Source organism: Jaculus jaculus, chromosome 1 (assembly GCF_020740685.1).
Source record: "Jaculus jaculus isolate mJacJac1 chromosome 1, mJacJac1.mat.Y.cur, whole genome shotgun sequence".
Classification (NCBI taxonomy): domain Eukaryota; kingdom Metazoa; phylum Chordata; class Mammalia; order Rodentia; family Dipodidae; genus Jaculus; species Jaculus jaculus.
Window position 1 is genome coordinate 143,658,006 of NC_059102.1, and position 137,928 is coordinate 143,795,933.

At 51.5% G+C, this 137,928-nt stretch overlaps 5 protein-coding genes and 1 pseudogene across 10 annotated transcripts; 3 read left to right on the forward strand and 3 right to left on the reverse strand.

Annotated features, from left to right (window-relative positions):
• Positions 1–6,170: 6,170 nt before the first annotated feature.
• Positions 6,171–13,019, reverse strand: C1H9orf50 (chromosome 1 C9orf50 homolog). The gene is made up of 6 exons (XM_045132986.1): positions 12,593–13,019; positions 11,689–11,776; positions 11,475–11,588; positions 8,227–8,387; positions 7,000–7,165; positions 6,171–6,869 (listed from the first exon to the last, which is right to left on the reverse strand). The coding sequence occupies exons 1-6, from the start codon at positions 13,017–13,019 to the stop codon at positions 6,524–6,526; spliced, it is 1,302 nt and encodes a 433-aa protein (XP_044988921.1). The 3' UTR covers positions 6,171–6,523.
• On the forward strand, positions 12,444–28,636 carry Ntmt1 (N-terminal Xaa-Pro-Lys N-methyltransferase 1). 6 transcript variants are annotated; one of them, XM_045136238.1, is made up of 5 exons: positions 17,275–17,366; positions 23,055–23,117; positions 25,966–26,173; positions 26,838–27,090; positions 27,865–28,636. In XM_045136238.1, exons 3-5 carry the CDS (start codon positions 26,012–26,014, stop codon positions 28,119–28,121), a joined length of 672 nt encoding a protein of 223 aa, XP_044992173.1. In that variant the 5' UTR covers positions 17,275–17,366; positions 23,055–23,117; positions 25,966–26,011; the 3' UTR covers positions 28,122–28,636. The 6 variants fall into 6 exon arrangements, with proteins under 6 accessions (XP_044992174.1, XP_044992162.1, XP_044992173.1 ...); XM_045136239.1 differs by lacking the exons at positions 17,275–17,366; positions 23,055–23,117 and adding an exon at positions 12,444–12,482; XM_045136227.1 differs by lacking the exon at positions 23,055–23,117 and having other exon boundaries at positions 17,240–17,366.
• LOC123454238 (protein FAM246C-like) lies at positions 13,041–17,908 on the reverse strand. The gene is made up of 3 exons (XM_045133060.1): positions 17,739–17,908; positions 17,113–17,532; positions 13,041–13,164 (listed from the first exon to the last, which is right to left on the reverse strand). The coding sequence occupies exons 1-3, from the start codon at positions 17,906–17,908 to the stop codon at positions 13,041–13,043; spliced, it is 714 nt and encodes a 237-aa protein (XP_044988995.1).
• A 173-nt stretch (positions 28,637–28,809) lies between the features above and the next one.
• Positions 28,810–33,635, reverse strand: Asb6 (ankyrin repeat and SOCS box containing 6). Its single transcript, XM_004671770.2, has 6 exons — positions 33,399–33,635; positions 32,054–32,229; positions 30,794–30,900; positions 30,587–30,695; positions 30,207–30,293; positions 28,810–30,102 (listed from the first exon to the last, which is right to left on the reverse strand). The coding sequence occupies exons 1-6, from the start codon at positions 33,509–33,511 to the stop codon at positions 29,435–29,437; spliced, it is 1,260 nt and encodes a 419-aa protein (XP_004671827.1). The 5' UTR covers positions 33,512–33,635; the 3' UTR covers positions 28,810–29,434.
• Positions 33,636–60,228: 26,593 nt separating this feature from the next.
• Prrx2 (paired related homeobox 2) lies at positions 60,229–121,309 on the forward strand. The gene is made up of 4 exons (XM_012952010.2): positions 60,229–60,499; positions 118,373–118,560; positions 119,568–119,746; positions 120,866–121,309. The coding sequence occupies exons 1-4, from the start codon at positions 60,253–60,255 to the stop codon at positions 120,999–121,001; spliced, it is 750 nt and encodes a 249-aa protein (XP_012807464.2). The 5' UTR covers positions 60,229–60,252; the 3' UTR covers positions 121,002–121,309.
• Positions 121,310–132,665: 11,356 nt separating this feature from the next.
• LOC123456611 lies at positions 132,666–133,105 on the forward strand (annotated as a pseudogene).
• Positions 133,106–137,928: the final 4,823 nt, after the last annotated feature.

Sequence of the window (137,928 nt, forward strand, 5' to 3'; positions counted from 1 at the left end):
ACTCCAGCGACTTCCAGCCTGGTCCACTCCCATGCCCCTGCCCTGCCTCCCCCTTGCCTTCCCCTGTGCCCTTGCACACACCGGTGTGGTAGGCACCACAGCATTTGGCCATTTATCCCTCTGCCCAGCTCTGACCAAGCCCCACCCTGTCAGTCAGAGGGCCACGCATGAAGGTCTGTCCGTCTATGTTTCCAAGGTGACAGGCTTCCTGTCCCAGCGCTCGTCACTGTGTCCTGTGGGGGTCCGCGTCCTCTGCCGGCATACAAGGCCAGCAAGCCTGGTCCTCGCTGTGAGCTCTGGGGCAGCATTTGTGTGGCGTGTGGTGCACACTAGGTCTCTTCTCTGTTCCTTCCGGATGCTTCCTATGGGTGGGTCACATACCGCGCACGCGTAGCTGCTGGAGGCTGAAGTTCAAGGTCACAGAGCATAGCACTGGGGACGCACCTGCAGGCTTACAGACTACCCCTGTGTGTGCTTAATTGGGAGGGGCACCTCGCGACCTCCTCTGCCTCAAAGGCCCCACTCCCAATGCCAATATATCCAGCTGGCATCACTATTTAAGTTTAGGGGGAAAGATGTTCCAGAAACTTCCAGAAGAATAGAAGCCTATGTCCAGGGAGTTCCACCAAAGGCAGGCATTACTCTGGCACCCCAGTATACCCGTCAGCCCAGGCGGGTCTGGATTCCTCAGGCCTTGCTACTTCCGGTTGGGGTCCAGCCTGGCTTCCGGCTCTCACGGCCTGCCCTCCATACTGCTGCTCAGCCTGCCTGCGGCAACTCCACATCCCTCCTTCCCACAGTCAGGCCTTCCTTCTCCTGGGCCGGCCTGCCTGTCAGGTCCCTGGTGTAGGATCCCTGGAGCCTTCCTCCCACAGCAGGGATGGGCTCCCACAGCACAAAGGGACAGCACTGAGTTTGGGTGCTAAGTCAGTAACTGGGCAACTCTGTGATCTTGAAAATGAGCTGGGGGCTGAGGAGATGGCTCAGTGGGCTTGCTTGCAAAGCCTGCCCAGCCAGGTTTGATTCCCCAGTACCCGTGTAAAGAGATGCACAAAGCGGCACCTATGTCTGGAGTTTCATTGGCAGCAGCAAGAGGCCCGGTGTGCTCCCTCCCTCTCCTCTCTCTCTCTCTCTCTCTCTGCTTACAAAAAATATGTAAATAAATACTAAAAAGAGTTGGATCTCTCTCAGTTTGTTTCCCCCGCCAACAGATCTCCCAAAGGCAGCCGGCTGAGGCAACCGTGTAGTACTGGGTCACACCCCTCAGCTCGGGGGGGGGGGGGGGGGGGGGAGGAGCCACCTCCCAGGGGCGAGGGGCCCCCACCAAGGCAGAGAGCACTCCCAAGAGAGGAGTCAGCCAGTCTCACTCTTGCCTCTCCTTCAGCCAGCCTAACAGGCCCAGCTCCCCGGTCCTGCCTAGCTTGGCACAGGGTCTGCTGTACACAGCAAGAAGGGTGGACAGACCCCCTAGAACTGAGCACCTCGGGGAGAGGGGCAGGTTGAGGGAGTTGGGGTTTTCCATACCGTCCAGCCAGGCTGCTCCTAGGGTCCAGGACAGTGGCCACCTGTCAAGGCTCTGTGAGGACTAGGGAGAGGGTCAGTCACATCCAGGAGAGAAGAAAAGAAACCCAGAACCTGGAGACACCTGGAAGGGATCCAGCTTCTCCCTTGGGCCCGTCACTTCCTCCTCTCCTCAGTCACTCAGGTTGAAGCTTTACAGTGGGGTGTCACAGTGGTGGGTAGACACTACCCCTGGGGACATGAGGGACCCCAGCGGCCTCCAGGTCAGTGGGGAATCCATGAACACAGACCTGAACTGTGAGAGAAGGTGTGGGTGGGGCACAGGTGTGTCTGCAGGGTGTGTATCAGTGTGTGATGTGTGTTCTGAAGTGTAACTCTCTTTAAAAAAACTAAGTTTAGGGCTGGAGAAGATGGCTTAGTGGTTAAGGCATTTGCCTGCAAAGCCAAGGGACCCAGGTTTGATTCCCCAGGATCCACGTAAGCCAGATGCACAAGGAGGCACATGCATCCTGAGTTCATTTGCAGTGGCTGGAGGCTCTGGTGTGCCCATTCTCTCTCTATTTCTCTGTCTCTCAAATAAATAAACTAAAAAAATATTTTTAAAAATAAGTTTAACTTAAAAAAAAAATAGTGCTGAGGCCGGGCGTGGTGGTGCACGCCTTTAATCTCAGCACGTGGGAGGCAGGGGTAGGAAGATCACTGTGCGTTCAAGGACACCCTGAGACTACATAGTGAATTCCACGTCAGCCTGGATTACAGTGAAACCCTGCCTCGAAAAACCAAACAAAAATAAAAATAAAATAAAACAGGGCTGGAGAGATGGCCTAGTGGTTAAGGCACTTGCCCGCAAAACCAAAGGACCCAGGTTCTGTGCTCCAGGACCCACATAAGCCAGATGCACAAAGTGGCACATGTGTCTGGAGTTCATTTGCAGTGGCTAGAGCCCTTGGCATGATCCACCACCTCCTTAAGTAAAAATAAATAAAAATAAAATATTTTTTAAAATACATATTGCTGGGTGTGGTGGTGTACACCTTTAATCCTAGCACTTGGGAGGCAGAGGTAGGATTGCTGGGAGTCTGAAGCCATCCTGAGACTATACAGTGAATGCTAGGTCAGCCTGGGCTAGAAATGAGAGCCTATCTCAAAAAATGAAACCAGGGCTGGAGAGATGGCTTAGCGGTTAAGCGCTTGCCTGTGAAGCCTTAGGACCCCGGTTCGAGGCTCGGTTCCCCAGGTCCCACGTTAGCCAGATGCACAAGGGGGCGCATGTGTCTGGAGTTCGTTTGCAGAGGCTGGAAGCCCTGGCGCACCCATTCTCTCCCTCTTCCTCTGTCTTTCTCTCTGTGTCTGTCGCTCTCAAATAAATTAAAAAAAAAAAAAGAAAAAAAAATGAAACCATTGCTGGAGGGATGGCTTAGCGGTTAAGGCATTTGCCTACAAAGCCAGAGGACCCAGGTTCGACTCCCCAGGCCCCATGTTAGCTAGATGCACAAGGGGAGTTCCTCTGCAGTGTTTGGAGGCCCTAATGCACCCCATTCTCTCTCCCTTTTTCTCTGTCTAATTAATTAATTTAATTTAATATTAAAAAAAACAAAAATTATTTGTAAGGAGAGAATGGGGTACACCAGGGCCTCTTGCTGCTGCCAACGAACTCTAGACGTATGCACCACTTTATGTATCTGTCTTTACACCGGTACTGGGAAATGGGCCCTGGGCTGGCAGGCTTTGAAAGCAAACACCTTTAACCACTGAGCCATCTCCCCAGCCCCTGCAGTGTGTTAGTGCATTATCTCTGTATATGGAACATGTGTGTGTGTGTGTGTGCGCACACCTCTCTGGTATGCACAGAGGGTGCAGTCGGTGTGTTCTCCGTGTGAGTGGGACTGGTCCGTATGTGTGCCTGTGTTCTGTGGGGTGTGTGTGTGAGGGGGTGCTTTTACTGGGGGGGAGGGGTATCTCTGTGGTGTGTTTTGCCATGTCTGTGTATGTGGCTATGGTGTGTTTCCCCATGTCGTGTGTGGCATGTGTGTACCTCCATGTGTCTGTGATGTGTTTTGTGTGTGTGGGTCTCTGCAGTGTGTAACGGTGGGGTTGGGTTAGTCCTCTGTGTGTGTGTGTGTGTGTGTGTGTGTGTGTGTGTGTGTGTGTGTGTCAATGTGTTCTGGGCGGTGTGTTTGAAGCTGTACGCATCCCTCCGCGTGTGGGGGCTTCTGTGTGATGTGTGTAGAGGGGTGTTCTCTCTGTGCCTGCTTCTCCGTGGGCGTGGGTTCTGGGGGTCTCTGCGCGCTTCTCCGTGGGCGTGGGGCCTGGGGGGTCTCTGCGCGCTTCTCCGTGGGCGTGGGGTCTGGGGGTCTCTGCGCGCTTCTCCGTGGGCGTGGGGTCTGGGGGATCTCTGCGCGCTTCTCCGTGGGCGTGGGGTCTGGGGGTCTCTGCGCGCTTCTCCGTGGGCGTGGGGTCTGGGGGTCTTCTGCACGCTTCTCCGTGGGCGTGGGGGTCTCGGCGCGCTTCTCGGTGATCGTGGGGCTTCGGGTGCGCGGGCCGTGCCCCCGTGTCGTGTCCCGCGCTCGGCGTCCCCGGTGGCCAGCGGCAGGACAGGCCCTCCGGGCGGGGCGCCGGGTTCAGCCCCAGCGCGGAGAAAAGTTTGCAGCCCGGCGGCACCGGGAAGTTTCGCGGCGGCGGCGGCAAAGCCAGGCCAACACTGCCCCCTCGTGGGCGCGGCGCGGCGCTGCGGCCGCCGAACCAGCGCCGAGCGGCCACGGGCTGGGGAGGGGGTCCTCGGAGCCGCAACCTGGGAGACCTCGCGGGCACCGAGCTTCAGCCCCGTGCAGGGTGCTCTCCCCAAACCGTGTCTGCGTCTGCCTCCCTTTCCGAAGCAGAACACCTCTGCGAAAGATATGCCTTTATCATCTGCCACCTATCCTGTTCCCAGCGTCCCCTAGCAACCTCTGTCCAGCCCAAGTTCCATTGAAAATATTTTGTACTGATAATTTTCATACATACTTAATAAACTTCGATCATAAGCCTCTCCCGTTACCTTTTCTGTTTTCGAGATAGAGTCTCACTCTAGCCCAGGCTGACCTGGAATTCACTATGTAGCCTCAGGGTGGCCTCGAACTCACAGCGATTCTCCTCTCCTACCTCTGCCTCCCGAGTGCTGGGATTAAAGGCATGAGCATCACCACGCTTGGAAAAATATTGCTTTTGTCTTTTGGAGTTTTGTTGTTGTTGTGTTTGTTTCGGGTTTTCGAGGTAAAATCTCTCTGTAGCCCAGGTTGACCTGGAATTTACTATGTAGTCTCAGGCTTGCCTCAAACTCACAGTGATTCTCCTGCCTCGGCCTCTCAAATGCTACGGTTAAATGTACATCCGGCCTATTACCTTCTTTTAATCTCCCCTCTGCCATCCTCTTTCACTGACCCTTTATTTCCAACTAGTCCTTTTGTTTTTGAGGTAGGGTCTCACTTCAGCCCAGGCTGACTTGGAATTCACTCTGTAGTCCCAGGCTGGTCTCGAATGCACAGTAATTCTCCCACCTCTGCCTCCCAAATGCTGGGATTAGAAGTGTGAGTCACCATGCCGGGCTCATTTTCTTTTTAATATCTTAAAAGAGTGAACATGGGTGTGCCTAACCCTCATGCTGCTGCAGACGGACTCCAGATTCACGCGACACTTCGTACATCGGGCTTTACATGGGTCCTGGGGAAAACATGTCGACCAGCTTTGCAAGCTAGTGCTTTTAACCGCGGAGCCATCTTCCCAGCCCCCCAACTAGACCTTCTTCTATTTTGGTCTTTTTTAAGCCTCTCATATAATACACAGGGCATTTTGATTCCACACCCTTCATTTACACTCTCTTCCTTTCCCTTCCCTTCCTTCCCTTCTTCCCATTAGATCCCCATCATATTCCTAGGTCTTGTTTATTATTTTTGACTCACTGATTAAAAAAGGCTGGGGGGCTGTTCAGATCAAGTCCCATTTTAACAGCCTCTTCCTTTCCTGTTAGCCGCTGCGAGTTCCAGTCTGTTCCCGCACTGGCCAGGAGGTGGCAGTAAAGACCCGATCCTGCGCAGCGGCTGGAGGACGGAGGCCAGGGGCAGCGGCAAAGGAAGAGGAGGAAAGGACTCAGGCTTCCTTCAGAGATCGGGACCCAGGTGTGGCTGGCCCTACATGGCAACTAGGTATATGGAGGCGACTGGGACTGTGAAGCAGTCGGATAAACTCCAGGCCGTGCCTGCCGGCTTACCTTGTGCCTTTTGCCACTTTCAGATGTGGAGGGATGCTGTTCATGTTCCTCTACCTTGAGAGCTGTTTTTCCCGGGCTCTGTGCCCCTTCGCCTCCTCCTGGCACCAAAGACAGGGGCGCTCATTTCTGCACTCCCAGGCTTAGATCACAGCAGGTGCCTCGCTCCAGGCATGGGCTGACCCAGGCCCACAGAGGCTTGGAGGGGATTTGAGGCTGTGCAGTCTCCCACCAATAAAAGGGAGTCCACATGGAACACATCTTGATTCCTGAGCACTCATTATGTCCTCCCACCCCACCCCCACCGGCCTGATCCAAGATGTGGTTTCACCCAAGACTCCCCTGAGATCCTAAATCGGGCCTGCCCAAGGCGCTTTGACTGGGAGACCTAGTGGCTGATCCCAGCCACGTGGGAAGCACATTTATTTGTGGGGTGAAGGAGGGCTCTCCTCATAGCTTGGCCTGGGTACTGGGGCTTGGGTGGCCATTGACCTCTGGGTCTGCAGCAGAGTTGTGGAAGCCGGGGGGGGGGGGGGGGGTTTCAGTAACCCCTAGGGCTGCCTCCTTTCAGGATAGGCTGCAGCAGCACCAAACTGGGCAGAAAGGGACTCCTAGAGTGACAAGGAGGCCCAGCTGGGCACTGCCAGGACTTGAGGCAGAACATGAGTTCCCGGAGTCCAGCATCCCTAGGGAGCAACAGGCAGAGATCCCCCAGCCCCCAATTCTTCAGCCCTGGAAACAGTGCAGCCTACCCCCAGCCTACAGTTTCTTGCTGCTGGGGCTGGTTCCAACAGCCTGCCCTGTGCCTGTTTGGAGAGAGGCCGGGCCATACAGGTCCTGACTGAACGTCCTATAGTGACCGAATAAGCGAGGGAGGGTCTCCCCGGAGTCATGTGGGGGCTGCTTTGGCCACTGCTGGATACTGCTCAACTTCTGACTCCAGGAGGAGGGCCATTTGTCCACCGGCTCCTGCATTGGGTTGCAGGTGTCTAAGAAGGTCTTGAGGCCTCCTTGATGCCTTGGGGTGCTGGCCCGGGGGATGAAGAGCAGGGCGCTCTTCCCGGAGGCACCCTCCGAAAGGCGCATGTTCGGCTCCTGAGCGGACCTGGACGGGGCGGCAAGAGGATCGTGTGGGTTTCGAGGATGCCGAGTCTCGGGCCTCGCGGCGGCCTGCAGAGACTTGAAGACCCGGACTACAGCCCTCCCCTCCCCGCTTCCCTCTCCCACAGCCTCACCGGTAGGGGTAGTCATAGCACGAGGAACTGCCCACAGCTTTCTTGACCTCGGGGTGCAAGGCTCTTGGTAGGCTCTCCAGCCATTTCCCAACGCTCCCCAGCACCCGCTCCGACACCGATCCAGTTGGCAGGGTGGTCTGCTGGGTCTGGAGGCCGTTCTGGCAAACTGGAGGACAGACAGCATGGGTGAGTTCCTGCTCTTTGCCTGGAAGGGGGTGGGGGAGGTACTGGCACCCCCCCACCCTCCCTTTGGCTGCCAAGGCCAAGCAGAGCCTTGTCTCCATGACAACCCCAGGTTGCCCAGTGCCTTGTGGCTCGCCGCCAAAGAAGGCTTGGTGCTTAGAAACTTGGGTTTGTTCACGATTGTTTCTGGTGTTATTGCCCAAGTTATGCCCCCCAGGGCCCCCATTTCTGCTCTAACACCAACAGGTCCCCTTTTCCTGTGGGACCAGCAGGGGTAATGGTGAGAATCTGGAGCGAATGGAGAGAAAGGTGTCTCAGGACTAAGTGTTTTTCCTGCCCCAAGCCATTTGGGCAGCGTGAGACCCCTGCCTTGCCCAAGGGCTGCCTCAGGACAGGAAGGGCTGAGGAGGGGCAGGCTGAGTCCTGTGGACCCTGGTGCCCTGGGCTCCTGCCACAGTGCCTTGTGACAGGAGTCCTTTCTCCTGAGCCTGGCCTGGCCTTGGATCTCGGGGGCACTCTGGCCTCCATGCTGGGCTTCTGGGTCTCCTGCATTTGCTCTGTCTCCCTGTTAACCAGATGACCAGCAGTTGGACCAAAGTCCTAGCTTTGGTCACTTGAGACTCCAGAGAGGCTGGGTCGAGGCTCTTCTGGGTCACAGTGAAGCTTGGGGTAGCTTATCCTGAAGTTGTACATAGTTAGGCAGTCAAGAAATCACTGCACGTGTTACCTCCGGAAGGCCCTGGGGCCAGTGAGTTCTGAGAAGAGGGCAGACTGGGCACATGGAGAAAGGCTTCATGGTAATGGTCCCCACTATGCCGCCCGCCTCCTGCCACTATTACAGCCATCCCCACGGAGCTGAGAGCTGCCCTTGCCCACTGTGCCAGTTACCAGGAGAGAACAGGTTTCCTCTTCTACAGCCACCGCTGCTGGAGCTCAGGACCCCTATTTAGTCCTTCAAGGTCACCTCAATATTCTCTAGACAGGCTAGTCCGGGTACTGCCGCTGCTGGGTCCCATGGGCAGCCCTGCCCTCCGGGGCGCTCACCTGCCCGGCTGCGTTCCCAGTAGCGCAGGGCCGAGTCCTGTAAAGTCTCGTCCGCAAATCGCACCCGGAAAGGGCAATAGCGCCTGCAAGGCCTGGAGCCTTCCCTGGATGGGGTCTGAATTAGCACAGTCTTGACCCTGGGTACCTGCGTGCTGTGGAACCTGCCAAGAGAGGCGGGAGGGCAGCAGGGCCTGAGCCCGAAGCCCGCCACCCTAACATACAGCGCTGGAATGGGCCTCCAGGTAAGATCTGCGACACATGACCAGGCTGCAGGGACACTCCAGCCACAGTGACTGGCCTTCCTGAAGCACCCTCTGCTGGCTCTGGCTCAAGCTCTTTGCCATGTGCCATCCCACCAGGCCCACAACCCCCCCCCCATGGAACATGACTATTATTCCCGTTTTACGGATGGGAACACTGAGGTACCGAGACATTGGCAGCATGTCTAATGTCATCTAGCTGGTTAAGGTCAGAACCAGGACCTGCACTGTGGTCCAGAGCTGGCACTCTGACGTCAGACAAGTGGACAGGGAGGACACCAGTCTGCACTGGTCAGCCAGACAGTCCCGACAACCCTGAGCCTGTTTCCTCATCTGTAAAAGGGTGGTGGGGCACACCTGTAATCCCAGCACTGGGGAGGCTGAGGTAGGAGGATTGGCATGAGTTGAAGGCCAGCCTGGCTACAGAGTAATCCAGAGAGAGAGGGAGAGAGAAAGAGAGAGAGAAGGAGGGGGAGAGGGAACGTCGTGAGCCTCCATGCCCTCCTCCCACGAGGGTCTGTGGAGATGAAATGGGCGGGATCACCCAGCCTGCGGAACATCTCTAGATGTAAACTGTTCTTACAATAACTGTCCATCTCAATGACACCCACCCCAGCCATGTGACCTTGAGCAAACCACCCCTAAGTCTCCACTGTACCACTTTTCTCCTTATAGGTGTGACAGTCCCACCCTCACAAGTTCTGTGAATATCCAATACCTCGTGTGAGGCGCTGTGTACAGGCAGGCCCGGGGCCCTGCTCCCTGAACACCATCTGTTATAAAGCTGTTACATTTATTGCTGCTTAATTTCTGCAAGGAGGATAAGGCTGCAGGAGGGCCTTCATCACTCAGAAGTGCCCCCCAACAGATGTATGTGTCCATATCCCACCTCAGCTTCCTATGGAGCAGAGAGAGCTTCTTTTCAACCCACCAAAGAGCCACATGGGGCTGGAAAGATGGTTCAGCAGTTGAGGTGCTTGTCTGCAAAACCTAAGGACCTGAGTTCCATTCCCCAGCTCCCACATAAAGCCAGATGCACAAAGGGGTGCGTGCATATGGAGTTTGTTTGCAGCATGTCCATTGTCTTTCTTGCTTGCAAATAAATAATTAAAAAAAAAAAAAAAGAGGGCTGGAGAGATGGCTTAGTGGTGAAGGTGCTTGTGTGCGAAGCCTAAGGACCCATGTTCAACTCTCCAGATCCGACATAAACCAGATGCACAAAGGTGAGGCAAGTGCAAGGTCTCACGTGCTCACTAGGTGGCGCAAGCATCCGGAGTTTGACTGCAGTGGCTGAGGCCCTGGAGTACCAATTATCTGTCTCTCTCCCTCTGTCTCTCTCTAATATATATATATATGTATATTTAATTTTTAAAAAAAAAAAGACCCACGCAGCTGGGAAATCAGGCCAGAGCCAGGCCACATCTGTGGCCCAATGAGCCAGCGATTGTCTGCTATGAACATGTGTAAATCTGGGCTGTATGTAGGCATCTCACAGCTCTGCCTACCCATGTGAGATGGTGGCTTCTCTGCCCATGGAACTTGTTCTAATGCACCCCAGTGTCCCCAGCAGGGCCCACCAGAGACTCTCACACACAGGTCAGTATTCAACTCTGCTCCCTACTCTGACCTATCAGTGTTGCCCGCCTGGAGGACTGTGGCAGGCAAGGTTCTGAGGCTCACAGAGAAATGATCTTTGATCCATTAGTACTGTCTGCTGGGGGTACAGGATTAGGAGGAATGGTATGTATGCTGTTTTTCTTGTTCGTTTATTTTTTGTTTCCCCCCTTCCCAGGACAGCAGCACTTCATTTTATTTTCTAAGGTGGGTTTTTGTTTTTGTTTTTAGCAGTTACAGTAAAGCTCTAAGCAGTAAGCAAAAATAAGTAAAACAAATGGAATGTCTCTTGTCAATCAAAGGCAGTTTTCAGCAGTTATTTCAACCCAATTCATAAACAGCGCTCCTGTCGCAGCCTAACAGGATGCCCTTGCCCCTTCCCAAGGTGAGGGGAACTGCCACGTGTTCACGATCACTGGCAGTGTTTGAATATGAAAGTGTGAATGTGTCCTGTGTTTCCTCTCCTCATTTGAAAGGAGTCCATGCTTTGATTTAATTATCTTTTGGGAAGTGGTGCAATACTCATTCGGCCTGTATGGTTTCAAGTTCCTGGGTTGGTAAATGTGTTCCATCAATGGCGTCTGCCTGGAGAACTGTGTGTCAGGAAGCTCTCTGAGGCTCACGGAGAAATGTGCTGTGACCCACTAGTAATGTCGGCCACAGATGCGGACGGAGGAGGAATGGTATGTATGCTATCTATGTACTCATGCTCCCTGGGCAGTGCTCTTCGCTCCGCGCCCTGCACCAGCTTGTTCAATGCGGATGGACTTCCCTGGTTTCTTTCCCCCTTTCCAATGAGCGCTCTGGCATCTGGGACCCAGCAAACCTTAAGGCCCAGAATCGTCTCTCACTTCCATCATTCATTTTATTTCTCCCAGCATTTGAAGTCGTAAAACTTCATAAAAATTGAAAAGAGAAACAGGTGAATGACAGTAAGCCGGGGGTAGGGATACAAGAGCAGGTGGGCACGTCGATGGATGGATGGGCAGACTGAGGAGAAGGCATAAACCTCAGGTGGCTGGGTGCTGATGCAGACGGATGCACGGGGCTGCGAATGGCTTTTTGACTAGGGATGATTAGTGTCCTGGATTTATAAGTGAGTGAAAGGATTCGTAAATAGTTGCTCACTGGATTAATAATGGATAACTATCATCGTGGGGGTCTGAAGAAATGAAGACTGGCTGGCTGGAGTTACAGGTTCATAACCCACACGTGCCTGGGTGGGTGGGTGGGTGGGTGGGTGGATGGATGGATGGATGGATGGACAGGTGGGTGGATGGATGGGTGAGTGAGTGGGTGGATAGGTACATCCAAGGATGCGTGAGGAGGTAGGGGAAGAAAGGAATGCCCTTCCCTCCCGCTTCCATAACTCACTGGCTGGCCGTTTTGACCGGGGTGAATTGTGAGTGCTCACTTCTTGGGGACCACAGTGTAGGCTTCTGGTGGAACAAAGTCTCCTTGCTGTCCGGCAAGTAAGATGCCTGGTCGCTTGAAAACAAATAGGCCACAATTGGTATGAACAGTGTCTCCCCCCCCCCAACACACACACAAGGCAGCCCTGCTCCCACCAAGAGGCCCCTCCACTTACTGCAGGTCTGGGAGGAAAGAGCAGTTGGGGCACTGAGGGTGTTGCCAGTGTTTGGACTTGCTGAAGAGAGGCTGTCGTGCTGGGGGTGCTGGGAGGGAGGAGGAGGGAAGGAAGAGAGGGAAAGAGGTAAAAACGTAGCGGGCGTGATAGCGCTCGCCTTTAATCCCAGCACTCGGGAGGCAGAGTGTAGGAGGATCACTGAGAGTTTGAGGCCATTCCAAGACTACACTGTGAATTCCAGGTCAGCCTGACACCCTACTTCAAAAAAAAAAAAAAAAAAAAAAAAAAAAAAAAAAAAAAAAAGGAGGAGGAGGAAGAGGAGGAGAAGGAAGAGGAGGAGGAGAAGGAGAAGAAGAGAAAGTTAGAGAGAGAGAGAGAGAGAGAAAGAAGAAGGGAGGGAGGGAGGGAGTGGGATGAGTAGGAAGAGGGAAGGAGGAAAAGGAAAATGAGGACAGGGAGGAAGAGGGGTGGAGCGGAGAAGGAAGAAGGAAAGAGGTGGAAGTGTGGGAAGAGGAGGAGGGAAAGGAAGAGGGGGAGGAGGAAGAGGAGGGGAGTGAAGGGAAGAAGAGGAAAGGTAAAAGGAAGAGGAACGGGGAGGAGGGAGGAGAAAGCAGAAGAGGAAGGGGTAGAGAGGAAGGAGAATGGGGAGGGGAAGAGGAGGGGTGGGAGAGGAGGAAGAGGAGGGCAAGGATAAGGGGAAGGGAGGAGGAAAAGGAAGAGGAGGAGGAGGGTGGAAGAAGAGAGGGGACGAGGAAAAGGAAGAGGAGAAGAAAGAGGAGGCGAGGGGAAGTCTGGTGAGCCGGGGCCGGTCCTGATTAGGTGGCCCTTCTTGGGTGGCCCGGGTGACCCTCCTGCAGCCTCCGGGAGGCCCCCCCGCGGACGCCCCTAGGCGGCCCGGGCTCACTGTGCGGCCGGGGCTCGGCTTCGGGCTCGAGCTCGGCGCACTTGGCGCGCAGCTGGCGCAGGAAGTCCCGGAACTTGCAGGGCAGCAGTCCTTCCAGGAGCCCGCCCGCGGCGGCGGCGGGGGCGCGGGGGCGCCGGGCCTCGGGGCTGCGCGGGGCGCCCGCGCCGGCCGACAGCAGCGGCGGCAGCAGCAGCGCCCCCAGCGCGCCCCGGCCCGGCGCCCCCCGCGGGGACCCGAGCAGCAGCCCGGGCAGGCGCGGCGCGGGCCGCGGGGACTCGGGGTCCCGGTCCTGCCACCACTCGGAGCCGCCGCCGCCCGGGGCCGTCCGCCCGGGCAGCCGCGCGCCGCTCCGTCGGGGGTCGCCGGCGCGGGGACAGCGCTTGGGCGCTGCCTCCTGGGCCCCGGGACCCCGGTGCCGCCGCTGCATCGGGCTCAGCTCAGGACATCGTCACGTCCGCGAGCCAGGCGGCGGGGAGGACCTGCGCGTGCCAGTCCCCGAGGCCATGGTGCCCCGCGTGGGGGCCGAGGTGGGCGGCGAGGGGGCTGCGGGCCGGGCGCTCAGGCGCGGGGTCCTCGCCCGAAAGGTGGTGACAAAAGCAGGAGTACCCACCCGCCTTTGGGGGCTTGCTGTGACGTTTACGTGAGCCAGCGCGTGCCAGGCGCACCGCACCAAGCCCAACAAAGACGAGCTGACATGCTTTTCTCCCCTTCTTCTTCTTGTTTTGCTTCGGTTTTTCGAGGTAGGGTCTCCCTGAAGCTCGGGCTGACCTGGAATTCACTATTGGCTTACACTAGTACTGGGGAATTGAACCTGAGCCCTTAGACTGCAGGTGAGTGCCTAAACTGCTAAGCCACCTCTCCAGCCCATGCTTCTCGTTTTAATTAATTTTGAGACAGGGCCTCTAGACATAGACTGAGCTAGAACGCATTATCCTCCTGCCTCAGCCTCCCACATTCTAGGAGTACACACCTGTGCAGCTGCCACCAGCTCACACCTGTCTCTTTGAAAGACGGAGAGGAAAGAGGCTGAGGAGTGTTGAACCACTCATGCGGACACTGGTTGTAGCATTTTATCCCAAAAGTAGAGACAGCCTGGCCCCCACTCAGGGCCCCTGAGGGGAAGCACACAACATAAAATGCACATGACCTCCCATCCAAGATTCTGACACCGTTGGTCTGGGGTGGAGTCAAGAAAAAAAAATTTTCTTTTTGTTATGCTAAAGATAGGACAGAGGGCCAGGCATGGTGGGTGGTTCAGGCCTTTAATCCCAGCACTGGGGAGCCATAGGTAGGAGAATCGCTGTGAGTTCAAGACTAGCCCCAGACTAGAGTGAGTTTCAGGGAAGCCTAGGCAAAACAAAACCCTACTTTGAATCCCCAACCCCCGCCCCCCCAAAAAAAGATAGGACGGAGTGCCTGACAGGGGCCTGGTATAGGGTAGGCAAGCCCTCTACCACCAAGCTACATCCCCAGGCAACCAGACAAAACACACATTTTTAACAAACTCGCCCATTCATAGGGAGGCAGAACCACAGTCCCCCACCCACAGCTCTGACGCTGGGGGTCTCTGGGTTTGTTTTCTACCACTATACCCAACTTTTGATGGTCCTGAGCTCTGAGCTGGTTCCTGGGTGGTGTCACACTCACCATGTGGGGAACTTCTGGGAAAGACACAGAAGGTCCTGTGAGTTTAGAGCCCCCCCACAGCAGGTGGGCTAATCACTGACAGACCCCATCTCTCTGCCTGCTCCCTCTGTCAGCCCCTCGCAACTGCCTTGGACCCTTCCTCAAGATCATTGTGATCCGGCTCCCAGATGGGGGCACTGAGGCCTGGGGTCAAGGGTGGGGCTGTGTACCCTGGCTGCCAGGCTGTAGCCACTGAAGCCTTGGAACTTCTGCTTAGGGCAGCCATGCCTAACCCAGGTGCCCAGCTAACCCAGAGAGGAAGGATCCAGGTTCAGAAGCCCTTCCTGGGGCTGGAGAGATGGCTTAGTGGTTAAGGAGCTTGCATGCAAAGCCAAAGGACCCAGGTTCGGTTCCCCAGTACCCACAAAAGCCAGATGCACAAGGTGGTGCGTGTGTCTGGAGGTCATTTGCAGTGGTTGAAGGCCCTGACGCACCTATTCTCTCTATGTATCTGCCTCTATCTATCATCTATCTATCTCTCAAATAAAGGAACTAAGCAAATAATAATAATAATAAAGAAATCCTTCCAGATGCCATAGCCCAGAATGGCTCATGTTGGGTCAGTGACTCTAAAAGCAGAACTCCCCCCAGCCACAGATGAAGCAGTGAGAACACTGGGCCCCGACACTCCACGAACCAACTCCGTCTCTACTTCTCTTGGCTACAAGATGCTGTACTTTCCATGGGAAAATGGACTGGTCTGCGATCTTGGAGAAGAGGGGGTGTGGGGGTGGGGAATGGCAATACCTGGCATTGTGATGCTCAGAGTGGGTTCAAGGTTATAATACAGACAAGAAACTCACAGCCATAGCATAATTGTATAGTTTTTTTCTCTTTCTTGTAAATGGGCATGCCAGGTCTTCCAGCCACTGTAAACAAACTCCAGACACATGCATCACCTTGTGCATCTAGTCTAGGTGGGTACTGGGGAATCAAACCTTGGTCCTTAGGCTTCACAGGCAAGAGCCTCAACTAAGTCATCTCTCCCACCCAACTGTGTAATTTGAAATTTAAAACAATGACTGTCATGCAGCCACTTGCAGGAGACATCACAAAAGATGGATCATGTGTTCTGTAAAGCTTGTCACTAGCGGTGGAGGGGTATATTTCCTCTGGAAATTAGAATCAGTATCAAGTGAAGAAGGTAGACATTTTTGTATTGATGTAAAGGGCATGAGAATTTTTAAACATCGGTGATGAATACCATATTAACAAGATAGTTTCCTTTTTGAAATTAAATTTTATTTATTCATTTGAGAGAGATAGAGACAGAAAGAGTATAGGTGTGCCAGGGCCTCTTGCTACTGCAAAGCAACTCCAGATGCATGTGACACTTTGTGTGTGTGGCTTTATGTGGGTACTGAGGAATCCAAACTTGGCCGGTAGGCTTTGCAAGCAAGCTCCTAAGTACTTTTAACTGTTGTCGCAGACAGCTTCAGGTTCACTGAGATGAACTTTCAGAGCAGACACAGTTATACAGGAAGGGATATTTATTGAAGCTTACAGATCCAGGGGAAGTTCCATAAATGGCAGAAGAAGCCGGCCTGCCTTCACAGGCCCAAGTAGACAGAGAAACACAAGCCAAAAGGTCAAAAGCCACAGCACACTTCTGGAACTCCAGTTAGGCACACTTTGCATATCTTTAGATTGAAATCTGAAACCCACTACCACACCTAAAGATCCACCCAGTGACACTGCCTCCAGCCAGGTGGCTGCAGAATGCAAACTATAAACAATAAAGAACTGAATATATTGGGAGCCATCTGTTCAAACTACCACAACTGTTGAACCATCTTCCCAACCCAACTTCCTTTTCTCTCCTTCCCTTTCCTTCTCCTCTCCTCTCCTCTCCTCTTCTTCCTTCCTTCCCTCTTCTTCTTCCTCTTTTTATTTTTTTGGTTTCTCAAGGTAGGATTTCACTCTGGTTCAGACTGACCTGGAATTCACTATGAAGTCTCAGGATGGCCTTTAACTCACAGTGATCCTCCTACCTCTGCCTCCCTAGTGCTGAGATTAAAGGCCCAGCCCTCTTTTTTATTTTGATGCACGGTTTCACTCTAGCACAGACTGACCTGGAACTCACTCTATAATCCAGGCTGGCCTCAAATTTACAGCAAACCTCCTACCTCAGTCAGAAACGTAGTGAATTCAAGGCCAATACTCAGCAACATATGCAAATCCTGTCTCAAAAAAAAAAATAAAAAATAAAAAGGGCCATGGAGCTGGCTTAGTGGTTAAGGGCACTTGCTCACAAAGCCTGCCATCCCGGATTTGATTCCCCAGTACCCACATAAAGCCAGATACTCAAAGTGGTGTATGCATCTAGAATTCATTTTCAGTAACAAGAGGCCCTGGCACACCCATTCTCTCTCCCACCCTCTCTGCTTACCAACAAAAATATTAGCGTCAGCCGGGTGTGGTGGTGTAGGCCTTTAATCCCAGCACTCAGGAGGCATAGGTAGGAGGATCACCATGAGTTCAAGGCCACCCTGAGACTTCATAGTGAATTCCAGGTCAGCCTGAGCTAGAGACCCTACCTCCAAAAAAAAAAAAAAAATAGCGTGGCATTAGTGGTGCACACCCACAGTCCCACCACTCAGAGGGTGGCTGTGAGTTCGAGGCCAGCCTGGGACTACAGAGTAAATTCTAGGTCAGTTTAGACTAGAGTGAGACCCTGCATCGAAAAAAAAACAAAAAACAAATAAAACAAAAATAAGAATGCATCCTCAAAGTGACTGGTGCGCATGCTAGGGACGGGGAAGTCACACAGTGTGACTCCAAGTCCGGATGCCCAGGAGGTCTTTTCAAATTCGCTCTGGAGCCCGTCCCCTGACCTGCGCGGGGCGGGGCTGCGAGCGGCCAGGGGGCGGGGCTGCGAGCGGCCAGGGGGCGGGGCTGCGAGCGGCCTGGGGGCGGGGCTGCGAGCGCGTTCCGCCCGGAAGTGACGCGTGAGCACAAAGCCAGCGCGCCGGAGGTGTCCAGTGCAGCCCGTGTGCTGGTGGAGCTGCTGGAGGTGCCGGGGGTCCTCGCCGCCGCCGCCCTCCTCCTCGTCCTCCCCTCCCGGGTCCCCGGAGGCTCGGCGCCTAGGGTGAGTAGCGCGGGCGGGACGCGGGGGCGGCGGCCGCCGGGAGAAGGGAGTCCCCGACCCCCAACTGCCTGCGCGCCCCGAAGCCGGCCTCACGTGACCGGGACGCGTGCGCGCTGGCCAGTCCGCTCCCCCACGTGTCTGTCGCCGGGCTGTCCACAGCTCGGACCTGGACGGGGACCGTGGGATCACATGTTGGGTTGGAGGAAAAGCCACCGCTCAAAGCCTGGGCAGGGCGTCCCCCCACCTCGGCCACCCACTTTCTGGATAGGTTCGCTTCTTTGAGAGAGGGCGACCCGGAAAGCGCTCCGAGGCCGGGTGTGACATCCTTGTGAGCAGCCTGGCACGGTGACGTGCAGGCTCTCTTGCAGTTACCATGTATAACCTTCGGCCGACCCCGGTGCAGCTCGAGACAGCGGCTGCATGCATGAGCCCTTTCCGTCAAGGTCAGCTTGCGTGCAGAGGATGGCTGCCATCTCGCAGAGCCCACACTTGGCTGCCCACCGGCTGTGTGACGTTTTCCTCTCTGGACCTTGGGCTTTCATCGCTCCCTTAGAGAGGTTGCAACAGCTGTTGTGTGACTGGGGAGGGGCAGTGCAGCCAATGGTTATGATGCTTGGAATATCCACCCAGTAAGACAGGATAAGCCCCTGGGAGGGTCCAGGATTTCTAAACGAAGTGTCTGAATTCCCTGTTCAATTCCGGTGGGTTTCCTGGCTGGGATGGTTTTTTTATTTTATTTTATTTATTTTTGTTTTTTTTCAAGGTAGGGTCTCGCTCTACCTCAGGCTGACCTGGAATTCACTCTGTAGTCTCAGGGTGGTCTCGAACTCACAGTGATCCTCCTACCTCTGTCTCCCGAGTGCTGGGATTAAAGGTGTGCGCCACCATGCCCAGCTTCGGGATGGTGTTTTAAGGCCACTTTCCTGTGCTGGTTTTTCTGTGTCTAAACGGGGATTTCTGGGAGGGTGGAAAGTACATGTGGAATGCTCTCTCTGGTGGAGGCCAGAAGATTGGAAGAGGTGTTTGTGTTGGTGAGATTTAAATGACCATTGCACCAGTAATGTCTCTTAAATGTGTCCCACCCCTCCCAGTTTCTGTGGGGTGACATTGCTTTTTTCTCACTTGATTTTTCACCACGAGAATAGTTCTGAGATCTCTATGCCCAAGAGAGTATGGGCCTGGGACACGGTAAAGCCCCACAGACCTCCTATATGCCTGTTTTAATTATCACAGCATTTCTTTCTCCCTCCCTCCCTCTCTCCCTCTTTCTTGCTCTCTTTCTTTTTCTTTCTTTTTTTTTTTTTAAAATATTTTATTTATTTATTTATTTGAGAGAGAGAGGAAGAGGCAGAGAGAAAGACAGAATGGGCACGCCAGGGTCTTCCAAGCCACTGCAAATGAACTCCAGATGCATGTGCCCCCTTGTGCATCTGGCTTATGTGGGTCCTGGAGAATCAAACCAGGGTGGTTTGGCTTCACAGGCAAACGCCTTAACCACTAAGCCATTTCCCCAGCCCCTCTTTCTTTCTTCTTTCTTATGAGAGAGAGAGAGAGAAAGAATTGGCACTCCAGGGCCTCCAGCCACTGCAATCAAACTCCAGACACATGTGCCATTTTGTGCGCATGTGCGACCTTGCGCACTTGCATCACCTTGTGTATCTGGGACCTGGAGAGTCAAGCATGGGTTTTTAGGCTTCACAGGGTAAGCCATCTCTTCAGCCCCTACCACAGCATTTCTGGAAGGTCAATGTCACTGTCTCCATTGTATTAAAAAACCTGAAGAACATTGAAGTTAAGGTGGTGGTTCTTTTTTTTTTTTTTTTTTTTTTTTTTTTGAGGTTTGAGGATTGAATGCATGTGGGCTGGGGAGATGCTGCCTCAGTGGTTAAAGGTACTTGCTTGCCAATCCTGACCGTCTGGGTTCGATTCCTCAGTACTCATGTAAAGCCAGACACATCATAAAGTGATGTATGTGCTTGGAGTTCATTTGCAGTGGCAGGAGGTCCTGGTGTCTCTATACTCGCTCATTCACTCTCACAGATTAAAAAAAATTTTTTTTATACATGCTAGGTAAATGTTGTACCATGAAGCTACATCCCAGTAAAGTAAAGTTGTTAGTCTTCCCCCACCCTGTTTTGTTTATGGACTTATTCTAGCCTAGGCTGACCTGGAACTCACTGTAGCCCCAGGGTGGCCTTGAATTTAAGGGGATCCTCCTACCTCAGCCTCCCAAGTGCTGGGACTAAAGTCTTTTATTTATTTATTTATTTTCTTGAGACACTATGTAATTCAGGCTGGCCTTGGACTCATGATTTTCCTGCCTCAGCCTCCCAAATGCTGGGATTATAGACATCTGCCCATCACACCCAGTACACAGGGTAGACCTGGCTCACCTGACTCTTGTCAGAACCTTTGTCATCTATTTTTATTTATTTATTCTTTTTGGTTTTGGTTTTTCAAGGTAGGGTCTCACTCTAGCCCAAGCTGACCTGGAAGTCACTCTGTAGTCTCAGGGTGACCTCCAACTCACAGAGAGATCCTACTTCTGCCTCCCAAGTGCTGTGATTAAAGGTGTGCACCACCACGCCCAGCTTTTGTTAGTTTTTCAAATACACCTCTGCTTTTTTGGCCCACTTGCTTCCCTCCATCCTCCCCCTTCATCCCTTCTAGCACATTCTGCCATTCTCATGTGGTCGGCTGCTGTCCAGATCAATCCAGGGGAGGACAGCCCACCCAGGGTGGTACTGTTTGTTGGTCAGGGTTTTGCCTTAGCTTGCTTTTAGGCTTTCTAGGAATGTCACATGAGGGTGAGGTGACTGCAAAGGACTGCTGGTGACGGGTCGTACACCCTTCCCTTCTGTGGATCTTAGAAGAGATGTAGCTGGGGCAGCTGACCATGGATTGCCCAAAACCCCATGGGAGGGGAGGTGGCGGCTAAATGACCCCTACATACCAGTGACAGTCTGCCTGTGAGGAGACATTTCGCATGCAATGGGTCTTCTGAAGAGTTAGCCAGCATGAACACGCAGCCACACTGTCCCGCCCTTCTTGTCCGTGGCCATGTAGAGCCGTGGCCTGGGAGGACATCCTGCTGTCCACTCTCAGACAGACGTGAGGGCTGGGTATGGGCAAAGCCCCAGAAAGCACACTTTTTCATGAATCAGCCGTGACAGCAAATGTCAGCGTTCCACTTTGCATTTCCCTGCCTGGATGAGCCTCCCTGGCGGCTTCCTAGAATCTTCACTCAAGTGGAATTCTTGTAAATTAGATTATTCAGGGGACCTTGACATTTAAAGGAATCATGTAGGGCTTTTGGTAAAGCAAAAATTCTGTTGTCGGTAACAGCCTTCCATGTCATTTGTTCTGAGTGGTGTAGGGGTCCTCAAAAGTGGAAAATGACTGCCGCTGCGGGAAGCTGTCCAGTCATTCCACCCTGGTCAGCCAGTGCCCATCTTGACACCCCTCCCCCCTGGCCACCAGCACTGTGCTGATGGTGTGAGATAATGGCATTGTGGGCTAACTTAGAGTGCACCTCATAAGTATTGGGTGCCCAGCTTATCTGTTCATTTGCTCAGCAGTGAATGTTTGTTGAATACTCGTGTTGGTACACGGGGTCCAAGAGAAAACCTGAGATAAATATGAAAGTGTCTCCATTACTTCCAGGGACTTAGATTCAAACATAAAACCAGAAGTTTAGCAAGACTAGTGGATGGGGGCCGTGATGGCTGAGCCTGTCTGAGTACCAGTGTGGTGTGGAAGAAGTTTGAATGCCATCTTTGCTGGTCATTTCGAGGGGGGCTGCAACATTGTTGCTGCGGTTCCTGGAGAGGGGCCAGGTAGCCCAGTTGGCCCAAGTCCTTATCCCATCGCTCCACAGGGCTACATGATGACTTTCAGGCTGTTGACTCCTTTACCTGCAGCATTCAAGGAGCCATGGTACTGTCTCCTTGCCACAGCTAGTAGTATTGGGGACTGGCAGGTCTTCCCATATACCTAGCGCTTGAAGAAATTTATTCTTCCCAGCCGACCAGTGTGTCTTCCCTAGCTTGTAGCTCCCAGTGCTAGGATGCTGGGTGGGGATATTGTGGTAAGCCAGAGCGGGGTGCAGATTTAAACTGAGGTTTCCCAGCCTGTTACCCTCAGGACTTCTTGGGGTACAGTGATGAGCTGTGTGAGTTGATTCAAGAATCTAAAATGTGGGGCTGAGAGATGCTCAGCTGATAAGAGTGCAGGCCTGACTTCAACTCCCTAGCACCCATGCAGAGAGCTGGGCGTGGCCATGCACAGCTGTAACCCCAGTCCTGAGGGGAGCAGAGAGTCAGTCAGTGGGGCTCATGAAGATGGCAGTTCCAGGTTCAGAGGGAGGCTGTGTTGAGGTACCCTATGAGCAATAGAGGAGGGCACCCAGCCTTCTCTGGCCTCTGCATGTGTTCACAGGAGACACATGCATCTGCACACATGTGCCTGCACCCCACACACAATACATACACATTCACACAAAAAGAATCTGAAATGAGAGAGCCTGGCATGGTGGTGCCCACCTTTAATCCCAGCACTCAGGAGGTAGGATCGCTGTGAGTTCGAGGCCATCCTGAGACTACATAGTGAATTCCAGGTCAGCCTGAGCTAGAGCAAGACCCTACCTTGGAAAACAAAAAATAAAATGAAAAGGATCTGAAGTGATGGTAAAACGCTGGTGCTGAAGGTTTCGCACACTGGGTGCAGCACATGGAGAATTCAAGCTGGACCTGAGCTGAGGTTGCTGCTGGCGGACACGGTGTTGGAAGGTGCGGTGCAGGGTGCGGGAGAAGACTTGTCCGTAGTGGTACTCAGCTGCGGATCCTGCGGGCTGTGCTACCCACTGAGCAGGCACCAGACACGGGTGCAATAGTGATGTGGCTGTTAGGGGCTAACCAGCCGCTTCCTGACTGGGTTTGAGGACCCCTTTACAGGAAGGAATTCGTGCCTGGTACTGTAGGCCTGATCAAAAGCCTGTGGGGTGGTCTTGAGCCCCAATGGAAAAGTTACTACAAACGGCCTGCCAAATATTTATATTTATGCCCATGTGTTAGTGTTGCTCCTAGCTTTGGTCAGAGGTGTTTTTCTTCCCAGTGGACAGTAGTACCGTATTGTTTTTGTTTTGGTTTTTCAAGGTAGGGTCTCACTCTAGGCCAGGCTGACCTGGAATTCTCTCTAGTCTTAGGGCAGCCTCAAGCCCATGGCGCTGCTCCTCCCTCCACCTCCAAGTGCTGAATTAAAGGCGCGCGCGCCCTCTGGACAGCAGTGCAGTAGCTCACAACTGGTCACAGGGGTGAGGACAGGCGACTTGTGGACTCAGCACCAAATGAGTCATCTACATATCAACTTCTCCAAGGTTCAGGAAACAGTATAAACCCACGAGCTGGAGGAAGGAGGGGGGCAGTGTGGAATGCTGTCTTCCAGACCTGACATGGCTGTTGTGCTCACGAACTCACGGCATCTGTGATCATGTGCACAAGATTGGGCGTACCAGCCTTCCATCACCCATGAGGAGGGACTTGTAAGGCCCTTCCCTGAGGAGCTATTACCAGCTAATGGTTGAAGGGGGAGGGAAGTGCAACCACTGGCAAGTTGCCCATGTTCGGTAAGTAATACGCCCCCACAGCCATGCTCATGTAAGCCACCCTAAGTAAACTCATTGGATTACAGAACAAGAGAGACATTCAAGAAGTGGGCTGGCTGGGAGAAGGAAGGGGATCAGCATCAGGGAGGGTGAGTGGTGAATATGATCGATTGATCTATCGTCTGTCTGTCTGTCTGAAGCATGGGCTGGAGAGATAACTTAGCAGTTAAGGCGCATGCTTGCGAAGCCTAAGGACCCTAGTTTGATCTCTAGGTCCCACGTTATACACATGCACAAGGGGGCGCATGTATCTAGAGTTTGTTTGCAGTGGCTGGAGGCCCTGGCATGCCCATTCTCACTTTGTCTCTCTCCCCCTAACTCTCTATCTCTAATAAATAAATAAAAATAAAAAGTCTTTTAAAAAAATAAATAAGTGACAGAAGCTGTCGAGAAAAAGCTCTGAAGTGGTTTGGTCCCCAGCACCACAAACACGAACCTCAAGTTTGATTTAAGCAGCTTCCGTCTGGGTCCAGGGAAGGGCTTGGTGGATCACAAGCCTCAGAACTGGTACGTGGACGGGGTTGGCTCTGTTCTGGTCTCTTCATAGGCCATTGTGCGACCTTGTCTGTGAAGTATGCTAGTCTGCCATCAGTCGCAGTGGCTTTGGTGCCCACCGACCAGCAGGGTCACTAAAAATGCAAGGTGTGGTAGTGCCCACCTTTAATCCTAGCACTCAGGAAGCAAAAGGTAGGAGGATTGCCGTGAGTTCAAGGCCACCCTGAAATTACATAGTGAATTCCAGGTCAGCCTGGGCTAGAGAATGAGACCCTACCTCGAACCCCACCCTCCCAAATAAAAAAAGGCTGCCTGGAGTGGAAGCAGAACTCCTTGTGATAGCAACCTCTGCTGTTTGGCCAAGGCAAGCAAGCAGCTTCTGGAGGTTCCTCTCAGGCCACGTTCAGGCACAGCCTGGTGACTTAGGTTTCAGTCCCCTTCCTTCCTTCCTGGTCTCAAAATTGCTTGCCAGAGGTCTCATGCTAGTCCAGCTGCCCTTTCTCCTTTGGTCTCCTCTTGAAGGCCTCCAGGTTTGCCTTCTCATTCTGAGGACACGCCCATGTTCCCATGGTGACTATGTTGTCAGCGATACTGCTTCTTGGAGTGGGGTGCAAGGAGTGTGAAGAGAAGCTGGGGCTCCATGGCCCATCACTTTTCTACAAGATCCCAGTTTCCTTCCCACCCTTCAGGCTCTGTGCTGTGGTGAGGGACTTCTCGTTCTATCATCACCTCATCAGACAACATTGGCACTTCCCCAGGCTCAGTGCTGGGACCTCTCCCTCCCCGTGGTTTGATGCAGGATTCTGCCCCCTGGAGCTGGTGCTCTAGTGGAGGCTGGAAGATGGGACGGAAACGTGATTTCGGGTTTCACTCCACATGCAGACAGGAGACCAGAGATTGGTCCAGGGTGTTGCAAGGCCTTTTAGCTGCCCATGTGGGAAGACCAGTCAAAGTCTGGGGCCAATCAGAGCATGGGCCCTTGGGGCACTTAGCTAGCTGCCTTGTGCTTTGCACCCCCTCTGCACAGCAGTCGTTGGTGCCTGCTGTCAGGGGAAAGCACCCTGCTGCTTGTCCTCCCCTCCCAGCACAGCCACTCTGCTTTGCTGCTCTCAGGTTAGTGTTGGGCCCTCAGGAAGCTTGCAGTCTCCTGTGGCTGATAGGCACCGTCATGTGTCCTCACAGCCACAGGCCAGCTGGCCTGCTCTTCCAGGCTGGTCTCTTGCAATGTCCTCTCCCTGTTTCCCATTTTCTACCTTCTGCTGGTATCCCATCTTCCTGCCCCTGCCCGACTCGGTCTCTGTTCCTGTACAGAGCATCCCTTGCCTCTCAACGCCAAAGCACAGCTTGGTGGTGGAGTGCTTGCCCAGCCCTGCAAGGCCTGAGTTCCATGCCATCCCCAGTACTAAAAAGAAAAGACAAAGAATCCGGGCACGGTGGTGCCTTTAATCCCAGCACTTGGAGCGCAGAGGTAGGAGGATCACGATGAGTTCATGCCCACCTTGAGACTACATAGTGACTTCCAGGTCAGCCTGGGCTACAGTGAGACCCCTGCTTTGAACCCCCCCCCCCCACACACACACACGCGCGACAGAGAGACTCTCCCAGTCTGAGTATGCACCTGATGCCTCCAGGTCCTTGTTTCTACTGCTTGGTTGCTTAGTTTCCCAGTCTCGACTACTGTACCATTCAGTGCCTAGGGTCAGGACTTATCTACCCAAGCTTGGTTAACAGCCAGGACAAAAGAACACCAGCACTCAGGGGGCAGCTGTGGTCCTCTGTCCTCCATCCAAGACATGACATGGTCAGGTTGGTGTAGAGCCTCCAAAGTGACATTCCTTTCCCCTGCCATCTCCACAGCTGCCTGCGGTATTGAGCCCACATCTACTCATAGCACCCCCCATGGAGCCCTGGGCCCCTGAGTCTTGGGTGAAGTCCCACTCCTGGGTAACCATAAGACCTGCAGCCAGGCTGTGCTGTGGCTCATCTCTTCCCTTTTCTCACTCAGCCTTGCCCATCTCAGCATGCACGTGCTTTCCCCAGGAATGCGGCCCCTGGTCCTCAGTGACCTTTAGTTGTGCCCTTTGGGCAGGTGCACTACAGCCCTCCTTCCTGTCTTGTGGGTCACAACTCAGAGCCCGACTCCTCTTGAATGCAGGATGAGGCCTCCCCACATGTTCCTGGCTGGCTCTGGGTCCTCCCCCTTGGGTGTAGATCCCGGTTCTGTGTCTGGGGCTGCAGGTCATCCAGGCAGGAGTCACAGTGACAGGAGGAACCAGATGCCAGGATACAGGGTCTCTTGCTCTAACGTGAAGGTAGTTTTGCTAAGTGGCTGGGCTGCCAGAGACAAGTGGCTTTAGGAGGCTGGAGGTTCTTGAGTGCCAGGCTGGGCTGTGGGAAAGCCCAGGGCTTGACCACTCCTGCTGACTGCACTTCCTTACTTAGGAGAGGCACCCTGCTGTGCTTGAGCAGCGCCCTGGCTGGTGACAGCATGACGAGCGAGGTGATCGAAGATGAGAAACAGTTCTACTCGAAGGCCAAGACGTACTGGCAGAAGATCCCGCCCACGGTGGACGGCATGCTTGGGGGGTATGGCCACATCTCCAACATCGATCTCAACAGCTCCCGGAAGTTCCTGCAGAGGTTTTTGAGGGTAGGCAGGTCTGGTGTCCTCTCCAGGAGAGAGGCCGTGGCTCTGGTGGCACCGGTGGGGCTGCGTGGGGAGCCACTTCCACATGTAACACTGAAGGTTCTCTGGTCATTTGTTGGTGGCCGCCACCGACTGAGGCCTTGAGCTGGGCAGAGTGGTGGCAGGGTGGGCTTTGCCTCAGGGCTGTCAGTGAGGAGCTGGCTGGGCACTTGAAGACCAGAACTGACCGGTTTCTTCCCGACTCTCTAGTTTGACTAGGGGAGGCCCCCCTGCTGGGTCTGAGGGTGCTTGGGCCTGGTGTCTGCTGTCCTGCCACCCCCTTCCTTTGTATGGCTGTGGCCCTGGGGTGAGCTTTGGAGGATGCTCTGGCTCCTCTCCTTTTCTCCTTCCCCTCCCATCTTCCCGGCGTTCAGCGGTGGCCCCTGTTCCTTTGCTTGTTCTCACTAGCACTCCTGCCCTGGGGCTTCCTGGGGTTCTGGAGAGGGAAGACAGATGCAACCCTCTTCCAGGATCACCTGGAAATGGAAGTTGCCTTTTGCCTTAGAAATGTGTGTCCCAGAAAGAGTATGGCCAGCATAGAGTCCTGACCAAGTTAGATTCCCAGGACTCAGGAAGAAGGGCTTTGTGGTGGTGGCCTTGTGAGTCATACACTGTCTCTGCATTTCAGGATGGCCCAAACAAGACAGGGACTTCCTGTGCCCTGGACTGTGGCGCTGGCATTGGACGAATCACCAAGCGGCTGCTCCTACCACTGTTCAGGGTGGTGGACATGGTTGACGTGACGGAGGACTTTCTGGCCAAAGCCAAGACCTACTTGGGGGAGGAGGGCAAGAGGGTGAGGAACTACTTCTGCTGTGGGCTGCAAGACTTCAGCCCAGAGCCCAGCTCCTACGATGTGATCTGGATCCAGTGGGTGATAGGTGAGGGTCCCACTACCCTTCACTCCCTTTCCTGTGTGCTGCCTAGCACTTGGGTGCCCCAGGGGCCTTAGGAACTAGGTCTTGCTTTCTTGCACAGAACTGGCCAGCAGAATCCTGCTTCTCCTCCTCCCAGTATTTGTTCCGGTTGAGTACCTCTTCCACTCAGCCAGGGTGGGTTTTGTTGAAAAACCTTAGGTGGCCACTGACACTGATTTAGATGTGCAAATGAAGTTTTAAAATTTTTACATTTGCCTGGCTGGCTTAGTTTGCAAAGCATTATTTTGGGTGACCTCAAACCCAATTTTGCCCCAGCCTCGTGTTTGTAAGGGGATCACTTTACCCAGTAAGCTGTCTCCAGAGCCCCTAAAGGTGCTTTAAAATCCCATCGAGCATGCTGTGCCTTGGGCTACCAGACCTGATCTGGTGGCAGGCAGACCTCTTTTCCAGAGTTCAGCTGTGCCTCAGAAAGGAGGCAAGGTAGCTGCAGCCTTGGTCCTGAGAAGCGTGTGTAGACCTTTCATGTAGGGAAGTCAGGCTCACATGCTCCAGCCATGCTGGCACTAGGAAGTGGATTACCTGGCGTGTGTAAGGCAGGGCTGGAAGGACATCTAGTCTGCTAAATCCCAGCTGCACACTTAGTGTGTGCTTGCCATCCAAACTGGTCTCTGACAGGTTTAGCATTGCTAGGCATAACCTGCTGGGCACAAGTGAAAGGCTCAGGAAGTGGTGGCTAGGCTCTCATCACCTCTTGTAACCAAGCTTTGGCCCTTCCAGGTCACCTGACTGATCAGCACCTGGCGGAGTTCCTGCGGCGCTGCCAGCGGGGCCTGCGCCCCAATGGCATCATCGTCATCAAAGACAACATGGCTCAGGAGGGCGTGATCCTGGACGATGTTGACAGCAGCGTGTGCCGGGACCTCCAGGTGGTGCGCAGGATCATCCGCAGCGCTGGCCTCAGCCTGCTGGCCGAGGAGCGACAAGAGAACCTGCCCGACGAGATCTACCATGTCTACAGCTTTGCCCTGAGATGAGCCACGCTGGCCAAGAAAGCCAGGGACCAGAGCAGGGCAGGGGCTGACAGGGTCTGCACCCCACCCCAGTGACTCCAGTGTCGAGGCCACTAAATACACCTGTCTGCCGTCTACTATAGACTCTTCCTTAAAAGGCCAAGTGGAGGTCGGTGGGGAAGGGCGTCCTACCCCACTGAGGTGCATTGCTGACTGGGGACCCTCACTCATCAAGGTGAAAGCAGAAGCTCAGGCTGTCACCCCCAATGTACAGTGTGCTCTCTCCAGGGAGTATGAGCCAGGCTGAGTGGCTCGCAGGTGCTGTCTGCACACTACTGCCCAGCCAAGCCCAGCATGGCACCTGTCAGATGCCACCACTTACAGGAATGCTCGTGTTCCAGATCCTCTGCTGATGAGTCTTGAAGGTGGTCCAAAAGCTGGCGGCAGGGGAGATGTCTGTCCCTCAACTATACTTGGGAGCTTCTCCCTGGCAGTCACTTCTGGCTAATAAAAGGGTGAACCCCATTCTTTGAAGGCTCCAGCAGTCTACAGTGGTGCTCTGTGAGGACAGGTGTCAGGAGACAGAAGGTCCCCAATGCTGTGCTTCCTTCCTTTCTCAGAACCCCCCCCCTTCCTGGGTGACTGCTGTGGACCCTTTATTCTGAAATGGGGAGGGAAGGGGTTGTCACACAAGGACCTTCAAAGCCAAGAGGTAGGTTAACTTTATAAACATTTAATTACCTTAGCTCATGCCCACAAAGGCATTTACACAACTCACCAAGACCAAGGTGACTTGAAGCACTGGGTCACTTCCAACCTTGGTGGCTCTTTCCAGGCCCTTGAGATAGGGCTGTCCCGGTTATGCATTCATGACTGCTTCAGAAAGCATGCTCCTGTGGCCGGGCTGGGCATGAGCAGGGCTTCACTGAGCACGGCCCTGGCACCTCAAATGGAGCTGTGGGAGGCTCATCCCCAGAGCAGTGGAAGAAACAAGTGCCAGGTTGCCTTTCAACACAGAAAGGCCAGCCCTGGGTGGCCCACAGCCTTCTCCAGCTCACAAGCACTGAGGGAAACCTGTGTGGCAGCAGAACCTCAGCTGGCCTCCCCGCAGGACAAGATGGAAGGCAGGGTTCTTGGACCCCATATTGCCCAGCCTCAACCAAGGCCCTGGGGCTACCCAAGGCAGAGGGCAATTGTCCCACCTGCACCCTACCCTCCAGTGTGGTTGGAACTTGGGGTGCCACCTGGCAGCCTTGTATCAGTAAGAGGTTTCAGCTCAAAGGACCCTCTGAAGGTTGTCACAGGCACTAGGTTGAACCTTTGTTGGCTTCTAGCTGTCAGCAGCTGTCTTCCTCAGCACCGCTGTGGGCACTGAGCAGGTACCACTTGAGCCTGTCAGGCAGGGGCAGGGCTTTGACCTTTGCGTCCACAGGCCACGGCCGCAAACACAGCCGGATAGACACACGGCACAGGTGCTTAAGGGGAGGCGGGTAGCTCTCCAGCTGTCTCAAGGAGGAGTACAGGGCTTGGATCTTCCCTGCCAGGCTGCCCACCGGGTGAATGTTGAAGTTGTCAGGCAGCTGGAGCCTCTGGGAGCTAGTCACCATGAGGTCCAGGACTGTCTCGGCCTTATGCAGGAGCTCCACGTGGTGCTCGTCCTCGGCGCAGTCCGGGTGGGAACAGAGCCTCTCAAAGATGAGGCTGAAGCCAGACCAGCAGGAGGCACCGTGCAGGGAGCAGTTGTAGGCAGCCCCCGACTCCAGCAGAAAGCGCAGGAGGGGGAAGTGCAGCTTGAAGCTCTTGAGGCAGATGTTGGTGAGTGACTCGTGGGCTGGGCATTCGCTGGGGTCAGCCCCATGGGCCAGCAGCAGCTGTGTGACTTGGAAGCAGAAGCGGTTGATAATTGGGGCCTCATCTATGTCCCCACAAACGGTCTCACTAAGCAGGAAGATGATGCAGGTGAACACAGTGTCCCCATCTTTGGTGGTGGCCTTGACATTTGCCCCTGAAAGAGCCATGAGAACAGAAAATGGGAGGCGACCTTCGCCTCTGCCAACCGATAAGGGGGAGGGCGGCCACAGGCAGTTCCAGGTAGACTGTGTGCCTCACCTCCTTCCAGAAGGAGCCGGATGTTCTCTGTGTTGTGGATCTGCACCCCATCGCTGCTGGCCAGAGCATGCAGCAGAGCAGTCTTCCCTAGGGAGAAGAGAGGGGTGGGATGCCAGTGCCACCAAACATGGGGTGAAAGCCCTCAGGAGGGTTCAGGGATAAGCACCAGCTTTTGCACCCACCATCCCCCAAGCTGGGTGCACTTATCCACCTCTCAAAAGCCTCAGGCAAGTCTATGCCCTCCACCTGTGCACCAGCCATGCTATGATGCCAGCCAGGGCCTCCACCCAGCCACTGACCCATTGTCCTCCAGGGCTGCCCTAGGTTCCCCTTGCCAGGTGCCTGGGGCGCAGGCCTGGCCTGCCTGCTAAGGCACCTACCATGCTTGTCGGCTGCATTGACATCCGCTCCAAGGTCCAGTAAGCGCTGCAGGCAGGGCAGGCGCTCAGGCTCCTCGCTGGCCAGGTCCAAGGGGCTGCTCTCATGGATCTGAGCCAAAGTGGGCACCAGCCAGGTCAGCCTGGACCCAGCGAGACCACTTGGGGACCCTACTACATCCCTGCAAGCAGGCTAGACCTGGCTCTTACCCGGTCCCTCCGGTTAATGTCAGCCCCCTGGCGCACAAGCAGCTCCACCATGTCAGGCTGGTTTCTCAGAACAGCGATGTGCAGAGCTGTGTAGTAGGTGACAGGGTCTGCAGGCACAGGCAGCCACGGTCAGATGTGCTTTTGGTACATCCTCCCAGGTCCAGAACCAGGTCTCACTCAGAACCCCTTCCCTCTACTCCCACCTCTAGCACGCAGAAACCAGGGGTCCCACTTAGCCTGTTTGGCCTCCCTTTCCTCTTCTAGTGGGGTAACTCCTCAGCACTGCTCCTCAGGGACACGCAGAGTGGCAGCTCTGCTCATGGCTAGTATTATAACTGCAGTCTTTTTTTCTTTCCTTTTTAATGCTTATATTTACTTAGAGAGGGAATGGGCACACCAAGGCCTCCAGCCACTGCAAACAAACTCCAGATGCATGCACCACTTTGTGCATCTGACTTTACATGCATACTGGGGAATCGAACCTGGGTCCTTTGGCTTCGTAGGCAAATGCTTTAACAGCTGAGCCACCTCTCCAGCCCTGCAGTCTTGTTTTTAAAGATGGTCTCACTGTGTAACCCAGGCTGGTCTCAACTTGCTTTGTTCCCCAGATTATGAGATCATTCTTAACGTTTTCCCAAGTGTTTCACCATGCCTGGGCACAGCCAGGTTCTTGAGGTCAGGTGACTATGGCTTTGGGACAGGCTTCCCTTCCTGTTCTCCTGGACCCCAATCTCCATGGAGCACAACAGCCTGGGCCTATCTTCCAGTAAGAAGAGAGGCACCCTGGCTATGCCCGGATCAGCATTAAACCTGTTGTTCATAAGCAGCACTGCCTGCCTCCATGGGTGACAGCCACAAACCTACACGGCCCTGCTGTGACTGACGCTGGCACAATGTGGCTGATCTGTTTTCCCCTCTGGCAGGAGCAGAAACACAGACCAGCTCAGAGAAAGTAGTAGAAATTACCACCCCTCAATTCTGGGCACTGTGCCAGCAGCAGCCACATTTTCACTCTAATGGAATTGGGATTAATCTGGGGCGGGGAAAATTTGCTAAGTCAATCACATGGTGGAAGCAACAGCAGCAGCAGCAGCAGCAGCAGCAGCAGCAGCTCACTGTGGGAACAGAGGCACTAAGAGCCATTTGGAAGCTGCCAGGGCTGGGGTGCAATGGAGGAAGTCACTCGAGCAGAGTGGAAGCAGAGGCCTAAGGCCTGGGCCCCTCCCCAAGCACAGCCTGGCCCCTCTTGCCCCTGCACACCTTCAAAGTTGAGGTTGGCCCCACTCTGCAGGAGGACTGCAGCTGCCCGTGTCAGGCCCAGCTCGGCCATCTTCAGCAGGGCGTTGCTCACGCCTTCCTGGTAGAATGGAGAGTGAGCCTTCTGCTCCAGCAGCTCCGTGAGGACCAGGATCCGGCTCTCCTCATTGGCAACATAGCTAGGCAGCAAAAGGCAGGGCAGCTGAGGTGGGCAGGATCCCATGTGCCCTGCTGAAATCACCCATCTAAGCAGCCTGGGCTCAGTGGGCGGGGCAGGAGTCTTTCTTGGGTGAAGGGCTGAAGTGGGCTTGTAGCCACCCCTCAGCTTGCTGTGAAAGGGCTGACTTCAGTACACACGTACGCACTCTCTCTCCCGCCCCCCCCCCCCAGGTCCATGCCACACACCCAGGTGTGGAGATGCAGGATGCCATCCGTCCCTGCCTCTGACCATGTCATTGTCCCCTTCACACCCGGTCGGTCCCCCAGCTCTCACTCCTCAGCCAGCGCTACCTCCCTAGAGCTGTTCTGACCCGGGGCTATCTCCCCTCCTTGTACGTAGCTCTGGAAATGGCCCAAACCCTTTAGAGGCCAAAACCTCCTCCTTCCTCTCCTCTGTGCTCCACCCACACTTGCTGTCCTTCCCAGTCTCACCCACCAGAGCTCTTTCAACCTGCTGGCCTACTAGGATTCCCTCTCCCTCCAACCCTAGCGCTGATAACAAAACGCTTATCTGGGACAGCACACCTGCACGAAGCTGGGCTCACCCAAATTCCGCCCAGCTCTTTTTGCTGCGCTGCCCTCACTCCAGCTTGCCCTTGGAGTTCTGAAAACACCCTGCCCTGCGCTTTCACAGCAAGCCTCGGAGAGATGAGAGCTGACCTTGTGAAAAGAGGGGACGGATACCTCCCAAGCCCCCCTGGCAAGATTGACAATCACGGTGTCTGAAATCCAGCTGACTACTGTACCCGGGCGCCTTTCCTCTCCTCGTGCCTCCAATGCCCCTCACGCACCATCCAGTGATTTCCGGGCGCCAGCCTGTCCCTGCAGCGCCAGCGTCCCAAAGGCGGGAGACCTGGCTTTTGCCCTGCACAGTGCCGGGTGGGCACCCGCCTTCCCGGAGGCTCTCAGGCCTACTGTGCAGAAAACGCATGCAGCCACCGAACGCTCTTTCCGTCCAGCTCCGGGCTCAGAGGCCCTCTTGCCTGCGCCCTGCACCCCTGCGCCGGGCGGACGGTGGGCCCGAGGCCGCTCCTGCCTTTCGCGGCACTGGCCTGCAGCGTCCCCTCCCCGCCCCACCAGGGTCGCGGTGACAGCGACAGCGCGGGGCCCGGCCCGAGGGGCGACTCACTCGTCCAGCGGCTCCTGCCGCTCCAGGTCCTGGATCCCCAGGGCGCCCAGGATGGCATCCACCAGCGGCTGGTACTCGAAGATGATCCTCCGGAAGCCGTGAAGGAACGGCATCGCGGCGGCCGCGCGTCCCGCCGAGGCTCACGGCGGCTTGGGTGCACTCGGGAGGCCGCGGGACTTTCTCCGGTTCTCCCGGTTCAGATCCCCGCGCCCGGACCTACTCCTCCACCCAGGCCGCGGCTCCGCACCGGAAGTGGCTCTGGCACTCGCGCTTCCGGCCCGCGCCGGCTCGGGGCTGCGCTCGTGTGGTCGGTCACAGCGCCCTCTGCCGCTTCGGAGGACCGCAGGAGCCATCCTGGAGTCGCTCGCCGCAGCGGGGTCTCAGCCGGGCGCTCCAGCCTTGCTGCCCGGGTCCCGGCCGCCCTGCAAGCCCGTGTGCGACCGCTGGGCGGCGACCGAGCTCCGCCGCGTCCGCTGCCCTCCCTCCCAGGAGGGGGCTGAGGCCACCTCCATCCCCGCGCTTAAGCCGAGTGGCCTGATGTGGACCACCCTCTCCAAGACCCCACCCACACCACGGGCTTCGAGGACGGTTCCTGATTTCCTGACCCGTGTGCCCTGGACGGACAGGCAGCCTGCTTTTCCCACTTTCTGTCTGATGGACTCAATAAACTTTTATTTGCAGGTCTGTAAAATGGGGGAGGGGGCGGTCATCGTACCCGCTGACGCTCCTAGATCTAGAGCTGGAGGTGGGAGGGAGGAGTGGCAGGAAGGATCTGTGAGGAAGTGGGCAACTTCACCTGGGCCAGCATCTGAACAGCTGCGCCCTGGTGGTTTCAGAAGGCTTACTTTGAAGTGTGTTCGCGTCCTGGCAGCTCCATCGCATCCGTGGTCCTACCCCTGGGATCTGAGGACTTAAGAGTTTTTCAGGCCACGCACCTGCCACATGCCACAGGGCAAGAGGTAAAATCAGCAGGGAGCTGGAGAAATGGCTCAGAGGTTAAGGCATTGGTCTGCAAAGCCTGACAACCCCGGGTTCGATTCCCCAGTACCCACATAAAGCCAGATGCACAAAGTGGTGCATGTATCAGGAATTTCTTTGCAGTGTCTAGAAACGCTGGCGTGCCCATTCTCAGTCTCATTCTCTCTTTCTCTCTGCTTGCAAATAACTAAAATAACTAAAATTTATTTTTAGAAATCAGCAGGCCCATGTGCAACTGCTGGGGTGTGCCTCAGCCTCCCAGACATGACCTTGGGGACTGATAAAGCTACTTTAGCATTCCACACTTTCCCCCTCAATGTGGTGTGTTTCTGAATGGAGCCCCTCACAAGCCACCATGGGTTTCACAGCCCCCCCCTCACTGGATCCAGGATGGCAGGCTCTATACAACAGGTGATGTGGCTAGGGCCTGTCTGGCCTGAGGCCTCACAGCAAAACACTGAAGGCACATGTAGCCAGGGGGTTGGGGCAGAGCTTGGCGGGGCTACCTAGTCACAGCCTCCTCCCACGGATTCCCTAGGGCCACTGCACAGAAGTACTTACTCCTCTGTCTCCATGGGGGCCTGGTTCCAGGATCCCCTCCCCACAGCCTCCAGGACACCAAACCCCACAGCTGCTCTGTTCCCGTATGGCAGAATGGCACAGTATCTGTGTAGAGCCTCCACATCTCCTCCTGACTCACGATAGCCAGCACAGCGTAATGCCGGGTCAGTGATGGTCGTACTGGATGGTTGAGGGAAGAATGGCAAAAATAAAAAGGTGTGGGCCTGGGAAGATGACTCGGCAGTTCAGACTTGCCGTGCCAGCATGAAGACCTGAGAACGCCTGAGTTGCCCTGAGTTCAATTCCCCTGCTCTCATGTAAATACATGGGCATGACCACACATGTCTGCAACCCCAGTCCTGTGCGGAGCAGAGACCAGAGGAAACACACAGATGAGTGACAGAAGGACATCCGATGATTTCCTCTGGCCTCTGCACATGTGTTGATATGCATCTGCACGCACACACCACACCACACCTACTTTACACTCACATACACACGCACAAAGATGTCTGTACTTGTTCCGTGCTGATGCAACGCCCCTCTCTCCAATCTCCTCACCCTGTAATTTATGGAGCCCATGGACATGCCACACGGGATGGCTCCAAACAACAAAAATGCTTTCTCACAATTCTGGGGCCTAGGAAGTTCAGGGCCATGCTACCTTTCAAAAAACCCCAGAGAAGTTCCCATCCCTGCCATTTCCAGCTTCTGGACACTCTTGGCTGGGGACAGCAGTTTCTACCATATCTTCCATCTTCACCTCAGGCTTTTCTCCTCGGATATATGCCTCTGTGTACACTGTTCCTTCCTTCTACTTTTTGTTTGTTTGTTTGGAGGCAGAGTCTTGCTCTCTAGTCCAGGGTGACCTGGAATTCACTATGTAGTTTCAGGGTGGCCTTAAACTCATGGGGATCCACTTACCTCTGCCTCCTAAGTGCAAACGCCTTAACCACTAAGCCATCCCTCCAGCCTCCTTCCTTCCTTTTTTTTTTTTTTTTTGAGGTAGAGTCTCATTCTAGCTCAGGCTGACCTGGAATTCACTGTGTAGTCTCAGGGTGGCCTTGAACTCATGGAGATCCTCCTACCTCTGCCTCCCGAGTGCTGGGGTTAAAGGTGTATGCCATTACGCCTGGCTCTCCTTTCTTTTTAATACAATTTTTTATTTATTTGAGAGAGAGATATGGACAGACAGAGCTAGAAAGAGAAGCAGAAAGGCAAAGAGAGAGAAAATGGGAATATCAGGGTCTTCAGCTGCTGCAAACAAACTCCAGACACATGCACCTTCTTGTGCATTTGTGCAACATTGTGCGCGTGTGTCATTGTGCATCTGGCTAACGTGGGTCCTGGGGAATCGAACCTGGGTTCTTTGGCTTTGCAGGCAAACGCCTTAACCGCTAAGCCATCATCCAGCCCATTGATGCATCTATTATGGAACTCTTTCTATGCACCTGCCCTGTGCTATGTGCTCTACATACTGACCCCTGAAGTCCTAAGTGACCTACGTCATGAACAAGGAAAGAGGCTCAGAGAGGATGTGAGGGGCTTGCCCGATGTCGCACAGTGGAGTAGAAACACCCACCTAGTCTATGGGACCTTTCCATCCACCTGTCCTCCAACAAGTGCCCTCCTGACTCCTCTGGCTGTGGGCCCTGGAGGGTGTGGACTTGCTGGTGGGAGGAGCTGATCTGCCCTCACAGCTCCAGTACCGCACGTGGAGCCCTGCCCCACTGCCTGCCCGGCGCCTAGACTCCGGTCTTTAGAAAGCTCCATGCCCTTTGACCTCCCTCCTTTCAGCAAGGGCAGCCTTATTTCCTCCATCTGAATCCCATTAAGCCTTCGTCACTCAGTGACCCTTCTCTTTTCTTTTCTTTCCTTGCCACTATCCCTTCCTGCCTGGGCAGCCCATCCCCACACCCAACTCTGGAGTTCCTCAGCTGGAGAGTGAGCAAACACCCAGAGCTCAGGCCCTGGTGAGGTCTGCGCCTGCCGTCTGCCTCCCCAGGGAGCTTGAGAGTCATTCTCTCTGGCTATCTAGTTTTTTCCTTTTTCTTTCTTTCTCTCTCTCTCTCTCTCTTTATTTCTATTGACAACTCCCATAATTGTAAATAATATCCCATGGTAATTCCCTCCCTCCCCCCACTTTCCCCTTTGCAACTCCACTCTCCATCATATTCCTTTCCACTCTCAATCAGTCTCTCTTTTATTTTGATGTCATGATCTTTTCCTCCTATTATGATGGTCTCGTGTAGGTAGTGTCAGGCACTGTGAGGTCATGGATATCCTGGATGTTTTATGTCTGGAGGAGCACCTTGTAAGGAGTCCTACCCTTCCTTTGGCTCTTACATTCTTTCCGCCACCTCTTCTGCAATGGACCCTGAGCCTTGGAAGGTGTGATAGAGATATTTCAGTGCCGAGCACTCCTCTGTCACGTCTTCTCAGCACCACGATGCCTTCTGAGTCATCCCAAGGTCACTGCCATCTGAAAAGAGAAGCTTCTCTAACCAAAAGTGAGAGTAGCATTAATATAAGGGTATGAACATTAAGAAAAGTGCTTACTGGGCAGTTTGGTGAGCATAGTGTATACACCCCTAGGGCTCATGACTACCCCTGTTGTAGGTTTTCAGTATCAGGGATGTATTCCTTCCCATGGAGTGGGCCTCCAGTCCAATTAGAGAGTGGTTGGTTTCCCCCATAACAGATGTGCCACTGTTGCACCCATTGGCTCATTTGGCCTGGCTGGCCAAATTTAAGGCTTGCAGTGTCCAGAGTTGAGTATCTTCATTGGTGATTTTTCTCTCTCCCATTGAACTGCATGCAGCATGGCTTTTTCCAGCTTTCTGTCAGCTTGTCTACATGGAGGAGGTTTTCAGCTCTACTCCATAGTTTTTTCCTATTTAATGTTTGTTTATTTATTTTTGAAGGAGAGAGAGAGTAGAGAGAGAATGGTCACACCAGGGCCTTCAGCTTGCTCTGAATGAACTCTAGATGTGTGCCCTCTTGTGCTCATATGCAATATTGTGTGCTTACATCATTGTGTATCTGGCTATGTTGGCTATGTGGATGTGGGAACTGGAGATGATTTGAACATCAGTTCTTAGGCTTTACAGGCAATTGCTTTAACTACTAAGCCATCTCCAGCCCTGGCTATCTAGTTTTTGAAATTTTTGTCTGTCTATTTTTTTGAGGTAGGGTCTCACTCTAGCTCAGGCTGACCTAGAATCCACTGTGTATTCTCAGAGTGCCTCAAACTCATGGTGATCCTCCTACGCCCCCACGCTGGGCTAGTTTTTGAATTTTTATTTACTTGTACACGTGTATACCAGACCTTTGCCACTGCAGTGAATTGCAGACCCATGAGTTTTTGCATCTAGCTTTATGTGGGTACTGGGGAATTGAAACTGCCTGGCTGGCAGGCTTTGCCAGAAAGTGCCTTTTTACCACTGAACCATCTCTCTCTCCCTCTCTCTCTCTCTCTCTCTCTCTCTCTCTCTCTCTTTCTCTCTTTCTCTTTTTCCAGCCACACTCTGACTATCTAATGTACAGAGACAAACAACCTCAACATAAACAGAACTGTTGGGGCTGCAGAACTGGCACAGCGTCTAAAGTGCTTCCCCCACACATGAGAACTTGTTTGGATCTCCAGAACCCCTGTACAACGTCCCATGCTCCCGTAATACCAGCGCTGCCCAGGCAGAGACAGGGAATCCCTCAGGCTCACTGGCAGGCTAGTTCAGAGAATAGGTGATCTCTAGGTTCAGCTGAAGACCCTGTCTCAAAGAACAGGGGAAACGGTGACTCAAAAAGACCCTCAACATTGACTTCTGGCTCCACATGTGTACCCACACAAACATGCACACACACGCGCACTTATACCATACACATGCCAAAAACAAGCCATCACAAAAAAACAGGGCTGGAGAGATGGTTAGCATTTAAGGTGCTTGGCTGCGAAGCCTAAGGACTCATGATTGTGTTTGTTTGTTTGGTTGGTTGTTTTTTTGAGGTAGGGTTTCACTGCAGCTCAGGCTGACCTGGAATTCACTATGTAGTCTCAGGTTGGCCTTGAACTCATGGCACCCTCCTACCTCTGCCTCCCGAGTGCTGAGATTAAAGGTGTGCACCACCACATCCAGCTAAGGACCCATGTTTGACTGTCCAGATCCAACGTTAGCCAGACACACAAAGGTGAGGCAAGTAGAAGGTTGCACATGCCCACTAGATGGCACAAGTGTCTGTCTCTCTAAAAACACATTTTAAATCCAATGAAGGGCTGAGGATATAACTCAGTTATCAGACTGCTTTCCAACATACAAGAAGCCTGGCTTGATTCCCAGCTCCACGTAAAGTGGGTGTAGTGCACACACCTGTAATCCCAGCGCTCGGGGACTTGGTTCAAGATCATCCTTGGCTATATGAGACAGAGGTCAGCACAGAAATCTATGAGTCAGCAGGCATGGTGGCGCATGCCTTTAGTCCCAGCACTTGGGACAGAGGTAAGAGGATTGCCATAGTTCGAGGCCACCTTGAGACTACATATAATTTCCAGGTCAGCTTAGGCTAGAGCAAGATCCTACCTTAGGGGGAAAAAAAAAATTATGAGCTGGGTCTGGTGGTGCACACCTTTAATTCCAGCACTCTGGGGGCTGCGATAGGAGGATGGCTGTGAGTTTGAGGCCACCCTGAGACTACATAGTGAGTTCCAGGTCTGCCTGGGCTAGATCAAGACCCTATCTCAAACCAACCCCCCCCCACACACAAAATCAATACAACAATAAACAGGATGAAATCCCACAGAACATGGGTAAAGGACATGGATAGGCGAGTCACAAAAAAAATGAAAAATTGCGCCGGGCATGGTGGCGCACACCTTTAATTTCAGCACTTGGGAGGCAGAGGTAGGAGGATCACCATGAGTTTGAGGCCACCCTGAGACTACATAGTGAACTCCAGATCAGCCTGGGCTACAGTAGAGCCTACCTTGAAAAACCAAAACAGAAAAAAAAAAAAGATGAAAGATTGTCAAAGAGCACACGGAGAGATGGCCATCTTCTCCAGCTGTCCAAAACAACGACAGCGGCAAAACCAATGTGACTTACTACGCAGAGGACACAAGTGTGCAGCCCTGCGGCAAAGCAAACCAAAGAGGTGCTGGTGCTATGGGATCCCAAGCAGTACTACCCAACGCAGGGGTCATTTCCCATGGTCCCATGCTGAGATGTCAGTGCCTGGCATTTCTGGGTGCTTTCATCTTCTTGGTGCCTCTAGGGATCTTCTGCCTTTTCTTTTTTCAAGGTCGGGTCTCACTCTAGCTCAGGCTGACCTGGAATTCACTATGGAGTCTCAGGGTGGCCTCGAACTCAAGGCGATCCTCCTACCTCTGCCTCCCCAGTGCTGGGACTAAAGGTGTGTGCCACCACGTCCAGCTTTCTTCTGCCTTTTCTACAGTGAGTGTGTCTTACCTGAGACTTGGAAGCAGAAGTTCAGGAACTGCCTGGACTCTCTCCTTTACTTCAGGTCAAAGATGGTGCACAGGGATGTCAGCGAGGCATTTCTCCCTGTCCAGACCCTATCCACTGACACCCTCTGTAGTGGTCTGAATGTAAACTGTCCCCCCAAAGCCTCATGTGTCTTAGATACTTGGTCTCCAGCTGATGGCAATCTGGGAAAGTTACGGAAACTTTGGAAGGAGGAGCCTTGCTAGAGGAGGTATGTCATTGAAGACAGGCCTTGAGGTTGATTAGGCCAGCCCACTGAGTGTTCAGACTACTTCCTCCCTGTGACGAGATGATGCTCAGGTGTCTACCCTGCCCTGATTTCCTCGCCATGACAGCAAGCTAGCCCGTGTGGTGGTGCACCCCTTTAATCCCAGCACCCGGGAGGCAGAGGTAGGTGGATCTCAGTGAACTCAAGGCCGCCCTGAGACTAGAGTGAATTCCAGGTCATCCTAGACTAGAAAGCAAAATCCTACCTCGAAAACCTAAAATAAATAAATATAGACTGTATGCTACATACTTTTGGTTAGTTAGAGAAGCTTCTCTTTTCAGATGGTGATGACCACTGGGATGACTCAAAAGCCACCATACGCTGAGAAGTGACAGAGGAGTGCTCAGCACTGAAACATCTCTATCACATCTTGCAAGGTTCAGGGTCCATTGTGGAAGCGGTGGCGGAAAGAATGTAAGAGCCAAGGGAAGGATAGGGCTCCTTACAACGTGCTCCTCCAGACACAAAATGGCCTGGATATCCATGACCTCACAGTGCCTGACACTACCTACATGAGACCATCATAATAGGAGGAAAAGATCATGACATCAAAATAAAAGAGAGACTGATTGAGAGGGGGAGGGGATATGATGGAGAGTGGAGTTTCAAAGGGGAAAGTGGGAGAGGAGGGAGGGAATTACTATGGGTTATTGTCTATAATTATGGAAGTTGTCAATAAAAAATAAATAATAGGACTGGAGAGATGGCTTAGTGGTTAAGGCATTTGGCTGCAAAGCCAAAGGATCCCGGTTCGATTCTCCAGGACCCACATAAGCCAGATGCACAAGGGGGTGCATGTATCTGGAGTTTGTTTGCAGTAGCTGTAGCAGGAGACCCTGGTGTGCCCATTCTCTCTCTCTCCCTCTTTCTGTCTCTCAAATAAATAAATAAAAGATTTAACAACAACAACAACAATAATAAAGCCTATAAGGCACAATAAACTCTTTCCTCTCAGATGCTGCTTTTGGTCAGCTGTTTTGTTCCAGTACTGAGAAGCGAACTACAGTGTCTCTCACAGATCACCACTGCCTCCAGGTGGTGCCTTGCCCAGGGTCCTCCAGTGGGCTGGTGCACCCCCACATAGCTCTCCAGTGGAAGGATATCCTTGGGGCTTCCATAGCCTCATGGTGGGAGGAAGGCTGTTGACAACCGCAGGGCATCCTGGGTCCCCTGAGCCAGAGTAGCAGCTCAGCTCCCATCCCTCAGTGATTTGTCAGGAGCTACAATGTTCCCGCCTCCTTGGGGAGACCCCGTGTCACAGCCCCAGACGCTGAGGCTCAGAGAGCGGCGCCTTGTTGGATTTTGCAGGTGAAGAAGGGCCCAGCGGGAAGGTAGACCTGGAGCGTGGCTTCAGCTCTCCTCGGAGGCCATCACCCAGCCTGGCCTCCAGCTCTCTGCCTGTCTCTTGCACACGCACACCAGTACCTCTGCTGATGCTCACACACAGACGTGTTCCCCCACCCGGGCTCACATGCACGGTCGTGCTAGGGCGTGGCTATTCCCATTCAGATAGCCCCGTGCTCACACGCTGCCCGTGTCTTTCACAAGCACGCACTCACACACACACACACAGCCATGTAACTTATTCTCCCTCCAGCACACAGCCCTGTGCCCAGGGTAAGCAGCTTCAGGGGCAGCTCATGTCCTGACCCTGTCTCAGTGCCTTCAGGGTTCCTAAACCTCCCCTCCTTAACCCAGGAAAGTGGTCCTCAGCCAGCTGTGTCCCGTAGTAGGCCTTGGAGGGGAGCGGGAAAGGCCTTTCTTTCCCTCCCTCCTTCCCACTCTCCTCCCTTCCTTTTGGATTTGGCAGCCTCTCTATCAGGTGAGATATTTGGGGACCATGGCCACCGCAGGACTGTTTCTTTGTCCAGCTTCAGCGCTGGGGCAGGTCTGGGGGGGCTCGGGTGGAGGGGGAGCAAAGCACAGAGCAGATGGGCTGTGCCTAGTCCTAAAGTGCCGTCATGGGCCACCACCCTCCGTCACTCTCCTGTCTGCACTTCTGCAGCTCCAGCCACATGTCCTTTCTCTTCCTGTTTCCCACACCTCCTGACGCCCCCCTGACCCCTGAGCCTTAGGACAGGAGCCTCACTGACCAGAAGGTCCAGCTCACTTGGCCCCTTTTGGCTGCAGACCTCATGCTGGGGACACAGAGCCCAGTTCATGAGCTCCTTCTGTGGGCTCAAAGAGGAAACTGAGGCACCAGGACCTGGGTGAGAAGGGATTTCTTTTATTTTTTAAAATATATTTTATTTATTCATTTATTTGAGAGAGAAAGAGAGAGGGAGAGAATGGGCGTGCCAGGGCCTCCAGCCACTGCAAACGAACTCCAGATGCATGCGCCCCCTTGTGCATCTGGGTTATGTGGGTCCCGGAGAGTCGAACTGTGATCCTTTGGCTTTGCAGGTAAATGCCTTAACCGCTAAGCCATCTCTCCAGCCCAGGAAGGATTTCTTGTCCCCCAGGATCTCTGTGCTCCTAGGAACCACTCTACTCCCTGGCCAGAGGCCCTCTCCAAGGTTAGCCACCACTCCAGCCCCAGACACTATGCTTGGTCCCTAATGCTGGGTCACGGTGTGGGGCTCTGAAAGCTGCTTCAGTGAGACCCCCACTGGGCAGTCTAGGTCCTGAAAGGATGCCATGGACACTCATTCTCTGCCACCCCCCCTCACCCTAGGCCCTAGGGCATACATCACAGGCTCCACCTGACCTAGGTGACCTGGGTCCTCACCCCCTCCCAGAAGCCAGCGGAGCAAGGGACAAAGGAATGTGGAGCCCTGGAGCATCTAGCCCTGTCCCCAGGAGACCTGTATTCCTAACTGCTGGCCAGCCTGTCTTCACCTCTGTGACCCTAGCCTGGCCCTCTGTGTGCCTTGGTCAGACTGCCAAGGGGGTTGGCACAGGTTGCTCAGAGGGGATCTGGGTTTGCCCTACCACTGGCTGGTGAGTGGGCCCAGAGCCCTGACCCCAGAGGCTCCCCCCATCCCAAAGGTCCACTGGTGTCCACTTTGACCCATGTTCTGGCATGGCAGGCCAACTGGAGGAATAGAACTCATGGCCCTAGGGTACCATGCAGCCACTTAGCTAAGCCCAACCAGACCTCCTAGAGTCAGCAGGAAGACCCGGATCCCTGGGGAGGGGGGAGGAGGGAGCAGAGAAGGGACTGGGGCCCTTTGATCCTGGGCAGCTCCCATGTGCGCACTGTGGCCCCGCTGGCTAAGCTGACTCAGGGCAGGGAGAACCCATGGTCATCTGTCAGGGAGTCAGAGTGGGCCCATGGCTGCCTGCCGGTGGAGCGAGCCGGGAAATGTGACCATTAAGAAACCCTCCTGGCTGTCTGGGAAGCTTACTTAAATCGGTGGAGAGGGCCAGGAGAGGGCCGCATCTGGAACCAATATGTGTTTTCCTTCTCTCCCTCCCATGTCACCCCTGCAGCCGGGAATTCAGCAGAGCCATGGAGAGCTGTTTCCTCAGGGACAGAATTCCTGGTGCACTGGGGAGGGGAGAGACAAGGCAGGCAGGGAGAAAGCCCGAGCCCAGAGTGATCCTGGAGGGTGACAGTGAGAGAAGGAGAGGCCAGAAACCCACGAGGATGACAGAGGAGGGAGGAGACGGACTGTGGGGCACCTTGAGGTTGGATGGTGCTCAAGACATGCACACATCCATTTTACAGGTGTGGAGACTGAGTCACAGAGGGGTCCAGACATCCCCCGGCCCCCACCAATACTCCCCTGTGCAGCCAGCATTTGCAGGACAGGTCTTTGCCCTGCTTGATAGAAGGTTCATGGCTCCTGGCACCTTTAGGTGGGAATTTTGTTGTTCCCTTATTTTATTTATTTATTTATTTAAGAGCAACAGAGAAAGAGGGAGAGAGAGAGAGAGAAGGAGAATGGGTGTGCCAGGGCCTCCAGCCACTGCCAACAAACTCCAGATGCATGCGCCCCCTTGTGCATCTGGCTAACGTGAGTCCTAGGGAATCGAGCCTCGAACCGGGGTCCTTAGGCTTCACAGGCAAGCGCTTAACAAAGAAGCCATCTCTCTAGCCCTGTTGTTCTCTTATTTATAGACAAGAGGGGAAGCAACTTGGCCAGATGACAGAGCCCAGGGTGGCCATATGGGATGTGATCCTGGGCCTGTCTGGACACTGTTTAGCCACGCTGTGTGAACCACCGGGATTGGAATGACTTCATTTGATAGCGATACCACATTGGCTGGGGCCCAGCACTAGGCTAGGCTCTGGGGAGGTGGCAATGTGGCCAGAGGCAGCTAGCTAGCTCCCAGAGGGGCTGGCAGGGGCTGGGACAAATTGGCCCTCATTTGAACAGTCAGCAGATGTTAAAGCGAGCCCTGTGCTTTGGCAGGAGTTAACTGAGAGAGGTGAGCGCTAGCAATGAGGTTTCTCTGCCCTGTGGAGCCAGGAGCCTTCACGAGATACCATTCCTGGAAATGGATGGACAGTTGACCAGCCTTGACTCATTCCCAACCCCACCGAGGGCTCATGACAATGTCCGGGGCTTCTCTTGCAGTCAGTTTCTTACAATGATCCAATAAACAAACCCATGGGCTGACCAGCTCCCAGGTTTCCACCAAGCCAGGCTGTGAGGCAGGGGAAAACGTGCACTTAAGACGAGTCAGGCCATCTCTGGGCTAGTGCTCTTCTTCCTCTCAAGCACGACCCCCAGCTCCAGAAGCCCACCTCCTTCCCATGCTTCAAAGAGGCTTTGACCCATGCAGGAACCTCCTTCCAGAAGGACATCCAGCTCCGACAGCTGTAGCCCTGATTCCCACCTGCCAGGGTGGCTGAAACCCAGCACTGCCCACTCTACCTGGTCCCCAGTGTAGTCCCAACCCAGTCCAGGGTGAGCAGAGGAAGGAGCCCAGCACCATATGGGTGAAGTGGATATCCAGGATCTTGGTGCATGCAGAGGAGCTTAACAAATGTCACTTGAGCTCTGTGGCATGGTGGGGAAAATGAGGCACAGAGAGACAGCAACAACATGAGAGGGGCTTGGAGAGATGGCTTAGTAGTTAAAGTCACCTACTTGCAAAGCCTAATAGCCTGGGTTCAGTTCCCCAGTACCCATGTAAAGCCAGATGCATAAAGCGGTGCATGCATCTGGAGTTCGTTTGCAGTGACAGAAGGCCTCAGCATGCCCATTCTCTCTCTCTCAAATAAATGTGTAAATATTTAAAATAATAAATAAATTAGGGGGCTGGAGAAATGGCTTAGTGGTTAACGTGCTTGTCTGCAAAGACAAAGGAACCAGGTCCAATTCTCCAGGACACACATAAGCCAGATGCACAAGGTGGTACATGAATCCAGAGTTCATTTGCAGCAGCTAAAGGCGCTGGCATGCCCATTCTCCCTTTCTCTCTCTGTCAAATAAAGTTAAATATTAAATAAATTAGGGCTGGAGAGATGTCTCAGCAGTTAAAGTACTTGCCTGCAAAGCATAACGACCCAAGTTCAATTCCCCAGTACCCATGTAAAAAGCCAGATGCACAAGGTGGCCCATGATCTGGAGTTTGCTTGCAGTGGCTATAGGCTCTGGCACACCCATTCTCTCTTTTTTGTCTCTCAAATAAATAAATAATACAAAAATTTTAAACATGAAAATAAACAGAACAAAAAATAGATGTACAGGCACATATGCACATACACACACACAAAGTAAAAAGTACAGACAGCCAGGCGTGGTGGCACACCCATTTAATCTCAGCACTTGGGAGGCAGAGGTAGGAGGATTGCAGTGAGTTCAAGGCCACCCTGAGACTACAGAGTAAATTCTAGGTTAGCCTGGGCTAGAGTGAGACCATAATTTGAAAAGAAAGAAAGAAAAAAAAGAGCCACTTACCAACTATAGCCCCTGGGCAGTACAGCTGGCTTGTGCCCCATGAGTCCCTCGCATGGACTGGGACTGCCATCTGGCTGCCCCTAGAGCCAGCCATTGTAGGCCAGCTGAAGGCTGTGCATCCTTCACAGGTAGCCTTGATAGCTCTATCCCGGGGAAGCCCTCCCTCATACCTCTCTGTGGGCCCAAACCTCCCGATTATTTGGTTCTCCATCATACTCTGTCTGCTTAGTGGAGTCTCTGTAGGTCCGGGCCCCAGGCCCAGCAGCACTGAGAAGGCCTTCAATAAAAAACCTGTTGATGGAGTTACTAAGCCCTGGATTTAGGTTCAGCAGTCTCAGGAGCTGCAGGGGCAGAGAGAGAAGCAGGGATACTCTGCCCTCAAGTTTAACTCCAGGTCCCAGGGAGCAATAACAAGGATGATGGTGGGGAGAATGGCTGATGCAGGAGACAGGTCCCGCGGGCCAGAGACCAGGCAGACCCCACCCCACTCCCCCCACAGGCCCACATAATTCCACTCTCATGCTCTCCTGTTGGCAGAGAAAGCTTTTGAGGCGATCTGGAAGGCTGGCCTGCAACCACCAGGCTAGTCTGAGATTTGAACTCAGATCTGTGTGGGGCAGGGTCATCAGCATAGCCACTGAGCCACACCTCCTCCTGTGTAGAGAGGGGGTTCTCTTGGACTCTACAGAGCCAGGGTTGAGCAGTGGGGGCGGGGGAGATCAGAACTGAGGAATGGGGGTGATCATATGGGGCAGGAATGGTGATGGACAAAGGGTTCTGGGGACAGTAGAAACTGTAGTCAGGGAGAGCCAGCCCAACTACGGGGTGAACACGTGGGCCGTTATCTGAAACAACCGAAGGGGGAGACCCCAGTCCCATTTGGAGGCTCTGACAAGGTGATGATATACAGATTTTTAAATAAATGTATCTCGTTAGGACGCATCGTCTGCTGGGAGAAAAATGAGGGCCTTCCCCACCAGAAAAAAAGAAAGAAAGAAAATCCAGTGCCATCGCTAAAAAGGAAATTGCATTAATACAGATTGTTTTATTTAAAAAAAAAAAAAACCAACCTTGACCTCAACTTCACAAAAAGCCACAGGCATCTCCTTTGCAGAGGCCGCTGGGCCACTGGGGAGGTGGTGCCATTTCTCAATGGCGCACTGTCCCGACCACGGGAGGGAAGGGGGGTACTTTAAGGCCCCCTGCAGAAAGGTGTGTAAATCTTTGTACGTCTGAAGAAACTTTAGCCCACCGCTAAGTCAGAGGAGAGGAAAACCGCAAGGGCCTCCTCACCCCCCGCCTTTTTTCTGTCCACCCCCACCCCAACCCCTTTGGAGCTCTCCTCCCTTTGATCGTAAAATATAGTCATATTTCACCCCCAAAATATCAGCAATCAGTGAAGAAGGAAGTGGGAATCCGCAGGGAGTTTCCCCCACAGATTAGACCCTTGGTTTAATTATTTAGCGCCTGCCTGGACGGGGCAGGCAGGGAACACGCCCTCCCGGCGAGGGTTCACGAGTAAGTTATAAACAAGAGTAACGATCATATCCCCAATTAGCCAGCGAGCTGGGACCCTTCCCTGCAACCTTGGGCCCTGCCTGTTCTCCAGAGGCTTCTGCCCCCCTATCTTGCAGCACCCCTGGTTCATGGAGCAAGGCAGGGCCTGCTCTCTGGCCCTCCTTCCACTCACCATGGAGGAATCACAGCAAGATGTTCCTGGGCCCAGGAATCCCGAAAGCTTCTGGGAAGGTCCTGAGCTGCAGTTAGGGGAGAAGTGCCCCAGGGTTAGGAGAGATTCCTCTTCTGTGCCTAGAGCTTTTCCTCCTGTGAAGAGGAGAGATTTTCTACCAGTAAGTGTCCTCAGAGAGGCAGCCCCATTTGGAAGACAACTTTGCTGGGCTGGAGCTACTGATTCAGTCCATAGTCTTAGGGGAACCCCCAAGTCCGTGGGCACCAATGTCTATGGCCTATGCTCACCCCTGACACCTCACTATGTACTAGGTGCTCAATAAACCACTGTGTCATTCAGGGTTGTTTTAGGTCGGGAAGCCTGCAGTCCTGTAGTTGCCACCCAAGGATCTAGAGCCCAGCGTGGGCACCCAAGGTTGCCCACTGGGAACCCTGCACCAGGCCAGAGACTCAACAGCAGCCAGCTTCATCTTGGTGCCACCCTTGCACCGTCCAGCAGTCCCACTGATTGAGTGGCCAATTGAGCGACAGGAATTCCAATTGCCAACCACTTCCCCAGACATCTGCTCCTGCCTGCATCTCGTAGGGAGCCTCACTGTGGCCAGCGTCTCCCTTTTTTGTCCCCCCCCCCCCCCGTAAGTTTTGGAGACACAATGGAGTAGGGAATCATGTGGCCCAAAGTCACACAGCAAATCCATAGTGGGGGCTAGCGTGTGACTGACTTTCCCACCAGGGACAGATCTTCTCGGAGGCCTTGTCTTTGTCAGAGCTGTCTTCCTCACCCGGGGCCAGGTGTGCTGAGCACCTCTCACCAGTTACTACCTTTAACTAACACAGGAGACGCTCAGAGGTCGGGGTCCCAATCAATGTCGGGAACTGCGTGCAGGGCCGGTGCATACTGAAGACTTAAGACAAAACCAGCAAAGAACCGTGTGGAAGGAGAGCAGGGAAGCTAGCTAGTTCACTGAGTTTCCACCTGAGCAGACAGTGTGACTGCATCATAATACTGACTTTAGGCTTTTGGTAGCCCAGGCAAAAAAATAAAAAAGGAAATGCAATGGTCTTTGTTTTGTTCTTTTTATTCCTTTTTTCCTTTCCTTTTTATTTATTTATGAAAGAATTGGTGCCCCAGGACCTCTAGCCACTGCAATCGAGCACCAGATGCTTGTGCCACCTTGTATGCATGCATCACTTTGTTTGGCTTTACGTGGGTTCTGCAGAGTCGAACCTGGGTCCTTAGGTTTCACAGGCAAGCACCTTTACCACTAAGCAATCTCTCCAATCCCTATTGACTTATGGCTTTTTCTTTTTTTGTTTTGTTTTGTTTTGTTTTTGAAGGTAGGGTCTCACTCTAGCCCAGGCCGATCTGGAATTCACTATGTCGTCTCAGGATGGCCTTGAACTTATGGCAGTCCTCCTACTTCTGCCTCCCGAGTGCTGGGATTAAAGACGTGCGCCACCATGCCCGGCCTTTTACTTATCTTTTTGACATGAGATCTCACTCTAGCCCAGGCTGACCTGGAATTCACTATGTTAGTCCCAGTCTGGCCTTAAACCCACAGTGATCCTGCCTCTGCCTCCCAAATGCTGGCATTAAAGGCATGTGCCACCATACCTGGTGCTCATTTATTTATTTTAACTTTAAAATTTATTTATTTGAGAGATAGTGACAGAGAGAATGGGTATGCCAGGACCTCCAGCTGCTGCAAATGAACTCTCGATGCATGTGCCACCTTGTTCATCTGGCTTATGTGAGTCCTGGGGAATCGAACCTGCATCCTTTGGCTTTGCAGGCAAGTGCCTTAACCACTCAGCCATCCCTCCAGGCCTCATTTATTTTTTTTAAAGGATAACTTTTCAAAAGGAAAATATATCTCCTCATCACCAAATTCTCATGAAGCAACTTTCATGGTGGTTAGAGGCTCAGCAAACCTGCAGGGCTCCAGAGCCTGAGTCTTCTGAGCCTGCTTCCCTCTGTACGGAAGCACTGGGGCTGCTGGCTGGGGCGGCTCACTGCACTGCCTGGCCTGTCACAAAGCTCAGCTCCTGCTGTCAAGAGCACTTCTGCATCTTGGAAGCTGTTCATAAGGGCACGTTGTCTCTCAGTGGCTCCAGGACTGCCCCCCCCCCATGGCAACTCCTCAGGTGCGCAAGTGGAGGATGGCACAGCATTTGCTCACCACCGTGCATGTCCTATGGCTTGCTTTAATCGTCTATGGATAGTGCCTGCCACAATGCGAATGCTCTGTGATTATTGCTTGACTATATTGCTTAGGGAAAAATCTATACATATTTAGTACAGATTTCATGGAGATAGGGTCTTGCTATGTAGACTGGGTTGGCCTCAAAATCATCATCCTCCTGCCTCTGCCTCCAGCGTGCTACATTTATAGATATATGTCACCATACCTGGATAAATACAAATTTATATGTGTGTGTGTATGTGTGTGTATATATATATATATATATATATATACATATACATATATACACACATATATACACACACTTCTCTCTCTCTCTCTCTCTCTGTGTATATCTATATCTATATCTATATCTATATCTATATCTATATCTATATCTATATCTATATCTATATCTATATCTATATCTATATATACACACACACACATATATTTGATCCAGGCATGTTGGTCCATGGCTATAATTCCAGCAACTTGGGAGGCTGAAGTAGAGGGATTGTCATGAGTTTGAAGCCAGCTGGGATACAGAGTGAGTTCCAGATCAGATTAGACTAGGGTGAGATCCTCTCTCAAAAATAAACAAATATTTGGGCGTGGTGGCGCACACCTTTAATCCCAGCATCTGGGAGGCAGAGGTAGGAGGATCACTGTGAGTTCAAGGCCAGCCTGAAACTACAGAGTGAATTCCAGGTCACCCTGGACTAGAGTGAAATCCTACCTTGAAAAACAAAACAAAACAAAAATAAATAACTAAACAAAATAAAATATCCCCCCACACACTCACATATTTTGAGCCCTTGTTGAGTGAACCCTTGTATACAGATCAGAGGCCTTGAATCTAACTAGAAAATTCCAGGCCTGGTCATGAGCCCCCCATTGCAGGATCTATGAGAGATCGTCAGGAAGGAAACTGAGGCTTGGAAAGCTTCAGGCAGCGAGCTGTCCTGCTTGCTTGAGTCTGGTTCCACGTGATACAGGGGGAGCCCTGAGTTTGTGACACCAGGGTTTCCCGCTGTGATTGCAGCCTGACACAATATTTACAGAGCGACCGTGATCTGTCACAGTCACGCCTGGTCACGTCTGAGTCACATTGGTGTTTATGACTCCCCAGAAAAGCAGCAGGGAGCTCTCCTTCCCTGCTCAGTGATCCCCTGCCTGCCTGTCAGAATCCAGGTGTGACTGGGTGGAGGACAGCTGCAGAGCTCCCCTGGCCCTCCCTTGGTTCCCCAGTGAAATGGGTGTGGTCTCCAGTGACTGTCAGGTATTTTAAATCATGAGGCGAATGTCACTCTGGGGCTGGAGAGATGGTTCAGTGGTTAAGTTGCTTGCTTGCAAAGCCTAAGGGCCTGGGTTTAATTCCTCAGCACCCACATAAAGCCTGATGCACAAAGTGGCACATGCATCTGGATCTAGTTTACAGGGGCAAGAGAGCCTGGCACACCCATTCTTTCTCTCTGTCCCTCTGTGCTTGCAAATAAATAAATAAAAATATTTAATAATGAAGTAAATGTCACTCACAGAGGTGCAGAACAGAGCTTCCAGCTCAGTGACCAGAAACAGACATTCCACTAATAACAAATGCATGTGCCAGTGAATTCCAAAGATGGCTACCTTTAGCAGCAATAAAAAATATGTGGATTAGGGCTGGAGGGATGGCTTAGCCATTAAGGCACTTGCCTGTGAAGCCGAAGGACTCAGGTTCAATTCCCCAGGACTCACATAAGCCAGATGCACAAGGTGGCGCATGTGTCTGGAGTCCGTTTGCAGTGACTAGAGGCCCTGGCATGCCCATTCTCTCTCTCTCTCTCTCTCTCTCTCTCTCTCTCTCTTTCTCTCTGTCTTTCCCTCTCTCACTCTCTCAAATAAATAATAAAATAAATAAAATTTTAAAAAAGAAAATATGTGGATTAGAACAAAGCACCTTCTGAAATTTCAAGTAAATTATTAGAGTAGCTCATGCTAGAGAAACTTCCAAGAGCAGGTAAATACGAACTTTCTGGAAACCAGGTGGAAGTACTACCAAAAATGTTGGCCAAGGGGCTGGGGAGATGGCTCAGCAGTTAAAGGCACTTGCTTGCAAAGCTTGCTGGTCTGGGTTGAGCCCAGGTTCAAATTCCCAATAGCACAAAGTGGTGCAAGCACCTGGCATCTGTTAGAAGTAGGCAAGAGGCCCTGGTGTGCCCACTGTCTATCCTTGCAAATTAAGAAAAAAATCACTATAACTCAAAACATATATATACACACACACACACGTGTGTGTGTGTGTGTGTGTTTGCAAAATCTTTGACCCACCTTGAGAATTTTCTAAATGTTCTGTCATTGCTACAACAGCTTACCTCATACTTTTTCTCCTTTCTTTGTGCCATGTTGGGGATGGGCTTTGCACGTCCCGTACAAGAGTTCCACCCCAGTCCCACCTATGTCTTCAAACAACACACTCATAATTGTGTTGCTCTGGTAGTTAGAACTGCCAGGCTTAAATCAAAGTGTCCACAGTGGGTGACAGGGAGCATCTTTCTGGAGAGAGGAGAGTAACATTGTCTTTTCCTTTTCCAGCTTCTGGCCACATCACAGTCTGACACTGACCCTCCCTCCTCGTGTGTGTGTGTGTGTGTGTGTGTGTGTGTGTGTGTGTGTGTGTGTGGTGGGTCGGTCTGTGCATGCCGCAGCACCCGTGTGGAGGTCAAAGGACAAGGTGTCTCTGCTGGTCTTCCGTCTGCATGGAGACAGGTCTCTCTGCAAAGAAACCGAGCCTTGATCTTCGGGTTCTCCTTCCATTGCCAGCTCCCCAGACACTATGCCATTTTGCTTCTGGCTTCATTTGAGTGCTGGGAGTCAAACCTGGGTCATTAGGCTTTCCAAGCAAGCCCCTTTAGTCACTGAGCCGTCTCCTTGGCCTCCATCTCTTCCATTTTTAAGGACTCTTGGGATGTCATTGAGTGCAGACAGAGAATCCAGAACTGTCAAGGTCAGGTGATAGTGGCCCGAGTTCATCACTAACTGAATTCCTCTTTGACACAGTCACAGGTTCAGGATCACAATGCTCACATTTTTGGGAGGTGATTATTTCTCTATTCCCCCGACCGACCCCCCGCCACCGTGCCTAATCTCTAGATATTTATTTATTCTTACGTAGTTACATAGTGATAATAAGTGATGCATTGCTAGACTTTCATGAAAAAGGGGATGGAGGCCAGGAGGGCAATGCACATCCGCAGTCCTGTTACTCAGCAGGCTGAGGCAGGATGATCTAGACTTTGAGGCCAGCCTGGGCTACTTAGTGAGCGCCTGTCTCAAAAAAAAAAAAAAAAAGCTGGGTGTGGTGGCGCACGCCTTTAATCCCAGCACTCGGGAGGCAGAGGTAGGAGGATCGCCATGAGTTTGAAGCCACCCTGAGACTACATAGTGAATTTCATGTCAGCCTGAGCCACAGTGAAACCCTACCTCAACCTCCCCCCCCAAAAAAAGTGGTAGACAAGCCAGGGACAGTGCTTATGACTATAATTCCGGCCCTTGGGAAGTTGAGGTAGAAGTTCTAGGCCAGCTTGGACTACAGAGTGAGTTTTAGGTCAGCCTGGACTAGACACCCTGCCTCTAAAAAAACAAACAAAAAAGTGGTAGACAAGAGTATTTAAAGATATAGAAAGCAGGGGCTAGAGAGATGACTCAGCAGTTAAACATGCTGGGTTGCAAAGCCTGACAGCCTGGGTTTGATTCCTCTGTGCCACGCGAAGCCAGATGCACAAAGTGACACATGCATCTGGAGTTCATTTGCAGTGACAGGAGGCCCTGACTTCCCCAAATATTCTGTCTTTCAAATAAACAACAACAAAACACACACACACACACACACACACACACACACACACACATAAATGTATGTATTAGTTTTTTGAGGTAGGGTTTCACTCTGGTCCAGGCTGACTTAGAATTCACTATGTAGTCTCAGGGTGGCCTCAAACTCATGGCGATCCTCCTACCTCTGCCCCCCAAGTGCTGGGTTAAAGGTGTGCGCCACCACACCTGGCTCAAAGATATAGAGGGCTGGAGAGATGGCTTAGCAGTTAAGATATTTGTCTGCAAAACCAAAGGATCCAGGCTTGACTCTCCAGGACCCATATAAGCCAGATGCACAAGGGGGTACATGCATCTGGAGTTTGTTTCCAGTGGCTGGAGGCCTGGACACCATTCTCTCTTCCTCTCTCTCTCTCTCTCTCTCTCTCTCTTCCCCTCCCTCTTTCTCTCTAAAATAAATAAATAAAAATAAAAATATATTAAAAAGATATAGAGGGCTGGAGAGATGGCTTAGCGGTTAAGCGCTTGCCTGTGAAGCCTAAGGACCCCGGTTTGAGGCTCGGTTCCCCAGGTCCCACGTTAGCCAGATGCACAAGGGGGTGCACGCGTCTGGAGTTCGTTTGCAGAGGCTGGAAGCCCTGGCGCGCCCATTCTCTCTCTCCCTCTATCTGTCTCTCTGTGTCTGTTGCTCTCAAATAAATAATAAAAAAAAAAAATTAAAAAAAAAAGATATAGAAAGCCAGTTATAAAATACTTGGCACAACATAATTCTACTTATATGATATACGTGACTATGTCCCTCAATTTAACTAGATCTATAGATATAAGATAGAAAGAATGTCTTAACATTATTTTTCTTTGCTTGTCTTATTGCTTTTCTAAACCTTCAACCTAATATTGAATAAATAGGATAGCCCTAATCCTTTTAATTAAAGCAACTTTTGTTTTGTTTTTATTTTTGAGGTAGGGCCACTTTATGCATCTGGCTTTATGCAGATGCTAGGGAATTGAACCTGGGTAGACAGGCTTATCAAGCAAGTGTCTTCAATCATTAAACCATCTCTCAATCCCCTAGTTACTTTTTTTCCCTCCTTTGTTTTTCTGAGGTAGAATCTTGCTCTAGCCTAGGCTGATCTGGAATTCACTATGTAGTCTCAAGGCGGCCTAAACTCATGGTGATCCTCCTACCTCTGCCCCCTGAGCACTGGGACTAGAGGCATGTGTCACTACACCTGGCTCTTACATAAATTTTTGGGACTATATCAGATAAATATTTCCATTCAAGGTGAGAGACAGGACCCAGCTTCCAGTGGAGCCACCAGTTGACTGTCAGCTTTTGCAAGGGACTCTCCCTGGGGAGGAGAACCCTCTCACCCTCCTTCCTGTTTCCCCTCCGGCTGCTTTTCAATAACTAACTTCTGATTGAGTTAAGAGGTTCCAACCTGAGACCATGTTTTCTTCTCATCTCTTCCTCTGTGTTAGTCTGTAGGATTTGAACAAATTATTATGGAAATGATGTTTAAACCATTTCTCTGTGGGATCATGATTTCCCGAGTTCTGTCTTCCCCGGGGTTAAAGGCAAGTTTATGGCTATATTTCCAGGCTGAATCCAAGCTGAAATTTGCTCAAGGGGTGAACTTTGTCTATCTCTATCATCCTGGCCCACCCAGCCATTCTCCTGCGGTTGACAAGGGTAGCAAAACATCAAGTCTAGCACCATCCCATCCTTTCTTCACTCTCCATCTTACCAGTGATGGAGCAGACTCAAAAAGATTGAAGGGCCAACTTTATCCGAGGTCACACAGCTGTCAGACAGCAGTGAGCAACTCAAACTCATGTCTCTCCAGCTCCATGACTTCTTGGAGTGGATGTTCAAAAACAACTGGAGGGGACCAGAGAGATGATTCAGTAGTTAAAGGCACTTGCTTGCAAAACCCGACAGCCAGGTATGGATTCTCTAGTACCCAAGTAAAGACAGATTCACAAAGTGGTGCAGGCATCTGGAGTTCATTTGGAGCAGTGACAGGAGGTCCTGGCGCTCACCCTCACTCTCCCCTTGCAAACAAACAAATAAATAATATATATATTTTTAATATTTTATTTTCATTTATTTATTTGAGAGAGGGAAAAAGGCAGAGAGAGAGAGAGAATGGGTGTGCCAGGGCCTCTAGCCACTGCAAATAAACTCCAGATGCATGCACCAACTTGTGCATCTGGCTTACGTGGGTCCTGGGGAATCAAACCGAGGTCCTTTGGCTTGTCAGGCAAGCTCCTTAACGGCTAAGCCATCTCTCCAGCCCCAGTAAATAATATTTAAACATAGTTGGCAACTGGGGAGATGACTCAGCCGTTAAGGAGCTTGCCTGCCAAGCCCAGGAACCTCGGTCCGATTCCTCCAGCACCCACATAAAGCCAGATGCACAAAGTGGCGCATGCATCTTGAGTTCATTTGCAGTGGCTGGAGGCCCTGGCATGGTCATTCATTCTCTCTCTCTTTACAAATAAATAAATAAAAATCTTTAAAAAACAAAACAGGGGCTGGAGAGATGGCATAGTGAAGGTGCTTGCCTGCAAAGCTTAAGGACCCAGGTTTGGTTCCCCAGTAGCCGTGTAAGCCAGCTGCACCAGGTGGTGCACGCATCTGGAGTTCGTCTGCAGTGGCTGGAGGCCCTGGCGTGCCCATATTCTCTCTCTTTCTCTGTGTTTCTCAAATGTGGCACAGTGGCTCAGCCGAGTGCACTTGCTTAACACGTGCAAGGCCCTGGGTTTGTGCCCCAGTGCCACACAGACACAAGCAAACCCTGTAATGTTAAATATCATTAACACCTTTCACTCCCTGGGCACATGTGCCCCACATATATCAGTTTACTCACTCCCCTAAATAGCTTATCTGCAATCAAAGCAACTAAGAGAAAAGAGATTAATGCCCAAGACCATAGGAAGGGGAAATCATAGCGCCTCCATCTTGCAGTCACACAGCTCATCACCTCTCCACATGCTCAGGAAGGTCACAGGAGGCCACTGAGACCACCAGTCCCACCAAGAGAGCTTAACATGGCACATTCCAGTTCTGAATAAGAGTTTGGATTAAAATAGTTCCGTGATATCCAGCACTAGAAGGAGCCCTCACTGCCTCAGTTTCTCCTCTTGTCATGTAAGGGAATGGGACCTAAATGATCTCTCAAGCTCTTTGCAGAGCCACAGGCATCTTCTTTTGGACAGGGACCCAGACTATCTCCTGGGACAGAATCCTCATGGTGTTCCACAGGTATTTCATGAGGTGGGACCTAAGGGGGAAGTGAGGCTCAAAGTAGAATATCTGGGGGTCAACCACCTTCAGTGGGCTGTGCTTCCCCTGCATTGGCTGCCAGGGCCTCCACCCTGTGCTTTGCTGGGCGCTCCAGTCAGAGTGAGGCCATCCAGTCATTGCCCAGAACCCCATCTGGTTCTGTCCCTCAGAAAGCCTCGAAGCCAAGCTAGAGAGATGGCTCAGTGGTTAAGGCGCTTGCTTGCGAAGTGTGAGGACCTGGGTTCGATTCAACAGTAGACACACGAAGCCAGATGCACATGGTGGTGTAGGCATCTGGAGTTTATTTGCAGTTGCTAAAGGCCCTGGTAACCCATTCTCTTTCTCTCTCTCTCTCTCTACCTCTTTATCTCTGTCTCAAAGGAAGGAAGGAGGGAAAAAGAGAGAGGGTTGGAGAAATGGCTCAGCAGTTAAGGCACTTGCCTGTGAAGCCTAAGGACCCATGTTCAACTTCCCAGATCCCACGTAAGCCAGACGCACAAGGTGATGCAAGCTCACAAGGTTGCACATGTGCACAAGGTGGCGCACGCATCTGGAGTTCGACTGCAGTGGCTGGAGGCCCCGGCACGCCAATTCTCTCTCCTTCTCATTAAAAAAAAAAAAAAGGAAAAAAATAAAAAAAAAAAAAAGAAGAAGAAGAAAAAGCAAGCAAGTAGGTAAGCCTTGAAGCCAACTGGGTATGGTAAGTCATGTCATTAGGCTGAGGTAGGAGAACTGTCATGAGTTTGAGGCCAGCCTAGCCTACAATATGAGTTCTGGGTCAGCCTGTGTCCTACCTTGTAAAAACAAAACAAAAGCTGTGTAGCCATACATACTGTGGGCAGTGCTGAGGAGACCTTGTCGGTCTTTATCATTGGGCACTGTTGGTGGCAGATCTCCAAGGAAATCTGGCCCCAGAACCTTCCCTCCCCATGTGGACACTCATTGAGGGACCCTCAGCCTCATTTGAGAAGTGATTCTTTCCCAGGGTAACTCTCAGATAAACAGCTGGTAACTGAAGCCTGGCTCTTTGTTCTCTTTTCGATGGGGGAGGGGTGGCTCTGACTCCTACAGGGAGTTTGTTGTTTTGTTTGGTTTTTGTTTTTTCCAGGTAGGGTCTCACTCTAGCCCAGGCTGACCTGGAATTTACTATGTAGCCTCAGGCTGGCCTGCAGATCACAGTGATCCTCCTACAGCTTGTTTTTTGAGAGCCCAGCCCTTCACTGCTTACAGGCCATGCCCAGCTGTTCATGAGGGTTCTAGATATTCAAACAAACTTGGGCAGATATTTAAAACAATTTATTTATTTTATGATTGAGGGAGAGCACACGCATGCCAGGGCCTCTAGCCACTGCTGTGGACCTCCAGATGTGTGCGCCACCTTGAGCTCATGCATCAGCTTGTGTGTTGTGGGACCTGGAGATTTGAATCTAAGTCCTTAGGCTTTGCAGGCAGGCACCGTAACTGCTAAGCCATCTCTCCAGCCCATCTGAATTGTTGTGCAGGAAGCTCGCTTAACCACTGAGTCATCTCTCCAGCCTCCAAGGGACATTTTGAAGACCTTGTAATTTCTTTTTGTTGTTGTTATTGTTTTTTTTTTCTTTTTGAGGTAGGGTCTCACTCTAGTCCAGGCTGACCTGGAATTCACTATGTAGTCTCAGGGTGGCCTTGAACTCATGGCAATCTTTCTACCTCTGCCTCCTGAGTGCTGGGATTAAAGGTGTGTGCCACCATGGCCAGCTAATTTGGTTATTTTTGATGACATGATTGTATACCTCTCCAGGGACAGCAGGGGACAGAAGGACAGGCCAATAAGCAGTCCTCCTGCTGTAGCACCTGGGACATCTGGACAGCTTAAAGTATTAGCTGCTCTCACCCAGTGCACCCTTTCTGGGTTTTCCTTAAAAAGGGAAACCCTAGTCTACCCCTCTCCCTATCACTCATTTGTCAGTTTGGCTGAGTCTCCCTTGGGCTCACCAAGATTTCTGCAGGAAAATTCACTCTCAGCTTGCTTTTTTTTTTTCTCTCACCCTCACCCCAAGGAAGGGTCTCACTCTAGCCCAGGCTGACCTGGAATTCAGTACTCAGTCTCAAGGTGGCCTCGAAGTCTTGGCAATCCTCCTACCTCTGCCTCCCAAGTGCTGGGATTAAAGGCGTGCGTCACCACGCCCGGCTTCAGCTTGCTTTTCCTTGGGGAGAGTTGGGAGTGGACACCTAAGTGACAGACCAAAGAAATGGCCCTGATACCCATCCGGAAGCTTGCTCCATGTGGAAGGGTTTCTTGAGGCTGGATGGAGCGAGCCGGGTATTCCAAATGGACCCAGGATTGTCTCCATCAGGGTGGGGGTGGGATTGGGGGACAGGAGGGAGGAGCTGGTTTTAAGAGTTGCGCTCCCCCAACCTGCCTAGGCCGATCCCTCCTCCATCACCTCCGGGATCTCTGGTTGGGGGGCGGGATTTAAAGACATCCCCCCCCCAATCCAGGAACCTGGCCATCCCTAAACGGTGCCTGGAAGGGTGGGGACCCCCGGCAGCCCCGCCTCCAGCCGGACGGCGGGGGAGGGGAGGACGGGGGCGAGGTCCGCCTCAAGAAGGGGCGTGTGGCCGGAGCGCGCGCGGCGCCGGCCGGGGAGAGGAGGGAGGAAAGTTAGTTTCCCCGACGGACGTCAGCGGGGAGGAGGAGGAGGAGGAGGAGGAGGAGGCGGCGGCGGGACGGCAGAGGCATGGACAGCGCGGCCGCCGCCGCCGCCTTCGCGCTGGAGAAGCCGGCGCTGGGCCCGGGGCCGCCGCCGCCACCGCCGCCCGCGCCCGGCGACTGCGCCCAGGCGCGCAAGAACTTCTCGGTGAGCCACCTCCTGGACCTGGAGGAGGTGGCGGCGGCCGGGCGCAGGGCGGCGCGCCCCGCGGCCAAGGCCGAGGCTCGCGAGCCGTCCGGGGGCAGCAGCGGCAGCGAGGCGGCTCCGCAGGACGGTGAGTGCGCGCGCGGGCCGTGGGAACGGGGGTCTCCCCGGGGGCAAGGGGCGGCCGGGTGGCGGGTTCCGGGGTCGTTCCCCCCCCCCCCCCGCACATAGGAGGGACCTGTTTGCCCACAGCCACAGCTGGAGGCGCTATCAGCGATGGGGTGGGCTTCGATGGTCTTGAACTCTCCGCCTGGGGAGGCGTTGCGTCTTTGGATCCGAGCCGCTTCAAGTCCTTGGGGTGGTGTGACCACCCGGGCAAAACCGTTCGCGCTTGCGCCAGTCTTCGCCCCTCAAGCCTGAGAAGTGGGTGTCATTGCTCTGTTACTGCTGGGGAAACTGAGGCTGTGGAGGGGCAGCGCCACGGAGTGAAACTCTGCTGATTAACCGCACCCCCCTCCCTCCAGCTGCTAGGAGATCTGCAGAGTTTTTAGGGTGGGCATGCTTGTGCAACACCACCCTGAAGTTTGGGCAGGGGGTCCTCTGAGGTGGACAGCCGGCTCGGTTTCTCTTTCCCTGCGAAGGTTAAAGGTCATCTGGAAGGGACTTTAAAAACAAACAATCCACCCAAGTGGCCTTTTTTTTTACCCCCCAAAAAAATGTCACAGGGGATCACTGAGTCCTCAACTCAGCTCTTCAAAGAAGGGGTGGGGGTGGGAAGAGGCAGAGAAATGAGGGTAAAAAGCCAAGAGTTTCAGTGGGAAGCTGAGGGGAGGGGATGGTTAGAGTGGCCCTGGAGTGGGGGTGGGGTGGTCTGAGGCCATCGCTCCTGTCCCCTGGCTCTGGCGACTAGACTGGCCTGCTGGAGGTTGTGGCCGCCTGACTATTTGAACCCCCAACAGTGTGTGTGTATATGGGGGGGAAAAGATAGAGGAGAGGTTGGCAGCTCCCCACCTTCCCATCCATCCCTGGAGAGACCCGTCCTATACTAGCCTGTTGGTTCCTGGGGTGCTCAGGCAGGCTGGCAGAACTGGAAGACACTGGTGACATCCGGCCGGCTTGAGATCAGGGTTGTGTGTAAGCCTTGGAGACACCCAAGACTCCTGCCTTCCACAGAGCACCTTCTGACAACACCCGCCAACGCCAGCCTGAGTCAGTGGTGGCACCGGCCTCAGTTGAAGGGAGGCAGCTGGCTCCCTTGACCTGAGTCCACCTCCCATCAGCTGCAGGGGCCTGGCCCCCCTCTCTCTCTGCTCAAGTGGCGCATGGAGCGGGGGCCAACTGCCCTGGGAGTCGGGGTGGAAGGAAGGGGTCCAGTTTGGAATGTTCCCCGTGTGCTGTTCTCTGGCTTTGCTCTCACGAGTGCGACTTCAGGCATGGGCAACAGGGAGGGATAAACTGAAGGTAGGGAAAAGATGGACAGGAAAGACAGGCAAAAGTAGGAGAGAACCTGACTCTCTGTAAGTGAAGACAGAATTTAATAGAAAAAGAAATAGACGGCAGGAGAGGAGAAGGTGACAGGAAAGATAAAAAGGGAGGCCTGAGTGCCGGTCCTGGTGGGTGACAGGCAGCACAAGTCCTGCCTTCTCGGAGATGTGACCTGTGAACGCCCAAATGGAGTTTCCTCTTGGGGAGTCCCAGGCTGGCTAATGTCAGCTGGCGTGTGAGACCCAGGCCTCCAGGAGATTGGATGGGTACTGTGTGTCCCCAGACGTCCCTAAGGGCTTGGTCACCCTTCCCGAGTTCCCAGGAGACCTACCAGCCTTTTCCAGTGGAGTGGCTTCCCCTATACCAGTGTGTTTGAGGACAGAGGACTTGCCGGGCGTGGTGTCAAGTAGGGTAGAGGCTGGGCTAGGTTCAAGGATGCCCTCACTCTGCATCCCACCTGCTGTGGAAGCTGAGCCCAGATCTGTCCTGGGGACCACTGAGCTTCTGGGCACCAGGCCAGGCGTCTCTCTGGATGAAGGTCTGCAGGCCGAAAGTGGACAGAGGAGGCCGCAGCAGCTTCCAGCTCATCCCTGTGTTTAGGTACCCCTTAACCGTGGCCATGGATTGGGGGATCACCCCGTGCTGAGGACTCCAGAGGTAGGAATGAAGGGACTGTCTTCCTTTCCCTCATCCTGGTGAATCCAGTAGAAAGTGGCCACAGGGGCTGTGGCTTAGTGGCTGCACAAGGCCCGAGGTTCCATGCCAGCGCAGGAAGGAGGGAGGGAGGGAGGGAGGGAAGAAGAGAGGGAAGGAGGCTGAGCAGCAAAGAATGGAGAAGCCCCTCATGAGAAAAGTACGACTTAGCAGGAAAGTGATGAGTTGAAATATTGATCTTTCTTATCCTGGCAATTAAGCAAATACTAAAAAACCTTTACTTTTCTCAAAGCTCCCAGTAGATCTAGCCAGTGTCTGCCAATGGCTTTCCAAGCTTCCCCTTCCCCCCAACTGGCTACGGAGGCTGTGGCCTCTCTGGTGACTCAGAACAAACCAGGGTCTCGGGTTCCTCCGGACTCAAACGCTGAGGGCTGCGCTGGGCGCTGAGCTATGCCAAGCACGTTAGGAAAATAAACCCTCGTTCTCTCCCTTTGCCATGACTTACAACAAAAGAAACCACATTAATAACTGAGAGTTTCTCTAAAGCATTCCCTCCTGTGGGCAGGGCGGAAACCGGGCCATGGACACACTGTGAAAATAAACACGGTCCCTGGAGCCAGGCAGGGGAGGCCCCCAGCCAGGGCGGGCCCTGCCGCTGCTCTGCCCTGATACCTGTTTCGGAGAAGTTCGGGATGTCTGTGAGGAGGCTGGACCCAGGGAATGCCGAGCAGATCCTTCTTGGGTATTCATGGTGATGGGGTACCTGGAGTCTGAGGTCCTGGATGAGCCAGGCAAACCGAGGCCCTGGTAGGCTGAGTGGCAACTGATTACTGGTATATCTGAGCTTGGGGCTGCCTTTCCCCCTTTCTAAACAGGGCCAGTAGGGCCAAGTAGAGGGCCTGGAGGGCCATCAGAGATGGGCAGACCTGCTTTTGTTGTTGGGTTGGTTGGTTTTACGGGACAGCTGTCTTGTAGCCCAGGCTGCCTTCAGACTCTATGTAGCCAGGGCTGGTCTTGAACTGCTGATCGTCCTGCTTCCACCTCCCAAGTGCTGGGGTGACAGGCATGAGCCACCACACCTGACCTTCAGTGCATTATTCTCAAGATAACATATAGCTAGGGTAGGACTTCAGTATTTTAGCTATTTATAAGTGTTTGGTTCAGTGGCATGAAGCCCACTCACGTTGTATGCTTGGCACCACCACCTGTCTCTAGAACTTTTCCTTTTTCTCATTCTCCTCCCACTAAAGTCCCTGACATCCTCATTCTACTTTCTATTTCTGAATCGGACCATGCAAGGGCCCTGGTAAAAAATGGACTACGAAGCCCGGTGTGGTGGCGCATGTCTTTAATCCCAGCACTTGGGAGGCAGAGGCAGGAGGATCGCCATGAGTTCAAGGCCACCCTGAGACTACATAGGTCAGCCTGGATTAGAGTTAAGATCCTACCTTGGAAAACCAAAAACAAACAAACAAACAAACTACACTGTTTGTCTTTTCATGTCTGACTTATCTCACTTAGCATAATGTCTAAGAGCTTCAGTCATGTCACATGTACCCAAATTTCCTTCCTTTTCAAGGCTGAAGAGTGTTCCTCTGTGTGGATATGCCTTATTTTGTTTGTGTGTTCATTCACCAATGGACACTTGTGGCCTCCAGTTGTGGACAGTGGTGTTGAAGGGAGGGGGGATAAAAATAGCTGCTTGGGTCCCTGCTTTTGTTCTTTGTGGAATTGCTGGGGCATATGGTAATTCCGTGTTTAATTTTTTAATTTTAATTTTAATTAATTTATTTATTTGAGAGAGAGAGAACAAGGCAGAGGAAGAGAGAGATGGAGAGAATGGGCATTCCAGGGTCTCCAGCCACTGCAAACAAACTCCAGATGCGTGCACCACCTTGTGCATCTGGCTTACATGGGTCCTGGGGAATCGAACTGAGATCCTTTGGCTTTGCAGGCAAGTGCCTTAACCACTAAGCAATCTCCCCAGCCCTCTATGTTTAATTTTTGGTTTTGTTTTGTTTTCAAAGTAGTGTCTCACTGTAGCCCATGCTGACTTGGAACTCACTCTGTAGTTCCAGACTGGCCTGGAACTCACAGCAATCCTCCTACCTCTGCCTCCTGAGTGCTGGGATTAAAGGTGTGCACCACCACACCTGGCCTGTGTTTAATTTTGGGGGGAGGCAGGTTTGAGGTAGGGTTTTGCTCTAGTTCAGGCTGACCTGGAACTCATTCTGTAGTCCCAGGCTGGCCTCGAACTCATAACAGTCCTCTTACCTCTGTCTGCTGAGTGCTGAAATTAATGCCATGATCCACCACACCCAGCCTATGTTTAATTATTTTTTATTTCTATTTTTTGGGTTTTTGAGGTAGGGATTCACTGTAGCTCAGGCTGACCTGGAATTCACTATGTAGTCTCAGGGTGGCCTCTAACTCATGGTGATCCTTCTATCTCTGCCTCCTGAGTGCTGGGATTAAAGGCATGTGCCACCATGCCAGGCTGTTTAATTCTTTACTAATGCTGTTTTCCACAGTGGATGTCAGATTCAGATTTTTGTTTTGTTTTGTTTTGGATGTTTTGAGGCAGGATCTCACTGTAGCCCAGACTGACCTGGAACTCTGTAGTCCAGGCTGTCCTCGAACTCGTGACAATCCTCTTCTCTCTGCCTCCCAAGTGCTAGGAGCAAAAGCCTGAGGCACCACACCCATCTTGATGTCAGATTTTAACCAGCCTCATTGGAGTTGATTTTGGAACTGGATATTGGCAAAAGCTGGTCTGTGAGTCAGGAACAGGGCTGAGGGTGATACAGGGGCTCCCCAGAATGGGGCCTTTGGAAGACAAGCTCTTCCTCCTCTGTGTTCTCTGTTCTCTTCCTTCTTTCTTCATTCTTCCATCCTCCTGGTGGGTGAGAACAGTCACGTGCACCTAACCAGTGCTGGGCTGGGTTGACACTCCTGGGTCTAGCCCTTGGCTTTCACTGCCTTTTCCATGAATGACGCCAACTGGGTGAGTCACATCCCTTCTCTGGGTCCCCACTGGGTCCCAGGTGAGGGTACAGAGATATTTGTGGGGTTACTCCCCACTGCGGTCACAATTCCACATGGGCTTGGAAAAGACCTATGATGGTCTCTCCTGGGAATCTGAGCAGAGCACAGTGTGAGCATCTTCAGGCAGGTGAGGAGGTCTCCTGGCTGGTGCCCGGGGAGCAGGGAGAGGGAGGACAAGGTGGGGGGCAGGGCCTGCAGTGAGCCCACCAAGGTGTGTGGGTGGCCGTTGGTCGCCTCTCTGCTTTCTGTCCACAGGGCAGGCACCTGTTGTGTGGCCATCATTTACAGATTCAGGGTACGCCTGCTTCTCCATCCAGGATCTCCTCAGGGTGGAGCTGGCGGCCTGGGCTGGGGACTGACCTCCACCAGGCACCCAACAGGCTGGGGCCGTTCTGGCCGTAAGACTTAAAGTAGCAGTGACAATACCTGGAGACAAAACCTTGACTCCAGAAAGAAACTGAAGCTATATGTTGTCTTCTGTGAGGTGGCAACAAAGGATGTCCCTTATGAGGGCGTGGCAGTCCCTGAGCAGATGTACGGTGCACCATGAAGTGTTTCTAGGCTAGTGCCTTGAGGCTCTCACAGCTACCCTATGCATCGGGCAGGGCTTATGGTGATCATTCACATTATTTGGAGGCCCAGAGAGACACAGCGACCTTTCCAAAGCCACAGAGTTCACATGGGATGTTGGATTTGCTTGGGATCCCGAGTTCAAGCCTCTGTCTCCAGTGTGGGTGAGGAGCTGGGAATAGGAGCCTGGCTTGGCTGCTGGGGAGACCACTCGGGGTTTGTGAACTGCAGGGTTTGAAAGGTGGGGGAGGGACCTTGTGTGTGTGTGTGTGTGTGTGTGTGTGTGTGTGTGTGCACGCCAGTTTCTAAGTGCCCAAGACCGAAAAGTGAGGCTCCTCAGCTGGCTTGTCCTGGGCAGAGTTGTGAGGATGGACAAGGCAAAACTTGGCATGGTTTTATGGTGTCCAGATTCCAAGGAATTGTGCCTTCCCCCGAGTGACTAGGTAGATTTGGGGTGGGGTTAAGGGGCAACACCAGGTTCTCCCTGAATATATCCTAAGAAAGAAATATTGGGGGCTGGGGGCCTCAGTCAGTAGAGAGCTTGCCTAGCATGTACAAAACCTTGGGTTCCATCCCCAGCTCTGCATAAACCAGGCATGAGGTGCACACCTGTAATTCCAGCACTTGGGAGGTGGAGGCAGGAGGCTCAGAAGTTCAAGTTTATTCTCAGTTTCATATCAAGTTCAAGGCCAGCCTAGGATTCGTGAGACTGTCTCAAAAAATGGAAGGGCAGGAAGGAGAGGGTTGGGGAGATGATTCATCAGTTTAAAGGTACTTGCTTGCAAAACCTGGTGTCCCAGGTTTGATTCCCCAGTCCCCATGTAAAGTGGAGATGGACAAAGTGGTGCATATGTCTTGAGTTTGTCTGCAGCTGCAAGAGACCCTGGCTCTCCCATACTCCCTACCACCCCCCAATAAAGAAACATAAAACAAAATTTAAGAAGGAGAAGGTGGTGGGTCGCTGTCATGGTGGGAGGCTGAAGGAATGTGGGAGAATGGCTGGGGACACCTGTAGTCACCTCCGCCAAGTGCACACTGTGTGCTAACGGGGTATTGTGACCCTCACCCCGTTGTCTCCCTCCAGCCCCATGACATGGGTCCTCTGATCATCTCCACTTTATAAGAGGGAAGCCCAGCTACATGCCAAGATTACATCATGCTGTTGGGTTCTAGCTTGGGCACGTCCTGACCCAAAGCTCTTCCTCACTTGCACCATTCCGAGTCACCCCTGGAGCCTGGGGAATGCTGAGGCAGGCTGACCAGGGTTGTCCACCCCAAGCAGGAGTGGGTTACACTCAGGGGTGATCAGGTGGTTAGGGGAGGGTCACAGGGCTGTGTCACGGCTTTGCAGGAGATAGGCTCGTAAGGACGGAGCTGTCCAGCTTTGGGAGGAAAGAGTGAGAGGGGTCCCCTCCCCACACCCTTCACATTCCTATCTCCTACTGCAGACACAGGGCGGCCGTGGAGTGGCCAAGGGTTAAGTGCTCTTGGGAGGTGTTGAGTGGCAGAGAGCCTCTTCAGAGGAAGGTTGGGGGAGCATGTCTAGGTTCTCCTGGGGGGCAGGGTCACTTATCCGCCAGGCAGAGGAGCAGGGGCAATATACGGCATAGTGCTTGTCAGCCTGGGAGGGGCAGAGTCAACCCCACTGATGACGATAAGGCCGCGGCCTCCACCAGCTTAGGAGTTTACCAGGTACAGCAGAGAGAGCCCCCTCAGGCACGATCCAGGAGCCACGGACTCTCCAGCCATCCTGGAAGTCAGAAAGCCCTGATTCCCCCCTTGCTCTGAGCTGTAGTCCCTTCCACATCTGGAAAGCTGTTGGTTCCCCCGCCTGGTTCTAGGGGGCCACGGTGATGACAGGATGCCCTCCACATGGGGCCCTGTATGGGTAATATCTTTTATTATGTCCTTAAAATGAAGTAGGCTCTGGAAGGTATTAATATTGGCCTCTTTGTGATAGATCTGCTTTTCTGTATATGGGCTGGACAGTGGGAGGGTCTAGCAAAGGAGCCATGAATTATACAGAGAAGCCAAGAAGCTGAGGCCCTGGGGCTGAGAGGCAGAGCGCAGTTTAGCCTTCAAACACTGGTGGAAGGTAGTAGAAGAGCAGAAAGCGGGAGATCCAGAGGCTTCCACAGAGGAACACTCCAACCCAGAGCTGAACAACTGTCTCAGCAGCTCAAGATGTGGCAAGTGAGGGGCCTGTCACCTCCTGTGACACCCGGGCCACAGGAAAAATGAGAGGGCTCCCAGACTAGGGGTCAGGAAATCAGGGCTTCCATCTAGCCTAGCCCAGCCCTCCGGCTTTTGATAGGCCCTGTCTGTGGGCCCAGGGTGCACAGTACCCGGGTTGGGCCATCTGTTTCTGGCTGTGTTTGACGAGCTTCTAGGAATTATTATTGGTGTCAGAATCACCTGGGGAGGTGGCTTATTTGGTAAAGTACTTGCCTTGCAAGCATGAGGACCCGAGTTTGATTCCCAGAGTCTGTTTAAAATGCCAGGCATAGTAGTAAACGCTTGTAATTCTGGGGCCAGGAAGGCAGAGACAAGAGGATCCCTGAGGCGCACTGGCCATCCAGCCTAGCCTACGTGGTGAATTCCAGGCCAATGAGAGACTATACACTCTACTTGGAAAAAAAAAAAAAAGTAGCCAGGTGTGGTGGCACATACCTTTAATCTCAGGAGGCAGAGGTAGGAGGATCGCTGTGAGTTTGAAGCCAGCCTTGAGACTACATAGTGAATTCCAGATCAGCCTGGGTCAGAATGAGACCCTACCTTGAAAAAACAAAAGAAAAGAAAAAGTATACAGCACTTGAGGAATGATACCCAAGGTTGCCCTGTGGCCTTCACATGCACAAGAACACATACATGTGCTTCCCTCAACACACACATGCCCAATCACTCGGTTGGTTGAAATGTCTATTCCCAGGCTTTAGGGAATGCCTCCCTGGCCTGGTCATCTGCATTTATCAGTTCCACTCCCAGCAAGTCATACCCCACTGAAAGCTTCTTCAGAGAGCTGATTCTGCCTCTCCTGGGTTTCCCTGGGGTGGGAACAACCCGCTTGGTGGGATGGAGCAGTTGTTCATGGTTCCACACAAAGTAAAAGGCTGGAAGGGTCTGGAAGGGAGGGAGGGACCAGCCCCAGCGTCTCTGGAGGCCTGGCCGTGCAGAAGGCCACACCTGGGGCCTAGGAGGAGAAGCTGTGCTCACCTGGCCACTGCATTCACGGAGCACCCACTGTACGCCCCACCCATTCGGCCCGGGAGGTTAGAATGAAGGGGTGTAATATGGGGCAAGGTCTGGAACCCTCTCCAGCATTCTGACTCCATCTCCCAGTTCCCAGCCACGGTGGCTAGGGTCCAGCCAGGACAGTCAGACAGAAGCATCTGTCCGTCTGGCTCCTGTCCTCCCTCCACTCCTCCTCCCTGTTAACCTCCCTCACCTGGCCCATCACACATCCATTGGCTTCCCTTCAAGGTGGGTGTCCACTGTCCTCAAGGGGACAGCCACCTCTCCCCAGACTTTGTCCTGAGCCCCAGACCCCGCCTCCTTGTCTATCCTCCCACCACTAACCCTCCTCCAGGGCCTCCCTTGCCGGTCAGGCACAGCCCTTCACACGCCAGAGATGGCGTTATTAAAAATGACATTTAACCAGAGCTGGAATTACCACGCGGATGGCTGCAAACCTGGGAATCAAAGCGGAGCCGCCAGGCGGGCGCGCCTGGCAGGGGCCTCGCGGCCTCGCAGCCGCCAGAGCTCTGTGAGGGCCTCCCATATAAAACCCCACTGAACGGAGAGGTCTTGAAAGCCAGCGCACCTCCTTTCATTAGACTAACAAATAACACGTAACAGAAAACATCTGTTAACAGCAGCTCCTAATGCGCTCAAGATGGGCCTTGGATGGCTGGTCCGGCCAGTGGGCAGCCCGTCTACAGGACGCAAGTTTGGGCTGCTCCCAACCCCCCCACCAGGCTGACCAGCAGCCCCTGTTCTCCCAGGCCTCATCCTGGGATGAGGGGACCAGGAACCTCATTCTCTTTCCTTTCTTCCTCAAACTTAATCATTCACCCTGTCTTCTTAATGATGAGGACGCAAGATCTGAGGGTCAGCGTGCAAGGTGGTGCTGTGGTATCCCTGGATGTGGGTGCCTGCACCGCCCTTGAGGGGTGTGGATCGGTTTAAAGCACAAGGAACCCAACACTGGGGTTTTTGTTTTTTCTTTTCTTTTTTTCAAATTTTCATTAACAACTTACATGATTATAAAAAAAAAAACCTCATGGTAATACCCTCCCTCCCCCCTCCCCAGTTTCCCCTTTGAAACTCCATTCTCCATCATATCCCCTCCCCATCTCAATCGGTCTCTCTTTTATTTTGAAGTCATGATCTTTTCGTCCTCTTATGATGGTCTTGCAAACACTGGGATTTTGAGGCCAAGCTCTTTCTGGACCTGATGGTGATGACCGTGTTTGTCACAGGAGGTGGACCTTGCAGGACAGTTTGTGTACAAGGTGGGAGCAGAGGTCTCCGCAGATAGCCAGGCGTGGGAAGGGCTCAGGAAGGACTTCTGCTTGTCACACCACTGTCTTCAGGGCCCCGAGGCACAGAGCTGGGAGGTGGGTGGAGACAGCCCTGTCCTCAGAGGATGTCCATCCACACTGCAGCCTCCGGTGGGCGGCCGAGGGTGAGCTCGGGGGTGAGAGAGTGGCCCTCTCTGCCCTTGTGGAGGCTGCAAAGAACCCGTTCACCATCCCACATCCTCGGAAGCCAGAGAGATGTGTCACTGCATATGTCATTGCTCGTTAGGCCCCACGGGTCAAACCTGAAGAAGGAAGGATTGCATCCCACGCCAGGGGAGGGGGGAAGCCCAGAGAACACCCCTTCACTGACTACAGACCAGCGTCTGGTTCCCCCTTCCCTTGCCATGAAGCCACAGAAGAGAAAGGCGTTGCTTTCCTTGAGAGGCTGATGCTAAGCCCTGCGCTTCCCTTGCCCACCAAGCTCGAGATCAGCTCTGTTCTCTTGGTCCGAGAGAGCTCAGTGGCACTCTTCTTTCATTCCTTCCATGCACAGACAGTGCTGGGCAGAGACATTTCCCTGGCTCCTGAGGGTTTGGGGCCCAGCAGGAAGGCAGCAGGGCTCCCAGCTATCTGCTCCCCCCAAGTGCTCCTTCAAGTTCTGTACCCTGTGTCCTGCTGCTGGCTGAGTTCTCCCAGCAGCCCACGGGCCAGTTGAAGCATCGTCCCCACCTCACAACTGAGGACGAGGAGGCTCAGGTCACCCAGGAAAGGTGCAGTGCTTGCCTGTCTCATACTGCCCCGTGTGTACCAGGGAACGACTGCCCAGTTGCTGTGGCGGAGGGGGCGGGTGTCCTCTTGCTGGAAGCTGCACAGGCAGGGGCAAGTTCAGAGTCCCACATCCCCGTTCCCATCAGGAATCTGTCCTCCGCTTTTCTAGAGACCCATCTAGCCCCCTGGTTCGATGGGTCTGGCAGGGGTGGGGGTTGGGAGCTCGGGCTCCTGCTGCATTGGAAGGCCCTAGGTGGGGGAGGGGCGGGGAGCATTTATTTCCTAGAGACATCCTGTTTTAATTGGAAGGCCAGCCTCTGCCAGAGCCTGCTCCCAGGCTACCTCAACCAAGTGAGGAGAGGATCAGGGCTCCAGGCGGGAAATTGCCGGAGACAAGAAGTAAAGTCAGACTGCTCTGGTTTCAGTGGGAAAGAAAATGAAAAGGCGGACATCTGATACCAGCCCAAAGCAGAATCCGCCCGCATTTAAAGAAAATGTTGCCAGAGCAGCAGATTTGGGTCTGGGGTGCTGCGGGGGGGGGGGGGGGTGCGCGGGTGGTGGGCATGGGACTCAAGGGGGCTGATTTCTTTCTGTATGAAGGCACAGGAAGTGGGGGTGGATCCTAGGCACTCCTCTCTTTTCTCACATGTCTGTTGAGCTTCTAGTCCATACCTGGCCCAGGAAGGTGTATGTGGCGGAGGGGGAGCATGTGGGCCCTGGGAGGAAGGATCTGTTCTGGCAGCCACCAGCGCAGACAATCAAGGAAGGCTTCCTGAAAGAGGCAGAATCTTAGAAGGGCCCCACAAGATGGGTGAGTTGGGATCCTTCTCTCACAGCCCTGTCTGGTCCAGCTCTGGCCCAGATCCTAACTGCCTGAGAAATGAGGCCCTATGCAGAAGCCCTACTGGGGAGAGGGGGCGCGGGGAGGCCTGGCGCCGTTTGCACGAGAGGTGGCCAGGCTTTACTGTTTCCATGCCTGGCATTGCACCAACCTCATCCGCAGGATGCCGCATGGAGGTGGGGGTGGAGTGTGCGAGGCCAGTTTCTGAGCATCCGGGTCAGGGCTGTGTGTCACGGATGCGCCATGATGTAGAGAAACGTCCCAGGCTGACTGGCTGCGAAACTGCATCCTGAGAGGAAGTGGAGGGGTGTTAGGGTGCTTGTGGTGAGGGGGGTCAGTACGGTGGAGCCTAATGATGGGTGAAGGTGGCTGGCACTCATCTTACCATCGTCCTACCAGCACCGTCATCGGCATTACCATCGCCGTCTTCACCATGCTCGCCACAGCCACCATCACCTCACCGTTGTCTTCGTCAACATTACCATCACCACCGTCCTCAGCGTCCCTGAGTTCTGGTAGGCCAGGACCACATGTCTGTCACACAGCCACTGCCCGCTTCACCCTGTACACTGTCATCTCACACAAGCTTTCTAATTCGGGAGGTCGGCAATCTCATGGCCCTGTGGACCAGCCAAGCAAGCTGGGGCCCAGAGAGACAGTTTACTTGAGGTCATGGGGCCACCCTGGGCCTTGGACTTTTATCTGCAGTGTCCTTCTCACCCTTCTGGCTGGAGTCCCAGGGCCTGGATCTCTCTGACCCCCTCCGGCTTCCGCGGGGCTCCTGTAGGATGAGCTGCGCGAGGAGGGTCCCTGTTGGAGCAGCAACTGGCCACATAAGACCCAGGCTGCTTCTAGACTCGGGCTGGAATCCCAGTGCAGGGGCAGCCCCAGAGCCCCCCATCCTCAGGTTGCTCGATGGTGATTCAGGTGTAGAAGAGAGCCAGCCCCGGAGAGTACATGTGGGGCCCTTCTAGTGGGAGGGCCATTGTCCTCTTAGGGCCGGGGCATGCTGGGTGTAGGGTTTCTGGCCTCAGCCTAGACAGCTTCAAGCTTACTTCCTGAGGTTTCAGTATATCAGTTGCACAGGGGGCAGCAGCATCCTCTGGCCAGGGACAAAGGCTAAGCTGGCGGGTGCAGCGCTGTGCCTGCCTGTCCCCAGCTGGTACTTAGAAACCACAGACTCAGGCTGGAGAGATGCCTTAGTGGTTAAGGTGCTTGTCTGCAAAACATAAGGATCCAGGTTCGATTCCCCATGACCCACATAAGTCAGATGCACAAAGTGCTGCATGCATCTGGAGTTTATTTGCAGCGGTTGGAGGCCACGGTGCGCCCATTCGCTCTCCTTCTTTCTCTCTCTCAAATAAATATTTTAAAAAGGCAAAATGGGCTGGAGAGATGGCTTAGCGGTTAAGCACTTGCCTGTGAAGCCCAAGGACCCAAGTTCAAGGCTCAATTCTCCAGGGCCCACGTTAGCCCGATACACAAGGGGGTGCATGTGTCTGGAGTTTGTTTGCAGTGGCTGGAAGCCCTGGCGTGCCCATTCTTTCTCTCTCTGTTTGCCTCTTTCTCTCTGTGTCACTCTCAAATAAATAAATAAAAATGAAAAAAAAAAGTTGTTTTAAAAGGCAAAGAAAAGAAAACACAAACTTGCTTTGTGGTGCCTTGTCTCAGCCACTGGGAAGAACGGGCAGATGCAGTGTGTGTTTGGTGGAAGGTGGGCAGAGGTGGACTGGATGAGGAAGAAGAGGCTCCTGGGGCCTCCCGAGCTGTGCCATGGCTTTGTTGGCACCTACCTGCCCAGCCTGTTATGTCTATCCCTCCACCCCTGTCCAGCCTGCCTGGTGGCCTGAGGCCCCTAGAAGGGACCAGGTTGCTGTTCCCATGCAGGCTGAGACATTGTGATTCATCTTTTCAGGGGCCTCCACATAACTGCGTCTAATTACTTGACAGATGCCGTCGCTGCAACACAACTGTTTTTATAATGTGGCATTTGAGGTTAAAAATTCAATTAGAGATTAATTGCAACTTGTAGAAGATCTGTAGATAAGCCTGCTTTGGGCAGGAAGGCTTGGATTCAGATGTGTGTCCTCTAGGCTGTACACAGCTTCACAGGCACATCTAGAACATGTGTGTACACATGTGCTCACACCACACACACACACACACACACACACACGGCTGGTCTCGGGTTAAGCTGGTGTGGATATTTTTGCACTGATTGAATGATTATCTCTGATCCACTTCCTTCCCTTCCCCAGGACCCCAGAGTTAGAAGTGGGCTGCCACATGACATAGCTATACTGGGGTTTCTTTTTTTTTAAATATTTTATTTTTATTTATTTATGTGAGAGAGAAAGTTGGGGGGAGACAGTGAGACCCTATGTCAAACAAAACAAAACAAAACAAAACAAAAACAAAAAAGAAAAGAAAAGCAATTGTGGGGGCGAGAGGGGAAGGGAGAGAATGGGTGCACCAGGGCCTCCAGCCACTGTAAATGAACTCCAGACACATGTGCCACCTTGTGCATCTGGCTTATGTGGGTCCTGGGAAATCGAACGTGGGTGCTTTGGCTTTGCAGGCAAGCGCCTTAACCACTAAGCATCTCTCCAGTACACACACCCCCCCCCTTGTTTTTAGGTAGGGTCTCGCTGCAGCCCAGGCTGACCTGGAATTTACTATGTAGTCTCAGGAGCCTCTGTCTCCTGAGTGCTGGGATTAAAGGTGTGCGCCACTATGTGGGCCCTCATTTCTTCCTTCCTTTCCTTCTCTCTTTTTATTTATTTATTTGAGAGAGTTGGGGGGAGACAGTGAGACCCTATGTTAAACAAAACAAAACAAAAAAAAAAAAAAAGAAAAGCAATTGTGGGGGCGAGAGAGGAAGGGAGAGAATGGGTGCACCAGGGCCTCCAGCCACTGTAAATGAACTCCAGACACATGTGCCACCTTGTGCATCTGGCTTATGTAGGTCCTGGGGAATTGAACCTGGGTCCTTTGGCTTTGCAAGCAAATGCCTTAACTGCTAAGCCACCTCTCCAGCTCCTGCCCTGGGACTTCTGAGAAGGCAAAGGGAGGGAAATACAAAGCGGGATACCAAGGAAGGAAGTGAGGGATCAGGTGAGCCTTCTCATGGCCACCTCCGGACTTCTCCATCAACTTCCTTTTCTACCACCTTCAAATCAGAAGCAGATGGCTGTCCAAGTGCACAGTGGGTCTCAGGCAGGATGGACAGGAGCTGTGGGAGTCCACCAGGGAGGGAAGTTCGGAAACCAGGTGAGCCCCATTGCTAATAGGTTGGATGTGAGAGGTGTGGCATGCAGGGGCCAGCTGAGACCCTCCCCCCTCAACCCATCCCAACACCTCAAGAGTCTGAAAAGCTCACTAGCAGTTTCTGGGCTGGGTGATTGCCTTGGGTACCTCAAAGTTTATTTTCTCCACTGTCCCATCTCTGAGGATGGATTGTGGCTCTTGGTAGAAAGGGCATGTTGGCCACGGTTTCACCCAGAAAGGTCCACAAACGCGGGGCAAGGAACCCAGTTGATGTCACTTGTGGCAAGAGTCTGGTCTGTGGGATAGAATAGCAGCCACAGAGGGACCAAAGAGATAGGAAGCCTTTGACTCCGGGCTCGCTGCTGCTTCTGCTATCATTACTGCCCTTGCAGTTGGTGGCTCCTGTGTTGGGCCAGAGAGAGAGCACGAGACAGAGAGAGAGCATACAGACACACCCCTGGCAGCTGCTGGTCCCCAGAGATCCTTATCATCCCAGCCTAGGAATGAGGAAGTGTCCCAACCTAAAGTAATTCTCTATTAAAGAAAAAACAAAACAAAACAAAAGAACTATCCCTCCATCCCCAGCCCACCAGGGGGGAGCTGGGAGATCAGGGGCATACTTAGCAGCCCCCCCCCCTTGTGCGTAGGTGGGTTCTGAGCCAAGATGGGGGAGAGAGAGCTGTGTCCCCACCCTGTCAGCAAAGCTTTGCTTGACCCACACTGCCTTTGGCACAGCAGAAGGACAAAGACCTGGGCAGAGAGAACTGGCTCTGACCTCAGGGTGCCCTGGTGTGTGGCACCAAGCTCCTGCAGACCTCAGGCTATTATTGGCTCCACCTCCCTCCTCAACAGCTCTGGTGACAGAATCACTGGGTAAGTGACTTCTCTGGGTGAAGTCACCAAGGGCAGGGAGCCTGTGCTGGGTTCTGCTTACTGGCAGCAATTAATGGTCTCTGCCCTATGGTCGGGCACCACCAGCTAAGAACATGGCACAGGGCTCCCCCCTCTCTGTTTAAAAATTATTTACTTGTCTTTATTCATTTATTTGAGAGTATATGGACACGTCAGGGCCTCTTGCTGCTGCAAATGAACTCCAAATTCATGTGCCTGGCTTAAATTGGGTAAGTGGGGACTCGAACCCAGGCCAGCAGGTTTTGTAAGCAAGAGCCTTTAACCACTGAGCCATCTCCCCAGCCCTCTTGCTCTCCATATGTCCATCCTGCTCTTAGATTTCTCACACAACTCTTGTGTGCAGGCCCTGCGCACCCTCCTGCCAGCCTTAGGAGCTCATGATCAGAGACGGTGAGCAACCACCCCAGTGCTGCCTGGCCCATCAGTCCCTGGCAGAGCACTTAAGCACAGGGTCCGACTCCAGAGCCTGGCATCTTGGCCCTCACATAGCTCAAGGCCGAGGCTAGCAGGAGGCCCCCAAAGGCTGCAAAGATCCACATTCCCTGTGACTGGGAGAGGGAACCAGCCTGGTGGCTATGTGACCAAGGTGGGCCCGGGAGTCCAGGAGAAAGGATTCCTGAAGAGGCTCTGTCCAGCACTGTTCCCTGCAGACTTGAGGTGCCGAAGGGGCTCCCAGGATGGAGGCACACTGCTGGGCTCTTCCGGGGTGAGGACAAGGGCCCAGGTATTGATGGAGCTTAGGCAGCATGGCAGACCTGTCCTGGCTTGCTTAGGCAAGACCACAATACATTGGAGACCAAAACTGAGATGCATGGGGGGCAGGATGGCACTAGGCATAGCTGGATCCAGGCTGTGGCCGGGTTCTCTGTCCCTGAATCCAGAATCTGCCTTTTTCTAGAGAGGAGATAGGAGAGAGAGAAAGAGAGAGAGAGAGAGAGAGAGAGAGAGAGAGAGAGAGAGAGAGAGAGAAAGAAAAGAAGCCAGAAGTCTCAGCAAGTCTCACTGCATGCCAGGTCTGGTGGTACCCACTTCAGCACTCAGGAGGCTGAGGCAAGAGGATCTCCAGTTATATAACATGTAATTTGTTTTTGTTTTTCCAGGTAGAGTCTTGCTGTAGCTCAGGCTGACCTGGATTTCACTCTGTAGTCTCAGGGTGGCCTTGAACTCACAACGATCCACCTACCTCTGCCTCCTGAGTGGTGGGATTAAAGGTGTGTGCCACTATGCCCAGCACATGTAACTTTTTAAAAACTATATTTTTACTTATTTATTTACAAGCAGAGAGATAGAAGACAGACAGAGAGAGAATGGGTACACCAGGGCCTCCAGCTGCTGCAGTGGACCTCCAGATGCATGTGCCACTTTGTACATCTCGCTTTACATGGGTACTAGGGAATCAGACCTGGCTTGTTAGGCTCTGCGGGCAAGCGTCTTAAATGCTGAACCATCTTTCCAGCCAGCATGTAACTTTCTGAGCTTCTCACAGGAAAGGAAAGTGTACCATGAGGTCTGGAATGTTCCACCTCGGCATCCGATAGGCTCGCAGCTTAGGGCTGTTGGCATGTATCATGGAACACGCCTTGTCTTTCCACAGCTCTCCTCTTTCAGGCTTCCCCACCCCCAGCTCTTCCCTGGGTGCCCAGAAAATCTGGGTGTCTTTAGTACCAGGCCTGCTGTTCCCCGGCCATCCTGACCTGCCACTCCCTCTGAGTGGCCTTGGCCTCCTCCTCCGGTAAGGGTATATGTATGTTCAGGGCAGTGCCAGATTTTCGTGAGCTGGTGTGTGCCACCCAGTGCCTGACTACAGGAATTGCTGCACAAGAGCTGGCAGACACTACCCTGCTTACCGTGGGGCACTGCGCGGTTACTCACCATCTGTAGCAGCCCTGAAGGTAGACTCCCATTCTGTATGTGGGAGTCAAGCTTATTTTGGGTAAGTCACTCATAGCCTCACGGCTGGGGACCCACTCACGTTAGGTTGGTCCAATTCCCTGGCAATTGTACTGAGAGGTCTCCAATCCAGGCTGCACTGGGGTAAGACTGCTGATCTCCGCTCACACTTGCTAGGTTCAGTTCTTGGGGGTCAAGAGAGGGAGTGGCACTTCTTGTTTTAAATATCTACCCCAGCCAGGAGTGGAGACTCATGCCTGTCCTCTAAGCCCTGGAGAGGCTGAGGTAGGGGGATCGCTGCCATGAGTTCCAGGCCAACCTGGGCCACAGAGTGAGTTATAGGTCAGTCTGGGCTAGAGTGAGACCCTGCCTCCAAATAATACCCCCTCAAAAAAAATGCTACTCAGGCTGGAGAGATGGCTTAGCAGTTAATGCACTTGCCTGCAAAGCCAAAGGATCCAGGTTCAGTTCCCCAGGACCCGCATAAAGCCAGATGCACAAGGTAGCACATGCATCTGGAGTTTGTTTGCAGAAGCTAGAGGACTTGGCACATCTATTTTCTCTCTCTTTCAAATAAATATATAAAAATTAAAAATAAAATATTTTTAAATAATTTATTTAATTTATTTATTTGAAAGTGACAGAGAGAGAAAGAGGCAGATAGAGAGAAAGAGAGAATGGGCACGCCAGGGCCTCCAGCCACTGCGAACAAACTCCAGACGCGTGCGTCCCCTTGTGCATCTGGCTAACGTGGGACCTGGGGAATCGAGCCTTGAACCGGGGTCCTTAGGCTTCCCAGGCAATAGCTTAACTGCTAAGACATCTCTCCAGCCCTAAAAATAAAATATTTTTAAAGATACTACTCTATAGCCAGATACACAAGGTGGTGCATGTGTCTGGAGTCCATTTGCAGTGACTGGAGACCCTGTTGTGCCCATTCTCTCTCTCTCGGTCTCAAATAAATAAATAAAAATAAATATTAAAAAAAACACTACTCTAGGCTCAGTGACTACAATTTGAGGCTGCAACCTGAGGCCCAGTTCCACTTGCCGCTCCTCTCCTCCCCAGCGCACCGCCCGTCTTCTGTCTGGGGAGTGAGCCACTCGGGCCCCGAGAGCCAGCATGACAGCTGGAGGCCTGGCTTTTCTCCACTGTGACTTTTTCAGTGGTGGAAGGGGCGGGGAGGAAAGTGACTTGCAAGTGACAGCTTGATGCAGACTTGATATCTGATGCTGAGCTGTCAGCACTGACGGCATCATGCTGGGGGGCTCTGGATGGGCCCCACACTTTGCACCCCTCTCATTACATCCTGGGATGCTGCTTTGCTACGGACCAGGGAAGAAGAGGATCAACTCACTTTAGAGAGACGCCCGGGTGCTCTGGACAGGTGGAGTCAAGACTCGCGCATGCTGTGGTGTTGATGAGAAAGATCTGAACCTGGAGCAAGGTTCAGAGGGTCTGGTGGGGCGATGAGACTCCTGGGGGAGCAGATGTGGGGTACACTGTCCTCAGGTGGACTCACCTGTTGCCATGTCTATAATATGACCTCTTCAATCCAACAAGGGCCGTATACCACTCATGATGCCTGCTCCAGCCACAGCTGCCCATGTGTGGGTGATGCTGAGAGCAGATATACAAGGCACCCTCACAGGTGGGCTCTGTGCCTCAGTGTGCCAGTGTTATTAGCACGTGTGGGCTTCAGAGAGCCATTGGCTAAGGTTTCAGGATTCCGGAAGCCAATTGTTTATTTATTGATTTATTTTTATTTTTTGCTTTTTGAGGTAGGGTTTCAGTCTAGCCCAGGCTGACCTGGAATTCACTATGTAGTCTCAGGGTGGCATTGAACTCAAGGGGATCCTCCTACCTCTGCCTCCCAAGTGCTGGGATTAAAGGCGTGCGCCACCACACCCAGCTGGAAGCCAGTTGTTAAACCCAATGCCATTAAGAAACAGATAGAGGGGCTGGAGAGATGGCTTAGTGGTTAAGCGCTTGCCTGTGAAGCCTAAGAACCCCGGTTCGAGGCTCGGTTCCCCAGGACCCACGTTAGCCAGATGCACAAGGGGGCGCACACATCTGGAATTCGTCTGCAGTGGCTGGAAGCCCTGGCGCGCCCGTTCTCAACCTCTCTCTCTCTCTCTCTCTCTCTCTCCTTCTCTCTCTGTCACTCTCAAATAAATAAATAAATAAATAATGAACCAAAAAAAATTTAAAAAAAAAGAAACAGATAGAGGACCTGGGGGGATAGATTAGTGGTTAAAAGCGCTTGCTTGCAAAGCCTGCTGGCCCAGGTTCAATGTCTCAGCCACCCACAAAAAGCTGGGCGGGCATTTGATTGCAGGGGCAAGCGACCCGAGTGAGCACACACATGCATATACATAAATAAGTAAATGAAACAACTTAGAGATGGAGACCAGCCTGTGGGCTACAAAGTAGGTTCCAGGTCAGCCTGGGATAGTGTGAGATGCTGCCTCAGAAAGGGCGGGGGGGGGAATGAAACAAACCACGATGGGGAAATGACTCATTGGTTAAATGCACTTGCTTGCAAAGCCTCTCGACTCAAGTTCAATTCCGCAGTACCCACATAAAGCTTATGCATGAGTCTGATTATTCATTTGCAGTGGCCTTGCCCCTCCCCCCACCAGCTAATAAATACACAAATAAAAAATTTTAAAGAAAGAAGTCAGGGTCGGAGAGGTGGCTTAGCGGTTAAGGCATTTATTTGCCTTTGAAGCCAAAGAACCTAACTAAGTTCAATTCTCCAGGACCCCACATAAGCCAGATGCCCAAGGTGACGCATGAGTCTGGAGTTTGAGTTCGTTTACAGTGGCTGAAGGTTCTGGCACACCCATTCTCTCCCTCTCTCTCTCTCTCTCTCTTTCTCTCTCTCTCTCTCTGCCTCTTCCTCTCTGTCTGTCTGAAATAAATAAATCAAAATATTTAAAATTAAAAAAAAAAAGCAAGAGAGTAAGACTCTACCTTGGAAAACCAAAATAAATAAATAATTTTAAAAAAAAAAAGGAAGAAAGAAAGAAATCAGGGGCTGGGATATGACTGAATGGCAGAGTGCCTGCCTGACATATGCAATTTCAGTCACCGACACTGTAAAGAACAGAAAACTTACCATCACATCACTGAACTTTGTGGCATAGGCGCTCTGTACTAAAGCCCTCCCCCTTCTGACCATCTCACCTTCACTGTCGTTCGTACTGCGGCGTTACCGCACCCGGGCGTCTGGTGGCAGGTGTGTGGCACACGGGAGGGTCCTGCTCGCGTGGACTCTAGTTTGCCCCGATGTCAGCCTGAAGCTTGAGCTCAGCAGGGGCGGAAGGACCAGTGCACAGAAGTGACTCTTAAGTTAGCGCCCCTTCCCCGCAGCTCACAGATTTCTAATTTTCTTACTCTCAACTTTTCTTCTGTGCAGAAGATGGAACCAAAGGCCTCATGCCTTACGTATGCTAGGCGAGCACTGTGCCGTTGAGCACCGAGCCATCCCCCCCCCCCCAAAGCCCTGCTTTTCTCTTTTAAGTGTTTTTTGTTTGGTTGGTTTTGTGAGGTAGGGTGTCACTCTAGCTCAGGCTGACCTGGAATTCACTATGGAGTCTCAAGGTGGCCTTGAACACATGGCGATCATCCTACCTCTGCCTCCTGAGTGGTGGGATTAAAGGCATGCGCTATCATGCCTGGCCTTAAATACGTAAAAACAATAGTTTGTTTATTTATTTATTTGTTTGCAAGCAGAGGGAGAGAGAGAGAGAGAAGGGGAATGGGGTCATCGGGGTCTCCTGCCCTTTAAATGAACTCCCGGGGCATATGACAATGCACCTTGCTTCACGTGGATACTGGGGAATTGAATCTGGGCTGTAACCGGCATTGCAGGCGAGTGCTTTTAAACTGCTGAGCCATCTCTCCAGCCCTATTTTGTTGTTGTTTGTTTTGTTTTTTGAGGTAGGGCTTCTCTCTAGCCCATGCTGACCTGTAATTCACTGCGTAGTCTCAGGGTGGCCTTGAACTCACAGAGATCCTCCTACTTCTGCTACGATTAAACGCCTGGCTCATTATTTGTTTCCAAGAGCCCAGGCTCAAACTCTCTATGCAAGAGAGGAGAACCCTGAACTCTAGATCCTCCACCAGCATCTGCTATGTCTCCTGGCTCATGTCTTCTTGTGGAAACAGCTCCTTTCTTTTCAGTGCTGAGTAATACCCCGCCACTTGAATATGCCACAGGTCACCCAGTTACCTACTGAAGGACTTCTCGGTGGCTCCCAAAGCTTGACAAATTATGAATAAGGCTGCTCTAGGCATCTGTGTACAGGTGTGTGTGTGGAGAGTCTATATCACCCCATTGTTATGGCTGAATCCCATGGTGAGAAATGTCTTGCTTTTTTAAGAAAGTTCTTGCCAGGTGTGGTGGCACACGCCTTTAATCCCAGACCTCAGGAGGCAGAGGTAGGAGGATGGCCGTGAGTTCAAGGCCACCCTGAGACTACATAGTGAATTCCAGGTCAGCCTGGGCCAGAGTGAGACCTTACCTTGAAAAAACAAAAAATAAATAAGAAAGTTCTGCTACTACCCCACCTGCTGTCCATTGAATTGTACTCAGTACATTTTTTGTTTGTTTACTTTTTAAATATTTTTATTTACTTGTGAGCAGAGAGATTATAGGTGTATCAGGGCCTCTTATGGCTGCAAATGAACTCCAGATGCACGCACCACTTTGTGCATCTAGCTTTATGTAAGTACTTAGAATCAAACCTGGGGCCGGCAGACTTTATAAGCAAGCACCTTTAACAACTGAGCCCTCTTCCCAGCTCCGTTTATTTTTTTCAAGGTAGGGTCTCACTCTAGCCCAGGCTGACGTAGAATTCAATATATAGTCCCAGGGTGACTTTGAACTCATGGCGATCCTCCTACCTCTGCCTCCTGAGTGCTGGGATTAAAGGCGTGCGTCACCGTGCCCAGCCAATTTATTTATTTATTAATTTATTTTGTCTGCTCTGTAAAAGGAAAAATTAGTTGTGGTGGTGCACACTTGTGGTCCCAGCACTCAGAAAGTTGAGGCAGAAGGATGGCCATGAGCACCCTTCTTTACATAGTGAGTACAAGGGCTATATAGCAAGACCCTATGTCAGAAAAGCAAAAGAGGGGCTGGAGAGACGGCTTAGCGGTTAAGCACTTGCCTGTGAAGCCTAAGGACTCCGGTTCGAGGCTCGGTTCCCCAGGACCCATGTTAGCCAGATGCACAAGGGGGCGCACGCATCTGGAGTTCGTTTGCAGAGGCTGGAAGCCCTGGCATGCCCATTCTCTCTCTCTCTATCTGCCTCTTTCTCTCTCTGTTGTTCTCAAATTAATAAACAAAAATAAACAAAAAAATTTTTAAAAAAGAAAAGCAAAACAGAAGGGGTGGGGGAGGAGAAGGGAAACAAAGGGAAAGAGGGAGGGAAAGGAAGGTAGGAAAAGGAAAAAAGGAAGGAAGGAAAGAAGAGAGAGAGAGAGGTACTGGATTGTCTTCCAAAGTGGCTGTACCATTTTGTCTTCCCATGAGCAGTGACTGAGCGGCCTTTGCTCTCCTCCTTGCCTGCACTTAGAAGTGACACATCGTAGCTGGTCTGCGAGGCGGCACCTCCTGTTAACATCCCTAATGATGCGTGACACCAGCTTATTTGCAGCTACACTTTTTTTTTTTTTTTTTTTTTTTTTTTTTGAGGTAGAGTCTCATTCTAGCCTAGGCTGACCTGGAATTCACTATGTAGTCTCAGGGTGGCCTTGATCTCACGGTGATCCTCCTATCTCTGCCTCCCGAGTGCTGGGATTAAATGTGTGAGCCCCCACACCCGGTTAGACATCTTTAGTGAGTGACCCTCAGATTCACTCTGTATTCTCAGGCTAGCCTCGGACTCACAGCGATCCTCCTGCCTCTGCCTCCCTAGTGCTGGGATTAAAGGTGCAAGCCACCATGCTTGGCTGGCTTGTTTGTTCTTTACACTCCCTGCTTCTCTGGTCCTGCTCCCGGTCCACTGGGGATGAGTCGGCTTTACCACTCAGTCCCTTCCGTGACTCCCTCTGATTTTCCTCCAGGTCCCATGTCCTAGGGTGGTGGCAGTGGGAGCAGAGGCCCCACAAAATGGTAACCTGTGATGTGGATGTGGCTGGAAAGCAAAATGCCTTTCTGCAGTTACAGTGGATAACAGCCCGCTCCCCGCCGCTCACTGGGCATGCTCCCTGAAGGCCAGAGCTCTGCAAACTGTGAGTTTGTTAAAAACACACACAAAAAACCTTTTAGGACTGCATAGATGGCTCAGTAGTTAAAGGCATTTGCTTTCAAAGCCTGAATACCTGGGTTCGATTCCCCAGTACTTACGTAAAGCCAGATGCAAAAAATGATATATTTGTGTGTGTGTATGTTTTTGAAGGTACAGTCTTGCTGTAGCCTGGAATTCTCTATGTACTCTCAGGGTGGCCTTGAACTCATGGTGTTCCTGCCTTGGAAGAGCTGGGATAAAAGGAGTGCACCACCATGCTCGGCTAATAATTTTTTTTAATTTAAAAAATATTTTCATTATTTGAGAGAGAGAATGAGAATGGGTGTGCACCAGGACCTCTTGCCACTGCAAATGAACTCCAGACACACATGTTCCACTTTACACGTGTGCTGGGGAATTGAACCCTGGTCAGCAGGATTTGCAAGCAAGTGCCTTTTAACTACTGAGCCATCTCCCCAGTCCCCAAGCCCTGGCTTTGTTCTAACATTCAGACTCTCTGTTACCCTGGTTAGCAAGCTCCCTAAGTGACTTAGGAGAGTATTAATGGGACAGTTGTACACAGAGCCTCTGCCCTGGGGTGTAAATACTGGAGAAGAAAGGTGAAAATGGACTGATGTTGGAGCCACATCTATAGAAAGCCCCTCTATGGAGGGGCCGCTCAGGGCGACCCGGAGCCAAGAAATCACTTGCAATTTGCAAACACATGTGGGAAGCTCAGAGGAGCCAAAAGGGGTGGAGAGCCACCTCCCTCCCAAGCACATTTTAGCCCACTGAAATCTGTCCCTGATACTGGGGCTTCCGGGACTGTCCCTAAAGGTCACAGTCCCTAAACAAAACTCCATCTCTTGAAGACCAGAAAGGGATTGACAGGCTAAGGTGCTCTCAAGAATTCGGGTCCCTGGGCTGGGCCTTTGCTGCCTGGACTGGGGACCAAATGAGATTCTTCCTAAATAGCCACCTTTGCGGCTTTGCCCAGAGAAAACGGGTCACCTACCTTCCTGGAGTGTCCCCAAGACGGTTCATGTCACCCAGGTGCTTAAAGGATAGGGGCCCTCGAACGGGGAGGGACAGAGGAGGATCTGCTTTGTCCCAACTTGGGGTGCAGAAGAATGTGTTTGGCACCTGAGGACCGGCTGGGATCCAGGTGGCAGCAGTGTACCTGGGGGCTGGAGTCCCAAAGCTCAGCGGAATGTGCGGGGACCTGGAGCTGAGCGAGCTCCCCAGCCTCAGTTTCCCCACCTGGGCCACGGTGACGGCGGCGGAGGTACCTGCTCGGGCCAGGGTTGCTCCAGGGCCAGGACCCGCTCCGCTCTTGGCCAGGGTGGGCTGGCCCCGGGGAGCGCGGCTGGCCTGCCCTGCCGGCTAGGGGGCTGGCGTCCCGGGATGCGACCCGGGCGGTGAGCCGTAGCCGCCGCCTGGACCTGGCGGGGCGGCGGGCTGTTAACGGCCGGGTGTCTGGGCCGCGGGTCTGCGGCGAGGCCGGCGCCAGGGGCTCGCCTGGAACCAGATGTGCCGCGGCGCCGCTCTGGCCGCCACCGGCTCGCACGCACGGGCTGGCGCGCACATGGCGGGGACCCCGCCCGGGGAGCCCGCGGTCCGGGTCCCCCGGGATGGGAGGGGAGGGGTCGCCCCGAAAGCCCAGCCTCTCCCTCCCACTCTGCTCCCCCACCCACCCCACCCCCGGGGCTGGGGGGATCCTCCCCCGCCCCGCAGCGTTTGTTTTCTTAAGTTTCTGCGTAAAGAGTTTTCAAAGAAGCTGTGAGTCACGTCTTCCCCGAAGACTGGCGTTCTGGCCACACGGTGGAAGGCCAAGGTGGAGGAGGGGAAGAACCGACGTGGAGTCAACGCGAGGCTCGTCACCCACCCCACCAGCACAAGGGCTTCATTGAGGTCTGGCCCAGCTTCCCACCAGATCGCCCCAGGATGCCCCCACCCTGGCTATGGGTCTCCACTGTGACCCTGACCATCCTTCCCCCTCCCCACCCCAGCTCTTTTGGATGAGGATCAAAGCCCTAAAGTCTCTAGGCAGCGCTGCTCCTAAGTGTGACCTGCTGGTCTCCAGGGCTGGCGGAGGAGGTCAGGAAGGTGGGGTGGCAAGGGGCACTTGGGTCTCACCTCCCTAGAGGCCAGGCCCCCTTAGATCCTGGGGTTGAGGAGCTCCTGGGTTTGCAGCCCGTCTCTGCCAGCCTTGCTGTGGGGACCAGGGTGTAAGGTCAAGGATGCTCTGGGAACAAAGGATGGGAAGTGTGCCCAAACTTCAGCTGCTGAACCCAGCTGGCAGCGTCGGCTCTCTGCGTGCACACTTGTGTCTGCACCACGAGGGAGGAGGTGGCCTGGGAGCGGTCTCGGAGATACTGAGAAATGCCATTTAAAGAGTGAGACTTTTGCGTGGCAGGCACATGATCGCTTGCTGGCAGCACTGTAGGTCTCCGTAGGACCGTTAGAAGCAGCTGTTCAGGGCTGGAGAGATGGCTTAGTGGTTAAGGCGCTTGCCTGGGAAGCCCAAGGACCCAGGTTCAATTCTCCAGGTCCTTCGTGAGCCAGATGCACATGGTGGCGCATGAGTCTGGAGTTCGTTTGCAGGCCCTGGCGCGCCCATTCTCCCCCACACACTTTCTCTCCCTCCCTCCCTCTGTCTCTAATAAATAAATAAATAGGGGAAAAGAAAGAAAGAAAAAAAAGCAGCCATTCAGAAAGAGAAGTTAAGTCAGTTGCTGAAAGGGTGGGGCCTGAGTGCATCCCATCTCTCCCAGGTATAAATGGGCACTGTTTCCATTGACTTCTCTCAGTTGCTCCATGCGGGAGCGACTCCTGCTATTCGGATTGATTAGAGGGAAAGACTGAGGCGTAGAGAAGGGTCCCTCTGTCCTGAAGCTGGGATTTGAGCCTGGCAGCCTGACTCCAGCACGCTTCCCAGCTGGCCAGCTGCATGTAGGAAAGTGCTATAGATGAGAATGTTCTTAGAAGGATCTCCATGAACACAGCTCCTCCCTGCCCCAGGCAGGGTCTCCCTGTAGTCCCAGACTGGCCTCAGATTTATGGCAGTACTCCTCCTACCTCAGCCTCCCAAGTGCTAGGATTAAAGGTGTGTGCCACCATTCTCAGCTTTTCTAAAAAAACAAAATAATAATAATAATAATTAACTTTATTTGAGAGCCAGAAAGAAGCAGATAGAGAGAATGGGCATGCCAGGGTCTTCAGCCACTGAAAATGACTTCCAGACACATACACCACCTTGTGCATCTGGTTTATGTGTGTGGGTGCTGGGGAGTGGAACCTGGGTCCTTTGGTTTTGTAGGCAAGCACCTTAACCACTAAGCCATCTCGCCAGCCCCACTCTCAGCTTTTTTTTTTTGTTTGTTTTTTGTCTGTTTCAAGGTAGGCTCTCTATCTTGCCCAGGCTGACCTGGAATTCACTATGTAGTCTTTAGGGTGGCCTCCAACTCACGGCGATCCTCCTGCCTCTGCCTCTCAAGCGCTGGGATCAAAGGCGTGCGCCACCACGCCTGGCTTTTTTTCTTTTTTAAATCCTTGTGTGTGTGTGTGTGTGCACATGCATTCATATATGAAGATCAGAAACCATGTCAGGCATGGTGGTGCACGCCTTTAGTCCCAGCACTTGGGAGGCAGAGGTAGGATGATCGAGGCCACCCTGAGACTACATAGTGAGTTCCAGGTCAGCCTGGACTACAGTGAGACCCTACCTGGAAAAAAAAAAAAAAAAGAAAGAAAGAAAAGAAAAAAGAAAAAGGAAAGAAACCGACCCCAGGTGTTGGTCCTCATCTTCCACCTTGTTTGAGACAGAGTGAGGCTCTTTCCCTTGTTCACCGCTGGATATGCCGGGCTAGCTGGGGGTTGTCCCGCCTCCACCTCCCGTCTCACTTCAGGAGCACTGGGACCACAGATGCCCGAGCTGCTTCATCTGGCTTTGCCTGGGTCCTGGGGACCCCAGCGTAGGCCGCTGTGCTTGCACAGGGAGTGCTCTATCCACCGAGCCAGCACCCCAGCCGCAGGGGGAAGGAGTTTGGAAAGGCAGCTGAAGGACGAGAAACTGGGCACTCTTCAGCGTTGACAGTAAAGAGCAAAGCCCGACGCCCTTAACTGTCCAGTGAGCGGGGCGTGACCAACGCAGCAGGTTTGGCGTTGCCAGTGTTCACACCGAGTGTGATGACGACACCAGAGGACAAGGCAGAGGGTTTAGGGTAGGGACCCGAGTACATGTTAAACACCTGGTGGCCATCCTGGTGCTGTGCCCCGCCCTTCTAGAAACCCCGTTTCTGTCTTAGCCCCCTGAATCAGCTGTGGACGGTGGAGAAATAGCAACCAGACCACCAACACAACAGCCTGCGTTATTCGAGCATATTCTAGGTGTCAGTGGGTCAAGTCCCGTTTCTAGGGGGAACCTCGGGTTCCAGGATGTGAATCCTCTGGCCCACGGAGCTCTGTACACACAGCTGGCATGGGAAGTCAGGGCTCAAATGCGGCCATGTCCCAGGAAGCCACAGCTGCAGGGAAAACCAAGCCCACCACAGTCTGCCGGAGGCAATCCTGGAGTTGTGCGGTGTGCGCAGTCACCCCCTTCTTCTTGGGGTTGTAATCTTTACCTCATCCCAAAAAGAAAATGATGCCCACACCCATGGTAAGAGGCATCGTATGGTGGTAGAGCCTCGTACTCATGGACGCAGGATGGAAAATTTGCAAAGAAGTAAACAGACTTGTAGGTGTGGAAGAGGTGTGGAGAGTTTGCTCCTTCCCAGTGTCCTTCAGCCTCGGCTCTGTTGTCATTGTTCTCCTCCCTAAAAAAAAGTGGGGGCGGCTAGAGAGATGGCTCAGTGGTTAAGGCACTTGTGTACAAAGCCTAATGACTAAGCTGGAGGGATGGCTTAATGGTTAAGGTGCTTGCCTGCAAAGCCAAAGGACCCAAGTTCGATTCCCCAGGACCCATGTAAGTTGCTCTCAAATAAAGCAATAAAAAGAAAATGTTTATTTTATTTTGTTTTTTTCCTTTTTTAATTTTAATTTTTATTTATTTTAATTTTTATTAACATTTTCCATGATTATAAAATAAATCCATGGTAATCCCCTCCCTCCCCACCCCCACACTTTCCCCTTTGAAATTCCATTCTCCATCATATTACCTCCCCATCACAATCATTATACTTACATATATACAATACCAACCTATTAAGTACCCTCCTCCCTTCCTTTCTCTTCCCTTTATATCTCCTTTTAACTTACTGGCCTCTGCTATTAAGTATTTTCCTTCTCACGCAGAAGCCCAATCATCTGTAGCTAGGATCCACATATGAGGGAGAACATGTGGCGCTTGGCTTTCTGGGCCTGGGTTACCTCACTTAGTATAATCCTTTCCAGATCCATCCATTTTTCTGCAAATTTCATAACTTCATTTTTCTTTACTGCTGAGTAGAACTCCATTGTATAAATGTGCCACATCTTCATTATCCACTCATCAGTTGAGGGACATCTAGGCTGGTTCCATTTCCCAGTTATTATAAATTGAGCAGCAATAAACATGGTTGAGCATGTACTTCTAAGGAAATGAGATGAGTCCTTCGGATATATGCCTAGGAGTGCTATAGCTGGGTCATATGGTAGATCAATCTTTAGCTGTTTTAGGGACCTCCACACTGATTTCCACAATGGCTGGACCAGATTGCATTCCCACCAGCAGTGTAGAAGGGTTCCTCTTTTTCCACATCCCCACCAACATTTATGATCATTTGTTTTCATGATGGTGGCCAATCTGACAGGAGTGAGATGGAATCTCAATGCAGTTTTAATCTGCATTTCCCTGATGACTAGTGACGTAGAACATTTTTTAGATGCTTATATGCCATTTGTATTACTTCCTTTGAGAATGCTCTATTTAGCTCCATAGCCCATTTTTTGATTGGCTTGTTTGATTCCTTATTGTTTAACTTTTTGAGTTCTTTGTATATCCTAGATATTAATCCTCTATCAGATATATAGCTGGCAAAGAGTTTTTCCCATTCTGTAGGTTGCCTCATTGCTTTTTTCACTGTGTCCTTTGCAGTGCAAAATCTTTGTAATTTCATGAGGTCCCAGTGATTAATCTGTGGTTTTATTGCCTGAGCAATTGGGGTTGTATTCAGAAAGTCTTTGCCAAGACCAATATGTTGAAGGGTTCCCCCTACTTTTTCCTCTAACACTTTCAGAGTTTCAGGTCTGATGTTAAGGTCTTTAATCCATTTGGACTTAATTCTTGTGCATGGCGAGAGACAAGACTCTATTTTCGTCCTTCTGCAGATATATATTCAGTTTTCCCAACACCATTTGCTGAAGAGGCTGTCTTTTCTCCAATGAGTATTTTTGGCATTTTTATCGAATATCAGGTGGCTATAGCTACTTGGGCTTACATCTGGGTCCTCTGTTCTGTTCCACTGATCTACATGTCTGTTTTTGTGCCAGTACCATGCTGTTTTTGTTACTATGGCTCTGTAGTATAGGTTAAAATCAGGTATGGTGATACCACCAGCCTTATTTTTGTTGCTCAGTATTATTTTAGATATTCGAGGTTTTTTGTGATTCCAAGTGAATTTTTGGGTTGTTTTTTCTATTTCCATGAAGAATGCCTTTGGAATTTTGATAGGGATTGCATTAAATATGTAGATTGCCTTTGGTAAGATTGCCATTTTCACAATATTGATTCTTCCAATCCAGGAACAAGGGATGTTTCTCCACTTTCTAGTGTCTTCTGCAATTTCTCGCTTGAGTGTTTTAAAATTCTTATTGTAGAGATTCTTTACTTCCTTCGTTAGGTTTATTCCAAGGTACTTTATTTTTTATTTTTTTGATGGAGTTGTGAATGGGAGTGATTCTCTGATTTCATCCTCTGTGTGTTTGTTGTTAGCATATATGAAGGCTACTGATTTCTGTGTATTTATTTTGTATCCTGCTACATGGCTGTAGGTTTTGATCAGCTCTAACAGTTTGCTAGTAGAGTCTTTAGGGTCCTTTATGTATAGAATCATGTCATCTGCAAATAATGATAACTTGATCTCTTCCTTTCCAATTTGTATCCCTTTTATGTGTGTCTCTTGCCTTATTGCTATGGCTAAGACTTCCAGTACTATATTAAATAAAAGTGGGGACAATGGACACCCTTGTCTTGTACCTGGTTTTAGTGGAAAAGCTTCCAGTTTTTCCCCATTTAGTAATATGTTGGCTGTAAGCTTGTCATAAATAGCCCTTATTATATTGAGATATGTTCCTTCTATTCCTGGTCTCTGTAGGACTTTTATCATGAAGGGATGTTGGATTTTGTCAAATGCTTTCTCTGCATCTAATGAGATGATCATGTGATTTTTGTCCTTCAACCCATTTATATAATGTATTGCATTTATAGATTTGCGTATATTGAACCATCCCTGCATCTCTGGGATAAAGCCTACTTGGTCAGGGTGAATGATCTTTTTGATATATTCTTGTATTCTGTTTGCCAATATTTTGTTGAGAATTTTTGCATCTATGTTCATGAGGGAGATTGGTCTGTAATTTTCTTTTTTTGTTCTATCTTTGCCTGGTTTTGGTATCAGGGTGATGCTGGCCTCATAGAATGAGTTTGGTAGAATTCCTTCTTTTTCTATTTCCTGGAAAAGCTTAAGAAGCAATGGTGTTAGCTCTTCCTTAAAGGTCTGGCAAAATTCAGCAGTGAATCCATTTGGGCCTGGGTGTTTTTTAGTTGGGAGATTATTGATAACTGTTTGGATCTCCATGTTTGTTATAGGTCTATTTAAGTGATTAATCTAATTTTTATTTAATTTAGGTAGGTCATATAAATCAAGGAAATCATCCATTTCTTTCAGATTTTCATACTTTGTGGAGTATATGCTTTTATAGTATGTCCCTTTGATTTTTTGAATTTCTCTGGAATCTGTTGTGATGTTACCTTTTTCATCTCTGATTTTATTAATTTGTGTCTCTTCTCTCTTTCTTTTGGTCAGATTTGCTAAGGGTTTATCAATCTTGTTTATCCTTTCAAAGAACCAAAAAATAAAAAAAATGCTTGATCCAGGAGACCTGGCACAGGCTTTAAAAAAAAAAAAAAAAGCCTAATGACCTGGGATTCCTCAGTACCCGTATAAAGCCAGATGTACAAAGTGGCATGTATCTGGAGTTCTTTTGCAGCATCAGGAGAATAGCATGCCTATTCTCTCTTTCTCTCTCTCTTATAAATAAGTAAATATATAAATAAAATTTTGAAAAATAGGGCTAGGGAGATGGCTTAGTGGTTAAGGTGGTTGCCAGCAAAGCCAAAGGATCTAGGTTCGATTCCCCAGGACTCACGTAAGCCAGATGTGCAAGGTGTTGCATGTGTCTGGACTCATTTGCAGTGCACATTCTCTCTCTCTTTCTCCTCCCTCTTTCTCTCTGTTTGCAAATAAATAAAAATTTGTAAAAAAAAAAAATACATGGTGGCGCATGCCTTTAATCCTAGCACTCGGGAGGCAGAGGTAGGAGGATTATTGTGAGTTTGAGGCCACCCTGATACTACAGCCTGCGCTAGAGTGAGAACCTACCTTGAAAACCCAAAAATAAACAAACAAATAAAATAGGGCTGGGCAAATGTCTCAGTGGGTAAGAGTGCTTGCCATTCAAGTAGAAGGGCCTGGGAGATCTTGAATTCAATCCCAAGAACCCACATAGAAAGCTGGGCATGGCCACACACACCCTTAAATTCCGTCCTGTGCAGAGCAGAGACAGGAGAATCACTGGGGCTCACTGGCCAGCCAGTCTGAGCACAGGTGGCAGATCCAGGTTCAGTGAGAGACCCATCTCAAAGAAAGTGCTAGGCTGTGGAGATGGCTCAGTGGTAAAAGTTGCTAGCTTGCAAACCCTGCCAACTGGGGTTCTGTCATCAGCATCCACATAAAGCCAGATACAAAGCGGTGCATGCATCTGTGATCCCAACATACCTAAAGCAAAGGAAGGTAGAACCAGGAGAATCCTGAGCTCCAAGGTCAGCTCGTGTGACATTCCTCTGCAGTCTGGCAGTTCATTTGCAGCTGCAAGAGACCCTGTCTCAAAGAAGGTGGAGTACAGACACTTTGAGATTGTCCTGTGACCTTCACAAATACACGGCGTGTGTGCCCAAACACACACACATTCACACACACTCACACACATACACACTCATAAATAAATAACAATTATTAATAAGGGCTGGAGAGATGGCTTAGCAGTTAAAGCATTTGCCTGGGAAGCTTAAGGACCCAGGTTTGATTCTCCATTACCCATATAACCCAGATGCACAAAGTGGCACATGTGTTTGGAGTTCGTTTGCAGTGGCTAGAGGCACTGGCATGCCCATTTTCTTTCTCTCTATCTTCTCTCTCAAATAAATAAATAAAATATATTTTTGATTATTAATTTTAAAAGCCAAGGGCTGGAGAGATGATTTAGCAGTTAAGATGCTTGCCTGAGAAGCCTAAGGACTCATGTTTGAGTCTCCAGATCCCAAATAAGCCAGACTCACAAAAATGAGGCACGCGCAAGGCTGCACATGCCCACTAGGTGGTAGTGCAAGTGTCTGGAGTTCAATCACAGTGGCTGAGGCCCTGGCGCACTAATTTTCAGTCTGTCTCTCTCTCTCTCTTTCTTGCTGTCTCTAAAATATAAAAATTACCAAAAAAGGGTGAAGTGCCAGGTATGATGGCACACGCCTTTAATCCCAGCACTTGGGAGGCAGAGGTAGAAGGATTGCCGTGAGTTTGATGCAACCCTGAAACTACATAATGAATTCCAGGTCAGCCTGAGCTAGAGTGGGATGCCACCTCGGGGGGAAATAAAAAGGATGAAAAGATGGCTCAACAGCTAAGGCACTTGCCTGCAAAGCCTAACAACCCTGGTTTACTTCCCCAGTGCCCACATAAAGCCAGATGCACAAAGTGGCACATGCATCTGGAGTTTGTTTTCAGGGACTGGAGGCCCTAGCACACCTATTCTCTATCTCTCTTTGCTTGTAAATAAATAACTATTAAAAGAAGAAGAAGCCTGGATTAGAGTATGACTCTACCTCAGGGGGGAAAAAAAAAGTAGAAGAAGAAGTTGGGCATGGTGTTGCACACCTTTAGCCCCAGCACTTGGGACACAGAGGTAAGAGGATCCCTGTGAGTTTGAGGCCACCCTGAGACTCCATAGTGAATTCCAGGTCAGCCTGGGCTAGAGCGAGACCCTATCTCGAAATAAAGGAAAAAAGAATTGGGGGCTAGTGAGGTGGCTCAGCAGTTAAGTGTGCTTCTTGTGCAAACATGAGTGCATGAGGGGACTGTATGGCCCAGGTTCAAATCTCCAGACTCTGCTTTAAACAGCTGGGCAAGCCATGTGCACCTATAACACCAGTCCCGAAGGGGGGCCAAGATCTGAGAATCTTCAGAGCCCCTTTAGCTTCAGAATCAGCAAAAGGAGGCTCTGGCTCAGTAAAAGACCAGTGGGTGGAGGGATGGCTTAGCAGTGAAGGCACTTGCCTGCAAAGGCAAAAAACCCAGGTTCAATTCCCCAGTACCCATATAAAGGCATATGCACCAGGTGGCACATGTGTCTGGAGTTTGTTTGCAGTGGCTGGAGGCTCTGGGGCACCCCATTCTCTCTATCTCTCAAATAAATTAATTAAATATAAAAAAAAAAAAAAGACCAAGCAGAAGAGCTATGGAGCAGGACGCTCAGCGTGCCGTCAGCCATGGCAGGCAAGTGACCCCCTTTATGGGCAACTGTGTGGGCCGCCACAAGGGCATATGCATATGCACACATTACACACACCATATTATACACACACCACACATGCACATGCCTACACCACACACACCACATTACACTACACATGCATGTGCATACGCCACCCCCCCACATTACACACATGCACACACCACATTACATATGCATGTGCATACACCACACCTCCCCACATTACACACATGCACATGCATACACCACACACACACACACACACACACACACAAGCAAAAAAAGAGTGAAGATGTTTTTTATTTTTTAAAGAGTGATAAAGACACTTGATGTTCTACTCTGGCTCTGCATACGCACACATCTGCACACACACACCCCAAAGAAGAATTTGAATCTTTAGAGCAGCTCTGTCCATTGCTTTCTGTCCCCTCTGTGCTGTTTGCTGAGGGCTACTGGCCACAGATTATGACAGATGTGGCCTGTGTTGAGATAGGGGATGGGATTTTCATTCTTGCTTCATTTTATTTAATCGTTTATTTCAATTTTTAAAAAAATATTGATTTGCATGTGTTGTGTGTTGTAGTTTCCTTCCCATTGCTGGGACCAAACACCCCACCAAAAGCAGCTGATGGGGAGAAAGTTTTAATTTTGGCTCCATGTTGTCAGGGAAAACCATGGCATGAGCAGAGGCTGAGGCTGGACATCACTTCTGCCACAGCAGATGAAAAACAGCAGCAGGAGAGGAGGCCGGGCAAGGGGGAGCTGCTAGAGCACCCCTAAGCCTGCCCCTAACAGCACACCTCCTCCAGCAAGGCTCTGCCTCCCAAATTGCCACCAGCTGGGAACCAAGCATTCAAAAACATGAGTTTATAAGGGACATCTGATTCTGACCACACTGAGAGAGTGTGTTTATGGGTGTGCCTGGGTCTGTTGCCGATGCAAGAGAATGACTGTCCCACTTTTCATGGGTAGTGGGGAATTCAATGTGGGCCGGCAAGCTTTGCATCCAAGTGCCTTCAACCTCCAAGCCATCTCCCCAACCTCTAGTTCAAGTTTTTGTTTTTTTGTTTTTTGTTTTGTTTTTGTTTTTCTGAGGTAGGATCTCATTCTGGTCCAGGCTGACCTGGAATTCACTATGTAGTCTCAGGGTGGCCTCGAACTCATGGTGAACCTCCTACCTCTGCTTCCCAAGGGCTGGGATTAAAGGTGTGCGCCACCATGCCCAGCTTCCTAGTTCAAGATTTTAAAAATATTTCTTATTTGCAAGCAGAAAGAGAAAAGGGTGGGGGGAAGAATGGTTGTGTCAGAGTTTCTTACCACTGCCAGTGATCTCCACACACATGTGCCAATTCGTGCATCTGGCTTTGCTGTGCATAATGGGGAAACGGAACCCAGGCTTTTAGGCTTTGCAAGCCAGTGTCTTTAACTGCTAAGCTATTTCCCCAGCCTTCCTTTTTTGTTTTTGTTTTTCGAGGTAGGGTCTTGCTTTAGCCCAAGCTGACCTGGAACTCACTCTGTCGTCTCAGGGTGGCCTCAAACTCACAGCGATCCTCCTTCCTCTGCCTCCCAAGTACTTGGGTTAAAGGTGTGCGCCACCACACCAGACTTTCTTCATTTTAAACAGTGGAAGTTCACATTCATAAGGCTGCCATTGGTACTAGGTGCTGTGCTGGGCCTGGCTGAGCTGGTGGGTTGCTCAACACTTTCTATTTTGAACTGGGCCCTTCCCAGAAGCTGCACTGTGGTTCCTGTGCTGTGGGTGAGTGAAAACCTGAGCACCTCTGCAGTCACCCGCAGAGTGGGAAGGAGAATATCAGGGCCCAATGCCTGTGGATGCCCCTTGGAGGGACTTGGGCGCTCTGATACCACTCTTCCCCTGAGTCAGGGCTGGCAGAGCTGTTTCAAGTGAGAAAGGTGGGGCTGGGGATGTGACTTAGTAGCTGAAGGCTTGCCCAGCATGCAGGGAGCTCTCGGTCATTCGCCAGCACTGCATCAACTGAGCATATATCTATATTAAAAGAAGTGCCAGGCGTGGTGGCGTATGCCTTTAGTCCCAGCACTCAGGAAGCAGAGGTAGGAGGATCGCCATGAGTTCGAGGCCACCTTGAGCCTACATAGTGAGTTTCAGGTCAGCTTTGGTTAGAGTAAGACCCTACCTCAAAAAAAAAAAAAAAGAAAGAAAGAAAGAAAGAAAGAAAGAAAGAAAGAAAGAAAGAAAGAAAAATAAAAGAAGTGTGTCTAGCGTGGGGGCTGGAAAGATGGCGCGGTGGTTAAAAGAAAAGCCTGCATGCCCAGGTTCAATTCCCCAGCACCCACATAAAGCAAGATGCAAAGTGGCACATGCGTCTGTGATCCCAAAGCCTACGACGGGAGGTGGAGCCAGGCCACCGACCAGCTAGTCTGACATTCTTGCAGCCTGGCAGTTTGTGGCAGCGAGAGACCCCGTCTCAAAGAAGCTGCAGTACAGATGCCTTGACGTTGTCCTCTGACTGCCACACAAGGCTGCGACCTGTGTGCTTGTATGCGCGCACAAATACATAAACAATTAAAAAACAAAAACAAAACGCTGACTGACAGGTGGGGTTGGCCGTCCTGTGACGATGTGATTGGGAATGTGTTAGAAACATGGCTCAGCGCCAACTCTGTGTACCCACTGGGTAGGAGTTCTGGGCAGACAGCTTCAGCTGGGGGGCAGGTGGACCTGGTGCAGACTGGGATACCCTAATGGCATCGTCCCCATGCTGCCCAGCCTGATGGGTGGGGGTGGGGTGGAGCATGGCCTCTACTCAGAAGATGGTCAGTCCAGTGGCAGAAATCGGACCAGTGTCCAGCCACCAGGTGGTGCCTGTGGGCTCTGGGGGTTGTGGGAGCTCCTCGGTGGGAGAGGAAGCCCCACGCTGGGGTCTTAGTGGCAGTCTCCCCTCCCCCAGGATGGACATGCTGAACTTCTCCAAGGATAGCTTTCCAGCTACCGGTCACTCTGGGGACTGCCAGGCTGACATAATCTGAGCCCTGCCTGGCTGGGTGGCCTGGGTGCTTGTGGTCCTCATTGTGAACAGGGCCTTCCTTCCCCAGTTTGCAAAACAGGGCTTCATAGCCGGGCGTGGTGGCGCACACCTTTAATCCCAGCACTCAGGAGGCAGAAGTAGGAGGATCACTGTGAGATCGAGGCCACCCTGAGACTCCATAGTGAATTCCAGGCCAGCCTGGGCTAGAGCGAGACCCTACCTCGAAAAACCCAAAAAAAAAGAAAAGAAAAGAAAAGAAAGGGCTTCATAAGCAGCGTTAAGCACGTCACAAAAGTTCAGGAAGTGGAAGCCAAAAAGACAGGGTGGGGAAAAGTCCCCTCCCAACCACAGGCCCACGCGGAGGGGAGGCAAGGGCAGAAAGCCCCGCCGGAGACAGCCCTTGGAGGCTTGCCGGGCCTCCAACACACATTTTCCAGCCTGTAGGAGCTTGTAATTGGGTGGTGGAAACCTCTGCTGTTTCAGAGGTCAGACAGCATCATCCATGGTCAGCATTCCCAAAGGTCCCATCAGCCCAAGGTACAGAGCAAGGACGGGTGCTGCGGGTCCAGGGCTGCTGTCTCCAGAGGCAGTGCCATGGCACCCCGACCCAGGCGGGGTCAGGAGGGGGGAACCGGCTTCCTACAGAACTGGCTCGTCCCTGTAGGTCTGGAGGCAGGATTCACTTGGAACACGCTCCTGTGAGGTCTCTGGCACTGGAGTGTTTTGAGGGACGGGTGCACAGGACTGCCTGGAGACCTCCAGGTGTTCAGGGTAGAAATAGAGGATATACTTTGGAAAGGGAGCACCCCCGTTTAGCAAGCTTCTAGAATCCCTGAGTAACTGTTTCACTGCCCAAAAGGGAGTAGGGATGCTGCCTTTGAGGGCTGAGGGAGAACCTGGGACCCTCGGAGGGGACTCTCTCAGCTCAGGACATGTAGTGGATAGTTTTCTCCTTGTCAGGTGCTGTGGGGAGGCAGTATTTTTTGGGGGAGCCTACCAGCTGCATCTGGGCCCCGTCTTGAGGTCTCTTGGGAAGGCCTCATAGGGAGAGGGCATGGAAAGGATAAGAATGTGTGTCCCCAGACATCAGATTATAGTGAACAGAACTTGGGATCCCACTGCCTTGGTGGGAGGCTTCAAGACCAAGGGACTGCACTTGCCATACCTCAGTTTCTCCATCTGCAAATGGGGCACAGATAACCTCTGAGGCCCCTTCAGCCTCTGAGTTATTGAAAGCATAAGAGTAACAGATTGGAGCTGGAGAGGTGGTTCTGTGGTTTAAAGCATTTGCTTGCAAAGCCTGATGGACTGGGTTTGACTCCCCAGTTTGTAAGTAAAGCCAGATACACAAGTGGCACATATGTCTGGAGTTCATTTGCAGTGGCACTAGGCTTTGGTGTGTACATTCTCAATCTCTCTCTCTCTCTCTCTCGCTCGCTCGCTCTTTCTCTCTCTGCTTACAAATAAATAAATGAAATATTTTAGAAAAGAGTGTGGGGCATGGTGGCACACACCTTTAATCCTACTACTTGAGAGGCTGAGGTAGGAGGAGCACTGTGAGTTTGAGGCCAGCCTGAGACTACATAGTGAATTCCAGGTCAGCCTGGGCTAGAGTGAGACGCTACCTCAAAAAAACAATAAAAAAAGGGGGGGCTGGAGAGATGGCTTAGTGGTTAAGCGCTTGCCTGTGAAGCCTAAGGACCCCGGTTCGAGGCTCTATTCTCCAAGACCCACGTTAGTCAGATGCACAAGGGGACGTAATCGTCTGTAGTTCATTTGCAGTGGCCAGAGGCCCTGGTGCGCCCATTCTCTATCTGCCTCTTTCTCTTTCTGTGTCCTTCACTTTAAAATAAATAAATAAAAATAAACAAAAAAATTAAAAATACTGTTTAAAAAAAACTGAAGAGATGGTTTAGCAGTTAAAGCACTTGCTTGCAAAGCCAAAGGACCCAGGTTCAATTCTCTAGTGCCCATGTAAAGTCAGATGCACAAGTGGGCACATGTGTCTGGAGTTCATTTACAGTAGCTAGAGGCTCTAGTATGCCCATTCTTTCTTTCTCTCTCTCTCTCTGCCCCCTCGCTCAAATAAACAAATAATTTTTTTTTTAAAGAATACAAAATTTGGGCTGGAGAGATGGCTTAGCGGTTAAGCGCTTGCCTGTGAAGCCTAAGGACCCCGGTTTGAGGCTCAGTTCCCCAGGTCCCACGTTAGCCAGATGCACAAGGGGGCACACGCGTCTGGAGTTCGTTTGCAGAGGCTGGAAGCCCTGGTGCGCCCATTCTCTCTCTCCCTCTATCTGTCTTTCTCTCTGTGTCTGTCGCTCTCAAATAAATAAATAAAAATTAAAAAAAAAAAAAAAGAATACAAAATTTAGCCAGGCCTGGTGGCTCATGCTTTTAGTCCCAGCACTTGGGAAGTAGAGGTAGGAGGATTGCCATGAATTCAAGGTGACTCTGAGACTCATAATGAATTCCAGGTCAGCCTGGGCTAGAGTGACACCTTACCTCAAAAAAAAAAAATTTTTTTTTCAAAATGACAGATGGCTCAGTGGTTAAAGGCTCTTGCTTGCAAAACCTGATGGCCTGGGTTCAGTTCCCCAGCACCCACATTAAACTAGATGCACAAAGTGGTGCATGCATCTGAAATTCATTTGCGGTGGCAGGAGGCCCTGGCATGCCCATTCTTTCTTTCTCTGAAATGCATATGTTTAAAAAATAAAAAAAGTAACAGATTGGAGCCCCAAAGCTGGCTGGAGTTTACTTAAACTCCATGAAAGAGGCTGAGGCAGGAAGATTGCAATGGGTTCAAGGCCAACCTGGGTACATAGTGAGACTCCACTCAAAAAAAAAAAAAAAAAAAAAAAAGCCAGATGCGGTGGTGCATACCTATAATCCCAGCACTTGGGACGTGAAGGCAGGATTAGGAGTTCAAGTCATCCTGAGCTGCATATCAGGTTTGAGGTCAGCATGAGCTACATGTGGGCCCTGTCTCAAAAATGTATGTGTATGTGTGGGTGTGGGTGTGGGTGTGGGTGTCACATAAACCTGGACAGCCCTCACCCCTACCTTCTGGCTACAGCCTCAAGAGGCCCAGAGAGGGAAAGCCCTGGGTCTCAGCAGCTGCCTTGTCCTGGTCTGGAAATGGTTAAGGGCATAGCACTCCTGCAGATACCAGCCCCTTATTAAAATGTAGGTTTTACAATAAATTGGCATTTGGCCATCAGTCTTAGATTAAAACCAGACGGGAAGACGAGAAACCCCTTCCCAGGCCAAATTTGGAGTTCCGGCTGCTGGTGGGGGGGCACCCCACCCCCCACTCCCTGCTGCCGATCCTGCCGCCCTGCTCTCTGGAGTTTGGGGTTGAGGTCTCAGGAGGGAAGATTGAGTTGCCAACCTGTGACCAGAGGAGCTGCTGGCAGCTGTGCACAGAGCCCTGGAAGCAGAGGACTGGAGGAGATGGGGAATGCTGTTGGGAGTCTCTGAGGCTGTCATCTGTGCGGGACCTTTACTGCCCTGGTCCTTTCTTTGTGCCTAAGATTAGCACGCAGATGTCCTGTGTCTGGGGCCTTGCCTCAGCTTCTCTCAGCCTCACGCTCAAGGCTGGTGGGATTCAGACATCTGGCCTCCCTTGTCCTCACCTCCAGCTTTCTTGAGTGGACCTGCTGCTATGGCTGCTCCACTCGGGACCCTCCTCTGTCTTAGTGAAGGCGCCCAGAGACCTTAGCCAGCGTGCCTGAGCTTTCCCCAGCCATGCGGAGCCCTCTGCACCTCCCCGGCTTCACACCTCTCTCCCCTATCACACCTTCTCACAGAACCTCAAGGTGGAATTCCAATACAGTGCAAGTCACCCACTGAAATCACATGGTTTTGGGGTTTCTAGTAGATTCAGTTGTGCATCTGTCCTCTCAACCAACTTTAAACCCTTTTCACCCCAAGAAAGAAACTTTAATCCCAGCACTCAGGAGGCAGAGGTAGGAGGATCGCTGTGAGTACAAGGCCACCCTGAGACTAGTCAATTCTAGGTCAGACTGGGCTAGAATGAGACCCTAACTTGAAAAACCCAAACCAAAGCTGAGTGTGGTGGCGCATGGCTTTAATCCCAGCACTCGGGAGGCAGAGGTAGGAGGATCACCGTGAGTTCGAGGCCAGCCTGAGACTACGTAGTGAATTCCAGGTCAGCCTGGACCAGAGTGAGACCCTACCTCAAAAAACCAAAAAAAAAAAAAAAAAACAAGAAGAAGAAGAAACTCTGAGGCCTCTAGTCGTGACTCTTCTTCACCCAGCAACCACTACTTCCTGTCTCTTCCCAGCATGTAGCCTCTTGTGACGCCTTCTTTCATCTAATATAGGTTTTGCAAGCTCCGTCCATGTTTGTCCTTTTTTTTTTTTTAAGTGAGAGAGAAAGAGAATTGGTGTGCCAGGGCCTCCAGCCACTGCACTCAAACTCCAGATGCCTATGTCACCTTGTGCGTTGGTTTATGTGGACCTGGAAAGTCGGAAATGGGTCCTTAGTCTTCACAGGCAAGCGCCTTAACCGCTAAACCATCTTTCCAACCCTACCCTTTTGTTAAAAAATATTGTATTTATTCATTATGAGAGAAACAGAAAGAGAGAGAGAATGGGCGTGCCAGGGCCTCCAGCCACTGCAAATGAATTCCAGATGCATGTGTCACCTTGTGCATCTGAGTTACATGGGTCCTGCTGAATTGAATCTGGGTCCTTAGGCTTTGTAGGCAAAAGCTTTAACCGCTAAGCCATCTCTCCAGCTCTGTTTGTCTTTTTTTTTTTATTTTTAACAACCGAATAACATTCTCTTGTATGGACAGACCACATTCTGTTTCCCCATACTCACCCAAGGACGGACCTTTGGTTCTTTCTGCTTCTGAACTGTGTGAACATGCCTATGTAAGTGTTTGCTTGGTTTTGGTTTTTCAAGGTAGAGTCTCACTGCAGCCCAGGCTGACCTGGAATTCACTATGTAGTCTTAGGCTGGCCTCGAACTCACGGTGATCCGCCTACCTCTGCCTCCCGAGTGTGCACCACCACCAGTTTTTGTGTTCATACTGCTTGGAGTGGGATTGCAGGCGTCTGGGGTAGCCCCGTGTGCCATAGCAAGGAGCTGCCGGCCGGCTTTCCAAAGGGGTGTTCCAGACTCACCCTCACGGGCAGTGTGAGAGGCACTGACTGTCCCCTTCCCCGCCAGCACTTGCTATTACCAGCTTGTAATCACAGCCATCCCAGTGGGGCAGGAAGGAGCTCTGAGGACTGTCTCTCTGGCAGCTGGCCGTGCTGACCAGCTGTTCATGGACCTCCTGGTCATTTGCACAGTCTTTTGAACACAGGCCTTTCACACCCTTTGCTTGGCTTAAAATTGGATTATTTGTGTTTTGTTGTTAGGAGTTCTTTATATTTCTTAAATGTTAGTCACCAACACAATCCAATTTTGTGGATTTTTCCCACTCTTTCAATAGTGTATACAAAGTTTTATTTTTTTAATTTTTATTTATTTATTTGACAGCGACAGAGAAAGAGGCAGATAGAAAGAATGGACGTGCCAGGGCTTCCAGCCACTGCAAACGAACTCCAGACGCGTGCACCCCCTTGTGCATCTGGCTAACGTGGGTCCTGGGGAGTCGAGCCTCGAACCGGGGTCCTTAGGCTTCACAGGCAAGCGCTTTACCGCGAAGCCATCTCTCCAGCCCTATACAAAGTATTTTTATTTATTTATTTCTGAGGTGAGGTCTTACTCTAGCCCTGGCTGACTTGGAACCCATTGTGTGGGACAGGCCGGCCTCAAATTCACAGCGACCCACCTACTGCAGCCTCCTGACTGCTGAGGTAAGAGTGTGCGCCACCATACTTGTCCTTGGGTTTTATTTATTTTGAAACAGCCTCCTGTTTCCCAGGCTGGCCTCAGACTCGCTTAGTAGCTGAGTTTGACCTTGAATTTCTGGTTCTCAGGCCATGGCTGGAGGCCAGGGCTGGGCTCACAGGCATGCATCGCACTGAGCTCATGCTCTGCTGGGATCAAACCCAGGGCATCGTGCATGCGAGCTCTCTATCAGCTGAGCTGCATGTCCAGGCCCTGGTGTTTATAAAACATCTTATTTTATTTATTTTTTGGTTTTTTTAAAATTTTTATTTATTTATTTGAGAGTGACAGAGAGAGAAAGAGGCAGAGAGAAACAGAGAGAAAGAATGGGTGCGCCAGGGCTTCCAGCCACTGCAAACGAACTCCAGACACGTGCACTCCCTTGTGCATCTGGCTAATGTGGGTCCTGGAGAATCGAGCCTTGAACCAGGGTCCTTAGGCTTCACAGGCAAGCACTTAACCGCTAAGCCATCTCTCCAGCCCTGGTTTTTGGTTTTTTGAGGTAGGGTCTCACTCTAGTCCAGGCTGACCTGGAATTCACTATGTAGTCTCAGGCTGGCCTCGAACTCAGGGCGATCCTCCTACCTCTGCCTCCCGTGTGCTGGGATTAAAGGACTGCACTACCATGCTCAGCTTTTAAAGCTTTAGGGTTTTTTTTTTCTTCCTTTTTTGAGGCAGGCTATCTCTGTGCAATTCATATCTTTGGGGTATGATAGACAGGGCTAAGGTATAGCTGGCCTGACCTTCCTCATGCCCTGTGTTCATGTGGTTCCATAGCACTCAGCCTGTGAAGGCCCCTAGGGAGTAGCCTAGGCCCCTGGACAGGAAGGCAGGCTCTGAAGTCTGCCCAGGCTCTTCCAGGAGTCCTCATTCATTCGTTCATGCATCACTCAGCGGATCCCCGTGGAGAGCTCCTGTGGTGGGCTCCTCTTAGACAGGAAGCAGTAACTTTCAGCAGCTTTTGGACCAAGGATCCCTCCTCCCCAGAGTACGATGCTAGTACCTACAGTGGGACAGCTCCACTTCGAGGAAAGTACAGGGCTCTGTGGATGCTTCCGCCTGTGGGCTTCCTGGAAGAGGCGGCATCTCACAGTGCAGGAGCACAAAGGAGAGGGTGGGCACGTCTGATGGGAGCCGCCAGTCTCAGCCCGAGACCGTCCGCCCCAGTGGACTGGAGAGCCCACCCTGGGCTCTAAGGAGTGTGACGGAAAGTCGGGCTGCACAAATACCACCAGAGAACAGGATATTGTCTTTCCTGCCTTGTCCCTGGTCTGTCCCAAGCATGCAGTGACCAGCTTGGCCTGAGAGGGGAGCCAGCTCCTGGGCCCTGTTTTGGGACCCTGGCTGGTATGATGCTGGCTCCAGGGGCAAGAAGCCCTCTCACACTGGCACCCTCCTCTGTTGGATTGCATGAGTGCATTTCTTCTTTTCCCTCCTTCCTTCTCTCCTGCCCTCCTCACTACCTTTGAGGCCTTGCAGGGGAGCCCTCACAGGGTCTGGGCTGGCAGCCTGCACATGCCTTCCTCCTTAAACCTGGATTGAGAGTCTGAGAGCAGAAATGCCTGCTTTTTGCCTCCCTCTCCCCGCCCCCCCCCCCCTTTTTTTTTCTTTTTTCAAGGTAGGGTCTCACTCTGGTCCGGGCTGACCTGGAATTAACTATGTAGTCTCAGGGTGGCCTCAAACTCATGGCAATCTTCCTATCTCTGCCTCCCAAGTGCTGGGATTAAAGACATGTGCCACCACGCCCAGCCTTGCTTCCCTCCTTTCCAGTATCTATACACCCTTCTGCTCTAGGGAGATCCTAATCGGCCTGCCACAGGAGGGCCTGGGCACTCTTGTAACACTGCCCCTGCCCAGGTAGGTGAGTGTGGATCGCCAGCGGTGGAGTCAGTTAACACTCAGAACCACACGTTGTTCTCTAAGTTCAAAGCCCTACTTTGAAGGGTTGTGACAAGGTTAAATGACTTAACCTCGGTTTCTCCCACTTTCCAAGTGTCACTCCTCAGGCTGGGGGTGATTAGAGGTCACACTCACATAGCCACTCTGCTGGTCGCTGACCTAAAACCTAGACCCAGATACCCTCTTCCCCCTTAGCCACCCGTGGCACTGCCCCTCTTTCTTATCTGAGGGGTGCATTCTCCTCCTATCTCTATTCGTGGCTCTCCCAGCAAAGGATATAGTTTTCCTTTCCAGTGGGAGCTCTTCTACGGGGGGGCCCCTTCCGAGGAGCCCAGATCTTTCCCAAGGACCCCCTGGAGGCCGCCTCAGCCATTCTTCTTACCCTGTGCCACCCCCACTTCCTGCCTGTGTCTGACCCTGGCCTTGCTAAATATCCCAGCAGCGTGGGACTCCTCCGATGAAGGCCCCGTGTTAATTTGTTAAATCCACATCAAGGTCCTAGGGACCCATTGTTTATTTTTGTGATCGTGTCGGCAGAGATCACGGGGGCGGGGGGTAGGGGGAGGATGCTTCTTTGGTCAGAATAAATGCTAATTAATAAAAATGATTTATTTGGGTTGGAGCTCGCCACAGCCCCGGGGGTCAAGCAGAAACTGACTATTTGAAGCAAAAGCAAACACAGTGTCTCCAGCCCTTGAGAAACGCAGGGCCGGGAAGCTGAGCTTATTTGTCTAGCGAAGAATTTGCAGCTAATTCCCTCCAGACTATTTAGACCCTTAAATTACATGGAATAAGGAAAACCGTGGGTGTGTAGGGGTGGGGGGAGCCAGGGGCACTCAATCATTAGGCCAAGAGCAGAGCTTTTTAAATGTCTTTGGTCTGAAGTCAGCCAAATAAATGGTACGTGTGAAAGAATTCAATGGCAAAAAAAAAAAAAAAAACCAAAAAAACGGTTCGCCAGTCATTTTTTCATTGTGATGTCATTGGGGACGGTGTCATTTTGGCTTTTGAAAAAACAAATGAATTAATGTGTGTGTGTGGTGTGTGTGTGTATGCCAGGGCCTCTCGCTGCTGCAAACGAACCCCAGATGCTTGCTTCACTTTTGCAACCAGCCGACTTGGGTGGCTGGGGAATTGAACCCTGGGCGGGCAAGTTCTTTCAAGCAAGCGTCTTTAACCACTGAGGCAGCTTAAGCATGATGGACTTCATTTGTTTGCTGGTTGATTGGTTGCTTTCCTCGTGGTAGAACCCAGGACCCCATGCGTGCGAGCTCACTCTGCCCCTGAGCTATAGCCCCGACCCTCTTGCTTTTGTTGTTGCTGTTGTTGAGTGAGTATATGTGAATGTGTGTGCATGTGTGTGTGTGTATGTGTGTGAATGTTTGTGCGTATGCATACCCATATTGTGTAGCGCATATGTGTTTATGTGAGTTTTGATGTGTGTGTAGAGGCCAGAGGTCAATATTGGGTGTCTTCCTCCATTGCTCTCCAAGGTAGGGTCTCCCTCTAGCCCAGGCTGACCTGGAATTCACCATGTAGTCTCAGGGTGGCCTCGAACTCACAGCAATCCTCCTGCCTCTGCCTCCCGAGTGTTGGAATTAAAGGCAAGCGCCATGACGTCCAGCTAAATATTTTTTATTTAAATTTTTTGTGTGTGTGTATTTGAGAGACAGAAAGAGAGAAAGAATGGGTGCACTAGGGCTTCTTGACACTGCAATCAAACTCCAGATGCACGCACCACATTATGCATCTGGCTTGCGTGGGCACTGGGGAACTGAACCTGGGCCATCAGGCTTTGTGAGTGCCTTTTATGGCAGAGCCACCTACGTTGTGGGTGTGTGTTGTGTGTGTGTGTGGGTGTGTGTGTGTGACAGAGAGAGAGCATGCCGTGACATACAGGCGGAGGTAAAAGGACCACTCAGGGTTCAGTCCTTGCCTTTCACCTTTGTTTCAAGACAGTCTTTTGTTCGCTGCTACACATGCCCAGTGAGCTGGTCCACAGCTTCAGGGCTCCCCTGGCCCCACCTGCATCTTGCTCCCAAGTCCACAGGGACCACAGGCACATGCCCCATTGTATTAAGTCCTGGGGGTCTAAACTCTGGTCATCAGGCTTGTGTGGCAAGCACTTTTTTAAAAAAATTATTTTTTATAGACAATTTCCATAATTGTTGATGATAACCTGTGATAATTACCCCTTCCCCCACTTTCCCCTTTGAAACTCCATCTCCATCGTATCCCCTCCTCCATCAGTCTGTATTTTGATGCCATGATCTTTTCCTCCTATTATGATGGTCTTGTGTAGGTAGTGTCAGGCACTGTGAGGTCATGGATACCCAGGCCATTTTGCGTCTGGAGGAGCACGTTGTAATGAGTCCTACCCTTCCTTTGGCTCTTACATTCTTTCTGCCACCTCTTCCACAATGGACCCTGAGCCATGGAAGGTGTGATAGAGATATTGCAGTGCTGAACATTCCTCTGACACTTCTTCTCAGCACCATGGTGCCTTCTGAGTCATCCAAAGGTCACTGCCATCTGAAAAGAGAAGGTTCTCTACCAAAAGTGAGAGTAGCATTAACATATGAACACTAAAGAGAAGTGCTTACTACTGGGCAGTTTGGTGAGCATAGTATATATATTTAGCCAGACAGCGGCAGACATTACACCCCTAGGGCTCATGACTACCCCGTTGTAGGTTTTCAATATCAGGCATGTATTCCCTCCCATGGAGTGGGTCCAGTTAGAGAGCAGCTGGTTTCCACCATGACAGACGTACCACCATTGCACCCATTGGCTTCAAATACTTTTAACCACTGAAACATCTCCTCGGCCTCTCCACCTTACTTGTTTGAGGTCGGCTCTCTTGTTGAACCTGGAGCTCCCTGGTTTGGTTAGAACTAGGTAGTCAGCAGGTCAGGGGTCCCTCCTGTCTTCACCTTCCTGACACCAGCATTATAGGCACACTGGCACCATGGTGTGAGCCAGCGGGCCTGTGACAAGCCCCTTGCCCTTTGGGCCGTCTCCCCCGATCTCTTTTTATTTATTTGAGAAAGAAAGACAGATTGAGTACAGGCTAGGCCTCCACCCACTGCAAATGAACTACAGATGCACGTGCCGCTTCATGCATCTGCCTTTATGGGGGTCCTGGGGAATCAAACCCCAGCCTTCAGGCTTTAAAAGCGAGTGCTTTTAACTGCCGAGCCATCTCTCCAGGCCTCTCTTTACTTGTTCTTTATAGACAGAATCTCACTAAGTTGCCCAGGCTAGCCGTGATTTTTGGATCTTTCTTGCCTTAGCCTCCAGAGTAGCTGGGATGACAGTCCTGCCCTACCGGACCCAGCCTCGGCCTTCTGGTTTAGTCTGGGGGAAAGCAGCGGTTGTAGAACGAAGCCGGCCCCACACGAAGCCGCAGAGATGACACTGGCGAAGGGAAGAGGCTCAGAGAGCAGTTGTCTGTTTGCTGATACTTGACATGGAGCTGGAAGCCTTATGGGCTGAACCCACCGGCCACTGTGGTCGCATTCTCAGGAGGGAGCCCAGGGAACCAGTGGCGACAAGCAGAGTGAGACAACCGGCTTGGTTTTGGGTTTTTGTTTTCTTCAAGGTGGCGTCTCTAGGGCTGGAGAGATGGCTTAGCGGTTAAGCGCTTGCCTGTGAAGCCTAAGGAACCCGGTTCAAGGCTCGATTCCCCAGGACCTACGTTAGCCAGATGCACAAGGGGGCGCACGCGTCTGGAGTTCAGTTTGCAGCGGCTGGAGGCCCTGGTGCGCCCATTCTCTCTCTCTATCTGTCTCTTTCTCTCTGTGTGTCTGTTGCTCTCAAATAAATAAACAACAACAAAAAAAAAAAGGTGGCGTCTCTAACCCAGGCTGACCTGGAACTCACTTTGTATGTGGTTCCAGGCTGGCCTCAAACTCACAGCAGTCCTCCTACCTCTGCCTCCTGAGTGCTGAGATCAAAGGCATGAGCCACCATGCCCAGCTACAAGACAACCATTTTGGCTGGGCCAGAGCTGTGGGCTCAAGGTTGGGTGAAGTCTCCCAGAGGTGCTGTCTAAACCCATTCTCCCCTCCCCCCCACCGTCATCAGCCTCAGTCTCCACCAACAACCCCATGGTGGCTGTACCCCAATCCTTCTGCTGTAGACTGTGCTAGAGGGGACCGAAGGACCTATGAGGTGGCTCTTCCGCTGTCACTGAGCAGTGGCTGTGCATTCTTTCCTGGAGAACACTCAGCTCTCCCCAGCAGCTTATGTCCTGGAGCAAGCCACTGTCTCCAGAGCTTCTAGTGTGAGGGGCTTCCTTTAAAAAGGACAAGGTACTGCCTGAGGCCGTGAATGGGGACCCACGCGTTTCTTGGGGACTTGAGTGGGAGGCTGGAGGTCCGGTGCCAGGGTGTCATCGCTGACTGATGGCTCTGAGACTGGAGTGAGGGGTCTGTTAGAGGACACCCCCCGGAGATGCTGCTGGGTCAGCAGCTACGCATTCCGATCCCAGCTGCCCAACTCCAAGGAAGAGGCTCAGAGACTCAGTTTCCCCATGTATGAAGTGGCAGTATCTCAGGGTAGGGGCCAGGGTTCAATGGCCTGGCCCCACTTCTGGTCCAGATCAACTCTGGCTGAGTAGGTCACATCACAGCATCCTTGTTATGATCCCAGGGGTGCTGACTATGGACCCTCCGTGGACACCAGCTGCTTTCAGGGAAGGGGCCTGGGGGAATTATGAGTCTTGGCTCTAAGTCACCACACAGCTTAACTGGCCCTAAGTACGGTTGTTTCTTCCAGTGCCTGCGAGGCTAGGCCAAGGCTACAAAATGGTTTTCATTTAAACACCCTCATTTCCAATTGCTCAGAAACTTCCCCAAAAAACTCTCCTTTTTTGGCTGAAATGCCTCTTGCATTGGGTCTGTGCCCAAGCAGCATTGCCTGAAGGAAGGCGGAAGTCAGCTCTGGGGTGGCGTGTGTTCTAGAAGCTTCCATCTCTGTTTTCGGGCTCTTGATCGTCCCCTGATTTTCAGCAGCCGACCTTAGTTAGTTCTTTTGGTTTAAGGTTTCTTTCCCATCAAGGGGTGGGGGTGGGAGACATTCTCAGGCGCCAGGCAAGTTCATCCATTGGGGGATGAGATGGGTGAGGAATGGCAAGGAAACCAGTCCAGGTAACAAGGCCAGCCCTCAAGGGTCACTCTGCTTTCCCTCCCTGCTGCCCTCCCTGCATTTTTCTGTTGCGTTTGCAAGTATTATCGTGAGTGCAGTGGACGTGCGCTAAACAAGGCTTTCTCTGCCTGCCGTGGTGCGGTTGGCATTTTGTCTGATTTGGGGACTTGTGTGTGTGCGTGCGCATGTGTTCCTATGTGTGTGCGCAGCATGCGTGGAGGTCAGAGGACGACGTCAGGAGTCACAAGTCCTCGCTCCCTCCCCTTGTTTTGAGGCAGGGCGTCTCGTGATTCACAGCTGCAGTCATTACACAGACAGTCTTAGGCCACCACCAGGCAACCGTCCTGCCTCTGTCTCCCTTCTTGTCCAGACACCAGCACTACAGTGTCCCATTTTTCATGCATTCTGGGGATTGGAACTCAGATACTCAGGCTTGAGCAGGCCTGTGCGTAATTTACCCGCTGAGCCACCTGCCCAGCCTGATTTTTTAAAAAACGATTTATTTGAGAGAGAGAGAGAGAATGTGTGTGCTAGGGTCTTTTGTCACTGTACATGCACTCCAGACACATACACTGCTTTGTGCATCTGGCTTTACATGGGTACTGGGGAATTGAACCCAGGTTGGCAGGCTTTGTAAGCAAGTGCCTCTAACCACTGAGCCATTTCCTCAGTCCTGATTTTTTTTTTTTTTTGTTGTTTTTGTTCAAGGTAGGGTCACACTCTAGTCCAAGCTCATCTGGGATTCACTGAGTCATCTCAGGGTGACCTTGAACTCACAGCGATCCTCCTACCTCTGCCTTCTAAGTGCTGGGATTAAAGGTGTGTGCCACCATACCTGGCTGACCTTTTTTTTTTTTTTTAGACAATGACATGTAGCCCAGACTGGCCTTGAACTCACGATAGCTAAATTTGATCTGCCTCTACCTCCCGAGTGCTGTGATTATCAGTACGCATGCCACACCTAGTTTATGCAGTGCTGGGGATCGAACCCAGAGCTTCATGCTTGCTGGGCGACCACTCTACCAACTGAGCCACATGTCCAGTGCTACTGGAGGAGACGATTGCTGGATGTGGAGGCTTGCCCTATGTGTTGGGAGATGTTTGATAGTCTCTTGAGTCGTACCAGTTAATCCCAGTAACACCCTCCTCTGCTACCCTGACAACCAAAAGCGTTTCTAGGGCTGGAGCTGGAGCTCACTGGTGGAGCATCGGCTTAGCATGGGCGAGGCCCTGGGTTCGGACCCCAGCACCACAAAGAAAACGAACACAAAACGGGACAAACATCGTGTGGCGCTGGGCCTGGGCAGAAGCCCAGCACTGAGAGATGGACACAGGATGCTCCTCTTCCTTCCTCTTTGTTCTTTGTTCTTCTGGGGGTGAAACCCAGGGCCTTCCACACCAGCCAGGTGCTGTGCCCATGAGCCACATACCTTGCCAGGCCATTCTTTGATTATCAGAATTGGGAGGATTGCACTGGGGAAATGAAAATATAAGGCACGGGCCTGGGGAGATGACTCAGCAGCTAAAGACACTTGCTTGCAAAGCCTACAGGCCTGGATTCAATTCCCCAGTACCCACATAAAGCCAAATGCAAAACAAACAAAACTGCACGCTACTGGGCATGGTGGCACACACCTTCCCAGCACTCTGGAGGCACAGGTAGGAGGATCACTGAGAGTTTGAGGCCTGCCTGGTACTGCAGAATGAATTTCAGGCCAGCTTGGACTAGAGTGAGACCCTACCTCAAAAAAAAAAAAAAAAAATGGCATATGCATCTGGAGATGGTCTGCAGTGGCAAGAAGCCCTGGTATGCCCATTCCATGCCCCCCCACCACCTTGCAAATAAATAAATAAATAAAAACATTAAAAAGAAAATACAGGCTGGAGATATGGCTTAGCGGTTAAGGCACTTGCCTGTGAGGCCCAAGGACCCCGGTTCAAGGTTCGGTTCCCCATGACCCACATTAGCCAGATGCACAAGGGGGCACACACATCTGGGGTTCATTTGCAGTGGCTGGAGGCCCTGACGTGCCCATTCTCTCTCTCTCTCTTTGTCTGCCTCTTTCTCTCTCTGTCACTCTCAAATAAATAACTAAAAATGAACAAAGAAAATAGAAGGCATGGACTGAAATCTTAAAGATTGCCTAACACCAGGCTCCACTGACTGACCATAGGCCAGCAGGTCCTAGCAGGCACCAGTACCAGGGGTGTGGGATAGGACAGGTCTGCAGGGGGTTGGGCCACATTCAGCATTTATTCATTGGCCCAGAACTCCCACTTCTAGGAATCTGTGCCAAATATGCATTGGCAAAAATAGAAGATCCTGCTTGCCCAAGGATTTTTTGTGTGGCATTTTTTTTTTCTTTGTAAGTTTCAACAGATTGAAAACACCCCAAGCGCCCATCCTTAGGGCCGTGCTTGAATAAACCACAGAACAGCTGCGCTTGGAGCGCTATGCAGCGGTGAAGAGAGCTGAAGGGCTCCAGGCTCGCTCTGAAGGAGCCGCAGGATGGCTGGTTAAGAGGGAGGAAAATTACTAGCACACACTCTGCTTTCTTATGATAGAGGAGGGAGAAAAATATTGCTCGTTCTATTATACTTTCAAGAAGCAGTAGTGGAAGCATGCAACGAAAACTAATTTAAGAGCCTGGAGAGATGACTCAGTGGTTAAAGGCACTTGTGTGCAAAGCCTACCAGCCAAGGTTCAAGTCCCCAGACACCCACATAAAGCCAGGTAGGCTTTATGTGGTAACTGACCCCGGTGCACACACATATGCAAATAGATAAACAAACAACTTTTTTCTTTTTGAGGTAGGGTCTCACTCTGATCCAGGCTGACCTGGAATTCACTATGTAGTCTCAGGGTGGCCTCAAACTCATGGCAATCCTCCTACCTCTGACTCCTGAGTGCTGGGATTAAGGGCGTGCACCACTACCTGCGGCATAAATAAATATATTTTTTAATTAATTTAAGAAATGGTTCCTAAAGCCAGGCGTGGTGCCACACGTCTTTAATCCCAGCACTTAGGAGGCTGAGGTTGGAGGATCAAAGTGAGTTTGAGGCCAGCCTGGGACTACAGAGAAAGTTCAGGACAGCCTGGGCTAGAGTGAGACCCTATCTTGAAACAAACCAAAAAGAAGTGGTTTCTGCAGGTGAGGGGAGGGAAAAGAAGGGGAAATGCATTTTCGGAAGAAATCTTAGTAGAGAGTTAGGTCTGTTGGATTGAGATGGAAAAATAGTACTAAATAATACTAAGCCAGGACTAGAAAGATGGCTTAGCAGTTAAGATCCAGGTCCCAGGTAAGCCAGACACACAGTAACACAAACACGCAATGTCGCACATGCGCACAAGGTGGGGTATATGCGTCTGGAGTTCAGTTGCACTGGCTGGAGACCCTGCTGCACCATTACTCTCTCTCTCATTAAAAAAAAAAAAAAAAAAAAAAAAAGGCCAGGGTCTGGAGAGATGGCTTAGTGGTTAAGGCACTTGTCTGTGAAGCTTAAGGATCCAGATTCGCTTCTCTACGTCCCACGTAAGCCAGATGCACAAGATTGGCTCTGGAGTTTGTTTGCAGTGGCTGGAGGCCCTGGTGTGCCCATTCTCTCTTGCTCTCTCTCTAATAAATAAATAAAAATATATTTTTTTAAAGGGCCAGTCTTTTGGGCTTGCCTCAAAAAAAAAAAAAAATCAAGCTAGTTGAGGCCTCAGAAAGAATGCAAGGCATGACCCTGTGCTTACCAGTTGTTGTTTTTTTTCTGTTTGCTTGTTTTGTTTTTGTTTTTTGTTTTTCTGAGGTAGGGTCTTATGCTATTTTAGGCTGATCTGGAATTCACTATGTAGTTTCAGGGTGGCCTTGAACTCTCAGCGATCCTTCTGCCTCTGCCTCCCAAGTGGTGGGATTAAAGGCATGTGCCACCACGCCTGGCAGTTTTTTAAATTTGTATTTGTAATCTTATAAAATGTGAGGTGTAGGGCTGGAGCAAGGAGAGTCTTTGCTTTACTTTGTATCCTTCTATGTTGGTTGACTGCGTTGCTGTGCCAGCCATGACGTCATTTTGCTATTAAAATATGTACTCCGGGGCCGGAGGGGTGGATTAGTGGTTAAGACGCTTGCATGCAAAGCCAAAGGACCCAGGTCCGATTCCCTAGGACCCACATAAGCCAGATGCACAAGGTGGTGGATGCATCTGGAGTTCATTTGCAATGGCTGGAGGCTCTGGCATGTGTTTTCTCTCTTTCTGTGAAATAAATAAAAATTAAAAATTAAAAAAATATGTACTTTGGGGGCGGGTAAGATGGCTCAGTGGTTAAAGGTGCGTGGTTGAAAAGCCAGTCAGGATTTGACTCCCCTACTACCTACATAAATCCAGACACACAAAGTGACACTTGTCTGGAGTTTGTGCACAGTGTCAAGAGGCCCTGGTGTGCCCATGCTTTCTCTTTCTCTCCCTTCCCCCTCCCTCTCTCTCTCAAATAAATAAATAAAAATAAATAAAATATACTTTAAGAAGGTCATGTTGGGGCTGGAGAGATGGTTTAGCGGTTAAGCGCTTGCCTGTGAAGCCTAAGGACCCCGGTTTGTGGCTCGGTTCCCCAGGTCCCACGTTAGCCAGATGCACAAGGGGGCACACGTGTCTGGAGTTCGTTTGCAGAGGCTGGAAGCCCTGACGCGCCCATTCTCTCTCTCTCCCTCTATCTGTCTTTCTCTCTGTGTCTGTTGCTCTCAAATAAATAAATAAATAATGAACAAAAAAAAATTAAAAAAAAAAAGAAGGTCATGTACATGAGAAAGTTCTCAACTGGGTGGCACTGGTTGGAAGTGCCAGAGGAGTGAGAAGAGGGGACGGTGTCCACAGGAGCTTGGGTGGTCACACAGGGCTCCCCAGAGGAGGGGCAGGGAGCTGGGTCCTGGGGATGACATGCCAGAGTAAATGCGGAAACCAGCCTAATGTGGTGATATGGGGCTGGAATCCCAGCACTTGGGAAGTGGAGGCAGGAGGATTAGGAATTCAAGGCCAGTCTCAGCTGCATAGCCAGTTTGAGTCTAGCCAGGACTACATTGAGAGCAGTTCTCAAACCCCGCCCCCCGCTGGGCGTGGTGGCACACACGCCTTTAATCCCAGCACTCAGAGACAGAAGTAAGAGGATCATTGTGAATCCAAGGCCACCCTGAGACTACACAGTGAATTCCAGGTCAGCCTGGACTAGAGTGAGACCCTACCTCGAAAAACGAAAAACTAAAAAAAAAAAAAAAAAAAAAAAAAGCCTAGAGAGATGATTTAGCAGTTAAGGCACTTGCCTGTGAAGCCTAAGGACTCGGGTTCGATTCTTCAGGTCCCACATAATCCTGATGCACGTGATGGCGCATGTGTCTGGAATTCATTTGCAGTGGTTATGGGCCCTGACATGCCCGTTCTGTCTCTCTCTGTCTCTAATACATAAATAAAAATCTATAAAAAACAAAAACAAGAAATCGTCCCCGGAGGTCCGGGGACATGGTTCAGCAAAGCCTATCAGCCTGAGTTCAATTCCCCAGCTCCCAGCAAGGTCATGTTAAGGTCTACCCTGCATGTTGAAGGTGGCTCTGTGTGCGGGGCCCAGAAGCCTGCTGGCAATCGACTGGCTTGCTATAGAAAGGAGGATGAGGCCCCTGGTACTGGAACCTTCACCATTACCTAAATCACTTTCTCCTCCACCAGTGACTTCACTGGGTCCTTGAACTTGGACCGGGCACTTGTTTCCCTGGCTCTTCCTTCCCCTCCATAAATGAGGCCCACGGCTTCGGTCTGTTGGATCCCCGGGAGCACCCTCTGAGCTGCAGTTGAGGAGTCCACACAGTGGGGATCCTGGCCCTGGCTCCTACCGCTCTTGCTTTGTTTTGTTTTTCGGGGCAGGGTCTCACTGTAGCCCAGGCTGACCTGGGATTCACTATGGAATCTCAGGGTGGCCTCGAACTCACAGAGATCCTCCTACCTCTGCCTCCCCAGTGCTGGGATTAAAGGCGTGTGCCACCATGCCCAACATCCTGCTTTTTTTTGATACATTGTTGATATTATTCAGCAAAAAAAAGCTGTGCTTCTCTGTAATTGCTGCATTTGTGAGGCTAAGGTAGTCGGAATGTGAGATTAAGACCAGCCTGGGCTACAGAAAGAAAATACCTAAAAAGGAAGGCAGGGGGCTGGGCAGATGGCTCAGTTGTTAAAGGTATTTGCTTGTAGAGCCTGCTAGTGTAGGTTCAGTTTCTCAGTACCCACGTAAAGCCAGATGCACAAACTGGCACAGAGTCATAAAAGGTCTCCTGGTATGCTCATTCTCTCTCTCCCCCAAGACCCTCCCCCCATAAATAAAAATACTCAAATAAAAATAAAATGTTGCTGGGGCGTGGTGGCATGTGCCTTTAACCCCAGCACTCGGGAGGCAGAGGGTGGAGGAGCGCTGTGAGTTCAAGGCCAGCCTGAGACTCCTGAGTGAATTCCAGGTCAACCTGGGCTAGAGCAAGACCCTACCTCGGGAAGAAAAATAAAAAGAAAAGGTTGCATGCTTCAGAGCCTAGTCAAAGATCTGTAAACCCTTAATTCAGTCAGTGTTCTCTGATGGAGCCAGGCTCCCCCTGGGGCTCTTGCCATGACCCCCAAATTAGTTTGCTCAGATCCTGAGCTCTCTAAGTCAGGGACTTCACTGGGCTGTTCACCACGAAGTCTGAAAACTCTCCAGGACTGCAGCTGCCGCACAGTGCGTGCCTGCGAATAAGCGTGGAAGGCTGGGGAGAGACGGCTAGGTGAGCGGATGGGTGGATGGACTGACCGCTGGATGGAAAATACAAGCATGAGCCGGGCGTGGTAATCCCAGCCCTCGGGAGGCAGAGGTAGGAGGATCGCCGTGAGTTCGAGGCCACCCTGAGACTATATAGTGAGTTCCAGGTCAGCCTGGGCCAGAGCGAGACCCTGCCTCGAAAGAAAAAAAAAAAAAAAGAAGTGCGAATGAGGGGCGAGTGAGGGGACTTGGTCCAGAACTGCATTCACCGTTCACCGGCAGAGGGAGACACACAGGACTGCTGCTGGTGGTGCTGCGTTCTACACCGCGACAAAAACGCCAGACACAGCCGCCCTGCTGACCCCTGCCTCCCTCTGCCCGCAGGTGAGTGCCCCAGCCCCGGCCGTGGCAGTGCCACCAAGCGGAAGAAGAAGCAACGGCGGAACCGCACCACGTTCAACAGCAGCCAGCTGCAGGCGCTGGAGCGCGTGTTCGAGCGCACGCACTACCCCGACGCCTTCGTGCGCGAGGAGCTGGCCCGGCGGGTCAACCTCAGCGAGGCGCGCGTCCAGGTGAGCCCGAGACCAGTTTCCCCCAGCAGGGCCTCTGGCCGGTGGACATGGGGGGGTCAACACGGGATCATAAGTAGCCATAAGGGAGTCAACGTTCAGCTTTCTCTGTGCGAGATGCATATGTGGGTCTGCTGTGTTGGGCTCTATTGCAATAAAGGGGTTAATTTTTTAGGTTGGAGAGATGGCTCAGTGGTTAAGGCACTTGCCTGCAAAGCCTGAGGACCTGAGGTCCACTCTCCAGTACCCATGTAAAGCCAGGTACACAAAGTGGCGCAAGTGTCTGGAATTCGTTTGCAGCGGCTAGATGCCCAGGCACGCCCATTCTCTCTCTCTCAAATAAATATATGAATTTTTTTTTTTTTCAAGGTAGGGTCTCACTTTAGCTCAGGCTGACCTGGAATTCACTATGTAGTCTCAAGGTGGCCTCGAACTCATGTTGATCCTCCTACCTCTGCTTCCTGAGTGCTGGGATTAAAGGCATGTGCCACCACACCCGGTTTAAATGTGTCTAGCATAATGAATCTTGATAAATTAAGTCATTTTTAAGTTTTCAATTCATGGTCTTGGCCAGCTCTGAGTTGAGCTCCAGCCACACCTGGAACCAAGGGGTCACCTGTTCATTGATACCTTCATGTCTGTGCTGTTATCCAACACATACTTCAGGGCTGGGGAAATGGCTTAGCAGTGAAGGTGTTTGCTTGCGAAGCCTAAGGACCCTGGTTTGATTCGCCAGGACCCACGTAAGCCAGATGTACAAGGGGGCACACATGGATCTGGAGTGCGTTTGCAGTGGCTGGAGGCCCTGGCCTCTTTCTCTCTTCCTCTGTCTCTCTCTCTCTCTTTCAAATAAATAAATAAACAAAATAGTTCAGGCATCGTTTATCATCCCCATGTTGAAGGAGGAAACTGAGAGTCAGAGAGCCAAACCACCCCCAGCTCAGGTTGATGCTGAGCAGGCTCAGGCCCCAGCCCCCAGAGACCGTTACTTGTCACCCCTCCCCCTCCAGGTCTGGTTCCAGAACCGACGGGCCAAGTTCCGCCGGAACGAGCGCGCCATGCTGGCCAACCGCTCCGCCTCTCTGCTCAAGTCCTACAGCCAGGAGGCTGCCATCGAGCAGCCTGTGGCTCCCAGGCCCACCGCCCTGACTTCAGATTATCTGTCCTGGCCAGCTTCACCCCCCTACAGGTAAGGGGGAGCACTCTGGGGTGTGGAGGGGCAGCTGGGGTCCCACGTGTTGTTAAGGCCCAGACGACTCTGGGGAGTTGAGACCTCAGATGGTGGTGTGGGGGAGTTCACGGGGGTGTTGTAAGCGTACCTGGGAGCGTTCACCTGTGTGCAAAGAACTAGTGTGTGCAGAAGATACCCATGTGTGCATAGGAGTGTGTGTATATGTGTGCTCACGTGTGCCAGCCCACAGTGGAAGGGCCGTGAAGTGCCACCCTGAAGGAGCTAACAGATTGGCCCAGGGGCCCCAGCAACCTGTATCCACCCTCCGGTCAAGATGAAGGCCTTGAGGGTTGAGGGAAAGCCTTCCTGTTCCCTGATTCTGGTTGAACCCAGAGTCACCTTCTAGAGCAGTTTTGTTGAAAAAGTCTCCAAGATGACCAGACAGAAAGGAAGTAGGAGGAGAAGCTAGAGAGTTGAGCCACCGTGCCACAATGCCAGGGATGCCATCTGGCTAGCCTTCGTATCAGTGGGCTCTGTGGCAGACATGGATCTACAGGAGGAGGGCCAGGGTGGGTCAGCTCGTGAGACCCCTGGGCTCCCAACTCTCCAAGTTCTCCCCTTGTCTCGTTGTCATGTCGGCAGGAGAACTTCTAAGAAGTCCTTGGGTCCAGGACGGACCTCGGGGAGCAGGTCCCGTGTGTCACTCTCAGGAGGGTCAATATCCAGTGAAGAATGTCAGCAAATAAAAGGGGAGAGTCTGCCGGGAGTGGTGGTGCATGCCTTTAATACCAGCACTCGGAGGAGAATCGTCGTGAGTTCGAGGCCACCCTGAGACTACATAGTGAATTCCAGGTCAGCCTGGGCTAGAGCGAAACCCTACCTTGAAACAAAAAAAAAAAAAAAAAAAAAAAATGGTGGGGGGGCTCTACACACTATAGCTTAGGTTGGCCTTGAACTCATGACTGTTCTCTTGTTTTAGCATCCTGAGTGCTGGATTGCAGGTGTGAGCTACCTGATTGGGTTAGGGGGTTCTCCCTTGACCCAGTGCCACCACTGGGTGCTTCTGGCCCCCTCCCCTAACCCTGTAAACCCTGGCTAGTGGTAGTAATAGGTTCTTGTATCTCGTGTCACTCCCAGCTCTGTGCCACCCTACAGCCCTGGAGGCTCGGGCCCTACGACCCCAGGTGTCAACATGGCCAACAGCATCGCCAGCCTGCGCCTCAAGGCTAAAGAGTTCAGCCTACACCACAGCCAGGTGCCCACAGTGAACTGACGGTCCTCATACCCAATCCTGGCTGCCTCCCAGGTCTGATGACAGCAGCAGATGCAAGTGGCCTTCTCCCGTCCCTGTCTTCAGGACAGCCTGGGTGAGCTCTCTTGGGTCCTCTCTCCACCCCTGGGCTCCAGAGGCCGGTTGGGCCCCGGCAGCCCAACACCTCTCGCGGCGTTGGAGGCTGCGGCCCGAAGCCCCTGGAGCAGCCGGACTGGAAGGCGGAGCAGGAGACCGCTAAGGACTTCACTTACTAGTGTATTAAAACCAAAAAGCTTTTGTCTTTAAAGAATAAAACCATTTTTTCTTAAGCCCCATGAGGATGCTGGAGGGAGGGAAGGAAGCAGATTGGCGTGGCTGCTAAGAGGGAGCCAGAACTTTGCAGGGCAAGATGGCTGTCTGGTATCTTCCTGGCCTGCAACAGTCTCAAGGGTGGCCCTGGGCCTGGGTGGGCTCATACCAGTGGCCTCTAGGAGACCCAGTGCATGCACACCAGCACGGATCTTCTGGTGTGGTCCTCTGACATCCCACAGGGCCCCTGGGTGGGGCAAGGAGCAGGAGACAATTTACCACATGCTTCATCTCTGGTCTTGAGCCCCAGGGGTTTGGGAGGAGCCTTTCTGAGTGACTGGCTAGGGAGGACCTCTTCTACCCTCTAAGGGAGGTGACAGTGACCATGAATGCCTGCAGTGTGCTGGGATTAAACCTTTGTTGTCAGGGCGCACAAGCACTGGACCCTTTGGGTGTTTGGCCACAGAGGGGCTGAGAGAGTCACAGCACAGCAAAGCGGTCCCTGACAACCGAAGTCACCAGAAGGCCTTTCTCCAAGCCCCACACTCCCGTGTCACTCACGGGCACATACAGAATGAGACACGACACAGGCCTCCAGCCAGTGACATCAGTTATGCCGATCTAGATAACCTAAGTCGGCTGAGGCCTCCCTGGTCCCATAAGCCCCTTCCGATGACCCCCTCCTGGGAGGGTACAAACCCCAGTCCAGTTGCTAGGAGGCAGAACAACACTCCTCCACACGGATGACCAGGCCTGGGAGAGGCAGAGTAGGACCCCACCCTTGAGATAGTGGGGTATCCGATCTTGGAGTAAAATCAAGGGGTAGATTCCCCTTATCTACCTTTTCAGCATGCCATCAAAGTGTCCCTGAAGTACCATTTATTAGGTGACCTAAAATAGGGCAAAGCCACCTGAATAGCCTTGTAGGAAGGACATCCATGTGTAGGAAGGTCTCCTGGAGCCTAGGTTGGCCTTGAACTCCCTGTGTAGCTGAGAATGACCTTCAACTCCTGAGCCTCCTGCCCCTACCACCTGAGTGCTGAAATTGTAGCCAGATGCCAACACATCTGGGCTAGGCATGTGTTTATTTTTCTATCTTTATTATTTATCTTGCATGCATCTGTGTAGGTGTGCATGATGTGTGTAGACGCACACGGGGGGTCAGAGGACAACCTAGGGGTATTTTCTCTGTCCTCTACCTTGCTTTGTGCTGTGCGCTTCTGGATCCTCTTGGCTCTGCCTCTCGTTGCCAGACGCACGTTGGGATTACAGATGCATGCACTGCTTCACATCTGGCTTTACACTGGTGCAGAGGAAGCTCAGACTCAGGTTGGGGGCTGGAGAGATGCCACAGTGGTTAAGGGCACTTGCTTGCAAAGCCTGGCAGCCCAGGTTCAATTCCCCAGTACCCATGTAATTCTAGATGCACAAGGTGGTATGTGCCTCTGGAGTTCATTTGCAGTGGCAGGAGGTCCTGGCCTGCCCTTTCTCTCTCTCCTTGCAAATAAATAAATAAATTTTTTTTTTGTTTTGTTTTTTTGAGGTAGGGTCTCACTCTAGCCCAGGCTGACCTGGAATTCACTACGTAGTCTCAGGCTGGCCTCGAACTCACAGCAATCCTCCTACCTCTGCCTCCCGAGTGCTGGGATTAAAGGTGTGCGCCACCATGCCTGGCTATAAATAAAATATTTTTAAGGGCTAGAGAGAGGGTTGAGTGGCAAAAGCTTAACGGCCCAGGTTCAATTTCTCCAGTCCCCACATAAAGCTAGATGCACCAAGCGGTGCACTGAACCTGGGCTCGCTCGATGGTGAGGGTTCAGCCCAAGGCAGGGAAGGCCTGTGGCCTGGATGGGTATGGTACGCTAGGGCTGTGTTCTCTCTCTCTCTCTCCCTTCATTTTTGGGTTTTGTTTTTTCAAGGGAGGTTTGCACTCTAGCCCAGGCTAACCTGGAACTCACTCTGTAGGCCCAGGCTAGCCTCCAGCTCACGGAGATCCCCAACCTCTGCCCCTGGAGTGCTGGAATTTAAGACGCATGCCACCACACCCAGCCCCTTGGCCTCAGTGTTGAGGAAGGACTGTGAGCTGAGAGTGGAGGCCAAGACACCTGTGTAGCGGCCAGGCCAGGTGTCCAGGCAGGAGGCACAGCCCCCTCGACCACAGGGGGACAATGTGGACAGAAGTCATGGAGATCAGAGAGGCAGAAGTTGGTGACTGGGAGGTGGGCTGAGGGACAAAAGGAGTCCTGGGTGCACAGGAGTATCCAAGAGAAAAGACCTGGACACAGCAGCTGCCTGGTAGTCTCTAAAGGGTGGTCTTGCTTGTTACCCAAGAACTGAGGCCATCCTGGGGGGCGATAAACTCTTCCCCCTCACCTAGAGGGTTTGTGCCAGTGACAGTACAGCCCACAAAACCCAGAGCAGTGTCTTCATGGGCAGCCTGAGATGGCACCTCTTTTGGACCCACTAAACTGCAAGTGAGCAGTCAGGAGGCAGAAGTAGGAGGATCACCATGAGTTCGAGGCCAGCCTGAGGCTACATAGTGAATTCTAGGTCAGCCTCAAAAAAAACAAAAATCAGCTGGAAGTGAGCAGGGGCTTCCCATGGACGGGGCCAGGGCCCATAGCTCAGAGGGCTGCAGAGAGAGCTGTCTCATGGCTTTTTGTTGTCGTTGTTTGTTTGTTTGTTTGTTTGTTTTTCGAGGTAGGGTCTTGCTGTAGCCCAGGCTGACCTGGAATTCACTATGTAGTCGTAGGGTGGCCTCGAACTCACGGCAATCCTATCTCTGCCTCCCGAGTGCTGGGATTAAAGGCGTGCACCACCCCTCATGGTTTGCTTATTTCTCGTCCCCGAAGGAGACACCACAAAGAACTGAAGTTTGGAACTGCCTGCCACAGAGATGGGGGCCCGCTGAGCAGGGGCCTGCAAGGTGGGCTTTAAAAATGCCAGCTTTGGAGGACACTGGGAGCCCCAGTTCCCACGGAAAGCAAGGACGTTAATATCACTTCCTCTCCAGTACTCCAGAAAAAATAAACCTGCTTAATGGTTTGCACATGCTGGTCTGGGAATCTGAGGGAGGGGTGCGGCCGCGCTCCCTGAAAAACAAACTATGCAGACGCTGCTGCCCCCGTTGTAGCTCTGGTTGCAGCTCTGTGTGGGCAGCTTCCTGGCATCTCATCCCCCGTAAGGTCAAGGTACCCGAGGCCCAGCCCTGCAGAATGCAGACTCTTCTGTAGGCCTTTTCTTGTTGGGCCCAGGGAAAAGGGCATTGAGTGTGACTGCTTTTCTTTCTTTCTTCCTTTCCTTCTTTCTTTTTTTCTAATTTTTGTTTATTTTTATTTATTTATTTGAGAGCAACAGGCAGAGAGAGAAAGAGGCAGAGAGAGAGAATGGGCAAGCCAGGGCTTCCAGCCACTGCAAACGAACTCTGTGCGCCCCCTGGTGCATCTGGCTAACGTGGGTCCTGGGGAATCAAGCCTTGAACCAGGGTCCTTAGGCTTCACAGGCAAGCGCTTAACCGCTAAGCCATCTCTCCAGCCTTCCTTCTTTCTTTCTTTCTTTCTTTCTTTCTTTCTTTCTTTCTTCCTTCCTTCCTTCCTTCCTTCCTTCCTTCCTTCCTTCCTTCCTTCCTTCCTTCCTTCCTTCCTTCTTTCTTTCCTTCCTTCCTTTCTCTTCCTTTTGTTTCTTAAAGGAAGGGAGAGAGAAATGAGTACATCAGGGCCTCCTGCTACTGCAAAGAAACTCCAGATACATATGCTACTTTGTGGATCAGGCTGTTGTAGTCCGGTCCGCCTTGCTGGCAGAAATCAGACCAAGAGCAGCTTGTGGGGAAAAGAACCTTATTTTGGCCCACAGACTCGAGAGGAAGCTCTACTATGGCAGGGGAAAATGATGGCATGAGTAGACGGTGCACATCACCCCCTGGCCCACATAAGGTGAGCCATAGCAACAGGAGAGTGTGCCAAACACTGGCTTGGGGAAACTGGTTATATAACCCATAAGCCCACCCCCAACAATACACTGCCTCCAAGGAGGCGTTAGTTCCCAAATCTCCATCAGCTGGGAACCTAGCATTCAGAACACCTAAGTTTATGGGGGATACCTGAATCAACCCACCCATGCAATTACATGGGTACTAGGGAATTGAACCTGGGCTGTTTGCAAGCAAGCAACCTTTAACCACTGAGCCATCTTTCTTTACTGCTTTTATTATTTTATATTTATTTTTGCTTATTGATAGAGAGAGAGGGAGAAAATGGGCGCACAGGGCCTCCAGCCACTGTAAAAGAACTTCAGACACATGTACCATCCTGTGCGTCTGGCTTACGTGGGTTTTGGGAAATCAAACCTGGATCCTTAGGCTTCATAGGCAAGCACCTTAACTGCTAAGACATCTCTTCTTTAGTGCTTTTACTACAGCAAATAAACACACTCTTGGAAAAACTTAAACCAGGGACACAAAGCCCAGCATTTGTGGCTCGAGACCTTGAGCAAGGCACTTCTCCGAGACTCAGTTTTCTCTGGAATGAAATGGGACATGATCACAGAGCCTGAGGCTCAGAGAGATGCACCATGAACAGAGAAGAGGCAGCATTTAACGTGGAGGAGCTCAGAGTACGGAGTAAAGTTTAAGGAAGTCTAGCATCCCTTAAGTGGTGATGAAATGGCACTTGTCCAGACAGCCATTGGTACTGGGCTCAGGAGCTTCTCCTGTACCTTGGTGCTCACAATCCTTGGGGGAAAAAAAAAACCAAGATGGTAACAGGGCTTGGGATTTCAAACCTATAAGCTTAGCACTTAAGAGGCTGAAGCAAGATGATTGCTCCAAATTGCTAGTCAGCCTGGGCTGCACAGTGAGACCCTGGGTCAAAAAGAAAATAAAGCCAGGTGTGGTGGCACACGCCTTTAATCCCAGTACTCGGGAGGCAGAGATAGGAGGTTCGCTGTGAGTTCGAGGCCACCTGAGACTACAAGAGTGAATTCCAGGTCAGCCTGGGCCAGAGTGAGACCCTACCACGAAAAAAAAAGAAAGAAAGAAAGAGAGAGAGAGAGAGAGAAAAGGAAGAAATAAGGAAGAGAGCTGGAGAGATGGCTCAGCAGTTAAAGGCACTTGCTTACAAACCCTGATGGCTGGGGTTTGATCCCCCAGTACCCAGATAAAACCAAAAGCACCAAGTGGCACATGTATCTGGAGTTCCTTTGCAGTGGCAAGAGGCCCTGGTGCACTTATACTCTCTATTTCTTTCTCTTCCTCTCAAATTAAAAAAAAAAAAACAAAAAAAAAAACAAGAAAAAAGGTGGCTCCTGCCAATGCATTTCCACTGTAAACCTGCTCTACTGGGTCATCTTGGAGCTCAGTGCTGGCTTCCTACAGCTACAACCAACTACTTGGGTGAACAGCCTCTTGAAAAACAAACTTCATGGCTGGAAAGATAGTTTAGCAGTTAAGGCACTTGCCTGCAAACCCAAAGGACCCAGGTTCAATTCCTCAAGACTCACGTAAACCAGATGCACAAAGCGGCACATGCGTCTGGAGTTTGTTTGGAGGCCCTGGTGCACCCATTCTCTCTCTTTCTCTCTTTCTGTCTCTCTGTCTCTCAAATAAATAAAAATAAAATGCAAAAAAAGAAAAGACTCCAAGCCATCGGCAAGGGTCATAGCACTTGAAATCAATAGCCTTGAAATGTCTCCAGGCTTTTGCCAAGTCTTATCCCCTCCAAGGCCACTTTGAGAAATCATCTAAAAGGTGGGAAAGTGGGTTGGAGAGATGGCTTAGCGGTTAAGTGCTTGCCTGTGAAGCCTAAGGACCCCGGTTCGAGGCTCCATTCCCCAGGACCCAGGTTAGCCAGATGTACAAGGGGTACATGCGTCTGGAGTTCGTTTGCAGTGGCTGGAGGCCTGGTGTGCCCATTCTTTCTCTCTCTCCCTCCCTGCCTCTTTCTCTGTCTATCGCTCTCAAATAAAGAAAAATAAAATAAAAGGCAGGAAAGTAGTACAGATATGCAGTGTAAAATATCTAGGAAGAGGGCTGGCAAGGTGGCTCAGTGTTTAAGGGCGATTCCCTCATAAGCATGAGGATCTGAGGGGGCCAGAGACCACCCGAGTTGGATTCCTCAACACTCAAGCAAGCAGCTGGGCTTGGCCACCAGCTGTGTAACCCCAGGACCATGTTGGGGTGGGGGAAGCAGGGGCTTGCTGACCGAAAAAAATGACAAAATTGCTGGGTGTGGTGGTGCACACCCCTAATATCAGCACTCAGGAGGCAGGAGGATCACGTGAGTTCGAGGCCACCCCTAGATGACATAGTGAATGCCTGGTCAGCCTGGGCTAGAGTGAGACCCTCCCTTGAAAAAATTTTTTAAAAAATGCAGCTCAGGGGCTGGAGAGATGGCTTAGCGGTTAAGCGCTTGCCTGTGAAGCCTAAGGACCCTGGTTCGAGGCTCGGTTCCTCAGGTCCCACGTTAGCCAGATGCACAAGGGGGCGCATGTGTCTGGAGTTCGTTTGCAGGGGCTGGAAGCCCTGGCGTGCCCATTCTCTCCCTCTTCCTCTGTCTTTCTCTCTGTGTCTGTCGCTCTCAAATAAATAAATAAATAAATGAACAAAAAAATATTTAAAAAAATGCAGCTCAGGACTGAATGAGACTCCACCTCAAGTAAACAGGCAGATGGGTGACGTTCTCTGGACTGTGCACGCGCATGCACACAGACACACACACACGCACACTGGTCTTGGGTATCTGCACACATACATATATGCTATATATATCACACACCACACACACAAGGTCTAAAACAATTGGGAAGACACAAACCAAAATATAAATAATTTAAATTATATGGTGGCTCACACCCATTAGTCTCCATATTTTTATAATACCTTTATAAAAGAGAAACAAAAAAGGGGGAGCCAAAGCTGGGTATGGTAGCACATGCCTATAATGCTAGCATTCAGGAGGCTGAGGTAGGTTGATTGTCATGAGTTCAAAGCCAGCCTGTTCTTCATAGTGAGTTCAGGATAGCCTGGGCTATAGAGTGAGAACGCGCCCCCCCCCCCATTTCAAACAAAATGAACAAACACAACCCTGGTCACCAGTACTAGTTACCAATGCATAGTGAATGGGAGAGGGGGGCTTGTTTCACGGGTGGTGCTGAATGTGGAGCCTTGCTTGTGAAAGGCTCTGAGCTGCAGTCCTCGTTCCATGATGACCTCTCTGAAGGTAGAAATGGTGGGGATGGGGAAAGCACTGACTCCTGTCTTTTGTCTGTTTATTTATTTATGAGAGAGAGAAAGAGGCAGAGGGAGAGAATGGGCACACCAGGGCCTCCAGCTATTGCAAATGAACTCCAGACACATGCGCCACCTTGTGCATCTGCCTTACATGGATCCTGGGGAATGGGACCTGGGTCCTTAGGCTTAGTAAGTAAGTGCTTTAACAGCTAAACCATCTCTTCAGCCCTACTTATTTATTTATTTGTAGGCAGAGAGGGAGAGAGAGAATGGGCATGCCAGAGCTTCTAGACGCTGCAAACAAACTTCAAACACGTGTGCCACTTTGTGCATCTGCCTTTACATTGGTACTGGGAAATTGAACCCAGGTCTTTAGGCTTTGCAGATAAGTGCTTTAACCACTGAGCCATCTCTCCAACTTCCTTGTTCGTTTATTTTGAGACACAGTCTCATGTATCTCAGGCTGGCCTTGAACTTGCTGGGTAGCTGAGGATGACCTTGAACTTCCGATCCTCCTGCTTCCACCTCTCAAATACTGGTGTGTGCAACCATGCCCTGAGATTGAACCCAGGGCTAGGCAAGCACTCTGTCAACTGAGCTACATCCCTAGCCCTCCTTTTCTTTTTTAAATATATTTTTATTTATTAGAGAGAAAGAGAGAGACTGAGTATGGATGTGCCAGGGCCTCCTGCCATTGCAAAGGAACTCCAGGCACGTGTGCCACTTTGTGCATTTAGTTTTACAGGGGTACTGCAGAATGGAACCCAGGCCAACAGGCTTTGCAAAGAAATGCCTTTAACCACTAAGCCATCTCTCCAGCCCTTGATTTTGTCTTTTAATGCATTAAAAGGACTGGGGAGATGGCTTAGCGGTTAAGCACTTGCCTGTGAAGCTAAGGACCCCAGTTCAAGGCTCGATTCCCTAGGACCCACGTTAGCCAGATGCACAAGGGGGCGCACACGTCTGGAATTCCTTTGCAGTGGCTGGAGGCCCTGGCGCGCCCATTCTCTCTTTCTATCTGCCCCTTTCTCTCTGTCTTTCGCTGTCAAATAAATAAATTTTAAAAAAAGGTAGGGTCTCACATTAGCTCAGCTTATCAGGAACTCATTCTAAGGCCCTAGGCTGGCCTTGAACTCACACATCCCAGAGCTGAACAAGCCCTTTGGTGGTTGGTCTACCAGTGGGGTGGAGGCATGACTGCCATGTGACTCCCCCCCCCCAGCCTTCTGTCCCACTTGCCAGCTATTGAACACTTTTTAAGTTTTTGTGGTCTGTGGACAGGGGAAGTCCTGTAAGACAATAGCTGTTGCAAAGAGTGTGTGAGAGCGTTTAAGAGCATCCTGGCTCTTAGTTTACACCTTAGAAGAAACTGGGCGGGGGGGGGGGGGATTGCTGAAGAGATGGTTCAGCAGGCACTTGCTTGCAAAACCTGACAACCCAGGTTCAATTCCCTAGTACCTGAGTAAAGCCAGATATACAAAGTGGCAAGAAGCCCTGGCACGCCCATATTCTCTCTTCTCTCTCTCTCTCATTGCAAATAAATATTAAAAAAGAAGCCGGGCGTGGTGGCACACGCCTTTAATCCCAGCACTTGGGAGGCAGAGGTAGGAGGATCGCCAAGAGTTCGAGGCCACATTGAGACTACACAATGAATTCCAGGTCAGCCTGAACCAGAGTGACACCCTACCTCGAAAAACCAAAATAAAATAAATAAATAAATAAAAAGAAGAAAAAGAAACCAGGTGTGGTGGCACACGCCTTTAATCCCAGCACTCAGGAGGCAGAGGTAGGAGGATCCTTCAGATCAAGGCCTGAGACTGTATAGTGAATTCCAGGTCACCCTTGCCCAGAGTGATACCCTACCTTGAAAGCACAAACAACAAAAGGAGGAAGAAAGAAGGAGGAGGAGGAGAAGAAAGGAAGCAATCGTGGATTGGACTTGGAACACAAGTGTGAGGACAGGACTCCTTGGGCTGGAGAGATGGCTCAGCAGTTCAAGGGACACCTGGAATTCAGAAAGGAGAGATGCTATGGAGCAGAAATCTAAGATGGCCTTATGATGTGCCCCCGGGTAGCCCCCACCTTCACATGACCCCTCTCTGCATGTGAGCTGAACCTGTGGCTTGCTTCTGACTAACAAACTGTGGCAAAGAGAAGGAGGTCCTTCAGACATACATAATTCTCCAAACAGTTGACTTGATTAAAAGGGAGATTATGGGGCTGAAGAGATGGCTCAATGGTTAAAGGCATTCGCTTGTAAAGCCTGGATGCACTAAGTGGCGAATGCAGCTGGAGTTCGTTTGAAGCAGCACGAGACCCTGTTCTCTCTCCTTCTCTATAAATAATAAATATTTAAAAGGGAGATTCTCGGAGCCATAGAGCAAAAGCCTCTCCATTTTGCCTGGGCCTGCTCATAAACTGACTCATTACTCAGAAAGCTGGTCCATCCAGCTTTCTGTTAGGTACTTCTGGAACCGGTCAGCAGACTGCTTACAGAATCTTATCTTTTGCCAAAGGCCAGTTTATGGTCAGGATGTGAAACCTGGTGCAGTCAGGAAGTTAAGCCAGTGAGGCAAGATTAGATGAACACCTAATTACATCCCCTCTAGGTTTCCTGACAACTCCTTGCCCTGACCATGTCCCCTTCCCCCTACAACCCTATATAAACCTACATGTAAGAATAAACTCTCGAGGCCGTGAAAAAATAAATAAAATAAATAAGATTCTCCTAGGTGTGTTACCAATCAGCAGACTGGGGTCCTTTTGCCCCAGCTCCAGCCAGAGAGGCATCCTGGGGAGGCAGCAGCTGCTCTCTCCTGGAGCTTGGCCTCAGAGAGCTGCCAGCAGTCTTGGGTAGCGCCCTCTAGTGTCACAGCTCTGCAAGTGAGGGATGGTCAGGGGAGCAGCAGCTGGACTGCCCGAAACACACACTACTGTTAACAGCTTGAGTCCAGGGTCCCCAAGACCCTGGCCCTTAAGACCCTGAAGCTCTTAGAAACCCTTTTTGCTCTTTCTCTCCAGTAAATAAATAACTAAAAGTAAATTCTTATTTAAAAGGGGCTGGAGAATAGCTGGGCGTGGTGACACACGGCTTTTATCCCAGCACTTGGGAGGCAGAGGTAGAAGGATCTACAGAGTAAATTCCAGGTCTAGCCTGGGCTAGAGTGAGACCCTACCTCGAAAAACAAAAATAAAATAAAATAAAATAAAAAGGGCTGGAGATGGCTTAGCGGTTAGAGTGCTTGCCTGGGAAGCCTAAGGAGCCAGATTCAATTCCCAGAACCCACGTAAGCCAGATGCACAAAGTGACATGTGTGTCCTTAATTCCTTTGCAATGGCTGGAGACCCTGGAATGCTCTTCTCTCCCTCTCTCTCCAATAAATAAAGAAAAATAAAGAATTCTTATTGGAAACTCTCTTTGCAATGGATATGCTTCCTGGCTCTGTGTGTGCAGTGTGTACATGTGTACATGTGAATGGAAGGAGGGAAGGCAGGCAGGGGGGAGGGGTTAGTAGATGTGGCTCGGGAAGCACCTGCAGGAGTCTGGCCGCAATCAGCCGGAACCGCCATTCACCTTCTCAAGACACCCAAGGAGTGTTGAAAATGGCCAGTGGCCGGGTGTGGTGGCGCACGCCTTTAATCCCAGCACTCAGGAGGCAGAGGTAGGAGAATTGCCATGAGTTCGAGGCCACCCTGAGACTACATAGAGAATTTCAAGACAGCCTGAGCTAGAGTAAGACCTTACTTCAAAAAATCAACACCCCCCCCAAAAAAAAGCAAAAACAAAAAACAAACGGCCAGTGCTGTGAGGAGGGCAGTCCGCCTGCTGCTCCTCTGACCATCCCTCACTTGGGGCAGCAACAGCACCAGGGAAGGGTCCAATGGCTGCCAATTAGGGAGTCCGACTGCCCCCTCCCCATTATTTATATGAAAATAAGATCCTAAGGTTTGCTTACAATAAGAATCTACGTTTAACAGGTGACTTTAGCAGTGTGGTAACCATGCTAGGCTCCTTCCCAGCACCCAGGGAGAGGTGGGCCACCTGACCCATCTCATGTGGGCCTGATCTAATAAGATGAGCTCTTTAAAGAAAATATTTTAGCTTTTCCTGTGAGGCACAAGCGGCGTGTTATCGATGAGTTTGGATTCCGGGTCTCCTGTTTTCATTGTGTGGGTACCTCTATACCACAAAGATGGTCAACGTACCTAAAACTCATCAGACTTTCTGTAAGAAGTGTGGCAAGCATCAGCCCCACAAAGTGACCCAGTACAAGAAGGGCAAGGATTCCCTATATGCTCAAGGAAAGCGGCGCTATGATCGGAAGCAGAGTGGCTATGGTGGGCAGACAAAACCAATTTTCTGAAAGAAGGCCAAAACCACCAAGAAGATTGTGCTAAGGCTTGAATGTGTTGAGCCCAACTGCAGATCCAAAAGGATGCTGGCCATTAAGAGATGCAAGCATTTTGAACTGGGAGGAGACAAGAAGAGAAAGGGCCAAGTGATCCAGTTCTAAAATGTTGTATTTCTTTTTGAGCAGAAATATTGAAGCATTAGAAAAATTGCCCATTGGAAAATAAATTTTTAGTTATACCTGAAAAATTTTAGATTTTTTTTTTAATTGTGCACCAGGGCCTCTAGCCACCGCAAATGAACTCCAGACACATGCTTTATGTGGGTACTGGGGAGTCAAACCTGGGTCCTTAAGCTCCACGGGCAAGCACCTTAACCCTGAGATGAGCCATTTAGAAGATCTGGGTCTTCCTTGAGATAGGAAACTCAGAGTTGGGACCCTCTATTTTTTAAGTTTATTTATTGATAACCTCCACACATCTACACAATAAACCATGGTCATAATCCCTCCCCGCCGTCTCTCCCCCCCCCCACTGAATCCCTTCTTTCCAACTCATCTCTCTTCTACTTTGATGTCGTCATTTCCCCTTCTATTATGCAGGTCCTGTGTAGGTAGCATGAGCCACTGGGAGGTCGTGAAAACCGCGGCCACTTTGTGTCTGGAAGACAGCCTTGTAAGCACTCCTCCCTTTCCTTTGGCTCTTGCATTGTTTCTACCACCTCTTCCCACAAGGGTCCCTGAACCCTGGAGGGTGTGATAGAGATGTCTCAACTTAGTGCTGAGCACTCCACTGTCCCGTCTTCTTGGCACTACGCTGAATTTTGGGCCTCCCCAGTGAAGAACATCCTCTACTCACCTTGAACTCCCTCTCCCACCAGAAGGAAGCCAAGTGAACTTGAAAGAAGGTGCTGAGCTTTCATGTGCCATTGCGGTCTGGGGGACCCTTTAATGGTGTCTTGTGAGACTTTGAACAGAACACGCCCAGGCTGCTGACGCCCAGAAGTGTGATGGAAGACGTACTGTCATAAGCTAAGCTTGAGGCAACTTGTGTCGCATAGTGATAGAAAAGAAATAGAAGGGCTAGAGAGACGGCCCAGTGGGTAAGTGTATGTCCTGTGTAGGCACAAGGGCCTGAAGGGGCTGAAACTGCCTGGGTTTGAATCTCCACATCCCGTGTAAACAGCTGGGCATGTTCAGACACACACGGCAACCCCAGCATCCCGATAGGGGAGCAGAGTCCAGGGAATCTTGTGGGCTGGCAAAAACCAGCAAGCTCCATGATCAGTAAGAGGCTCCAGTTCAAACAAGAACAGGCGGTAGCCGGGCATGGTGCCACACGCTTTTAATGCCATCACTTGGGAGACAGAGGTAGGAGGACTGCTGTGAGCTTGAGACCAGCCTGAGCCTACATAATTACTTCCAGGTTAGCCTAGGCTAGAGTGAAACTGTGCCTCACAAAAACAAAAGCAAACAAACAAACCAGGTGGTAGAGTGATGGCGTGGAACACCTTGTGCTGAGATCCATCTACTGCCCATGGGGCAACACAAGGAAGCATAGGTGTACACACACGCACACAAGCAAAATAAAATGAAAACAGGTTGGAGAGATGGTATAGTGGGTTAAAGTGGTTGTCTGCAAAGCCAAAGGACCCAGGTTCAATTCCCCAGTCCCCACTTGGAGTTGGTTTGCAGTGGTTGGAGGCCCTAATACACCCATTCTCTCTCTCTCATATATATATGGCAAATGCAGGAGGCTGTGGAGCTGCTCCTATGGCTTTTAGCACTTGCTGTGCAGCCTGACAACTGGAGTTCAGATCCCCTAAACCCATTCACTCACACCACACATGTAAAAAAAAAAAAAAAAAAAAAAAAAGAGAGAGAGAGAAAACTTTGAAAAGTGAAATTGAAGTTGGGTGTGGTGGCACATGGCTTTAATCTTAGCACTCCAGAGGCAGAGGCAGGAGAATCTCTGAGAGTTCAAGGCCAGCTGGGGCTACAGAGTGAGTTCCATGTCAGCCTGGGCTACAGTGAGACCCTACCTCAAAAACAAAAAAAATACTATTCAAATCAGGACCATCATTTAGAGGGCAGTATAGGCTAAAAGCTGGGTGTGGTGACTCCTGCCTATAATCCCAGCACTCTGGAGACTGAGGCAGGAGGATTGCTTCAAATTTGAGGCCAGCCAGGCCTACATAGTGAGTTCCAGGTCAGCCAGGGCTAGTGTGAACTTCAAAGGAAAACGTGAGCCTGGAGTGGTGGCATGCTTCGGTAATCCAGCAGGGTTACTGTCTGAAGATGCCTGGGTAAGCATGTGCAATGCACCCTGGGAAATTAATTTTCCAGCAAAAGGGCTGACTGGATAAATGGTAAGGTATCCAGGAGGGTGGAGTATCAGGGCGAAGTGCTAAAATTCATGTCGTTGGTACACACCTGTGACCCCAAGATGCAAGAAGATTGTGAATTTGAGGCCAGTAGGGGCTGTAGAATGAGATCTTCAGACTGTAGCCAGGCCATGGCTTTTGGGCTGCACAGACTCCAGCTCAGCTCTGGTCTCCCCTGCTTACTCAGAGCTCAGGACAAGATGTCCCCAAACCATCAGGCCTCAACGGGGGGTGACTCCAGCTTCCCAAACTGGAAGTGGGTAACAATTCTTGCTGGCCTCCTGAGGTGGCAGTCCTGGGACCCCAGGCCACTGCTCAGTTCTCCCTATCCCAGACGCTATGCATCAAAGGCCCGGACTTCCCAGTTTCTGACTCTAGAATCAAGAGGGAGGCACCTCCAAGAGCTGCCCCTGTCCAAGGGGAATCCGGGAGAATGGGTGCTGCAAACAAGAGAGGGCATCAGGAAACAGGGCTTGTGGGGAGGTACCAGGGCTAGAGACCACTGCAAGGCTTTTGCCCCGTCATGCTTCTGGCTGACTCTAGAGATGGCAGCAGTCCCTCAGCCTCCCTGTGCCATGTACCTGCGCTGCCCCCATCCTGGCGGTCTTGAGCCTAGAATTGGGACCGGGGTCATCTCAGCTCTTCCCATGAGAGAGACCATACCAGAACTGGCTATCAGGCCCACCTCTTGGCTCTTACTAGATACCCAGTGTCACCCTCCCAGAGCCGTGACTCCTGCCTTCAGCCAAAGCTGTCCATCCCTCAGGCCCTCCAGCTCTGGGGCACTGCTGACCAAGCGACTTGGGGACCATGTGTCAGTTCACATCCCTCTTCCAGTCTGTCCCCCCGCCACACACACACAAACGCCTGCATTCCCCAACTCCCCAGCCCACATCCCAGGGCCTAGATCTTCACACCTGGATTACTGTGTACTTCTGGGTCAAGGCCAGTCTGATGACGCCCTCACTACCACCACCCAGTCTCGGCTGCCACTAACCTCCCAGCAGTGGGCAGAGGGACCTCTCAGCCCCCATCCGCTGGGCACGGTTGGGTTGCCACTCTCTCACCCTGCTGTCCTCCCTACTGTAGTGCCTGGAGATGGGCTGAAGATGGACCCCACATGAGAAGTGGTATGCAGGGCCCCCCGAGGGGCACTGGCACCACCCAGGTCCCAGTTCACAATGTCACCATGGGCCGTACAGGAATGAACCCAGCAGGTTCGGAGTTCAACATTTTGCCCTTATAGCTCCACTGTCCTCAGGATGGAAAACAGAACCCCAAGATGCTGGGCAAGACACCTCTCCTCTTAGAGCCGTCCCTCCCTCACCTAAGAAGCAGAAATGCCTCGCTGTTTGGACTGTTTTAAGGATTAAGTGGTACCGTCTAGCCCAACGCTTAGCACACAGCTGCCACTCAAACATGGCTCTGCCCTTGGGGATTTTTTTTTTTTAAATGGGCCATTGACACTTTAAAAAACAAAGGCTTTATCTCACCACCAGGGGGCGGTGCTGTCTATTCCCAGGGAGGAGTCTGGCTCCCAGGTCCCCAGCGTGGCCTGCAACTTGGGGATCTTCAGTGTCCCCTGTTATTGAAAACACTACCCCATGAGGTGAAGCGCCTCAGGGGAGGAGGGGGTGAAGAGCTGAACAAAGCAGAAATCTAGCATTCCTGTGGACCAACCTGCACACTCTTTTATCCAGTCCCTTGTGGGAGGTGGCCTTGGAATGGCCTGCCTGCTGGCTGTGTGGGTTTGCCAAGAATGTGTCCTGCAGACAATCCACCCACTAGAATGCTCAGTGAACCACGGCCATGGTGATACAATCCAGCAATCCCAGCAATCGGGAGGTTCAAGGACGAGGACCAAGAGTCCAAGATCATCATAGCAAGTTTGAGGTCCTAATAGGCACCAGAATCAGGTCACATGGAAGCTACGCAGGCCACATGCTGATGTTTAATGACTAAAGCTACCCAGGTGTCAAGGCGAGTCTGGGGGACACCACCTGCCTGCCCGCGGTTCCCCACAGGGATGGCCTTCTGCAGTCTTCAAACCCTGCAGGGACTTCGGAAGCCCAAAGGTTCCCTTGAGTGGTTGGTCATTTTTATTTTATGTGTCCATGTATGTGCGTGTTCATGTGTGAGGGAAGGCACGCATGTGTGGAGGCCGGGGACAGCTCTCAGGTTGGTCATTAAGGCTGGGTTTCTCATTCATTTGCTATTCTTTGCAGGGCCTGTCACGAGCTCTCCTATCTCTGCTTCCCATCTCACCAATGACATCAGCACGCTGGGATTACAGAAGCCCACTACGGCATTTGGCTTTTTTTCTTTCTTTTTCTTTTTTGTTCTTTGTTTTGTTTTGTTTTGGGAGGTAGGGTCTCACTCTGGCCCAGGCTGATCTGGAATTCACTGAGTAGTCTCAGGTGGCCTGGAATTTAAGGGATCCTCCTACCTCTGTGTGCTGGGATTAAAGGGGTGTGCCACCACGCCCAGCTCACTTTTTACATGGGTTCTGGGATCAAACTTGGACACTCCAGAGCTCGATCTGCTAGAGCTTTATCTAGAGTCATCTCCAGAGACCCACAGCGGCTGCTCATTCAAAGCTCAATTGTTCTCGACTGACAGCCCTTTGGAGGGACTGACGCATTGGATAATTAGGCTGGTCTTACTAGGGACAGTCCACTCTC

What these genes read in the sequence shown, in the direction of transcription:
- Prrx2 (XM_012952010.2), top strand. Translation starts at nt 60,253, where the DNA reads ATGGACAGCGCGGCCGCCGCCGCCGCCTTCGCGCTGGAGAAGCCGGCG. An exon ending in CGAGGCGGCTCCGCAGGACG is followed by an intron (nt 60,500 to 118,372) that starts GTGAGTGCGCGC and finishes CTCTGCCCGCAG; the next exon opens with GTGAGTGCCCCAGCCCCGGC. An exon ending in CCAGCTTCACCCCCCTACAG is followed by an intron (nt 119,747 to 120,865) that starts GTAAGGGGGAGC and finishes TGTCACTCCCAG; the next exon opens with CTCTGTGCCACCCTACAGCC.
- LOC123454238 (XM_045133060.1), bottom strand. Translation starts at nt 17,908, where the DNA reads ATGAAAGCCCAAGGTCCAGAGAGGAAAACGTCACACAGCCGGTGGGCA. An exon ending in TCGGCCGAAGGTTATACATG is followed by an intron (nt 17,533 to 17,738) that starts GTAACTGCAAGA and finishes GTCCCCGTCCAG; the next exon opens with GTCCGAGCTGTGGACAGCCC. An exon ending in CGCAGCCCCGCCCCGCGCAG is followed by an intron (nt 13,165 to 17,112) that starts GTCAGGGGACGG and finishes CTTTCGGGCGAG; the next exon opens with GACCCCGCGCCTGAGCGCCC.
- C1H9orf50 (XM_045132986.1), bottom strand. Translation starts at nt 13,019, where the DNA reads ATGCAGCGGCGGCACCGGGGTCCCGGGGCCCAGGAGGCAGCGCCCAAG. An exon ending in AGCCGAGCCCCGGCCGCACA is followed by an intron (nt 11,777 to 12,592) that starts GTGAGCCCGGGC and finishes CCTCCCTCCCAG; the next exon opens with CACCCCCAGCACGACAGCCT. An exon ending in CTGGGAACGCAGCCGGGCAG is followed by an intron (nt 7,166 to 8,226) that starts GTGAGCGCCCCG and finishes TCTGTCCTCCAG; the next exon opens with TTTGCCAGAACGGCCTCCAG.
- Asb6 (XM_004671770.2), bottom strand. Translation starts at nt 33,511, where the DNA reads ATGCCGTTCCTTCACGGCTTCCGGAGGATCATCTTCGAGTACCAGCCG. An exon ending in ACATTAACCGGAGGGACCGG is followed by an intron (nt 30,696 to 30,793) that starts GTAAGAGCCAGG and finishes ACTTTGGCTCAG; the next exon opens with ATCCATGAGAGCAGCCCCTT. An exon ending in CCGGCTCCTTCTGGAAGGAG is followed by an intron (nt 30,103 to 30,206) that starts GTGAGGCACACA and finishes TGGCTCTTTCAG; the next exon opens with GGGCAAATGTCAAGGCCACC.
- Ntmt1 (XM_045136239.1), top strand. Translation starts at nt 26,012, where the DNA reads ATGACGAGCGAGGTGATCGAAGATGAGAAACAGTTCTACTCGAAGGCC. An exon ending in TCCTGCAGAGGTTTTTGAGG is followed by an intron (nt 26,174 to 26,837) that starts GTAGGCAGGTCT and finishes TCTGCATTTCAG; the next exon opens with GATGGCCCAAACAAGACAGG. An exon ending in CTGGATCCAGTGGGTGATAG is followed by an intron (nt 27,091 to 27,864) that starts GTGAGGGTCCCA and finishes TGGCCCTTCCAG; the next exon opens with GTCACCTGACTGATCAGCAC.